A 144,179-nucleotide genomic window follows, 5' to 3' on the forward strand; every position below is an offset into this window, starting at 1 on the left:
TAAACAGAAGGAAGTATTATCATTCAGCACGTGATGGAACTAGGGAAATGCTATAGTAGTTGAGATAAATCAAACACAGAAAGAAATGTACTGTGAATTCAGCTGACATATAGGAGGGGGTGAGCCCATCATCAACACAAAAGAAATTAAATCAAAATTAAAACCAAAGTCAAATTAAGGATCCACAAGGAAAAAAACCAAAATTTTGCATGAAAACAAGAATAGGAAAAATGGGAGGCTTTACACAGTGATATGAATTTTAGTATGTATAAAATATAAAGAGGGATGGGCCCGGTGGCATGGCCTAGCGGCCCGGATCCCATTTTGATGCTGGTTCTAATCCTGGCAGCTCCACTTCCCATCCAACTCCCTGCTTGTGGCCTGGAAAAGCAGTCGAGGACGGCCCAAAGCCTTGGGACCCTGCACCAGTGTGGGAGACCTGGAAGAGGTTCTTGGTTCCCAGCATCGGATTAGCGCTCATGGTGATCTATTTATGTACACTATTATCATTTCCTGCTATGACAAGTTTTTTTTGATAAATATCATTTAAACCTGAAGAAAAAGAAATCCGTACAGGACAAGTGCCATAGCCTAGCAGCTAAAGTCATCTCCTGGCACACTCCGGGCAAGATGGCCCAAAGGTTTGGGATCCTGCACACACATGGGAGACCCAGAAAAAGCTTCTGGCTCCTGGCTTCAGATAGGCTCAGTTCCAGCTGTTGAATATACTTGGGAAATGAATTAGCCACAGAAGATTTTCCACTGTGTCTCCCATCTTTGTATGTGTGACATAACCATAATAACAGATTATATTTTTAAAAAAGAAAAAAGAATTTTTTCCATGGTTCTTCAGAAACTGATCCACACTGTCATGTAAATAGGAACCTTATGTGCATTGAATGGCATTCAATCAGTAACTTAAAAAAAAGAGGAGATGTGAGTTTAGCACCTTGAAGTTAAAAGAACAGTGATTTATCCAGGGGAATGCCAGCTTGACATATTGGTCTTCAGGTCTTTTTCTAAATTTTACCTCATTTGTGACATTTTTGTCATCTTGATCAGTAACAATGACTTGTGTTCAGGAGTAGGTGACAGAAATTCCACTGAAGCATATTAACTCTTTGACTAATTCTGATAAACCTATATAGTCATAGTTTTGTAATATTACTAAGAGAGTTCATTAATATATTTGTTAGAGAGCTGCTTGGCTCAGAACTTGTACCCATGTGGGATTCAGGTATGTGTGAACAAGGACTTTAGCAACTATGCTATGGTGCTGGGCCCCTCTTTATATTTTTTTATTTTTATTTTTTTAAAGATTTATTTTTATTACAAAGTCAGATATACAGAGAGGAGGAGAGACAGAGAGGAAGATCTTCCATTCGATGATTCACTCCCCAAGTGAGCCGCAACGGGCCGGTGAGCACTAATCCGATGCTGGGAACCAAGAACCTCTTCCAGGTCTCCCACACGGGTGCAGGGTCCCAAGGCTAAGGACCGTCCTCGACTGCTTTCCCAGGCCACAAGCAGGGAGTTGGATGGGAAGTGGAGCTGCCAGGATTAGAACCGGCGCCCATATGGGATCCTGGGGTGTTCAAGGTGAGGACTGTGTCATATGGAAGCAATCTTTATACTCTTTTTCACACATGAAATAAACTACCACAATAAGATTCAATATCATGCAAGATTCAGTCTTGTGATTATATTTAAAATATGTAACTCAATGAAATATATATTTGAAGAATTAAAAATGTAAAATAAAACCAAATGGATAAAAATCCTTACTTGTGAGAAGGTGGACAAATAGGATAGAAAGCTGTAGCAGTGAATACAAAGAGAGTATCAGGAGAGAAACAGGTGCAGTGCAGAGCTTAAGAAGGAGGGAAGTTGTACTACATGAGTAGAGCTTGTACAAGGCCTGTAGAGAGAATCGAGCGCTGATGTAGGCAAGGAAATACTGTTGAAAATTCCCAAAGTTGCAAGTGGCAGCCCAGCAGGAAAGTGAACACAAGCAAGTGATCGGAAGACATTGTAACCCACATACAAAAGCCCAATGAGTATGAGGCCAGCACAAAGTGAAATGAAGCACGTGGAATCCCCTGGGAACTTCCCAAAGTTATGGTGTGTGGCAAAAAGCCATAGGACAAAGTGTCAACTCAACACCTGTGAAGGGAGGCAAAACTGAGTTGAATTCCACAGACTTCTGATTTATTGGCCTTAGATGTGGGCATTCACAATATTGGAACACAAGCCAATGGGGAGCATTCTAGGAAAGGGAGGGACCCAGCAAGCAAAGTTGGAGTGTATGCCACATCCAGAAGGCTGAGATCCTAAATACTTTCAGATATCAGAACTACTTCAGAGGTGGTTGCTGGGACATAGTTGGGCCAGAAACTAGATTATGATCAGCTAATGAATCCTGTAAGAAGCCATAATGAAAGCTAACATGCATTTGCATTAATGGACATTAGCACCCTGAAGTTTGGATTTCAACATCCAGAGTGTGAATAAGGCAGCAATGGGGGAGCCTGTGGTAGTGCACACAGCAGCCATAAGAAAAGCCCAGAGTGCACCTGAACCCTCCAGGGACCCATGGCAGGAAATCAGAGAACTGTTAGCAGCCAGAGGGTTGATAATTGATACATCCCTGGGAAAGGCATGAAGGAACAAAACCACTGGCCTACTCAACTTTTCTGCTCCGCAGGCTATGGGGCAGAGCAAGACAGAGTACAGCACTACAAAAATTGGACATGCAGCTCTGAAGCTCTGTGGCTGCAGTGGTACCAGTTACAACCCCTATCCTATCATTCAAGATTCCATGAGAGGAGTGATCCTGCACTGTGCCTAGCAACTTGCTGCAATTCTCAGAAGCACAGCAAGAGTAAGCCACAGCTACAAACAACTAAAGGGAAGTTTGCATAGAAGTTCAAAAACTCTCTTCTCTCAAAAATGGGAGAAAGAAAGAAAGAAAGAAAGAAAGAAAGAAAGAAAGAAAGAAAGAAAGAAAGAAAGAAAAGAAAAGAAGGAGTAAATAAATAGATAAATAATGAAAGATTGATACCTCCTTGCTTCCATCTCAACTATCTCCATACTCATTTAAAGAAGACTTGAGGTAATGAAAGAGAAACAGCATAATTTAAAATAGTGGCAGTAACCTCCCTGTTCCCAACACTCCTGAAGCCACTAGAGACAGAGCCTAGGCAGACAAAAGAGGCTATGACCTAGGAATGCCCATGCCAAGGGAGGCAACCAGAGTGGCACTGCCTGCGGAGAAATGAGGCAGAAGCCCCCTGGGAGCAGTGAGCACAAAACCCCAGACATCATCCCAGAGCAAGAATGAATAGGAGACCTCGGTTCGGTGGCCTAATGGCTAAAGTCCTTGCCTTGCACACACCAGGATCCCATATGGGCATAGGTTCTAATCCCAGCCACCCCACTTCCCATCCAGTTCCCTGCTTGTGGCCTGGGAAAGCATTCGAGGATGGCCCAAAGCTTTGGGACCCTGCACCCGCGTGGGGAACCAGGAAAAGGCTCTGGGGTCCTGACTTCAGACCAACACAACTCCTGCCATTGTGCAGACAGAAGATCTTCCTCTCTGTCTCTCCTCCTATCTGTATATCTGTCTTTCTGACAAAAATAAATAAATAAATCTTTTTAAAAAGAATGAGTAAGAACAACGGACCAGAAATGGTCTCCCCAAGAGACTGTTCAACCCATCTGGACAATAAATAGCTGGACTTTATACTTGGTATATGTTTGCAAGGAAAGAATCTTGATTGAATTTGAACTGTAATACTGCATCAAGGTGGAAGAATCCACCAGGGGGGAGGGGCGTTGGGGGGGGATTCCCAGAGCCTATGAAACTGTAACATAATGCAAAATAATTAATAAAATAATAAAAAAGAATGAGTAAGAAACAGTTGTTACTGAATGAGATCCTTAAACTACCCACAAAGTTCAGACTGACAGAAAAAGCATAAAGCCAGAATCTGCCAGAAGATAAAACCTACTAATGTACAAAGTCATGAACAAGGGCAATGAAAGAACTGCAAGAAATACAAATAAGGAAATAAGCTTTTCCCTCAAAAATAAGCAAAAGACAGTCTCAATCTCAGAGTTACAGGATGAAGACATTGAGGATCTATTGACAAAGAAGTTAAGAAAAATCAGAGCCAGTAAGACAAGCACTTAAGGCATTCAAGGATATCAAGAAAATACTATCAATAGAGTTCAACAAAATATCAAACAGATCATTCATATAGACTGTGGGCTTTAGCCCTGCATATGAGGGTGGTTTAACTTACACAGATCAGTAAATATGATGTACCACATTAACAAATTGAAGAATAAAACAGTATCATCATCTCAATAGATGCAGAGAAAACACTTGATAAAATCCAGCACCACTGCATGCTAAAACCTTAACCAAGATAGGCATAGAAGCAATAATCTACAACACAATCAAAGCAAATTATACCAAACCCAATACAACTACTGGATTGGAAGCTTTCCCTAAGATCTGGAACAAGCCAAGGATGTCTGTTATCAACACTGTTAATCAACATAGTAATGAAAGTCTTCACTAGAGCTAACAGGAATGAAAAAAGAAATCAAAGGAAGTCAAATTGGGATAGAGTAAGTCAAATTATCTGTTTACAGATGACAGGATTCTATATATAAGAGAAACAAAAGACACAATGAAGAGATTACTAGACTTTATAAGTGAGTGTCGTAAGATGTCAAAGTACAAAATAAAGAAATGCACATCAAATGGCCTCAGTATAGAAAAATAACTCCAAAGATAAAAATAAACTAGTCAGTAGAGTCCCTTTTAAAATAGCAGAGAACATTAATACCTTGTAACAAATTTTACTGAACTCAGGAGAGACGTTTATGTGAAGAGTTACAAAACATTGAAAAGAAATAGAAGAGAACTTTAATAGGGGACTTTACAATGTCTCTGGATAGCCAGGGTTAACATCATAAAATACCCATAAAGCCAAAAGTAGCATGCAGATTCAATGTGATCCCAAATCAAATCATGAGAACATTCCCCACAGGATTTAAAAACATGATGCAAAAATCAGCTGGAAATAAAGAGGCCACAAATAACCAAAGCCCTCTAGAAGAATAAGCATCGAGGCAGAGGAATCACAAATACAGATCTTAAAACACATTTATTACAGGGCAGTGGTAATCAAGGCAGTCTGACACTGGTACAGAAACAGAGAGGAAGATCAAGGGAACAGAACAGAAACACCACAAAGGGAGCCCACATGCAGATAGCCAACTAATCTTTAACAAGAGAACAGAAAATAAAGCAAGAAAAAAAGTGTGGTCTCCTCTATAAATGTTGTAGGGACAATTAGATAGCAGCCTGCAGGAGTCAGAAACAAGACCCCCACGTTTCACTATTACAAAAATATAATCTAAATGAGTAAAGAAATTTAAAATGTACCCAGAAACCTTAAAATTGTTTGGAGAAAACATAGAAAGCACTCTACAAGATATAGGCATAAGCAAATACTTCCTGGAAAAGTCATAAAAGCACAGGCAGTCATTGCCAGAATAAATAAATGGCAATATAGCAAGCCAAGAAGCTTCTGTACAGCAAAGGAAATAGTCAACACACCAAAGAGGCAATCAACAAAATAGGAGAAAATCTTTGCATACTACACAACCAATAGGGTGCTAATATCCAGGAGCTAACACTGATATCCAGGAACTAAAAAGAGCTCCAAAGACAATAATGGCAAAACAAATAAACCAATTAAAACATAGGCAAAGGAATGAATAAACATTATTCAAAGGAAAAAATTCAAATGGCTAACAGACATATGAAAAATGCTTATGCTCCCTACCAATAAGAAAAATACAAATATAAACCACTTTGAGGTTTCACCCAACACCAGTGGAAATTGCCTACATAGAGAAATCTGCTAATTACATCTGCTGGTGAGCATATGAGATGAAAGGTGCTTTATTTCACTGTTGGTGGTCGTGTAGGGCAGTACAACCACTGTGGAGGTCACTGTGGAGGCTGCTCAGACAATTGAAAACTCATCTGCCACATGATCCAGCAATCTGATTCCTGGGAATATATACATATAGATGCAATTATATATACAGAGATAGAAATAGTTATAATATTACATTATATATATATATATATATAATTACCCCTACACATGAGAAAACAACTTGTTTCCCTATATTCATTGTTGCACAATATTCATTGCTGCACAATCAATAATACCAACTAAAAGAACCTAGATGTCCATTGAAATAAGATTTGGTAGAGAAATGGTGGTATATCTACTTCATGGAATACTCATCAGCCACTCAAAAGAATTAAATTCCACCCTTTATAACGAAGTGATCCCAACTGGAGACCTACGTTCAGTGAAATAAGCCAATTGCAAAAGAATAAGCACAGTTTATTCTCCCTGATATAAGGCAACTTTGATTCAAGTTGAAAAAAGAAAGATATAAAGCTAAACAAGTATATACTTGTAAACTCACAAATGAAAGATGTAATGGGGACCAGAATACCAAAAATCAAAGGTCTGCAGTATGCATCTCTATTCTTGAATAAATATAGAATTGCTAATTTTTTTTATTTTTTAAGGTTTATTTATTTTTATTGCAAGGTCAAATATATAGAAAGGAGGAGAGACAGAGAGAAATAAATTCAGTCCGATGATTCACTCCACAAGTGAGTGCAACGGCCAGTGCACACCGATCCGGAGCCAGGAACCAGGAGCTTCCTCCAGGTCTCCCATGTGTATGCAAGGTCCCAAGGCTTTGGGCCATCCCCGACTGCTTTCCCAGGCCACAAGCAGGAGCTGGATGGGAATTGGGGCTACTGGGATTAGAACCGGTGAACATACGGGATCCCATCATGTTCAAGGTGAGGACTTTAGCCACTAGGTAGACAACACAATACTAGATTCTTTACCATTGTTTACGTGTAGGATGTCACAACACACACACAGAGCAAAATGCTGAAGTTGAGACTATAGCTGAAGGACCACATTCATATAAAGCATGGGAGAACATGAAGAGCGGAGAATGATCAATGGGAAAGGATAAGAAATGGAGGAAGCCGTATTCCCACAAAACTGCATAACATAAGCTAATAAAAAAAAATACTTGGAAAAGACCAAGAGAGTAATTGAAAAATCTGATGAATTTCCTAAATACAAAGCCTGTTAATATTAGAGTAAGAATAGAGTACATGGGAGACAAATAGCTGCTTCTCTTAATATGAATAACACCATTTTGAAAAGGAAGAGACTACTGAACTATAATTTTAAGCACAAAAAAGGCAAATATATTACAAAGAAAATCGTTAGAAATTACAGATATGCTTCTATTTATAAATCTATGTATACAGACTAGAATTTAAAAACTAAATAGTGTAGATATTTATCTTGAATATATAACTTAAAGAAAATATTATAAATATCCTTGTTATGTAAGTTTCAAAATTAACCACAAACACAAATCTGTAAATGCAGTTTAATATTTCTTTCTTTTTTTAAGATTTATTTATTTTTATTACAAAGCCAGATATACAGAGAGGAGAGACAGAGAGGAAGATCTGCTGTCCGATGATTCACTCCCCAAGTGAGCCGCAACGGCCGGTGCTGTGCCGATCCGAAGCCGGGAGCCTCCGGATCTCCCATGCATGTGCGTCCCAAAGCCTTGGGCCATCCTTGACTGCTTTCCCAGGCCACAAGCAGGGGGCTGGATGGGAAGCAGAGCTGCTGGGATTAGAACCGGGGCCCATATGGGATCCTGGCGTGTTCAAGGCGAAGACTTTAGCCACTAGGCCACGCTGCCGGGCCCAGTTTAATATTTCAAAAGTGAAAATTTAAGAAAAGGGTTAAATGATACCTGCAGTGTATAATGCTAAATAGGAAGAAAGGAAGTAAGTGAAAAAAAAAAAGGGGGGATGACAATCCACAAAAAGAGTGAAATTTGCACAAGTCATAATTTGTTAAAACTGCATATAAACAGGTTATAGAGAAACTGTCATAATGAACTGTGGTAGAGAAGTGGATACTTAGTTAATAGGCTTCCAACAAAAAAGGATAAATTTTTATTATTTTCTGAGATAAGAAGTCCTGGGAATTGGGTTTCAAAAGTAGCTTAATATGAGCACACTCAAACAATGATTCCTGTGTTACAATTTGAAATCACAAGAGATAAAGTTTAAATATATGGTGATGTTTGACACTATGATACTGTCAAAGTGAATAAAATAAAGATACAAGCTGAAACTGACGCATAGGAGAGAGGGAGAGAAAATGAGAGGCTTGTAATTCAACAAGTTTTACCTGTGAGGGGAGAATCTGATGTACTGCTCCCTGCTGGGAGTTGTTCTGGGGCCACTTCCGCATGGCAGAGTGAGTGCCTGAGGGACACGGCCATGCAGGGTATACTGCACTGGGCTTTTACATATTGGGGGTAGGGGAAGGGGGAAGGCAGCAGCTCCTTGGTTTGTACATGCTTCTTATGTGTAACAAGAGTACTCATCATGGCCGGGCTGGCCTGCTGCATAGACAAGGTTATGGAGATTCCATATTCCAAAAATTCCTGAATAGAAGTATCAACTTGACCCCAAGTGATTAAAACCATATCTGGAATCATGTGACCAGACTAGAGACACATCTACTCTGGACCAAAAAAAAAAAAAAAAATCTACAAGTAAAATTCTGCACACTTATATTAGCTTGAAAATTACAGAATTTTGATTATTTAACAAATGTCAAAATTTAATATCTTTGTCTTGCTTTGAACACATTAAACTGTTATCATAGCTAACATGTTCTGCAGAATGTCAATTATTCTTTTATCAGAAATAATCAGCACGAAAGGACTCATAGTGGCATAGACATTTACCACAAGCCCCTGTAAATACAAGAGAACTGCTTCATATTTCCACAGTGCAGTTGAGAAGGTTGAGATGAAGATATCCACACAGTACATAATCACAAAGAAACTCACCAGCACTAGGACAGTACAGGTGGCCCGTTTCACTGGGGAGATTCTTGGGGAAATGCTCATGCTGTGAAGGTACTCAGACTTCCTCTGATGGCTACATAAGAAAATCACCATGTACATGCTGGAGAGCAGCATCATTCCTATAAAGAAGACATTCTGAGATAACGCAAGCATGAAAAAGAGTGTCATGATGGAGTTCATTGAGGAGAGTGAGCAGTACTTACTGACATTGAGTAGATCGGTCCTGTTAGAATGAGCTACAGCATAGATGATCATGCTGCTATTGGAAGACAGGCTGAGGGACCAAAAACAGAAGAAAGCAATGATAATATATTTTTTTAATTTCTTTTTAAATCTTGACAAGTAGAAGGAGCTGGGACTGATGGTGATGACTTGAACAATGCTCAGGAGACTGGTGGTGGAGATGGAGAGACCTCTAGACACTCTACTCATGTAGAGCAAAAATTTACATTTTAATTCTTTGGAAAAAGTCCATAGTTTGATTGTGTCTGCAGAGAAATTATCCAGTGTGGCAACTAGCATCACTATGTGGACAAAAGCCAAGTGACAGGTGGTCATGTCTCTTGGTCTAAGGCTATGAACCTGGCGAACTGTAAAGACGTGGAAGACAAAGAGGAAAGCATTGGCTAAGATGCCAATTCCTGCTTGGAAAAAATACACAGTTTTAATGATGACATAAGATGAGATTTTGTTCATGTCAGGATACTGAAAACAATTCAGGTACCTAGAAAACAAAGGCAGACCGCATGTCACCAATAATCTCTCTGTGTCACGAAAAACACCACAAATCATCAGTTTTACTTCACTCACATAATTCTCATGAATTCTGAATGATTAATAGAATACTTGGTAGTGAAACTTGTGTGGTATTTTTTTTTACAGCAAGTAATTGTTGTCTGATATCTATTTTTTTAAGATCCCACTATTTGTGGATTTCAAAAAACATTTTCCAAAGACACTGTTACTTCTAATAAACATTTTGAAATGCTTTCTATACACACACTGTACATACATAGATGAAGCAAGAATAGCTTACACTCAGAAGTTAATGACAGAAGTAAAAAAAAAATTCTCTATAACCACATGACATTGCATAGTTGATTAAATGGCTGATGAACATTTCCCAAACGTTTAAACTAGTAAAACAAAAATACTTATGTATCAGAACTAACAACCAGTTGCTCTATGAATATGGATATGCTTCCATGTCACAATATGGAGCCAGGAGAAGGGCAGGATTAAATTGAATGACTATTTATATATTTGAAAGATCAGCATCAATTTCAATATTATATGTAATCATGTAATATATCTGTGTAATTATTGTCACATATATATTCATTACACATGCACACACTCATACACACAACACACACATATGTAACTGCATTGACCTACTTTATACATTATAAGCATTCAGCAAAATAATTAAATAAAGATGGATAAGAATTTCAATGTTTTCTTCTTCCACCACAATAATATTTGCTTTTTCTCTCTCATCTTGTCCCTCGTTCTGTATTTGAGCCTTTACCAAAGAGGCTCATGATAGTGTGCAAATTGATTGAGCAAAGACTTGGTTACTATGGGTGAGTATTGATAGATGAAGAAAAATATTCACATAGTCTAACCGCTGAGAGCCTCAAAATATCATTCACTGCTTAACTTCTAGGTTAATTTTTTTTACATTAAAATTTTTTACTTTGCTTTATGATATAGTCCCATAGGCTCTAGGATTGCCCATTCCCTTCCCAAAGTCCTGCCACCCAGTGATTTCCCCTCTAACTTTACAATGGATGTCCTTCATGAACAGTCGTAAGTCCATCACGCTGTTATCTATGTGTTTGTTGACAGTGCAGGTATGGACATTGTCCGAGAGTCTTACCGTCAGGATGTATTCAACTCTTTCACTGGGAGTCCATCTCTGGTCTGCATGCACAGAGATATACAGCACTTTGTCCCCATATCTGAACACATCAGTCCCTGCTACATTTCCATTATATATCACCTAAAACACAGAACCAGTGAGCACAGTTCACAACAGGGTGAAAATAATACGTTTTCGTCAACATCTATCATAGCACCTATTCCTGCAAGGAGGTTTTTGATTCCCTTTTCACCACTCTTGCGATGCGTTTTTATTTTTGTAGCACGTTTGTTAATTTTTTATCCTATGTTTTATGTTAGAAATCTGCCAATCTCATCTTGAACTGAATTTGCAATAAATGCAACTAATTTGGGGGTACTGAAATAGAAGAAAGTTTGGGCACAATTTATTGAAACACTTACAATTCATAAATTTATGTGTTACTTTATGAATGAATGTACAGTGACTTTAGCATTATGTATAGATTTAAGAAAATAAATAGATATGGTAAGATACACTACTGTTTTATTTTTGTGATGATCACAAGCATCATCTTAATTATAAGATTTACCGTATGTATTTCTTAGCATTTTAAGACATATCAAAACATTTACAACATTAAAACATCAGAAGAATTTCAGATGAAGAGATATAAGTGAGTACTTATTGATGGAATAACATTACTCGGCAGATTTAAGCAAATAAACATCTTTCCTACCATGAATAATTCTACACAAGAATTTTTTTTAAAGATAATGCACTAATTCCAGTGAGAAAGTAGGGCAAACATTCAATCACATTTAATTATTGTACAGTGTCATATATAATGCAGCTGCAGCCATAACACAGAGTTAATAATGAAGCTATTCATAATCTCACATTCTCCAGTGTCATTCAGAAAAACATGTCACTAAAATGTACTGAAGAGTTAGGGGGGAAAAACCACAGCAGCACAAAATAACAGGAAATCATAAGCAGTGAATTTTGGGACTCTGAAAATGCTCTCTCTAAAGGCACCTTGTTAAAGCCACTAGGTCAGGCAGGCACCAGGAAAGGGAACTGTGTTTTTAAGGGCTAATCATATGCCTACCTGTGCATCACTCCAATGAGGTGGTGATAGCCCTAGCAATCCTAGCAAATGGCTAATTTATAAAGAAAAAAAAAAAAAGAAAGGAAGAAAAAGAATGAGTCCTGTGCTCCCTGCTCTCTAAGCAGGCCCTTTGGTTCCCTGGTACCTGAGTCCCACCCTGCTTAAGCCCTTAAAGCAAAGCTTTAAAATAAGGACTTACAAGCCTAATGCCATGTAACATTGGAAAATAGCATAGGGATTTCCCATTGCTCACATCTCTTAAAGTGTTAATACCTGTGTGGCCAAAATGGACAGTCTGTGTTATTTTGTTATACTCGACAACAGTATGAGGTTGCTGACAATTTTTCTTCCACTTTAAATATCCCTAAACACTAAAATATTATTGTTGCACAGATAATATTAATGGATAAGCTGTGATACATAACAATTAAGCTGATATTGAATCAGGTACATTTTATAAATAACCATTTAAAACATCAAATGCAACTTGAAACCTTCAAAGGTAATCAGGAATATTTATGGTGGTGATTATTTTGCTGTCATGCGCATTATTCCCTTAATGGATTGCAAAATATTTCCTGTTTGTTTCTTTAAATATTTCAATATACTTTATGGATTAAATGTTTGATTATTCCAATAACCTAAAAACTACAACTAAAATATTTTATAGAACGATTTTGAATTTACTCTGCACACTTTCATGTAATATACATCCAGGATAATAACTAAAAACATTTAACATATATTAAAAGACAATATTACTTTCATGGTAAGCAGAAAAGTAGTATCAATCACTACCGGAAACCTTTTTTCCCTGGCTACCTGTAAAAAAAAAATCCTGTTCCTTACAGCTGGAATATTATGTGATGCCATGAGACAAAAGTTATGAAAATTAATAAATAAAATAAATACAACCAAAGTATGCTGAGTTCAGATTTGATAGAAATAAATTTAGTTAAAATAAAAGCAAGCTTAATCAAAATATGTTTGAATGAGGGAAAATAAATGCAACTTTGCCTCACATATATACAAATATTACAACTGTACTTTGAAAACCTATTTGTTATGTACCTGTATAATTCACAAAATTGATATTTCATGTCCAGCAGGAGTGATATCCAAGACTGATATCTTTCAGCAGATAATTTTCATAATATTTGACTGAAAAACCATCCCAGCTTTATCCCAGAACCCACCTGCTGTTGGAGATTCTGAACCTGAGACAAAGAAAGACACTCACCCAGCAAAGCCTCTGATATGAATCTATAGTGAGCCGAATCCTCAAGATATGGTTATAGGGGAAGGGATGGCAGCATCTCATCTCCCTCCTGGCCTATTATTGTCATTTTACCTCTAGAAGTAGGACAGTGCCGGCCTTGGCATCATCACAACAGTAGCCACTCCAGAGGGGAAAAAAATCAGGTTTCTAGGAGACAGTAGAGGAGAGCAGCTGGGTTCCATTCTTCTCACCTATGAACTCATTTCTCAAAGGAAGGCCTGCCGGGGCAGGTTGTCTGCCCTCAGTTCCTATCAAAACACAAAATTAAAACAATAAGCTGGGCTTCATACATGTAAAAGCCACAGCTGATTTCTTAAGTGATCCTCACAGCTCCAAGAGACTAGTGGTGGCACCGCTGCTGGCTCTCCAGTGGTGTCAACATCTCAGTGAAACAAAACAGCACCTAGACATCAGGAAACTGTCCTGTCCCAAAATCATATTCAGGAAAAGTGATATTTGTCCCTTTATAAATCCAATAACATCCAACATTTACCTTCTTAATAGGCATATCCACACCTGCACAAAACCTGCCAGACTCTTGGGTCCATTCCAGTCAAACGTTCATGCATCCTCTTTGATTGAGTCCAAAACAGTGACCCATCTGAGCCTTGGGAGACACACCCTTCCCAATCATATATGAATGCTGCTTGTCTGAGTTGCAGACTGCTGTGGAACCAGACATGCTAGGACTTCTTTGCCAGACTCACAGAGCAGTTGCTGCTTCCTTTCATTTTTGTCATTCAGTCAAGCCAAATATCATATCCCCACTAGCCAATGATAATTTTTTGGTGAATACATTTCTTTATAAGTGTATGCACATGTGCATGTAGTTGTGTATATATGCATGCATTCATTGGACAAGCAGCAGAGAAAGATACAGATGTTCTATCTACTCATTTAATCCCCAGAAGTCCATAATGCTGAGGCTGAGGATGGATGGGGGTTTGATCCAGGATGGATGGCATGGACCAATCTGCCTTTGATCCTGCACGGATGGCAGTGACCAATCTGCTTGATGCCTTGGCTGCTACATTCCAGAGATTGTATCAGTCAGAATCAGAAATCAGAATCATATATAAGACTCTAACCCAAGCACTTGGATATGGAATGTCAATACTCCAACAAGTACTTTTCACTAGGTCAAAATTCTTATCTTTAACAATAAAAATCTCTTCCTTTAGCAAAGTGTAAATACATAAGATGTCATTAGCAGTGATCAGCATACAGTGCAATGACTTAGTAAAATGTATGTATTTAGGCTTATAAAAATGTTCTCTCTGGCAATCAGCACTTCCACTTTCCTCTTTCCTATACCATGCTGCCTACAGACTCTGGGCATCAATGTTGTATTCTTTCATTATTATCTTTAACACTAATGAGACAAAATACACCTTTCTTGGTGTGCCTGAGGGAATTCTCAGCATTTTTAAGTTTCACAGTATAATTGCAAGAAAGAACTTTCTGCATGATAATTTCTGCATTGGCACTGGATCCCAAAAATGAACTTATTTACTAATGATATAATTGGAAAAAAATCACAGTTGGAGATGAAATCCCCACAGATGTCTTAATTGCATATATATAAATCACATTGCGAAGGCACACTGGGATGGACAAGAAGCTTGAGACAGGATAACAAAGGAAAAGGACTGCTCAACCAGAAATGGAAAGCATTGACTTGCGTCTGCTTTCTTTATGGCTCTGTCCCCAACACCTACCAGAGCATCTGGTACATAACGGAAAAGCAAGACCTTATGCCAAATCATTTAGCAGAAGTACTATGGTTGCCAGTTATGCCAACAATTGCTGTGTGCATGCTAATCTTTGTCTAAGCAATTTGGATATACTTTTCTCTCTCAGTTTTCAGAACATCACAAAGTCATACCCACAAGATGTTCCCCTAACTGTGCTGTAATTTGAAAGATAAGTGGATAAGGAAGTGGCTATGCACACACAAAGCCAAGCATGTGGTGTCACCTCACTAAATGATAATACGCTCCTGTGAGATTTAACTCACTCTAGGAGTGTCCATTATGCATTTACAAGGGCAATGCTCCCTAATAACCTCATCTCCTGACATGAGGATCTGACTCTAAAACATTTCAGCATGATACACTCTAGAATAAAGCACCAATTACATAAACTGTCAGGAATACCATCAAACTGTATACAAAACATACCATCAACAATCCAGTAATCTCACCTCTTGCAATATATTCTAGGTTATTGAAATCAGTATGTTCATGTTTACTGTAATAATATGGGGTCAACAGAATGTCTAATTTCCAGCTACAATGCAGGTATCCAACTCTGGCTGCTCCTCTTCTGATCTAGCTCCTTGATTACTGTCTGGGGAAGCAGTAAAGGATGCCCAAAATTGTTGCCACGTTGAGCCACATTGAAGACCTGGAAGATGTCGCTAGTCCTACGTTTAGACTGACCCAAGTCCAGACATTACGACCATTTTGGAGTGAATCAGTGGATGGAAGATTCTTCACTGTCTGTCACTGCTTCTCTCTGTATATCTGCCTTTCAAATAAAAATCTTTTTAAAACAAGATGTATTCATTTTGATTGAAAAAAAGATTTATTTATTTTTATTGAAAAGACTGATCTACGGAGAGGAGAGGCAGAAAGGAGGATCTTCTGTCTGCTAATTCACTCCCCAAGTGGCCGCAACGGCTGGAACTGCACCAATTCAAAGCCAGGAGTCAGGAGTTTCTTCTGGGTCTGGCACATGGGTGCAGTGTCCTAAGGTTTTGTGCCATCCTAAGCTGCTTTCCCAAGCCACAAGCAGGTTGCTGCATGGGAAGTGGGGTTGCCAGGATTAGAACAGGTGCCCATATTTGATCCAAGCATGTTCAAGCAAAGGACTTTAGCTGCTAGGTCTTAAAAATAATTCACAACATCCAAAAGATGATTTCAGTGCTCATTAAAAGTTGAATGAATAACAATATGTAGTACATAACCACAAAAGTATATTATTTCACCATTAAGCAAAAAGAAGTTCTGCCATACACCACATTCATGAGCAACGGATGCTATAGTAATTATAATAAGTCAAACACAAAGAAACACACAGCAGATACATCATAAATATACGAAGTAAAATGTCAATAATCAGGGCAAATAATTTTTAAATCAGTTTTAAAGCTTTGCTCAAGAAAGAATTGATGAAAAACAGGTTATGAATACTTCACATGGAAACAAAGAATCAATTGCAGATTTTGCACCTGCATATCTGGTTTCATACTTATAAAATGGAAGAGAAATTAAAGATGAGATCAAAAAATTTATGGAAACCAATGAAAACTCTGACACAGCATTCCAAAACTTGTGGGACACTGCCAAAGCAGTGCTACGGGGTAAACTCATCGCAATTGGAGCTCATGTCAAGGCCCAAGAGAGGCGCCAAATACAGGAACTAACCACACACCTCCAGGAACTGGAAAAGCAGCAGCAGATGAGCCCCACACACAACAGGAAACAAGAAATCATCAAAACAAGGGAGGAAATCAACCAGATAGAAATAAAAAAAACCATACACAAAATCAACAAATCAAAAAGCTGGTTTTTTGAAAAGATAAACAAAATAGACACCCCGCTGGCCCGACTGACGAAGAAAAAACAAGAGAAAGCAAGAATTAACAGCATCAAAGATGAAAAAGGCAACATAACAACAGACATTACAACCATTAAGAACATAATCAGAAATTACTACAAAGCACTGTACTCCAACAAATCAGAAGACCACCAAGAAATGGAAAAGTTCTTAGACTCACACAACCTGCCAAAACTTAGCCCAGAGGCAACAATCAACCTGAACAAACCCATAACTGAAGTAGAGATTGAATCAGTGATTAAAGACCTCCCAACAAAGAAAAGCCCAGGCCCAGACCACTTCACTGCAGAATTCTACAAAACATTCCGAACAGAACTAACCCCAATCCTCTACAAACTCTTCAAAACAATAGAAAAGGAAGCAACCCTTCCAAACTCATTCTATGAAGCCAACATTACCTTAATCCCAAAACCGGGCAGAGATCCTACAGAGAAGGAAAACTACAGACCTATCTCTCTGATGAACATTGATGCTAAGATTCTCAACAAAATCCTAGCCAACAGAATTCAAAAACACATCAGACAGATCATTCATCCAGATCAAGTAGGATTCATCCCTGGAATGCAGGGATGGTTCAACATTCGCAAATCCATAAATGTGATACACCACATCCAAAAACTGAAAAACAAGAATCACATGATAGTATCAATAGATGCAGAAAAAGCTTTCGACAAAATCCAGCACAACTTCCTGCTAAAGACCCTAACCAAGGTAGGCATAGATGGAAAAATCCACAACATAATCAAAGCAATATATGCAAAACCCAATGCCAGCATCATACTGAATGGAGCAAAACTGGAACCCTTCCCACTGAGATCTGGAACAAGACAGGGATGTCCGCTTTCTCCGCTGCTATTCAACATAGTTCTAGAGGTACTCGCTGAGGCCATAAGACAAGAAAAAGAAATCAAAGGAATCCAAATGGGAAATGAAGAAGTCAAGCTCTCACTATATGCAGATGACATGTTTCTTTATATGGAAGAGCCAAAAGGCTCAACACAGAGACTACTAGAACTTATACGAGAGTTCGGTAGAGTGGCAGGGTACAAAATTAATGAACAAAAATCAACAGCCATAGTGTATGCTAACAGCCCCAAGTTGGAAAAAGATCTAACCAGCAAGATACCATTCAAAGTAACAAAGGAAAGCATGAAGTATCTGGGAATTAACCTAACCAAAAATGTTGGAGACCTATTTGAGGAAAACTACAAACTACTTAAAAAAGAAATTGAACAAGATCTAGAAAGATGGAGTAACATCCCATGCTCCTGGATAGGTAAAATCAATATCATTAAAATGTCTATACTGCCAAAGGCAATATATACATTCAACGCAATCCCAATCAAATTGCCCAAAACATTCTTCACAGATCTGGAAACAATGATTCAAAGGTTCATCTGGAAACACAAAACACCACGGATAGCTAGAACCATTCTCAAGAACAGGAAGTTAGCAGGGGGAATCACAGTCCCAGACCTCTGGACATACTATAGGGCAGTGGTTATCAAAACAGCCTGGTACTGGCAAAAAAATAGAGAAGAAGATCAATGGAGCAGAATAGAAACACCAGATGGGAACCCACACAAATACAGCCAAATAATCTTTGACAAAAAGACAAACGACAACCCAGGCAAATGGGAAGGTCTGTTCAATAAATGCTGTTGGGACAACTGGTTGATAGCCTGCAGAAACAAAAAGATAGACCCACATCTCTCACCATATACTAAGATCAAATCCAAATGGATAAAAGATTTAAACCTACATCCAGAAACCTTCAAACTTTTGGAAGAAAATGTTGGAAACACACTGGAACACTTAGGGGTAGGCCCTCACTTCCTAAAAAGGACTCCAAATGCAGTAGAAATCAAGACCAAAATAAACAAGTGGGACCTCATCAAACTAAGAAGCTTCTGTACAGCTAGAGAAACAATCAACAAAGTAAAAAGGCAACCCACAGAATGGGAGAAGATCTTCGCACACGACTTAGGTGATAGAGGGCTGATCTCCAGAATATACAAAGAGCTACAAAACAACCAAAATGTCAAAACAAACAAGCCACTCAAGAAATGGGCACGGGAAATGGGCAAACACTTCACAAAGGAACAAACCCAAATGGCAAATAAACATATGAAAAAATGCTCAAGTTCCCTGGCAATAAGGGAAATCCAAATTAAAACATCAATGAGGTACCACCTAACGCCAGTAAGACTGGCCCACATGAATAAAAGCACCAACGACACTTGTTGGCGAGGTTGCGGGGAAAAGGGAACCCTACTCCACTGCTGGTGGGGCTGCAGGCTGGTACAGCCTCTATGGAAATCAGTATGGAGAACATTCAAACAACTCAAATACAACATACCGTATGATCCAGCAATAGCACTCCTAGGAATATATCCAGAACACTTGTTTTATGAGAAATCAACATGCACTCCTATGTTCATAGCAGCACAATCAGTAATTGCAAAAACATGGAAGCAGCCAAAATGCCCATCAACAGAGGATTGGATAAGAAAGCTATGGTTCATCTACTCCATGGAATACTACTCAGCTATTAAAAAAAACAAAATGCAGTTCTTTGTGGCCAAATGGGCCAAACTGGAAACCATAATGCTAAGGGAAATGAGCCAATCCCAAAAGGTTAAATACCACATGTTTGCCTTAATTTGATATGATGTTATGTATAACAAGTTATGTTATGAATGTTATATGTTGTGTATAAACCAAAATTGAAATGTCAATGAGGTGGTCACAGAAGGTGGCTGGGAACTCGCATTTACTTTTACCATATTGGTTACTCATTACTATGTCAATTAATTCCATAATGATGTAAATTTTTGCTGATGGTATGTTGGAGCTTTTAATTGATCGGGATGATACTCTGCTGGCTCTGTCTTCAGACCAGAGAGGGTATACCTAAGAAGCCGTTGAACTTGACTGGACAAAAAGATGCTGGACTCTATGTTTGGTATATGCTTGCAATGGGGGAATCTCAACTGAACTTGAGCTGTGGTTATGCAACAAGGTGGAGGAATCCACCATGGTGGGAGGGTTTGGGGAGGGGTGCGGAGAATCCCAGTACCTATGAAACTGTGTCACATAATACAATGTAATTAATGAATTTAAAATAAAATTTAAAAAAAAATAGTAAAAAAAAAAATGTGAAGAGATGCTTCATCAGAAAGTACAAATGCAGAAATGCAAAATCAGGAGAGACAATGGGTAGTAACGTAGAAAGAGTGACTTTACCTATTCAACCACCATGTTGATTCCTGTCAGCGTCTTTTTTTTTAATTAATTAAATTGCATTTTGTGACATGTCAGTGTCTTATAAAATGTGTCACAGTGATTAATTATTCTTTACCACTCTATGATGACACAGCATGATCTTTTCTATAGGCATTCTGATTCTTCGTGGTAGCTCTTTAAGGTTGAGTTCTTAGTTTGCTTAACTGAGGTTTTCTAGGTTTGCTCTAAATTCTGTATACAAGGCGTATAATCAAATATCAGTATGAAGGTTGAATTTTATTACTATTATTTTAGGATAAATTTCCATAGACTGTGGGATTTCCTTTATCTCCCTCCCCAAATCCCTTTTCCCCTACATGTTAGTTGACACTTTTTATTACAATACTATAGTTCTTTATGAACAGTTAAAAGTCCAGACAAGATCAGGAGCATTCAGGGTGGTATGGCTATAGACAAAAGTCCATAACTGAAAGCATGAACAATGGCAGAGAGTTCAGCATCCTATTGTCAAGACACATTTAACAGTTTCATAGAAAATCTATCTTTGATCTGGACGTACAGATGTATACTGCATTGTAGCTTCATTTCTGAATATGATCATCTGCATTACACTGTAACCATACATCCCCTTTTAAAAAGCAATAAAACAAAATCAAAAACAGCAAGAAAAATAGAAAGTTATAATGTCATGAAGTTAAATAACCTGTTACTGAATGACTAAAGTGCCATTGAATAAATAAAATAGAATAAAAAAAGAACCTTCTTAAAGAAAATGCTGCTGCTGTATGTCCTATGAGTCAGTGAAGGGTTTAATGATAGGAAAAAACTGCTTTGAGGAAATGAAAAAAAAAATCAAAATTATGAGGTATAGTCTGCTGATCTTTGTTGGTGAAATGTGTCTCCACAAGGCAACAAAAAGACGGAATATTTTTTTTTTTAAATCCAGCCTGTTAATCTAAAAGATTTGATTCGTGGGTTTAGGCCATTTACATTCAGGGTAAATGTGAATGGTGTTAATTTGTTCCTGTCATTTTAGCAATAGGTTGTTCATTGTCTCATTTAGTCTTCTGTTGTAATTTTTACTTGGATGTTCTTCACATTTGCCTTTAGTTTTCATGGGTACTATTCCTTTTCTCTGTCAAGAGAACATCTTTAAGTATCATTTGTAGGGCAGGATTGAAATAGAAAATTTCGTTGAGCTTCTTTTACTGTGAAAGAATTTTATTTCATTGTCAATAACAAAGAAAAGCTTTGCTGGGAACGTTATCCTTGGTTGACAATTATTTCCTCAGACTCTGGAATATGACACCCGTTCATTTCTGGCTTATAGAGTTTCCTGTAAGAGCTCAGCTATAAGTCTGATTGGAATTCTTGTGTTGTGGTGAAGATCACTGTTAGACAATTCTGTTGGGAGTTCAGTGCTCCTTCCGTATTCTGTGTCAATTCTTTCTCCAGATTTGGTCATTTTCCTTTATTAGTTCAATAAATACATTTTTAAAACCCAGCTTCTCTTTCTGTACCTTCTATATTTCCCATGCTCTTACATTTGCCCTTTTAATAGTGTCCCTTAATTCTTGCATACTTTTCTTAGTTGGACTCAGTTCCTCTTCCAGTTTTTTGTTGTTTCACCATTGTGTTAGAAATGTCTTGCAATTCTCACATTCTTTCTTCTGTCACATTCATTCTTTTTTTTTTTTTTAAAGATTTATTCAGTTTATTACAAAGTCAGATATACAGAGAGGAGGAGAGACAGAGAGGGAAAATCTTCCGTCCGATGATTCACTCCCCAAGTGAGCCGCAACGGCCGGTGCTGCGCCGATCTGAAGCCAGGAACCAGGAACCTCTTCTGAGTCTCCCACACGGGTGCAGGGTCCCAAGGCTTTGGGCCGTCCTCGACTGCTTTTCCAGGTCACAAGCAGGGAGCTGGATGGGAAGTGGAGCTGCTGGGATTAGAACCGGGGCCCATATGGGATCCTGTCACGTTCAAGGCGAGGACTTTAGCCGCTAGGCCATGCTGCCGGGCCCACATTCATTCTATTATTGAAACTTTTCACTGAATTTTTAATTTGCTCTATTGTGTCCTTACTTTCTATTAATTCTGCTTGATTTTGTTTCAGTGTTGCTATTTCCTGCAGGAGATGTTTCTTAAACTCCTATATGCGCTTCTTGTTGCTGACAAAGAACTTTGTAATGAGTTTTCTGAATTCTGTGTTCCCCATTTTCCATGATGTCTTCCTCAGTTAACTCTGAGGTTTTCAAAGGGGTTTTTTTTTTTTTTTCCTTTGTAGGGGAGTCTTCAGAAACATTCACTGTGCCTATGTGTCTTCTTTCGGTCTTGGTCGTTTTACTTCAGATTAGCAGATTCTTCTCTTTAGGGCAGGTTTCTAAGCTGTGTCACCCACAGTTCTACTGTTTGATTTTACTGATTGCATTTTGTACCCGATTCTTTGATGTAGTCACTTATGCCACTCTCTCCAGTGAGTTTCAGCTCTAGATTCCTGTGTTGGCCTTCTACTGTGACCTCCATAGCCTCAGCTCCTGGCTCACCATTTCACCTCTGTGATTCCATGTTGTGGCTGCACTGTTTTCTCTGCAACCTTCTTTCCACTTACAGGTCGAGCAGTTACCAGGATTTGGGAGACACCAACTGTCCCAAATAACTAGGTTGTTGGTGGTGCTGATCTTGCTGGAACCTGCTGTTGGTTAGGTCTGAAGGCCATCCTGATCAATTTTTAGCCATACGAACCCAAAGTTTGTATTATTTTCCCTGTGGGGCCAATACAATGCACTGAGCTGGAAGTGAGTTTACTCCAAGCTCAGTGCATGCACAGGACATTGTTGTTCATCCAGTTTCCTAGCTTTTGGCAGACTGTACAAAATTGCACCTGATGTGCCACTGGTAAAGTTCTGCATCTGCTAGCCATTAGGTCTGGGGCATATCTGGACCTGTTTTGGGTTGGGCCTGTAGGATGCCATGTCAGTGCAATACACTGAAGTAGAAATGAGTTTACTCCCAGCTTATTGCATGTACAGTCCCATCTGACAGCCTTTGCCTTCCTACACAAATCGGCACTTAATGTGGTTCTGATGGTTGTTTTGGTTCAACATCTCCTGCACTGCCTATTTGCGGTATATTGCTGCTCTGTCTCTGTACTCGTCAAATCAAATCAGCAGCACAGGCAGTGTTTGCCTGGGTTCACCTGCTGAGCTCACAGTGAGCTTCTCTTCCCACGTGGCTGCTGGTGGAGTTCCAGCTGCCAGTGGAGATTAAATCTCTGCTCACTGACTACCAGTGCAACATCTAGCCACTGCCACACCACACTGTTGTCTGCGCTGCTTTCCTGTGCCCATTGATCTTCAGGTGCCTCTGCTGTCAGAATGTCCTCTTCTCTTTACTGGAATGTACCATCTCTGCTTCACCCTGCCTAATTCCTCTCCATCTGTTTAAACATGTCCTTTCCCTATGCTGCCATTTTGATTTTCATCGAGGGTGAAGTTGTACTTACCACATAAAGTTTTGATCTGCAGTCAGCCTTCTAAAAGCACTCACCTAACTTTCTGTAATTATAAAATTTCTTTAGGATGCAGTTCAGGTATTTTGAAACAACAGTGAGCAAATTGTCCTAAGTGTGCTCAATTGATCATTCACTTCCTCCTTGACGTGCCCAATGGTTGTTTGCATTTATTCTGTAATGAATTAACTGTCATATGCTGCAAAAGGAATTCAGAAATGCCCAAACAAGAACTCCAGTCATTTTGTCCTGGGCCAATAGTTATTTTCCTTTTAGAATCTGGAGTATGTCACCGCATTCTCTTCTAGCCAGGAGAGTTTCCTTAGAATCAGCTGTAATTCTGATTGGAGTTAATCTGCAGTTCAATTGATTTTTTTACATGCATATTTAAGGGTCTTTTCCTTATACTTGACTGAAGAGAGCTTAATTATCATGAATCATGGTGAAGATGACTTTCCTTCAACTGTGTTGGGAGTTCTGAGCCTCTCCTTGATATAGTTTCCCGGTTGATTTTAGAAATTAGGAACGTTTTGCTTTATTACTTCATTACGTATACCTTTAAACCTAGTTTCTCTTTCTGTGCCTTCTGGGACATTCATAACTCTTATATTTGGCTTTTTAATTGTGTCTCTTAAATCTTGTCTACTTTTTAGGCCTGACTCAGTTCCTCTTCCAGCTTTTTGTTTTTTCATTATTGGAAGAAATATCTCCTAGTTCTGAGATAATTCATTATTCATTCATTATTGTTCTGCTTTATTCATTATTCACTTTCCATGGAATTTTAATTCATTCTATTTTGTTCTTCATTTCTAATAATTTGGCTTGATATTGTTTCAGTGTTTTGTTTCCTGTATGGCATATTCCTTAAATTCTTTGAAAATCTGTTTGTGCTTCTCATTGTTATTAAGAAATTTTATAATGAGTTTTCTGAATTCTCTATTCACCTCTTTTTCAATGTCTTCCTCAGTTAACTATGGGTCTAGCAGAGACTCTTACTCTTTTTCGTGAATCTTCAGTAATATTCATTGTGCCTCTGTCTCTTCTGTTGCTCTTGCTCAGTGCAAATCTGGTTGTCAGATTCTTCTCCTTAGGGCAGGATACTAAACAGTACTACCCACAGGTCTGCAGGTCTATTTTATTGACTGAGTTTGTTACTCAATTCTTTGTTTGTAGTTGCTTGTGCCACTCCCTCTATTGAGTTTCAGGCTTGAACTCTTATGCTAGACTTCCACCACAGTCTACCTCTATAGCCCCAGCTCTAGCTCACCACTGTGCACCTCCTGTGATCCTGTCCTGTGGCCACACCATTGTTTATACAGCCTTTCTCCAACTTCCAATTTAAGCATTGCCCAGGATTAGGGAGACACCAGATTTCCTAAATAATTGGGTTGTTCATTTTCCTGATCTTGCCAAAACATCCGGACTATTATTTCTGGTGGCAGCCCAGTGCTACCTTGGGTAGAACATGCTTGGCAATGTATCAATCCTGTCTTCCATCTGCGACCAGTGTAATGCAGTGAGCCTGAAATGATTTTGTTCCTAGCTTAGCACTTGTGTAGTTCGCTACTGTCTCTTTAGTCCCCAGCCTTTGTTACACTACACCAAATGATGCCTAATATTCTGGGTCTGCTAGCCATTAGGTCTGAGGGCCACCCAGATGTATTTTGTGTGAAAGTTTTAGAATGCCAGGTTGGAACTCCTTTCCCTGGGAGGCCAATGCAATGCACTGAGCTGGAAGTGATTTTGCTCCTAGTCTATTGCTTGCACAACTTGCTGTTGTCCCTCCAGTCTCACAGCGTTTGCCACACTACACCTGATGTGGCACTGATGGAGTTTTGGGTCTGCTGGCTGTCAGGTCTGCGAGCCGCATGGACCCACTTTGTGTGGAATCTGCAGGATGAGAAGCTGGCACTGCTTTCCCTGTGGGATCAATGCAATGTGCTGAGTCAAAAATGAGCCCGCTTCAGGCAGTCCCTCCAGATCCACAGCCTTCACCCCAGTACACAAAATGATGCCTAATTGTAGGAGGACATTGTGACTGTAGAAGGTCAGTGAGCACAGGGTTACAGTTGGTTGGATAATATTTGGAGGAGAATAACCAAATAACTTTTTGTATACCTTATCGGATATCATTTGCATAAGAACAGTTGAGTGGAGAGTATGTATATGAGAACACCTGGTGGAATGTACAAGACAAAAGAGTTCCAAACAAAAGCATTGATGGTTTTGTTGATGAGCTCAATACTTCCTCCCTTATCCTATATGGCCCTCAGTGTATAAAGTTTGATGCCACTAATAAACTACGTCTTTTGACCATCAGTCAGGGTCCACGTGTTATTATCGGCTCCGTGCACCAAGTCCATCGCTGCGGGACAGCGACACCTAATGTGGCACTGGTGGGCATCTGGGCTGTAAGATCCACCCTGCTTCTGCACCACACCTTGGAACCCACTGCTCTTTCTCTGCACCTGATTGGGTCAAAACCATCAGCAGGATGGGTAGTTCTTTGCCTAAGTTCACCTTCTCATCTGTTGAACTCCCTTTTCCACCTTGCTGCCACTGGAGCTCTGACTCCCAGAGATAAGATTCCTACTCACTGAGTGATACTGGGTTATCAGATCACTGCAACACTGCTCCACTCTTGCCAATGTTTCCTTGTATCCAAGGTTCTCTGGGCACCCCTCCTTCATTGGCCTGTCCTCTATCTGATATTGGAATATGCCCTCTGTGCTTCACCTTCTTTAACTTGAAATCCCTCAGGAAGTATTGAATGTGGAAAGAAGACAGTTTCCAAATAGCTACCTTCACTCCTGACCATCTCATTGTCCCTCTTCATTAAAGTTTTTCCAGGGGTGTGGCAGGCAGGGCTGTGCTATAATGTCTCAGTATCACAAACATGGTGCTTCTCCAATTACTTCTCCTGAAATGCAGTCCCAATCAGGAGGCCAATAGACTGTTCCTAAAAGCTTATAGATTTTAAGTTAAACCCAGACTTTTCTACTAATGTTGTGGGAAATTCAATGTATAATACAGCAACCCCAAGATTTATTACAGAGAAAATAAGAGGGAGGTGTCCTGCCAGAGTGACAGGAAGAGGCTCTAAGGAAGGAAAGACCTCCAGTTCTTTCATTTATTTTAAAGATCCATTTATTTGTATTAGAAAGGTACATTTACAGACAGAAGGAAATACATAAGAAATATTTCTTATCCCTGATACACTCCCCAAATGGCTTCACCAGCTAGAGCTCAGCCAGTCTAAATCGAGAAGCCAGTAGCCTCTTCATGGTCTCCCACATGGATATGAGGTAGCTGGATGGAAGCTGAGCAGCCAGGATATGAACCAGTGCTCATATGAAATTCCAGTTAATTCAATGCAAGGATATAGCCACTGAATCATTGGACCAGGCTATTTATTTTTAGTATTTGTGGCTATTCAGAATGCCACTGATTTCAAGTTTCTTTCTCAGTGAGTTCATTATATATATTTAGGGTTTAAAAATATGTCTGATGATTTTGTACCCTAAAACTCCAATTTACTTTTAAAACATATTTAAACATTTTTGGCAGGATACTTAGAATTTTATGAATAATGTCATGTCACCTTCAAACAGAAGTAATTTTACTTCCTCCATTCCTAATTATATATCCTTCATCTTTTTCTCTTGCGTAACTTCTGTCTCAAACTACTATGTTGGGTAAAAGCAGAGAGAGAGGACATATTGTTTGCTTCCAGAATTAAGAGTAAATACTTTCAACATTTTTCCTATGTAGGATGATGTTTGCTGATTCATAAGATTTTTCCTTCAATAAGTGAGGAAAGTTCAAGGGGGCAGACAATTAAATATATGGAGAACTTTGAGATAAAAAGATATATATATATATATACATATATATATATAAAAATATATAAGGTATATATATATATATATATATATATATAGTAAATTTCAAAGTGAAAAAAATATCAGATACAAGTAGAATTCTGGCCCATTTCTACAAGATAAAAATGTTAGATTTTAAGAAAACATTCCACTGATAATACATTTTTCAGACTTGTTTCTTCAACTCAATCTTATTATCATATCAATCATTTATTGCAGAATGCCAATTATTCTTTTATCAGAACTAATAAGCACCAAAGTACTGACAGGGGCATAGTCATTTAGCACAATAATTTGGATATCCAGGACAACTGTTTCATATTTCCATAGTATGGTTGAGAAGAGATAATATCTAAACAGAATATAATCATGAAGAAACTCATCAGCATTAGAACAGTGTGGTTGGCCCATTTTACCAGAAATTCTTGGGGGAATGCTCATGCTATGAAGTTACTCAGACTTTCTCTGATGGCTACCTAAGAAAATTACCATGTAGGTATTGGAGAGCATAAGAATGCCTATAAAGCAAATATTCTGAGAGAGAGGAATCATGAAAAATATTTTCATGATGGTGCAGTTCATTGAGGAGTGTAAGCAGTACCTACTGACACTGAGTAGATTGGTCCTGTTGGAACGAGCTATAATGTAGATGATCATGTTGTTACTGGAAGACAGGTTGTGGAACCTAAAAACAGGAGAGCAATGATCATACAATTTTTGAGTTTCTGTTTAAATCTTGACAAGTAGAAGCAGTGGGACTGATGGTGATGATGCTCAGGAGACAGGTAGTGGAGGTGGAGAGACCCCCTCATCACCCTAATCTGGTAGAACAAAACCTTACATTTTAACTCTTTCAAAAAATTGAGTGTTCTCAACATTTTTGCAGATAAAATATCCAGAACAGTAAATAGCATCACTACACGAACCAAAGCCAAGTGACGTTGGGCCTTGGTCTAAGCCTGTGAACTTGGGGGCTGGTGTAGATACGAAAGACAAGGAGGAAGGCATTGACTATGATTCCAATGCCAGTTTGGAAGAAACACATTTCAATGATAGCATATGCTGTGACTTTGAGCATTTCAAGACACTATGTCACAAGTGATCTATTTGTCAAGAAAGCAATCACAAATCATTTTTATTTTACCCACTTATTTTTTAATAAACTATGAATGTTTAATAAAAATTACTGAGCAAATTTTCCACAGTATATTCTACAATATATGAGGTTTTGTCATAATATTAATTTTCTGTAAAATTTGAAGATAAAAACTGTGACAATAAACAATATTATTTCAAATGTTGTTTTCTTATTTAAAATTCTCTTTTCATATACACACACATTTACATACATGAAACAAAAATAACTAACATTCTGAAATAAATGTCAGAGGAAAAATATTCCTCTGCAAGCACTAGACAATCATGAGTTAAGAATGGACAAATGGTATAGTTGAGTGGTTGTTGGACGTCTAATCTTAATTAAGGCTGAACCTAGTAAAACAAAAACTCCTGAGTATCAGAACTAATAGCTGGTTGCTCTGTGACTATATATGTGCATCCAAAATACAACAAGGAACAGAAAAAAGCATCAGGATCAAATTCACATTATTGACAATTTCCACATTTGCAGGATGAAAATAATATTTTAATCATGTATTTAAGCATGACATAATATCTGTTCAATAATTTTAGTTAAATGTGCATGTTAATGCATTGACCCAAATCATACATTATTAGTCATTCAGTGAAATAAAATAATTACAAAATGGTGACCAGGAAAAAATTTCAATATTTTCTTCTTACACTAAGGCAGTATTTGGCTGATTCTTTATAATGTAAGTCCCTCATTCTGCAAATGTCCACCATGCCCTGAAACAGATTTGATTCTACAGATCATCAAATGTAGTCCTTTTCCCATGAGGTTCTTGTTAAAGTACAGATTGAGTGAGAAAAGGCCTGAAAGCCATGAATGAACAGTGACAACATGAAATATTTACACTAGTAGAGAGCAAGAAGGGAAATGGAGCATCAGGATATGAAACAATACCCATATGGGAACCCAGGCATGCAAGGTAAGGACTTGAGCCACTAGGCTCAAGTGGGCCAAGGTCAAGTTAACTTAATTTTAGATGCAACAACCAGCCTCGTGTATTGTGCCATTTATCCTTCAGTCTCTTCTATTTTTTTATTCTGCCAACTCAGAATACAGAAACTAGGCTCTGCCAGATATCCTCATCAATGGTCTCTTTGTTACGCCTGACCTAAAAATAAATTTTTAAAATGGCTAGAAATACTGCAATTTTTTCCCTTTTTGAATCCAATACCTGCCGATTTTAATGCAATGATATTTTCCTTTGTCACAAGCCTATCCACACCTGCACAAAACCTATCAGATTTGAGGGTTCATTCTGGTGGATCTTTCAAGCATTTCCATTGATCCAGTCTGGAACAATTACCCATCTGAGCTGTGTGAAGCTCAGCCTTCCCAGTCAAGCATGATGTTGCTGTTCAAGATGGAGACTGTTGTGCAAGCAGACATGCTAGATCTTCACTGTCAGGTTCCCAGAGTAGAGCTGTGCTTATCTTTCATTTATACCAGTTCACTCTAAATGGGCACAGTTGTCTCAGAACAGGAAATTTCAGACTGATGTAATAGGAAACAAGCAAGTAATTTTATTAAATTTTTCTTTATGCTGCACTTCCATAGGCTCTGGGTTTTCCCTCACCCTCCTCCCCAAACTACCTCTTCCCCATATTTTCCTTTATTACTTTAATATAGTCCTTCAAAAATACCCATAAATATCTCCTCATGTTGTATATATAGAGAATGACAGAGAGTCCAGCATCCTATTGTTGAGATGCATTTAACAGATTCATTGAGAGTCCACCTTTGTTCTGGAAGTAGAGATGCATACTGCATGCATCCTTACACCTAAACATGATGATCTCCATTACAGTTACTATGCATCCCCTTAAATGAAAAGTCACGGAACAAAATAATGAAAGGATGAAAAAAAGAAATTAACAATTCCATGAAGTTACATAACATGCTACTAAATGACACATGTGTGACTGAATAAATGAAAAAGAAAACAAAGAACGTTCTTTAAGAAAATAATGGTAATGTATGCCCTATCAGTCAGTGAAAATTTCCATTAAAAAAGGCTGTTTTGAAGAAATGTAAATATAAAAAAAGACAAAATCCATGATTCAGTGTTGGCTACTCTTTTTTTTTTTTTTAAGATTCTATTGTTATTGGAAAGCCGGATATATAGAGAGGAGGACAGACAGAGAGGAAGATCTTCCATCCGATGATTCACTCCCCAAGTGAGCAGCAATGGGTCGGTGCACACCGATCCAAAGCCGGGAACCAGGAACCTCTTCTGAGTCTCCCATGCAGGTGCAGGGTCCCAAAGCTTTGGGCCGTCCTCAACTGCTTTCCCAGGCCACAAGCAGGGAGCTGGATGGGAAGTGGAGCTGCCGGGATTAGAACCGGGGCCCACATGGGATCCCGGGGCTTTCAAGGCGAGACTTTAGCCACTAGACCATGCCGCCAGGCCCATGGCTACTCTTTCTTGATGAGAAGTGTCTCCTTGTCTCCTGTAGGCAACATTTTTTTTAAATCCAGTCTGCTAATCAATGACATTTCCTTGATGGGTTTAAACCTTTTACATTTAAACTTGCTATGAATAAGCGGTAACATGATCCTATCATTTTAGCAATGGGGTTTTCTTTCATTTAGTCTTCTGCTGTTATTTTACTGGGATAGTCTTGACCCTTGCCTTGGGTATTAGTGGGTGCTATTCCTTTTCTCTGTCAAGAGAACATGTTTAAGTTTTATTTGCAGGGCAGGTCTGTAAAAGGCATACTCTTTCAGCTTATCAGTGCTGTGTATAAATTTTCTTTCATTGCAAAGCCAAAGAAAGCATTGTGGGATGTTATTCTGGGCCAACTTTTTTTTTACTTTTAAAATCTGGAATATGCTCCATTCTCTTCAAGACTTTCGAATTTCTTCTGAGAGATCAGCTGTGCGTTTAATTGACATTCCTCTATAGGCCACGTAATTTTTTCATGTAGATATTTAAGGATCTTTTCTTTATATTTGATTGAAGAGAAGTAAATTATCATGTGTTGTTTTGAAGATCACTTTTGGTCAACCCTGTTGGAAGTTCTGCGCCCCTCCTGGATGTTGTTTCCCAATTCTTTCTCCAGATTAGAAGGGTTTTCCTTTATTATTTATTGAAATATATTTTTAACTCTAACTTCTGCTTCTACACCTTCTGGAACTCCGTTGCTCTTATATTTGTTCTCTTAGTAGTTTCCCTTAACTCTTGAGTTCTTGTCTTAATTTGCCTCAATTCTTCTTCCAGTTTTTTTGATTGTTTCCTCATGGTGGCAAGAAGTATCTTCCAATTCTGACATACTTTCTTCTGTTTCATTCATTCCATGTTTGAGACTTTCTACTGAATTTTTAATTTTCTCTATTGCATCCTTCATTTCTAATAATTTGGTTTGATTTCATTTCAGTGTTGCTGTTTCCTGCGTGACATATTCCTTAAATTCCTTGAACTCCTGCATGTGCATCTCATTGTTGATGAAAGTCTTTATAATGAGAATTCAGAATTCTGACATGTATTTCCATTTCTTTGATCTATTTCTCAGTCAACTCTGAGGTTGGCAAGGACTTTTGCTTCTTTGCATGACAGTCTTCAGCAATATTTATTGTGCCTCTGTACCTTCTTTTGATCTTGGTCTTTGTGCTTCTGGCTAGCAGATTCTACTCCTTGGGGTAGGAGTACAAATCAGTTTTACTTATTGCAATTGATACCCAGTTATTTGTTTGCAGTCATTTGTGCCACTACATCCAGTGAGTTTCAGGTCTGGGCTGTTGTGTTAGATTTCTACATGGTCTCTTTTTTTTTTTTTTTTCTTTTTTCTTTTTTTTTTATTGTTAATTATTTTGCATTATGTGACAGTTTCATAGGCTCTGGGAATCCCCCCATCCCTGCCCCTCCCCTCCCCCCGGTGGATTCCTCCACCTTGATGCAGTATTACAGTTCAAATTCAATCAAGATTCTTTCATTGCAAACATATATCAAGCATAGAGTCCAGCTACTTATTGTCCAGATGGGTTGAACAGTTTCTTGGGGAGACCTTTTCTGGCCTGAAGTTTGAGCTGGCAGAATATCATCACAGTCAATTAAGAGTCCCAATATAACATCAACAGCAATTTGCAATGTTATGGAATTGACATGGTTTTGAGTAACCAGTGTATTAAAAAGAAGAAAAAAAAAAAAAAAGGAAAACAAGTCCTAGCCACAACCTATGATTAGCTCATTGACATTTCAATTTTAGTTCATATACAGGACCGGCTGCTCTATACCTTAAAATGGCCATAAGGCACCATTCAGCTGTTTCGTGTCTATTTCATCTTAGTATTTAGCCAGTTGTTGTGTTGAAGTAAAATTTTGCTGATCTTGGCAGATTTTAGGATAATCCAGACTGGCTTGTAACTCTAACAAGATATATGTCAACATTTTAGGTGCAGAACATTTTTTTTGGGGGGGGGGTGCAGGAAAATCCTCAACACCATGGTGAGGAGTAACTAATCTTTGTGACCCACCCAGCGAGGCATGAGCCAATCCATGCCAGCTCTTTCCTGTCAGATTTCAAGCTCTACTTTCTGTTGTTTATTTATTTTAGGGTTTTTTTTTTTCTTTTTTTTTTTTTTTTTTTTTTTTTTTAGTTTGTAGGATTGTTTGCTGTGAGGGGTTTTCGAAGCGATCCCGATGGTCATTGCGAGGGAGGGGGTCCAGAGGTGGAGCCAGGCTCGGACCAGAGAAAGCTCTCCTCCCTGGTCCCGAAGGACGTTTATTGTTCTTCTGTTTTAGGCCCAGTGTCTGGCTCACCACTCTCCACTTTCTGCCATCCGGTGCTGTGGCTGTTTCATTGTTTATGCAAACTTTCTCCCACTTCCAGTTTGAACAGTTTCCAGGATTAAGGAGACACTGCGGGTTCTAAATAATTAGGTTGTTAGTGGAGCTGATCTTGCTAGAATTTGTTGGCTGTTAGGTCTGAGGACCACACGGACCTACTTTGACCTGCAGGAGGCAAAAATTGGTATTATTTTCTCTTCAGGGAGATTGCAATTCTCTCATCTGGCAGTGAGTTTGTTTCTAGCTCAGCACATGTACAGTTCACTGTTGTCCCTCCAGTCTCAAACCCCTTGCCATGCTGCACAAAATGGTGCCTACTGTGCCACTGGAGGAGTTCTGGATCTGCTGGCTGTTAGGTCTGCAGATTACCTAGTTGGGTTGGAAGCTGTAGGATACCACACCGATGCAATGCACTGAGCAAGAAATAAATTTACTCCCAGTTTAGTGCATGCACTGTCCTGTCCCAAAGCCTTTGTTTTCCAAAACAAAATGGCACCCAATGTGGCTCTTGTGGGGGTCTAGACTGTGAAATCCAGCCTGTTCCTGAATTGTCTGTTTGGGATCTGTTGCTCTCTCTCTGCTCCTGGCCTAATCAATCAAATCGGCAGGACAAGCAGCCACTTGCCTGGGTACACCTGTTGAGTTCCCGGTGAACTCCCATTACCACCTGATTGCTGGTGGAGATCACCACCAGTGGTGCTCACATCACCACTCACTGACTGCCACTGGAGTATCTGGTCACTGCAGAACCCAGCATTCTCTCTGCTTCTTTACTGTGTCCATCAGTCTCGAGGTGCCCTTCTGTCATTGGCCTGTCTTATCCTATTTCCTGAAATATACCCTCTCTGCTTCAATATGGCTAATAATTATCTGTCTATTGAAAGGTGCCCTTCCCCTATTCTGCCTTATTGATTCCCCACATACCCTAAAACTTCTTTTTTAAAAAATTATTTTAGTCTGATAATCTTCCCCTAGTTGATTAGGGCATAGAGGGTCAAAGGCTGCAGGAACGTGGGTAAGCGCGTTGTTTTCATATTTTTTTTCTGTATCGGGGATAAGGAGGGAGACAAATGGAGAAGCCCCACATAGCCTCCCACCCCATCCGAGGGTCCCCAACATGGGCCATGCTCTGAGGGCACTGCTCAGGTGGTTTCAATAGTTCTGAATTGCTGCCAATCTTGCAATTTCAAACATGATGATATCTCTCCAGAATCAACTGGCTGACACAGTCCAACTAAGAGTCTCCATTTGCCCAAATATTCACTGCCAACACATGACTGGTGCAATTGATTTGTTCTGTCCTCCGTCCTCTGTTGTGGTACCAGGTGTCCTCTTCAGGTTCCAATAGACTGCCAAATCCTCCATGTGCACCTGGATATGCTGCCTACTGCTCTGTATGAGCCTCTACGGTAAAGGTTCAGCTTTGACATATGCACTTAATGGTCAGACCATGGAACCTGCACTTCTCTTCATGGTTGGGGTTCTGTGATCAGCAGTTCAGATGGAGGGATTCCCCAAAGAAACTTCATCTTAGGTGATCCAAGACCTGATTTTTGTGTGTGCATGCCAGTACAGTGTCCAACGTAGTTTGTCACTCCATTCAACTTATTATGCATATGCCAGTGGTTGCAATTGCTGGATCAGTTCTGTTTCTAGCCCTGTCTTCTGCATGAACCAATGGGTGTTGCAGTACAGTCTGACCCTGCCTACCACAAACTTGGCCCTCACACAAACCAGTGGGAGCTGCAGCCTAGTTGGAGTGATCCAGAATAACCTCTACCAGTCCTACCTACTGCCCTGGTTCCCATGCTTGCCAGTGTGTGCAGAAGATTTGTCCACTCACTCTCACATCTTATTCAGCTCTCATACTTGTCAATAGGCATTGAAGCCTAGTTCAACCCAATCAGTCCCACTATCTAGCCCATACACATGCTGGCAGGTGTTGTTCTGTCTAGCCACTCCAGCCCCCTGTCCTGGTTTTCATGCTCTCCAGTGGGAGTGGTAACCCAAGAGGGAGGTGCCCACTAATTCCCTACTGGGCAACTCCTTCTCCTGGATCATGCACTTTCCAGGTAGTTCTGCAGTTTAACTTTACAGAATTAGTCCCCAATGCCAGCATCTATTAGCTGATGCTGTGGCAAAGTCCAACCAACCCTCATCCACTCAGATTTATGCGTGCACAAGTAGGAACAGCTGGCTTTTCCCTAATCTAGTTCACAAGAGGCCAACAGGTGTTGTAGGCCTGCCTGGTCTGATCTTCCCCCATCCCAAATCAAATTGCAAAGAGGAAGTCGTATGACCCAGCAAATCCCAATTCTGGAAATCTATTCAAATCCTCCAGACATGAGAAAGCAACATGACTTGTCCCTCTGGTACAAGACAAATTCCATCAAACTGCATAACACACCCAAAAAAGGAGAACAAACACACATATGTAACCCCACAAACAAAAGATGTAATGAGACAGGACTACCAGGAATCCAGGAAAATAAGTAGAAGGCATCTCCACTAAGGACTGAAAGTAGACTCACAATGAAACTTCTACGTGCACGTAAACAACAAAAATTACAATCCCTAGTTCTGATCATGCCAACAATGCCATGACCAAAGTAAGAGCAGCAAGTTGGAACCATTTCTCTGTCATCTCTAATTTTAAATGATGGTACCCTGATAATGTTCAATGCTGATATGGTTAAGGCATTGTTTTGCTGATCTGCCTAGGAAATGGTTCCTTCTTGCTTCAATTTGCAGCATTTTGGTGTCAAATCTAATTTTTTGGTGTGAATTTCACATATTCTTATTTCCTACTGATTTGTATTTTTTCAATAAGTTCTTGTGAGTCATCAATTAATCATTCATAACAGACTGATTGCTGCTAAGTACCTGAGGTTGTAAATGCCCGTTTTAACACTATTTTTGCTACATCTCATGGGTAATGATCTTGTTTCATTGTAATTTCTTCAGTGCCATATAGGTCATGGGGTAGGACCAATTTCTACAAGAAGGGTTTTGATTTTCTTTTTAATCACTCTAGTGACACATTGGTATTTTTGTAGTGTGTTCTTGAACTCCATGTTGATGAAAATTTTCTCGTTTTCTCACTGTTGTTGACTGTGTTTACTGACTCTGTATTTAAGGGAATATATAATGGAAGTGTAGCAGAAAGTGGTATGTCCAGATGTGGAGACATAGAGCAGTATATCTTTGCATCCAGACCAAAGACAGACTCCTAGTGAAACAGTTGAAATACCTGCACAGTATGATGTTTGAGTCTCCGACATTGTCCATGCATGCAATTTGGGAAACACTTCAATAGTGGCTTGATATACTTATGATTGTTGATAAATGACTTTCCATTGCAGTACTAGAGGGGAAAGCTATGTTGGTGGGAGGGAACCTGGAAAGGGGAGGAGAAATCCGATAACCTATGGAACTATATCATAAAAGGATAACAAAAATAATTAAACGGAAAAAAAAAGAAAAAGAAATGTCAGTGTGAATGCCTAAAGCCAAGAAGATTGGATAAGTTAATGGGGTCATGTTAAGTCTCCACAGTGGTATCCCCAGACTAACAAACTGGATTCCAGAGCACAAGGTTCCAGAACAAAGGACAATCACTACATGCTGGTGAGTGACCTCAATCTGACCAGGAACTCCAAAAGGTTGCAGAGAAAGAGAGATATCACACCCAACTACAAGTACAGGCTGTTAACAGAGTTTATTGGCAAAGAGTGGTGACAACAGTTCCAGCTACATTCCATTTACTACTATACTATGTGGCTGAAGTCAGGGTTTTTAAGATCTCACTCAAATGAAATATACATCCGCTTACTTAAGTAGCACATAGTAAAACAAAGTTTGTGTGCACAGTGGAAACCATTCAATTAACATGAGGGGCACCTGGAAGGAGGCATGAAGGGAACAACTGGTGCCCTAGTTTTCATGCAGTCAATTAACTTGAGCAGTGCTTGGGAGGCAGGAAAAGAGCCTACAGAGCCACAGGAACCCAACATTTCTGCACAGGCAAAATTTTCTTTTTTTTTCTTTTTTTTTATTATTTATTATTTAACTTCATTAATTACATTGTATTATGTGACACAGTTACATAGATACTTGGGTTCTCCCACCCCTCCCCAAACCCTCCCACCATGGTGGATTCCTCCACCTTGTTGCATAACCACAGCTCAAGTTCAGTTGAGATTCCCCCATTGCAAGCGTATACCAAACATAGAGTCCAGCATCTTATTGTCCAGTCAAGTTCAATGGCTTCTTAGGTATACCCTCTCTGGTCTGAAGACAGAGCCAGCAGAGTATCATCCCAGTCAATTGAAAGCTCCAACATTTTCAATTAACGTAGCAAACGTGTCTGCCTACTGTTGTGAGGTGTTATCACCCAGCTGCACACCCTCATAAGAGTAAGCTGATGTGCTGGTACCACAGCATAATCAGCTCATAGAAAGGCAGGAGACTGATGTGGAGGGGGAACATTGTGAAGAGGAGGGCAGTGTGCTGTGGAGCCAGGCAGAAAGGATGAACTCAGTGTGGGAAGAGATTTATCTGGAAGGTGAGCCGAGGAGAGCAGCCCATGCAGGCACCCAGGAAAAAATTCAAGGTAGAAGAGCTTATGAAGCAGATTCATGGAACTTGTGTGTGTGTGTGTGTGTGTGTGTCTAAGGGAGGAGGAAGTGGGAGTGGAATCAGTGCCTCAGTTGCAGACTGCCTTGCGGGACAGGCTGTATTTCAGCACAAACCTGTCTGAAAGAAAGCCCTGTGAGCTCCTCAGCAAGTGCTTCTCAATAGCAAAGTGAGGCTGGTGTGCAGTGTCACTGGAAAGAAAACTTCAGTGTGAACGTACTCATGTAGGGTGTCTGGATGAGGAATTGGAGGATCAGTCCCATGAACATGGATCCTTAGGGGGAGAGGGTACCTGTTGTACAACAGGATGGACCTGAGCAGGATTTTCGTGAAAGAAAGCTCATTTAACATGCTCAGGGACTTTGTCCTCCTTTTGAAATTCTCTTTGGGGTGGGCTGTCATGGGGCCATATCAGATCAGGCAGTTCAGTGCGACAAAGAGAGGAGAAACAAATGTATCCAGCAGTCATCCTGCCCTACACAGATGATTTTATAGCTTTCCCTGTCAGAAAATGCATATTCTGATCTCGTCAAGTGAGCCATTGAGGAAACTAAATCAAATGTATGACTCAATGTGTATATCTTTTCTGGAATGTTCCACAGTCTACAGAAATCAACATGAACAGAGAGGGGGCTGCAGGGTCCACAATGGGGAGTTTGTGAAAGGCACAGATGCCAAGGCTGCACACTCGGACTTGCAGAATGAAGACTGCAAGTGGAACAGTGAGGATGATCTGTGTTAGGATGCAATTTGGGAATTTTACCTGCAATCCAATACGGAATGCTGCTATTACAATGGGAATGCTCACCTGTGATGCCACCTCAGCAGTAAATAATAAAAGAGTATTTAAAAAAAAAAATTTCAGACAGAAAAGGGCCAAGTGCAGTGGCTTAGTGGCTTAGCTCCTCTCATTGCACATGCCAGGATCTCATATGGGCATCGATTCTAATTCCTGCAGCCCCACTTCTTATCCAGCTCCCACTTATGGCCTGGGAAAGCAGTCAAGGACAGTCCAAAGCCTTTGGACCCTGCACTTACATGGGAGGCCGGGAAGAAGCTCCTGATTCCTGGCTTCAGATCGCCTCAGCTCTGGGAGTGAGTCAATGGATAGAAGATCTTTGTCTCTCCTCCTCTCTGTATATCTGACTTTGCTGTAAAAATAAAATGAATTAAAATAAAACAAGGACAAAAAAAGACAACAATAACAACAACAGTAAAACATTTTAGACAGAATAACGTTATGATCCAGCACTTTCATCCCTTGGTATACAGCCAAACCAGTAAAAGCACACAGTTGGGCAGTTTTACAGAGTAGTATTTTTTAAAATAATTACCAGTATCTCTAATAGGTGGAAGAAAAAGCCAATTGATGAATGACTACACAATATAACTGTGTACATTGGAATATGGTTAGCTTGAAATGATGTATCATTCTGCCTCAAGCAAATTTGGATGAACCTGGCACAACAGATGCAACTGCCACCTGTGATGTCATAATCTATATCAGTACTTTCAATTCCTGGCTACTGCTTTGCTGATCCATCTTATGATTGTGTGAATGCACAGGAAATGGTCCATGTATCTGGGCTCCAGTCATAATTGCGGGAGAACATGATAGAGGTTGTAGTTTCTGGTTTCAGCCTGGTCTGGATATGGCTGTTGTAGACAACTGAGGTTCAAACGTCAAAATGGTGGAAACTTCTATCATCTTTATGGCAACAATAATAATCAAGATGACAGCACAGCATTTTATTACCTGCAATCAACACTAGTGACTTTAACACCTCTCTGTCATTTTCAATACAGCCTATCTTTAGATTATAACTAAATCAAGGTATTTTGGGGATCCTGAATATCTCAGTTTAGAAAAATAAAATGGAAACATGGGAAATTATTTCCTAATAGGTACAGGATTTCAGTTTGGAATGAAGACAAATTCTAGAATGGATGCTGTGGTTGTGGCCATGCAGCATTAAGGCAAATATGCGAGGGGCCACTGAGGTGTAGATTTAAATGATTAAAAGGGCAAATTTTCTCAGTGCAAAAAGTAATAGAGATATGTTACTCTTTCAAGATTGAACTTTCTGATTGAAGACACATTGAAAAATTATAGAACAGAACTCTTTATTGATATTCTGTTTTTATCAGATATATTTTGGTGTAAAGGTTTGTGAAAATTGTATATATTTTTAGAGAAAAGAGTGAATTAATTTGTCTCGTTTGCCCATTATTTTCAAAGAATCTAATTAAAACAGCACAAATATAAGAGAAAATCCATGTGATAGCAACAGCAGAATGGGAGCAAGGGAAGAATCTCTCTCTCTCTCTCTCTTTCTCTCTCTCTCTTGGTTCCTGAGACATCCATACCAGCTTATATTACCTGGCACCAGACTTCTAGAAACCAAGTCGATTTCCGTAAAGCTTAATGATTTTAACATTTGAAGCATGCAGGGAAAGGCAGTCCCTAGAGATATTAAGTTCCTGGAGGGGTTAGTACAGAACATTATCCTGCACACCTCAGTGAGCACAGCGGCCTTTAGCAGTGTGAACAGCCCCACCACTCAGGATAAAGGCACTAAGACTGGCAAAACCAAATTCTGAAAACATTTTAACATTTGACATTGTGATAATATGTGTCATGGTGTACCCTATGTAGAAGGAGAAAATGAAATCTGCCCAATGGAAGAACAGGAAACAGTTCATGAGAATGACAGTACTCCGAGTAGCTCCAATCTCTGGGCTGGAATATTTGGCAAACCTGGACCTCCGGAAGTAGAGAACACACTTGTGATGTTTGTACAGGTGGAGAGCCATGTACCCACTGCTCCAGCCCATGAGACTGAAAGGTGAGGTCCTGAAGAGCCATGAAGCAGAGGAAAAGCCACCCAACCATTTGTGTAGCTGGCAGCCTGTAGCAATTCCCAACATGCATTCAAACTGTAGACCTGTTCAAGCTGTTGACTGCTGTGATATAATGGAGTAAGTTAGAGCTTATGAGAAAGCTGAAGACCCAGAAGGTAAGGAGGTGGGGAAGCACCTGCCATGCAGTGCGCGGGTTGAACTTTTTCCACCAGGTGTTCCTGGGACTGGTGGTGATGGCCTGGACTACACTGAGGAGGCAGGTGGTGCAGATGGAGAGACTTCGTGCCACCCTGTTCAAGCAAAATACTGTTTGGCAAAAAAATTCACTTAAGAGGAAGTTATTAAAATAAGTGAGCGTGATCGTATCTCTGACATCTGTGGTGCAAATAATCATGATGTTTGAAATAGCCAATTGAATGAGGGTAAGATTTATGGATTTTTTCTCATGACCCTTGACCAAAATATGTACATATCTCACAATTATAAGGAAGTTCCCCACAATTCCTGGCCCAGTGAGAGAAAGGAAGATTATTCTCTGGATGAGGTCACTACAAGTCATCTTCATAAACACAAACAGAGAAACCTGAGGAAAGCAAAGACATTAAGATGACCAATTTCAGATCTCTACGTATGCTCTGTGTGAGTGGAAGAAACTGTTTAGATGTAAATGTATGTCATAATACGCTCCTCTTCCACAGCGTATCTATCATTTATGTTTTTTAAATCTATTTTCATGGCATATTTACAAAGAGGAGCAATAAAGAGGGGCTACTCTCTGCTTGATTACTCCCCAAACGATGATCATGTCCAAAGTGAGCTAGTCTGAATCCAGGAGATTCTTTCCAGTGTCCCACACAGGGTCAAGCATCCAAGGACTAGAGCCATCCTGCACTGCTTTCCCAGTCCATAAGCAGGGAGCTGGAACAGGCACAGAAAAATCAGCACCAGGACTATTTCCTAAATGGAATGCAGGCAGCATAGGTAGAGGATTTAGCTGCTGAACCATCACGTTGGCCCCAATATCTCATCTCCTACTTGGTGTTTTTGTCTTTCATCTGCTGAAACAGACATGGTGAGAATTGTTATTTAAACATAAACTCTGTGTTAGTGCATCTTCTGTCCTTTCACAAAAGCCTTCTATGCATAGCTCATGTCCAAATTTACCTGAGGATTTTCTCCATAAGGCTCCTGAGCAGTGAGAACACCCTTTCACCAACTCTAAGCCAGGATCCTGAACCCCTTCCTTGTTGATGCTGGCACCCAGCAGACTCACCCAGCTGGACTGTGCTGGTGCCACACACACATACTCATTACCAGCTGTGTAATGATTAGTGGAAAATTAACCAGGCATAGAAAGACAAATGCCACGTGTTCTCACCTATATGTGGGAGCCAAAACGTCATTGTAAACATATAATGAGTACACAAGTGGTTTCCAGAGGTTGTAATAAAGTGCCGGAGACCAGCTCCAGCTGAGTTTGGAGTTTGGGAAGGGTGTGTGAAGTTGCAGATAAAGAAAGACACAGACACTGTCAGTTGGTGCCCTCTAGCAACAGCTCAAGAAGCTGTGCTTTTTTATTTACTCAGACACCTCACAAGCTTCTACACAAAGAACTAACTGTTCTATTTTTACTTCAAGACTAAGAGGGCATGTACAGGCATTTGGTCATTCCCTCTGTGCTTCAGGGCTAAGCAGGTGCCCCTAAAGGTAATTCTGTAAAATACTGTATTCTTATTCTTCAGAGCAAGCCATTATTCATTTGTCAGTAGAAGTCATGGAGTGACTGGCAGGACTCCAAGGCCAAGGCGTATGTGATTACCTGCTAATCAGAAACACATTCCTGCCACATTTCAATTTCTATAATTTACCAATCATTTAATGGGAAAAATATGTCACAAGGAAAAAACATAAAAATCCAAGACAAAAGTTTCAAATGTTAAATTCCACCTACAACTATAAACTCTACAACCCTATAACAAATAAAATAATAATTAAAAGCCTATTTCTTTAATAAAAGCATCCTTAATTCCTCTAGCTAAAAATTACAAAAGCAGCTAAAACAGTTGAATTTTCTATGCTCCAAAAAAATTGCAGAGACAGGCTAGCCTTTGAGATCACAGTAACTATATTTATTGCCATTGCAGTTTCAGCTCTCACTCCCATCATCTGCATTAATATTTAGGATATTTTCAAGCCCTTTCCCAGAAGGAGTGCTACATGTCTGGGCCAGATTCTGAGGCAATGGTTAAGTACCCAATAAGGCGTCCAAAAATGGCATGGGCTTAATTGTGCTCCTGTGCATAAATTGTCAAAGGCCCACTCACCAAGACATTATCAGCAACATTGACTCTCAAGCTCATATCAGTTACAGAAGCCACCTCACAGGGGCAAATAACAATGCCTCAATAGATTACAGAATTCTTGGTGGGGTGGTTGAGTGTCCATGCAAAAAGGGGGTGAGACTGCATCAAGGTGGTCAGAGAGAAATCTGCTGGGCCCTACCAAACATCTGGAAGCTCCCCTGGGACCTGCCAAACAGCTGGAAGCTCCCCTGGGACCTGCCACACCTTTGTGTCATCCACACCTACTGCACGAACCCCAGCATGAAAGTGAATGGGAAAGTTAAGGATTGAATGCTGCAACTGAATAGGAGGAAATGCTTTTTAAAAAAAAAAAAAAGATTAATTTTATTTTATTTTGGAAGTCAGATACACATAGAGAGGAGAGAAAGAGAGTAAGATCTTCCGCCTGATGATTCACTTCCCAGGCAGCTGCAATGGCAGAAGCTGTGCAGATCCTAAGCCAGGAGCCAGAAACCTCTTCCAGGTCTCCCACATGGGCGCAGGGTCCCAAGGCTTTTGGCCATTCTCTACTGTTTTCCCAGACCACAAGTAGGGAACTGGATGGGAAGCAGGGCCACCGGGATTAGAATCAGTGCCCATATGGGATCCCGGTGCATGCAAGGTGAGGACTTAAGCCACTAGGCTACTGTGATGGGCCTGAAGTTGAACATTTAACACTTTATAGCCTAACAAGATATGCATGATAAACAATGATGGATGTATATTTCAGAATAGTCGGTAGAGAGGATTTTAAAGGTTCCCAGTACAGAGAAATGAAGAAATGATGAACACTGAGATGTTGGAATACAGCAAATATCATGCTCTGATTATTTCACTAATATTCAGAACTGAAATACCATCTTGCATTCTATCAATTTATACAATTACTTTCTGTCAAAAAAATAAAAGCTGCACTTAAAGAGTAATGGTGTATATGAGTGGTAGAATCTCAGGAGAACTGCACTTGACCGGGGTATAACTCACCTTCTCCAAGTTCATTGCCAGTTGCCAACCCAGAGGATGCAAAGCAAAGGCCCTGCCTGAGGGTGGAGATACAGAGCTGAGGTTTGTGCTCCTGTGTCTCTTTGGGGGATCAGAGAGAAAGTTTCTGTTTTGCTTTGTTTTCTTATGTGCCTTTCCCACCTCTCTGCCCCTTCATAGAACACTGCTGTGTATGATTCTAGAAATACTACCTTACCTGTCTGGGACCCTTCCTTGTCATCTGTAAACCAGAGGGTGCTTTGTAACATCCATGTTCACTGTGAGAATTACATGAACAGATGTATGTAATGCACATGCCAGCAACTGGTAAGCAGAAAAACAGAATTTCTAAGCACTTCTCTGTGTTATCAGGCATCCTCATATCAGTATTCACATTTCATCAATTCTCTAGTCTTAGGTACTGTTTTACATTGCAGCCTAAGAAAGCCAAAAATTAGAAAAACTAAGATCATAACACAAAAGTGAATAATGTCTCACCACAAATCATTGAGGGACACCAGAAAGAGACATGGTGAAGTGAAAGCAAAACTCCCCATGCTGGGAGGGAAAGTGCACAAAGCCGGAGTCTGCGAGAGGAAGAGCTCTCACCCAGGCTGAAAGCCCACTGCTGCCAGATGTCCCCAGCTTCCCTCCGACCTGAGAAATGGAGTGGTGTTGGGTTCAGGACATTGGTGGCTATGCTGAACACTGTCTCCTTCCAGAAGCAGACATCCAGGTGCTGCTGGACTTATTGGGAAGGGATGGCACCCTCTCCTTGGGTGCTCACAGCTTGCTTTTCCACAGGGACAGTGGTGTTGAGACTCTCCCTCTGTGCACCTGGCCCTGATCAGCTCTGTGTGGGGCAGCCTCGTTTCCTGACCCAAAAGCAGCCCCCCTACACTTAGCACTTACTCAACTTACTCACTTGAGTAGTCCGAAGAGACTGGCAGGACTTGCGCAGACTAGCCAAGCCAGGTCTGTTTATCCTTGCCTGAGTCCCCGTTCTCGGGGACACTTTAAGTGCTGTCAGTATGTCAGTGTGACAAGGATGCTCCAAATGCATGCTGTGGATCCCTAAGGCCAGCTGTGCCCTCTCCCCACTGTGATCTTCAGAAACATCCTGATCATAATTACACTGAACTTGCACTAATTAGCAGAAGACAGCACAGTGATGAGCGTCTCAGAGGGGTCCAGGTGCCTCGGACTTGATTATGACCTCATCCCACCCCTTCCTGTCACCACCAAAGTTTATGAGCCAATTAAAAAAAGCATCTGAGAGTCAGAAGCAGTCACTTCTTCAAGTTTACTTTGAGTCTTGTAATTAGTTAATCAAAACTGCATCAGAGAGGTTTTTTTTGTTCATTAATTGCACAGCCTACATCAAATTTCATAATCTCTTGACATTTCAGCTGATATGGCTTAACCTTATCCAAGTCAACTATGCATAGAAAATCTTCCAGATGGCGCAGAAAAATTGAATTGCAGTTCTCACAGAGTGGAGATTTTGTATATATTTGAGCTGTCTATTGTTTTTTTGTTGTTACTGCTTCCTTAAAACAGCGTTGTCTAACATGCTTACTAAAAACCATTTTCAAATATCCTTTCTGAATATTTCTGAAGTACTCTATATTGACCACACAAGGCTGCATGGTCCTAGAATCAGAGGCTGCTTGGAATGTCGTGTCCAGGAGAGGTGTGTTCCTGTCTGCTAATGCTGTTTCATGACCTAAGTGATGGTTGCTGTATGAAAATAGCTGAATGAGTCATTCCCATGTGACTTCTGCACTTCTTTCTGTGTGCATTTCCTTTAAATGTCCATTGACAGAAAGTCATAACGCCACTGGTTCTGAATATTTGAATTCCAAATTTGCAGTGCAGACATCACTGAGTAGGGCATGACCTCACTATCACGATGACCTGTTACTTCTGGTGCCCTAAAGCCTTTTCAGAAATGGCGTGTTTCTCCTCTGGGTGGGAGACAACAAGGAAAAGGCAGCAACCGGTTTCACACTGTGTTCCCCTGCAGTGCCAACCACTCTCATCACCTTTCATGCCCTCCTCCCCTAGTGGTCAGCCCTGATGCTACTTCAAAGATATGTGCTATGCTGTTGGGGTACAGCTGTAATGCTGTCTTCAGATGACAATGTTCCAGCCACAGGAGCAATTATGCTTCTGTCACCTGTGAAAGGTAACCAGGGAAGGTGGGTGGAGGGTCCAGTGCAGCTGGCCTGATGGACAACTCAAGGTTTCCTTACCCAATTCTAAGCTACTCAGCCCTGTGTCCTCTGCCACATCCTAGGTATCACTAACCACTCTGCTTACCCAGGCCTATCTGGGGGTAGGAAGAGATGAATTTTCTCACATACCTCCCTCCTGCACACTTGGAGTGCTTTTATGTGACAAGTGAGCTCCCCCAGCTCCACTGTGTGAATGTGCTACAACCATGCTGGCTCTGGTTGTCAGCTTTTGTCCAGGCACAGAGGAGATGTAGGCATCAGGAGTTCTTTAGCAAAGACACTGGATTTCTGATGTTTCTTTATCATGTGTGTGAGAAGGTGAACACAACAAATGTGACTTACATGATCAGTATTTTGATTAAAAATGTGTAAATATCCTATTTCTAAACAACATCAATACCAATTGACTAGGCACTTCCATACCTATAAAACACTACTGACAAGATTTGCAGGTATCTTGGGAAGGTTAATCATACACTGTGTATTCATAGCATATGACTTAGCACATAGTTAAGTACTCTGTAACACTTCTTTCCTTTAATTACATGAGGATGCTTGAAAAGTATTCTAAGTGCAACCTATCCCAGTCTTCACTGGGAGGAGAAAACAACCTCAGAACGTCTAAATTGGGGATGCTTGGGAAGTTCAGAGAAACAAAATTATATTCAGAGATACATGGCATGGGGAAAAATTCTCATATCATTACAGTGTACTCTCATACTTCAATTTAAAAAGCTTAAATCATCCCATATACTTTTAAAACTCAATAGAAAAATTTTAATATTTTCTGTATATACCCATATACCTTATCTAAACTGCATTCTAATTTTCCTTTGGCTGCTTTAAATGCGGTTGTCTCAATTTTCAGAAGTTTGATTGATTTGTCTGGAAATGGGTTTCATTAGACTTCTACTTAAGTTTGCTGCATTTCTTTAACATGATCCATGATTTTTCCTGTATCTTTCTAGATTAAATAATCCTGGATTTAAACTGGATATTTTAGTACTAAGTGATGACACTATGCCTCCTGTCAGTCTTCTGAGTAATAGTACTTTGTTGGTTTTTATGGCCTTTGAATGCTTGAATTCAGGTTTCAAGACCAGGTTCGAAGTTGTTGCAAAGCCAACTCCAAGGTGAAAGAGTATAATTCTTTGTGTTTCTGTTGACCGTCTTGATTGTTGTGCATGCATGGGGCTCTCGTTTTATCTCCTGTCAAAAAATACAGAATTTCCCCTGCTTCTGCCTAGTTTTAAACCAGGGACAACTGGTTTGAAACTGTGTGGAGCTGGAGTCTGATGAGCACTATGGGACACTATAGAAGAGAAACCACATATCCCACACCTCCGCCCCTTCCTCTGAGTTTTCTTCTTGTTAAGGCTGACTTGTGTACCAATTGCATAGTCACGCTGCATTACCGGACAACCCAAAATGAACAATCCTGTATGCGAGTGTTATGAAGTTTGAGACAAAATAAGACCAGAGCAAGCAATGAACACACAAAATCATTGAGGGACCCAGATTAAGAGTGAATGAATGACTTCCATATAGGGATTTCTTTGTGAAGAAAATATCTGTTCACTTATACTGAGGTAAGCCTTGTGTGTGTGTGTGTGTGTGTGTGTGTGTGTGTGTGTATGCCTGCATGTGTGTGACGGTGCTCATATTACGCCCACATCTTCATCTGCATTGTGTATGCTGGTGCATGAGTACATATGTTTGATGCAGGTATCAGCTTATGTATGTTCAATTAGAACAAATAATCATGGAAGAAGAGTGGAGATCCACTCTTAAAGCAGTTACATGGCTTTATCAAGCTAACCAATCATTGAAGTACAATACTGTATCTCAGTACTACATTCACAATAATATCTAGATAGGACAATACAAAAGTGACAGCAGCAACAACAAACTGCAAGGGAATTAATGCAGTGCAGAAAATGGACATAAAAGATTTATTACATAAGTTTTTACCTGGCAATAGACAGAATTCTTATTAAGCACACACAGAAGATTAATTAAGACAGATTACATTAGATCAGAAACAAGCATTAAAACTTCAAGGGGATAGACATCATACCAGCTACCATTTCCTAGCACAACAGAATGAAATTGGGAATCAATAGAATGAAGAAAAGTGGGAATATTCACAAATCCTGAAAGCAAGTAACAATCTTGAACAGCCTTTGCATGAAAAAAAAATAGTAATTAAAAAAAAATACTTGCTTAAAAACTACTGGGGGCTGGTTTAGTGGCATTGCAGTCTCATCTTCAAGCTGTGGTGGCAGCATTGCACATGGCCATTGCTTCTATTCCTATCTTCTGGTCTTTTGGTCTAGGGAAGCAGTGGGAGATGCCCCAAGTGCTTTATTTACTGAATTCTGATGAGGGCCTAGGAGGAAGCTCCAGGCTCTGGGCTTTGGACTAGCTCAGCTCTGACTACTGCAGTGTTTGTAGAGTAAGCCAGCAGATGGAAGAGTCTCATTCTCTCTCTCCAACACTCACACTTAAAATAAAATAAATAAATAAACAAAACAAACAACCGTCTCATCGTGATGTTACAATCAATGTTTGAAACCATTTCATTATCACAATAAACATCATGATGTCACAATTTATTGGTCTGTTGTGAACCAAATGATTCTGATACTATAAAACTAGCATCATGATTTCATATGTAATTTTGATGTTTATAGTAACCATTGAATCATAATCAAATTAGATGGCACAAATCACCAGTGAACAATTTTTTTCATGTTTTGCAATTTCCATGAAAAGCCCTTCTATGTGTGGGTTTTTAATTGTTTTGCACCAAAATCATTTTTTCATTCTTTGTTCACAAACGTTTGGAGCAGGTTTTTGGATTCTTTTGTTTATTTGCTCTCCAAAAAGGAGATATGAATATATATACAGTACATATTCACTTATATATATACATATAATATTATCTCACTTGTTTGTTTTTGGAAAAGGCATGTGACTAAAAGTCCATTAGAATCCACTGTAAGAGTGTTGCTAATGCTATGTGTAAAGTGAATACTAGTGTGCGTATTTGGTGCAAATCAGCAAAGAAGCCACTTGGAATGCTTGCATCCCATAGCAGTTTGCCAGGGGTGGAGTTCCAGCTCCACTATTGAGTATAGCTCCCTAGTAAGCAGGTCAGCAACAGAAATGACTCAAATGACCAGATTCCTTCAAACTTTGGGAGACCCCGATTATAATCTTGGCTTTCACCTTGTATATCGTATTGCCCTGGTTGTATCAGGTATTTAGGAAATGAAATAACAAATGGGAAAAATTGTTTCTCTGTCTCTCTTTTGGATAAAGTAATTTAATGATTTTCAAAAATCTGAATGACGGTTTAGTGGACTAACTGGATTTGTGTTGAATATCTGCCTCTTAACCTTTTAAAGTCATCCATGACATCCAATGACACGTATTTTAATGCTCTCAGTATTTAATTATATTTGTTGTGCTAATGTGAGAAATTTATATAGTTAAAATGTCTTGACTTTACTGACACATTGTCATATATTAAAACCCTTTTGTTTGCTGAACACAGTTCCTGACATGAGCTATATGAGAGTTCATGTTATTGTAGAATTTAAAATTTGTGGATTCACAGTTACTGATTTTGAGCACATCAAAGTCTACTAAAAAGCGAGTAGTTCTAGAAGCATAATTATGTCGTCCTGGTTTGAGTCGAGGACACATATGTAAATCTCAACATCAATAATTACACGTATGCTCTAAATTTCAACTGAGATTTTATCAGATAATCACCTGATAAGTTTCAAAACCAACATTATTCTTAGTAAAACTATTTCACAGTATTCTGTTGAGTTCTATTTGAATGTGCACATTATTTCGCTTAAAAACTACAGTATTGGGGGGCTCTGCTGTAGCTCAACAGGTTAATACTGCATCTTGTCACACTGGTATTCCATATAGGCAGTGGTTTGTGTCCCAGAAGCTTCACTTCCAATCCAATTCTTTGTTTATGACCTGGAAAGGCACAGGAGGCTGGTTCAAGTCCTTGGAACTCTGCCCCCAGGTGGGATTCCTAGAAAAAGACTCCTAGCTTTGGAGTTGCTCAGCTTTGTCTGTTGAGGCCATTTGAGAAATGAAGCAGTGGATGGAAGACCTTCTTCCTCTGTGCCTTCTCTCTGTAAATCTGCATGTGAAATATAAAATAAATATAAATATACATACTTTTTAAAAAGTGTTTGATTTAAACAATTTGTGATACAAAATTTTGTCATAATCATTGCTTTTGTTATTCCCCCATCATTTGTTTAAAAGCGTCAGTGACAGCATCGATCTATCTATTATCTATCTATCTATCTATCTATCTATCTATCTATCTATCTATTACTTTGTGACACAGTTCCACAGGCTCTGAGATTTCCTCTCGTACTCCCCAATTTCTCTCCTTCCCCTACTGGTTTCCCTTCCAGTATTACTATGGGTACTCCTCACGAGCATCTTATTACTTTTGCATAACTGGATATTTGTGTGACTAGGACACATAGAGATGACAGGGGCAATGTAAACGCACTTTGGGAAATACATGTCCCTGAAACTACACAGAGTTTGATTCTTTCAGCAGCTTTAATACATACTATGTGCATGACATTAAACAAGCTACTCAGCATAACAATAAAGTCAAATTCATTGTTCTTTAAAGGAAAGCAAGATGATGTAATGTATACCTTACAATAACTGATGAGATTTCTTTCACTTTTACCCTCTTCTCTCTCCAAAATTATATTGTAGTGCAGTCCCACAGCAGATTAAATATTTAGGCATGAAAATGATCATTTGTAGCTACCACGTAATATGTGGAAAGGCTAAGGAATGCTCTTGCATTAAAACATGACAGCATTTGAAAAATGATGGGAAAAAAACAAAAGGTACCTTATATGAATATAGTAAAGAAATTATAAGCAGTTCTTTTTGCCAGTTCATTAGCTAATAATGTCCTATTATTACTCTTATAAATAAAGCAAAGCAAAGCATTAAGTTTCTGCCAATAGCTCCTTTATAGATAGGCATGCAGCAAAAAAATTGCATATAAGATTCAAAACCTAAATCACATTTCCATGAATTCTCCGTCAATAAATGAAATAAAATGTTATACTTTATTCTAAATCACTGTGTGCTTTCTAATTAGAGCACATAAGCTGGAAGAAACAATTGACTCACATAGACTTCTATTCACCAGTACAGTTGGGCTCATTTTAGCTTTTTCCTTGTGAGGATGCACTTCTACAACATATCAGGAGTGAGTAGATGATCACTTTTGAAAAATCCAAAGTGTGCAAGGATAAAACAAAAATTCCACTAAATAATTGAAAAAATTACCAGTGGTAGAAAATTTGGACTCCAACATTAGACAGAACTTTAAGCAAATTTCAGTTCTGTCACAGAGAGTTTGTGTGACTCTGAGCTTTCTTACTTTTTATGCCTTATAAGCCTCATTGTTTTTATGGGCAATCTGGGGATAAGGGCAACATACGTCACAGAGAATTAGTGAAAATTCAATGAGTTAAGATAATCATATAATTCATAGTGCCTGACACAAAATAATGACTCATTGAAGATTGTTCAGTCATAATTTCCCTTGAAATTAGCTCTGATGTTACCACAACACAATGTTTATTATTGATGTCTCAATATCACAAGATACAAAGATAGGGACAACGCATTCTCTACCCACTAAAGTATTCACAATCAGCAAAAGCAGCAGTCATACTTTTCAAAGTTGGAAAAGTAGGTAAAGTTTACATTTGAATTATGTATGTTTCTATGGAAGTAAAAATAATATTGGGGTAACTTATAATGAAGAAAGTATCCCAAATCTCAAAGGAGATGAGTTAGGTCTTGAAGATAGATCATGGTTTTTTCACTGATCAGATCAAATACAAAATACAGAATGCATTCTGTTTTTCTCCCCTGCTGTCTCTCTGCCTTACACTCTACATCAATAAATAAGTACACACATGGTGTAAAGAGGAAGGTCATGCCTTGGCAGGAACAGTGAAGCTGCTGGAGAAGTCTGTCCCACATGTCAGAGCGCCTAGGTCTGACTTCTGATTCCACTCTTGGTTCCCGTTATCTGCGCATGCACAGTCCCTGCCAGTCACAGGAGACAGATTCAGCTGCAGGCTCCGGGGTTTGGTGGCTCCCAGGGCTGGTTTCTTCAGGTAATGGGAGAGTGAAACAGAAGCCAAATACTTGTCTTTTGTGGTGTCCTTTCCTTCTCTGACTTTCAGATGAAATAAAACATGATAGAACATTTCAAAAAAATTGAAGGAATAGAATACATAGAGAAATACAATTACTTCATCCATGTTAATATTGAGGGGTAGCAGTGTGAAAAAACAGTTGTATGAAGGTTGTGGTTTATTTGTGAAGATTTTGTACAAACACCGTGTTCAGTATTTGAATTTTATGCAGTCACTGAATAAGGAGATGTAGTAATAAAGTTAGATCAAATTTTAGAAAAACAAATTGATAAAGTGTGCTTTATTTAGCACAAGACCTTTCATAACGAATCTGTGAAGACCATCCCAGAGCAGGAGAAACAGCATTTAATTGGCCAGTGTTAGTGTAGTGTCTAAAGCAATTGCAGGCCACGGATGCCAGTTGGAGTCCTGGCTGCTCCAGTTCTGATCCATCTCCCTGCTAACACGCAAGGGAAAGCAGTGGAGGATGGTCTAAGTTCCCAGACCTCTGCACCCACGTGGAACATCCAGAAAAATCTTCTTGGCTCAGGTTCGGATGGGCTCAGCTCCACCCCTTGTGGCTTTTGGGGAAGTAAACTAGCAGATGAAAGATCAATGGCTGTTTCTGGCTCTCCTTATTCTGAACCTGCAGTTCAAATAATTTTTTAAGGAAATTTCTACAAAGAGCTCCAATGTCTTGCAAAACGAAGGCTGAGTTCTCCTCCAAATTTGGAGCTTATCACACCCATGGCCACATCCTGTGAGATGCAGATAGAACTTCTACCAGCTGGTAACTTCTCATGGAAACTGCAATGACCCAGAGGGATGTGGACCTGAGGAGTAAGGAGATTGACCCTCTCTAGATAAGGTCTTCAGTCACAAGGTCTGAGATGAATCTTTCTCGTTGCCCACATAGTCAGGTCAGCCAAGATCCTTTGGCTTTTTAAAACAATTGCTCAGAAAGCAGAACCCCCAATGGATCCAACAGTCCTGCTCATCAAACGTCCAGCACATACACAGCAACTGTAACCAGCAAGGTCTGAAGTGCGCATGCGTCTCACAGCGTTGCCTGGCGACGCTCATTGTGAATTGAGGTGGGAGAATCTGGCAGAGGACACACCTCGGCTCACCTGCAGGGCTGGCGTTGGGATCCTCAGACTGGGAGAACCACTGCTAGTGTCGTCCAAGAAGGTCCTGCCTCCCATTTAAGAAGGGCAGGGTTTCTTGAATTCAATCTGCTGTGTCGATGGCAAGTGGAATGAAATCACAGGCCGGGACAAGAAGCCTCTCTGAGCAGCCAACCAAGGGGAAGAAGGCAGAGAACAGGCGTTCCCCCGGATCAAGGCAGGTGGTGGACACATTGGGGATCAGAGCAGGTAACACGGGCTGCGAGCCGGACTGGGCACTGGAGGGTAGGAGAAATGGACCCTTCAGGGCTCAGGGCCCACAGGGGCTAGACGGTCCTGTGACCAAGGATGCTGCGCCCCAGCCCTCGTAGGCTGTGCCGCACCGGTTACATTTCAAATTAACAGGAAAAGAGAAATTTTAACAGGAAATTATTTTGAGAGAGAACTAGGTAAGTTTCTGTGCCATAAAACTGAGTCACTGAAGGAGTAAACATTACAACTTTGGGGCAGGAGTTGTGTAGTGAGTAGAGATACTGCCTATGATGCTAGCGCCCCATGTGGGCTCCTGTTCCTGTCCTGACTACTCCACCTCCAGTCCAGCTCCCTGCTAAGGCGGCTGGGAAAAGCAGTTGAAGATGGCTGTAATGACCGCTTCTCCCTGGCTCAGTGCTGGCTCTTGCGGCGTTTGGAGAGTGAATCAGCGTCTCTCTTCCTCTCCTTCTCTCCCTCTCTCTTTCCTCTCTCTCTTCCTCTCTCCTTCTCTCTCTCCCTTTATTCCTCTCCCTCTCTTTAAAACACAAAAAAATGGCAAAAGTCTCAGAATAAAACACACATTTTCAGAAACTCTATGGTGAAAAAACAATGACTAAAGGTGAACTTAAAAACATTTAATTCTGAGAGTTGACTTATTAAAATAAAAATCAAAACCTCGGGGGTGCTGGTAGAATGGCCGTCACCCACATAGGAGTGCGGAGTCTGAGTCCTAGTTGTTGCTCTAACCATAATGAACAATGCCAGCCCCTGGTGTTCTAGTGTTAAGCCATATGTATTCATAATCACTAAACATGTCTTGTTACCCTCCCTTATCTCCTTTTTGGATAAGATTTGGATTAAAAGCTGTTTCACGTGATATGAGTACAGTGATTCATTTGTGGTTTTCATTTGCTTGATATGTCTTTTTCCAGTCCTTCATGTTCATTTTCAGTCTCTGTGTGTCTTTAACTTTTACATGAGTTTCTTGTGGAGAGAATATATTTGTTTCCACTTTAAAAGTCAAGTCAACAACCCTACAGGTTTAACTGGGGATATAATCTATTTGCATTAATGGTTAACTTTGACACATAAGAATACATTCCTAACACTTTCTTGATATGTTATAGATTACATATATCTTTTAGTGAATTTGATACTGTTAGATTTTGCTTCTCATGTACGTTCTCCAAAATACTCAGAATGCTGATGTGGTGGCAAGTTCTGTCTAAGAAATATTTTGTTTCGTTTTCATTCTAGAGGATATCTTCAACTTGTTCGAAATGTTTTTTCCTTCTCTGCTTTTTTTTCTTTTTTGCTTCCAAGATTGTTCCCTGGCCTCTAAGTTTTAACTTGATGAGTCTTTTTTTATTTTTATTTTGAATTTTTAAATTTTGTGATTAAATTCATAGAGTCTGGAATTCCTAGCCCCCAAAATCCTACCTCGACTGATTTTCCCCACGTTGTTACAATAGTATACTCCCTCATAAGGAGTCATGATTCCATCAATCTGTTATTTAAGTGTGCCCTGACATTGCTGGTACAATGTCAGACAGTCCAGCCTCCCATTGTCTACACATTTCCAACAGTTTCATTGGGAGTCCATCTGTGATTTGGAAGCAAGAATGCATATTGCATTGTATCCCCACATCTAAATATGGTAGTCTCTATTACTGCATCATTATGCATTCCTTTACATGAGAAGTCACACAACAAGGTCAACAACCGTTATGAATTAGAACAACAACAGCAACAACAAAATCACGGCACCATGGAGTCGAAAAAATATGCCAGGGAATAACATGGGTGACAAAAGCCTCTTGGGTGAAATCATGGCACCGTGTGATCCATGAGCCAGCGATGAAGTTGACAAGAGAAAAGAAAGTATTTGGAAGAAATGATAAGTCTTTTAAGTCTAAATTATTTTCCGTTATATGTAACTTCACATCTTTTCCCTACAAGTTTTATGATTTTCTACTTTTCATTATTTCCTGAGAATATTTTAAATGTAACAAGCCTTGGAGAATTGTTTTTGCTCTTTAGTGTGATTGGGGTTTTGGAAAATTTCTACACATATATTTGATTATATATGTTTAAAACTTGAGAAGTTTTCCATTATTATTTCAGTCTTTTTCCTTCTCCTTTATGTATCTTTATACTTATTTGTTTAAAGGTTTTGTACATGTCATAGAGTCTTAATCCATTATTTATTAGTCATTATTCTTGGCTGACTGAATCGCTTAAAAATTCTTTTTTCATGTTAGAAATTCTGATGTTTATGTGTGTGTGTGTGTGTGTGTTACATTTTTATTTTTTTATTTGAAAGGCAGGGTTACGAAGAGGTGGGAGAGGTCTTCCATCTATTCTTTTACTCTTCAAATGGCCTCAATGGCTATGCCTGGACAAGCCAGAAGCAAGATGCCAGTGGCTTCTTCCAGGCCTCCCATGTTGGTATACTGGTCTATATGCTTGGGTCACTCTCTGCTGCTTTGTGAGGTACATTAGCAAGGAACTGTACTGGAAGTATAGCAGCAGGGATTCAGGTTGGCACATTTGTAGGATGCAGACACTGCAGAGAGTGGCTCAAGTAGCTATGTTATTGCACTGGCCTCCAAATTAGATTCATTTAGCCCTCTCTTTGACCTTTTTCTGTGCTAGAATCCCCCAGCTGAATTTTCATCACATTGAAGTTTCCCACTCTAAAATGTGTTCATTTTCTGATATTTTTAATCTCTTGATTGTATTAATCAGTCACATCACCTGTTGCTTTCCTCACCTCTCTCTCCCTTGCTCTCTGTATTTTGTTGCATCTTATTTCCTGTAGGAATACTGTTTGACTTCTTTTACAGAAATTACATGAGATTCCTACAGATAAAAGTATGTTTTTGGAGAGATACTGGGTTCTTTTAGAAATGCCATACTACCATATTCTCTTCTTTTTTCCCGTGTTCTTGCACTGCCAGTTGCACATGTGGAATAGTATTTTTTCTTATGCAATAGGTTTTCTGGTTATGAAATGTGACTTGTGTTGATGATTTGGTTTTGGTTATATTTGAGAATAGCATTATAACTACTAAATGATTTCTCCAGTGCTAAACAGTGTCAGCCTCCCTTCCTCTTCTCCAAGTTGATCACTGTTTGGGGTTAGATGACAGTGCTGTACATGAATCAAATGTTAAGCAATTTATTTAAAGCTTGTCCACTAAAACATAAAATAAAATGGACAACATTTGAAAACTAGGTGTAAGTGTTTACTTAGAAAGTTACATTGTGTGTAAAAACTGTCATTGCAGCCCTCACAGTACAATTCCAACAGATATTTTAACGGCACTGTAAAGATAACAACAACCATCAAGTAAAGTTTAACCAAAAGAGACGTGTTACTACATGTACATTTCATTAAGATCATTTATTTAACACAAAATTTAGCTAGGTAATCTGATAAGGTTATGTTGTACAAGATGGGAATGCTAATGAAGATAAATGATGGTTGAAGATAAAATCCTGAATTCATATGAATAATCCAACCAATATTAGCTTACTACTCCAGTGTAATGAAAGTAATTTGTGTAAAATGTGAAATTACTTACATAATATTAAAAAGAATCATGTTCTACAGATTATCATACTCTAGTCCATGTTGGAGAGGTTAGTTGCAAATGAAAAAATATTTCACTTGAAATATGCTTGTGTATTTCAGAACATTATGTGAAATCTTATTTGTATACTTCCAGAAATTATGCTGTTTTGAAGAAAATGTTATATTGAGTAGAAACTTCTAGTGTAGCAGTTGAAAATTCTCAGAATCCACCAGCTTGATTAAAATGCTGAAAGAAGCTGGAAGGGAATCTTGAGGATATCCAAATGAAAATGTAAACCAAATAAATGATCTGGAGAAGGGATTAAACTAAGGGACAAATTTATCATTCATATAAGATTTTTCAGCAATATCATGAATCGATTTTGGATTATGAAGATTGGAGAGGAAAAATGAATTAAAGGAATTAAAATTTACTTACCATCAACATTACAAGCTGACATCTGCCTCACTTGAGAATCAATACGTTATTTTCCACACATCAGTAAACTAACACAATAAAATTCCACATCACTTAAACTTCTCATTGGATGTGGTATTTACATCAATACAATGTATATACAAAATTAATACAAAATAATATGAAACCTTATGATTCAAATGCATATTTGAAAAATAGTAAGTGAATTACTGAAATATGGTGAATTTATTCAATATGAGCATATGCTATTCATGGGAAAATTCAGTTTTTTAATTTTATATGAATAAAATCATTTTTAAAGAGATATTTCATTTTTATTGGAAAGTCAGATTACAGAGAACAACAGAGACCAAGAAGAAGATCCTCTATCCATTGATTCACTCCCTAAGTGGCTATAATGGCAGAAGCTGAGCTAATTTGAAGGCAGAAGCCTGGAGCCTCCTCTGGAGTTCCCACATGGGTACAGGGTCTCAAGGCTTTTGGCCATCATGACTTGCTTTCCCAGGCCCAAAGCAGCAAAATTGATGGGAATTGGGCCGTTAGTATATGAACAGCCTCCTATATGGGATTCTGTCTCATGCAAAGCAAGGCCTTAGCCATCAGTCTACTGTACTGGGCCCAAATAAAATCATTTTAAGTAGACTGTTGAGCTATGATTTTTTTTTCCCGGTTGGAAAAGATATACAATGTCTTTATTTACAGATGACATAATCTTTTAGGTAAGAAATTCTATAGACCCTTCCAGAAAATACGGCTATCAGGATTGATAAGCAAGCTAATCAAGGTTTTGGGAAACATAAATACATATATAAGCAATGAAAAATCAGAATCAGAATTAAAACATGATACTGCTTACAAGTGATGCTTGAGCCTAAACTGAAAAAGATATGCAAAATCTATACACTGTCATAGAACATAACTGGAAAGATTATCATAAATAAGTAAAGAAAGATACTATGCTCATGGCTCAAAATATTCAACGTTGTTTCTATAGTAATTCATTCCCAGTGAGCTATGATTTTAAGCACAGTTAGGGCAAATACATTACATTCAATGAAAGTTAAAATGCACTAGAAAATATGTACCTAAATATACAAAGATGTAAAAGACATTATTATGATAATTTATATTGTGCAAGTTTCCAAAATTTACAGTGTCAATAGTATTTTTTAATATTTACTTATTTGTACTGGAATATCAATTATACAAAGAGAAAAAGAGAAGCAGAGAAAGATCTTCTGTCTGCTGATTCTCTCTCCAAGTGGTCTCAATGGCCAGAGCTCAGCTGATGTGAAGCCAGGAGCCAGGAGATTCTTCCTGGTCTCCCACATTTGGCAGGGTGTCAGGGTTTGGGGCCATCCTCTAATCATTTTCCAGGCCAGAAGCAGGAAGCTGGATGGGAAGTGGGGCTGCTAGGAAATGATGCAGCAAACATATGTGTTCCCAGGTGCATGCAAGGTGAGGGTGTTAGCTGTGCCGGGCCCAATAAGTGAAAATTTAGCAAAAATATGTAAATAGCATCTATAGTGTTTACCATCCAGGAGAAAAAGATTTTGTGAAGAAGACATAACATCTGAAAACCTTCTCCAAAGCTTACACAGAGCCAAACTAGAGATAAAAATTATCATATCACAGATACAGTATAGTTAGTTAGAATTGGACATATAGTTACTAAGCATTCAGCAAACAAAGGTGAATTTAGGTTTCTTTGGAAGTAAGGAGAATTAAGGTTTCAGTGTTATAAAGAGCTTCTTCTGAGCACACTCTGAAAATGTTTTCCCTTATAAAGTTTTGAAAGTAGAAGAAAAAGAAATTTCAATACATGGAAAATTTAAATAAGTCAGGCATATACATTTTGGTAGTGACAAAGTGAAAATAAAAGAGATACTAGTAGAATTCCTTGGATTTGTATCACATCAAAAATTCTGAATTTTTGCATATGTCACAAATGATACATTTTATGGTTCTGACTTTATCAACTCTTGAAATGTTTGGCACATATCGATTACTTTTCTCAGGATATCAGCTATTCGCTTGTCAGAACTAATAAGTATGAAAGGACTGACAGTGGCATAAATATTTCCCACCACTCTCTGGATATCCAGGACCACAGGTTCATATTTCCTCAATACAGCTGAGAAGGATGAGATGATGCTATCCACACAGTACATAATCACAAAGAAACTCACCAGCACTAGGACAGTACGGGTGGCCCATTTCACTGGAGAGATTCTTGGGAAAATGCTGATGCTACGAAGATACTCAGACTTCCTCTGATGGCTACATAAGAAAATCACTATGTACATGCTGGAGAGAAGCATCATTCCTACAAAGAAGACATTCTGGAACAATGAAAGAGTGTCAAGTAGCATCATGATGGTAAAGTTCATTGAGGTAAGTGAGCAGTACTTACTGACAATAAATAGGTTGGTCGTGTTGGAATGAGCTACAGTGTAGATGATCCGGTTAGTATTGGAACACAGGTTCAGGGACCAGAAACAGAATAAAGCAATGGTAACATGTTTTGTGAGTTTATGTTTAAATCCTGACAAGAAGCAGGAGCTGGGACAGATGGTGATGACTTGAACAATGCTCAACAGACAGGTGGTGGAGATGGAGAGACTCCTAGACACTCTATTCATGTAGAGCAAAACTTTACATTTTAATTCATTTGGAAATCCCAAGGATTTGAACGTGTCTGCAGATAAAATATCTAGAGTGGTAAGTAGCATCACTATATGGACAAAAGCCAGCTGACAAGTGATCATGTCTGTTGGTCTAGGCCTCCTAATTTGATGGATTGTGAAGATGTGGAAGACAAGGAGGGAGGTATTGGCTAAGATGCCAATGCCAGCTTGGAAAAAATACACATTTTTAGTGATAGCATTACTGGATATTTTGTTCATCTTAGCATATTTGAAATATTTCAGATACCTATGAAACAAAACAGAGACTGCATGTCACAATAAATCTTTGTAGAAAAAAGCATTCAAAAATCATCCTTTCTATTGTACCCACTACTTTAATAAACTCTGAATGTTTTTTTAAAAATTATTGATGGTCAAACCTCTGCACTACTTTTACTATAACATGTTAAAATTTGTCAGTATACATCATTTTTGAAAATTTAAAGTCTTTTTAAATTCTGCAACAAAGTAATATAATTTTAATTTGATTTTTCAAACATTTTAAAATAGTATCTTTCTAAATACACACACATGAATATACATAAAATACATGAAGCAAAACTGACTCACCTTCAGAAAAATGTGCAAAAATGCAAAACCCTTCCACAACAGCATTGACATGCCATGGGTTCATGTAGGAATCAATGCTCTGTTGATGAAATGGATGCTGAACATTCTCCAAAGCTTCATCTAGTAAAGCAGAAACAGTTGTGTTTCACCTTCAGACTCACTAAATGATTGACTGTTTCCACATCTGAATGATCACATCAACTCATTTAGTAATATGTTTAAGGTGAAATAACGTCTTACAAAAGATATGTCAATATGTAACTGTATTGCAATCCTCATACATTATGTGCCATTCAGTAAAACAAATTAATGACAAAATGTTGGCCAGATAATATCAATATTTTATTCTTCCACCACAGCAGTATTTGCCTGATGCTCTCATACTTTTTCATTTTTATAGAGAAGCATTCGAAGATATATGACATTTAGAAAATTGAAATGTAACAAGAACTTTTTTTGATGAAAAAATATGTGTGAATTGGTTGATAGTGTTTTTTTTGACAAAATTGAGTTAGCTGGCAGAATCAAGCAATAAACATCTTCTCCACTATTGTATGTTCAAAGTTTTTTCTTAATAAGATGGACAAAATTTAAAAGCACAAAGAGAATAATGGTCTAATGGCACTGAAAAACTACAATGTGTTACCTGTTCTTTGAAAATGACATTTAATGTTGAAAAATAAAAACTGCAAAGATAATGATGAGAATATGCATAATCACAAAACGTGTGTTCCCAGCATGACTGAGAAAGAAAACAGAGGAACCAAAATATTCAGAGAAAAGTAGGAGACAGAAACTGCAGCAAGATAAGTTAGTAGGAATTCCTAATTATTTGTTTTTGAAAAAAAAATGCTCTATAGCAGGGAATTGTTAATATCAACCAAATCAAATAGATACAAAAAAGAGAAATGAAAACGCACTTTTAATGTTTCATACATGCCAAACTACAAACCACTAAAACAAGAAGGTGAAGTCAGTGCAACCTGTTAAGTACTGAGTTCAGAGAAATAAAAAAAAAAAAAAATGCCCCCTACTTCAAGTTGCCTGAACAAGAACAATGGGTTAAATGTAAATGAACTTCACCCTCACTATTTGATATCACCACAGCATACTGAGTGAGTACAGGTGTGTTATATCTAATTGGAGCAAATTAAAATCAATGAAGAAGTTAAATTGAAAATGTGTTGCAATGAATATACAGTATGTAATTGTAATTCAAGTCAGGGAATAAATACAACTATAATCCTGCAAACACATTCACATATGTGCTTCAATAATTCATAAAATTGTTGAATTTCTCAATCTAAGATTGATATCATGAGCAGAAATTTTTCTTAACATTACACTGAAAAATAAATTGCTTTATCCCAGAAGCCACAGAGAAAGGCACTCACCCAGCTAAGCCTCTGATGTGAATCCATAGTGAACTAAATCCTCAAGATGTGTTTATAGTGAGAGGATGGTACCGGTTCATCTCCCTGCTGGCTGATTATTCTCATTTCACCTGTAGAGCAGGACAGTTTTGGCCTGTCATCTTTAGGAGAGTATCTACTCAAGGGAAAAGTTGAACTTTCTTGGTTTCTGGCAGATGTCAGTGGAGAACATCTGTGTTCTACTTTTCTCACCTCTGGACTCATTTCTCCAAGTCAGGCCTGCCTGGGCAGGTTTCTGTTCTCAGTCCTTGCTAACAGACAAAAGAAAAACAGTAAGCTTGACTTCATGACAGGCACAATCCACAGCTCAGTTCTCAGGAAAGCCCCCACTGTCCAGGGGACTCATGGGGCTTTCAAACTGATTCTCACTTGCAGATTTCAGGGACACAATAAGCACCTGTAAATCAGGAAAAGCTTGCCTTTCCCACTGCTCCTTAGGAAGGATATGCTGTCCAACTAGAAACTTCCCTGACCCAGGGCATCTGCATTGGTAGCAGAATGCAGCCGCATTTTCATTCTCCAAGATAATGCAGTTCCCTGGGACAGAAAGGGTAGAATCTGTTTCAACAGCACAGAGGATAAAGCTCAAATGGCTTATTAAAGATGCAACATCAACTCTCCTGTGTTGTGTCATATCACCCTGCATCTTCTCTTCCAATTTCACTGACAGTCACTTTGTTCCACACACTCAGAGATAAGGAAACTAGACAGCCAGCTATACTCCGCAAACAGCTTGTTTTGTGTCTTGCCTAAAGTTGAATCTTTTAAATGATTGGAATAGCTACATCTTTGATCCCCTTTATAAATCTAATACCTCCTGATTTTACAGTGATGATGTTTTTCTTCACAAGAATATCCTCACCAGCATACTAATAGCCTCTTTGGTGTTTTCCAGTCAAGGTTTCATGTCTCATTTTTAACTCATTATGGTACAGTTACCCATGTGAGCTGTGTGAGGATCAACCATACCAGTAATATATGAATGCTGGTTTTTTAAATGGAGACTTCTGTGGAACTACACATGCTGGGTTAGTCCCGGCAGGCTCACGGTGTAAAGTTGCTGCTGTCCTTCACTTTAATTATTCAGTCAAGAGGATTACCATGTCCCTCATTACCCAATCTATAATTTTTTGGTGAAACATATTTTTATATAAATGTATGCATGTGTACGTGTAGTTATATGTAAATGAAGATTAATATATACAATGAAATGAAAGTAAATTTTTGGCCTCTAGATTGGTATTTCCACTAATTGACCAAAACCAAAACCAAAACATTGATTATACATAATCAAGTAATATATTCATTTTATCTTCATATTCAGACTTCTAAGTGAATTCTCTGAAGGTCATCAATTTTTTACTGCTAATTCATGAATCTCTAACTGCTTAAGCAAATAAATTGTGCCAAACAGACTTTCTGTAATATATGTCAACAACAAAGTCTTAGAAGTTCTACCCCATCTCTTTTCAGGAAGAAGGGCATTTCCTACCCAGCCTCCCTCACATGAGGAGATTGAAACACAGTGTGACAATCAGGAGATGTTTTACTTTGAAAAGCTATGGGGAATTCTTACTGAATTCCACTTGGAATCCACTTGAAAGGATGATGTTCATGCTGCCATGTTGCTTTTCTGTAACAGTGTAGGTTGGGCACATACAGCAGGCACAGGAGCATCCAGCAATATATTGTAATGGTATCCTGAGACATACTAGTGCCTTGGATACAAATAACGTGTTTTGAGGACCACCTAAATGTGCCTTACCAAAATCAAGGAAGACATACCAGAAATCTTTTGCCCCTTGTCTAAATTGAAATAGAACTGCTGTACCCAAACCACCTCCAACAAGTGCATTAGCATTCTTGATAATATCAGAAAAGCATGACTAGGGGTATATAAGAATAAGTCAAGGAGGGCCCTGCGGCATGGCCTAGTGGCTAAAAGTCCTCGCCTTGAACGCCCCGGGATCCCATATGGGGGCCAGTTCTAATCCCGGCAGCTCCACTTCCCATCCAGCTCCCTGCTTGTGGCCTGGGAAAGCAGTCGAGGATGGCCCAAAGCTTTGGGACCCTGCACTCCCATGGGAGACCCAGAAGAGGTTCCTGGTTCCTGGCTTCGGATCAGCGCAGCACCGGCCATTGTGGGTCACTTGGGAGTGAATCATCGGATGGAAGATCTTCCTCTCTGTCTCTCCTCCTCTCTGTATATCTGACTTTGTAATAAAATAAATAAAATCTTTTAAAAGAAAGAATAAGTAAAGGAGCTAATACCATGCAACAGATTTTGTGTAATCTATTTCTGAATGAATGTCGCTATTGGCAAGGTGATAAAAATGCCATAAAGAAGGTAAAATACGGGAGAACAGTTTCACTTGCTATCATTATATCCCATGATAACTCATTGTGCCTTTAACCTCATCATGATAATTGCAAATCTATTTTTCTTTTTAAAAATATTTTTATTTATTATTATTAATAACATTTTATGATACAGTTAAAAATGCTCCTGGGTTTTCCTCTTATCCCCTTCCGAATCCCCCCCCCACCTAGTTCCCCTCATTCATTAATATAGTTGTTCACACGCAGTCATATGTCCATCATGAGGGCATGGACAATGACAGAAAATCCAGAATCCTATTGTCAAGATATAGTAAACAGTTTCATTGGAAGTCCATCTTTGTCTCTAAGTAGAGATGCATACTACATTGTATCCTCACATCTGGATATGTTAGTCTCCATTTCACAGTTACTGTACATTCCCTTAAATGAAAAGTCACAATACAAAATCAACAATAGGAAGAAAAATAGAAATTTACAATGCCATGAAGTTAAATAACATGTTACTAGATATGATAGTCTCCATTACACAGCTACTATACATCCCCTTAAATGAAAATACCCAAAACAAAATCAACAACAGGAATAAAAAAGAAATTAACAACACCTTGAAGTTAAATAACATGCTATTGAATGACTAATGTGTCGCTGAAGAAATGAAAAAGAAAATCAAGAGCGTTCTTGAGGAGAAAGAAGCTACTGTATGATCTATGAATCATTGAATAATTTAATCAGAAGAAATTGCTTTGAAGAGATGAAACTAACAAAAACAAAAAACATCAAAATCCATCAGATAGTTTCCACTGATTTTTGTTGGTGGAATGTGTCTCCTGTAGGCCACAAATAGATGGGTTTTGTTTTTTAACACAGTCTACTAACCTATGATGTTTGATTGAGATTAAGCCATGTGCGTTCAGGGTTAATATGTATGAGGGGTAACTTGGTCCTGTCATTTTAGGAATGGGTTGTTCATTGATTTAGTCTTCTGTTGTCATTTTACTGGGATGTTCTTCTCATTTGTCTTCAGTTTTGTCTGGTGCTATTCCTCTTCTCTGTCAATATAACATCTTTAAGTATCATTTCTAGAGCTGGTTTGGTAGAAGCATCTTTTAACTTTTCTTTACTGTGGAAAATTTTATTTCATTTTAAAAGACAAAAGAAAGCTTTGGTAGATATGTTATCCTGGGCTGATAAATTTTCTTTTAGAAGCTGGAATATGTTGCTCCATTCTCTTCTAGCCTGTAGTTTCCTGTGAGAGGTCTCCTTTGAGTTTAATTGGCATTCCTTTATATGTCAATTGATTTTTTTCACATGCACATTTAGGGATCTTTTCCTTGTGTTCGATTGACGAGAGTTTGATGATCATGTGTCTTGGTGAAGATCGCTTTTGATCAGGCCTGTTGTGAGTTCTGTGCTCCTCCTGGATGTCATTTTCCAATTTTTTCTCTAGGTTAGGAAAATTTTCCCTTTTTATTTCATTAAATATATCTGTAGAACCAGTTTGTCTTTCTGCACCATTTGGGACTCCCAAAAATCTTATATTAGGTCTCATAACAGTGCCTTTCAATCCTTGAATACTTTTTTTTTTTTTTTTTTTTTTTTGCCTGCTCCAGTTCTGTTTCCAGCTTTTTGTTTGCTTCCCCCTGGTGACAGAAAATATCTTCCAATTCTGAGATGTTTTTTCTGCTTATTTCTCTTGTTTCTTTATATTTTGGAGACTCTCCAATGCACTTTTAATTTGCTCAACTGTGTTCTTAATTCCTGATATATCAGCCATGATTTTCCTTATTGCTATCTCTTGTGTAACATATTCCTTAAATTCTTTGAACTCTTTTATGTGCTTCTCATTGCTGATCAGAAGCTTTATAATGAATTTTCTGAATTCTGTGTCCCCCATTTTCTCAATGTTTTCTGCAGTTAACTCTGAGTTTGACATAGGGTTTTGCTCCTTTACAGGGGAGTCTTCAGTAATATTCACTGTGCCGTGTGTCTTCTTTTGCTCTTGGTCATTGTACTTCTGGTTATCAGATTCTTCTTTTGGGGGCAGGTTTCTAAGCTGTGTCACACACATGTCTACAGTTTGATTTTACTTACTGTCATTGGTACAAGGCTCTTTGCTTGCAGTCACTTGTGCCATTCCCTCCGACATGTTCCAGGTGTGGGCTCTTATGTTAGATATCTATCATTGTCTCCGGAGCCCTAACGCTTGGCTCACCAGTCTTCACCTCCTGTGATATCATGCTGAGGTTGCAAGGTTGTCCCTGAAATCTTTCCCCAACTTATGGTTGAAGCAGGTCCCAAGATTAAGGAGACACCACATGTCCTATATAGCTCAGCTGCTGGTAGGGCTGATCTTGCCAGAACCTGTTGGCCATTAAATCTGGTGCCACATGGACCCATACAATGCCACAGTCAGTATTATTTTCCTGTAGGACCAGTGCAATTTACTGAACTCAGTGAGTTCTCATGAGCTCAGCACATGCACAGTTCACTATTGTCCCTGCAGTCCTAAAACTTTTCTATACTATACAAAATGGTGCAAAACATGCCACTCCTAGAGTTTTTGATCTGCTAGCCATCAGGTCTGAGGCCTACCCAGACATGTCTAGGGTATAACCTGTGAATTCCAAGTTGTTGCAGTTCACTGAGTCAGAAATGAATTCATTCCCATCTCGCTAAATGCTCAGTCCTTTTCCTTGCCTTTGCCTCCTTATGCAAAATGGCACCCAATTCAGCTCTAGGGGCTGACTGGGTTGTGAAATCCACCTTGTTCTTACATTGCCCATCTGCAATCCGCTGCTCTGTCTTTGCTCCTGGTCAAATCAAACAGAACAGCAGGATGGACAGTTCTTTGTCTGGGTTCACCTGCTGAGCTCCCAGTGAAAGTCCCTTAGCACCTGGTTGCTGGTGGAGTTCAGATTGCTGTTAGCTCAATGCTGCTGGAGTATCAGTCACTGCAACACCACACCATTTTCTTTGCTTCCCCGTGTGTGTCAGTCTCCAGGAACTCCTCTGCTATTGTTATGTCATCTCCTATTTCCTGGAATGTGTCCCCTCTGCTTCATCCTGATTAAATGTTTCTACTTCCATTTAAACGTACCCTGACCCTATTCTGACATCTTGATTCTCTTCTGCAACATATGTTAACAACAGAGTCTTAGAAATTTTACCCCATCTCTATTCAGCGGACAGAGCTCCTGCTCCATCACTCAAAAGAGGAGAGGAAATACACTTTACCAATCACTAGAACTCATCCATTGGAAACCTGAGGGAAGTTCTTACCCAGATGCCTTGGAAACCATTTCACAGGATGATGTTCATCCTGCCATTTCAACTTCCAATCATGGTGCAGGTTGGTCAGATACAACAAGCACAGGAGCATCCAACAATATATTGTTAACAACATGCTGAAACATAACAATGCCTTGAATACACATACCATGTTCTTGGGACAACCCAACTATTCCATTCAAAGAAGACATGCTTTAAATTCTTTGCTCCTTTTCTGAATTGAAGCAGTATCACTGGAATCCAAACCACCCTCCAACAAGTGCCATAACTGAACATTTTTGATGATGTTAGAAAAGCATGACTAGTAATGTGTATCAGAATAATATCATGAGCTAGTATGCTTCTGCAGATTCTCTGTAATACACTCTTGAGAGAAAGATACTATTACTCATCAAGATTATAAAAATGCCATAAAGGAGGTAAAATACAGGAAAACAGTTTTCTCTGCTATTAATATATCCCCTTGACAAATCATTGTGCTTTTAAAAACCTCATCATAATAATCTCAAGTTTCTTCTTTTTTTTATTTTACTGACACAAATCCATTCACTAGACATTATATCTTAATGATATCATTTATCAGAAGGATACTGTACTAGGAAGAAATGAGGATAATGTACATAAATAGATCACCATGATGAAAGTTCAGAGATCTATTGAAACATGCGCTCACATAGGAAAGTTGTTAACAAGTAAATACTTGTGATCCCACTGGAAACATCATACCACAATTGAAAAGTTATAGCTCTGTAAGATTATGTGTCATATGTGTCTAATGTAATATAAAGCACTGAGATGCATGGTTAAGTTGTATAGACAGTGATATCCCTATATATTTGGCTCTTTTTTCCTTTATTAATTCTGAATTTCAATTCCATTCCATTGATTTCCTGCCTATTTTCCTGCCAGTACCAGGACGGCTTGTTTAAAACCGCCCTGTAGCTGGTCTTCACTTCTCATAGAGTGAAGTTTCCACTTTTGTTTATATTGAGATTGCTTTAGCTTTATTGATTCTTTTACATTTCCATATGAATTCATTGTAAGTGTTTTCTAGTTCTGTGAATTATAGCCTAGATATTCTTTTTTGAATTTTATTTAACACATAGATTGGTTTTAGTGTTATGAACATTTTGTTGATACTCAAGCATTCCGTGGACATAGAAGATTTTTGGTGTCTTCTGTTACTTTCTTTGATTTCTTACAAATCTATTTATTTTTATTAGAAATGCAGATATGCAGAGAAGATGACCTTCCATCTGGGTGATTCATTCTCCAAGGGGTCTTAATAGTTGAGGCTGAACTTATCTGAAGCAAGGAGACCTGAGCCTCTTCAGTGTCTTCCAATGGGTGCCGAGTCCCAAGGTTTTGGACCATCCTCAACTACTTTCTCAGCCCACAAGTATGGAGCTGGATGGGAAGCAGAATAGCCAGGATTAGAACTGCTGCCCATAAGGGATCCTGGCCTGCAAGGTGAGGACATTGGCTGCTAGGCCATCACAGCAGGCACTTTTTTTTTTTAATGTTTGGAAATTGTTACCATAAAAGTCCCTTGAATCATTGTAAAAAAATGTTCCATTGCATTTAATTTCTTTTACATATTGTGGCTGGGACAGATCTTATGTGTTCTTTCTCAGTCATGAAATTTTGTATGAAAAGACTATTGATTTTTTAGTGTGTTTTGTAACACCAAGCTTTACCAAACTGATTCACAAGTCCCAAGTGTTTCTTAGACATAGAGTTTACACTAGAAAAGAGAACAATCATCATCAATATGGAAGAACAGGAGGACAGATTTTTTTGCATAAATTTCAAAAAGAAATGCGAAACAACAAGATTATTTATGCAAAACTGGTGTGCCAAAGTCAAAACTAAACATTACTATGTTGAATATAAATGGGTTATATTATTGAATGAAAAGATACAATGTCTGACTGAACTGAAAAGCGAGGCTCAGCTGTTTTCTGCCTATTGGAAACAGATCACTAAGAAATGAAGACACATACTGAAAATTAAAGGATATAAAAATATCCCATGCTAATGGAACGTGAAAAAACATCAACAGTACCTATCCTAATATCATATGAAGTAGATTTCTAACACAAGAGCTATTGAAAGAGACAAGGGCATTATGTACAAAAAAAGGAATTAGTCACAGACTATGTAACCAGAGTAAATGGGACACAGTGCCAGGGTTCCTGGATCTTTCAAATAAATGTCAATAGATCTAATTTGAATCATAGATTCAAATAAAATTATGATGTGGTATTTCAAGACCCTACTTTCATAACTGGAAACTTGACATAGAGAGAAAGAAAGCAAACAAACCAAAGATCTCATCAATATTGGATAAAGACCAAATGGAATGGATATCTACAGAATAATTCACCCACAGTTACAAACACTCATTCTTGCTTTCAACACATGAAATTTTCTTTAGAATAGACAATGTGGGAAGCTATGAAGTGGTCTCAGAATACTCAAAAAATTAAACTCAAGTGGGAATTTAGTCTTTTCTAGACTGACTGAGAATAACAAAATTATCAATCAAACTTTTGGAATACAGGACATAGAATGCCAAGTGCTCAGCATACCCCATTACGCCCCCTTTAGATATGCATGGCTGCATGCCACTGTGTGTGCAGGCAAATTTAATTTCATGGTGCTGTCAAGAAATAGTTCTGTTAGGGCTCGGCAGTGTGGCCTAGTGGCTAAGGTCCTCGCCTTGATCCCATATGGCCACTGGTTCTAATCCCAGCAGCTCTACTTCCTCTCTATCTCTCCTCCTCTCAGTATATCTGACTTTGTAATAAAAATAAAATAAATCTTAGAAAAAAAAATAGTTCTGTTACAGGTCAATCATTCATCTCAGCTATATGTTGGCAGCGAAATACTGGGCAAACGGAGACTTTATGATGGACCATATCAATCAGTGGATGACCTCATCGAGTGAAACTGGCAACGATTCATAACTGGAGAACTATTAAAACCACTTGAGCACATATCTCAGAGCATGCCCCACATTCGGGACTTGGGGTGGGCGGGAAACCGGGTGAGGCTTCTCCCTCAATATCCCCCTTTACCTCAGATACATGATGGAAACAATATGGACATAATAGTATCACCCACTTCCCTATACCCCCTGAACTTTTTTTTTTGTTCTTTAACCCTAATTAACTATGTAAAGATTGTCAACAACAATACAATAAAATAGATTAAAAAAAAAAAAGAAATAGTTTTGTTTTGTTCTCTGACTTCGTGTCTGGGATGGTGGCTATAGAGGAGGTAGCCCTCACCTGGAACTGTGGGACATGCGCACCACCTTTCCAAAGTACTGAGGTGCAGTCTGCCAAGGCAAAGCCCTCACAGGCAGCTGATGCTGAGAACACCTTTTCTCTCTGGAATAAGGGCAGTTCAATGGGTCTGAGCAAAAATGCATAACAACGTAATCATAAGAATCTGATGCAAAAACTGTGGGAATTCTACGACTTAGTATTTGGCATTGGTATGTATAGTCGGGCATCTAGATACACAGAGAATTTCACAGATCCTTTCTGTGGGTACATGTCCTGGCATAAAATGTGTAGTTATAGTGACTTTGTTCTAATGTTGTGCACTGATCACTTAGAGAGGAGCTGCAGGTATGGCTACAATAACAATCATGATCATCGCTTCCCCCACTTCACTTCAACACTGACCAGAATATCTTGCATACATGGGTTATATATTGTTGGAACAGTCACTCAAGCAAACTACAGAGATATAGTTCAAAGCCAAAAAAAATCAGAGGAGAAAATTAACTTCTAGAAATTAAAAAAAAAAAAAAAAAAAGGAAAAAACGGGAAAGCCCAGAGATAAGAGCAAGGAAGTCATTATGACTCAAAAAGGTATAGAGAGTATTAACTATTACAAATATGAAAGCTTGATGAAATGAATACCAATAAATGAAAAAAATAACAACAGGTTTACTCAAAAAGCCCACTAAACAAATTATTGAGATAAAAATCAGCAGTGCCAAAATCTTTGCCTTACACAGACCGGGATCCCATATGGGGCTCTGGTTCTAATCCCAGTTTCCCTGTTTCCCATCTAGCTCCATGCTTTTGGCCTGGGACAGAAGTCAAGACCCTTGAAACCAAGCCAAAACCCTTTGGACCCTGCACGCACATGGGAGACCTACAAGAGGCTCTGGGCTCCTGGCTTCAGATTGGTGCAGCTCTGGCCACTGCAGCTGCTTGAGGAGTGAATCATTGGATGGCAGATATTTCGCTCTGTCTCTGCTCCTCTCTATATATCTGACTTTCCAATGAAAATAAAATAAATCTTTTAAAATATCAACATGTGAAATGGATGAATGATACTGCAAAAGATTAAGATTTGGAAAGTAATCAAAAATAAATAGTAACAATAAATGATCCAATATGAGAAACAGAAATGTCATGGAAATCTTCAATGTTTTCAAGCAGAAGAAGAAAGTTTTCTAAGATAAAAGACAAATCCCTGAAAACATTTTAGAAAAAAAAGCCAGAGAAAAAATCACAAAAATTCAAAAGAGTGCTCAAAATTAGTGAAACACAATGAAATGACCAAACATATGTGTCTCAGGAATTCCTGAAAATGTGCCAAAATACAGTGGATTAGAAGGCCTATGATACCAGAGAACTTCCCTATGAAGAGAAAGGGGACATGAAGCACAGGAAGCATGCAGAACTCTTAATAATCATGTTTAGAAACAACCTTCAACACAACACACTAGAGTCTAGCATTCAATATTAAAAGAAAAGATTCTAAAAAGTCCATGAGAAACAACCCAAATTACCTTCAGGGAACCCACAGCTAGACCTAAAATCTTTCTCATCAGAAATCCTTCAGGCTAGGAGAGAATGCAGAGAAATATCTCAGGTTGTAAAACAAAGAAACTGCCAATCATAACGCTGTATTCATCAATGTGAAATAGAGACCTTCTTAAACAAGCAGAAATCAAATTTTGCAGAATACATGGAGCCTAAGGAATTATGCTTGCAGATATGCTACCAGCAGAAATAAGAATGATTATCACCACAATGAAAAAGTGCGCAGGTAGAAGATCGAGCTACAGATGTGATAACTCAAAATTGGTATACAAAAGAGATGTAATCTACTAAGACAACAACGGCAACTTGACCTTTGATTATTTGTTACAGACGGTGTCCATTGTCTTTAGCAAGTGTATGCTTTTTTCTAATTGTTATTTATTGCAGTTTTTTAAAAGATTTATGTTTAACTAAAAATGTAAGTCATATTTTTGGAGAGAAAGAAGTGATTTTGATACTCTGGTTTACTCACTAACTGGCTGCAATAGCTGAACCTGAGTTGATCCAAAGCAAGGAACTAGGAGTTTCTTTCAGGTCTCCCACATGAGGACAGAATCCAAAGGCGTTGTGCAATCCTCTAATGCCTTCTCAGGCCGTAAGCAAGGAGTTGGTCGGGAAGTGGAGAAGCTGGGACACAAACCAGTAACCATATGGAATCACAGCACTGGCACTGTGAGCATACAGCCACGCAGGCATCATGCGAGGATGCCCTGTTTGCTGAAATCTTCACCCAAAGCAGTGTTAAACCTGTAATTGCAAAGTTAAATGCAACTATGTCAATGATAAAATAAAGATAAATGTAAGAAACTTAAATGGGACAAAGCAAAAAAGATGGCCAACCACGGAAGACTGGTGTAGCTGACAGTGCAAAGAGAGAGAGAGAGAATTAAGCAGAGGAGAGAGCAGGAAGTATAGCATTGCAGGAGAAGGTGTCCAAAGCTCCCCGGATTCATCGGGACCAAAACAATCCACAGTGGCAGAACAGCAACTCAGAAACAAACAAACAAACAAACCTCAAGACTGCAACCTGCAAACAGAGCTGCCATAGGCGGATACCACCCTGACAATACAGACTAAACCTAGTGAGTCAAGAATCCATTCAGGGAAGAAGCCGGCAATAGCCTAAGTAACCCATAAGAAATAGAGGGCAGCAGAAAGTCTCTTAGATTAAGGATACTGGTGGGATCAATAAAAAGGAAAACAAACAACAGCAGCAACAAAAAGCAAGCAAAGAGAAAAACAAACAAACAACAACAACAAAAAAAAAAACCACCAGAAAACTACTCGGGAACTGTAGTTTCAAGATCAAAACCAATAAATCTACACAAGAAATAAACGACTGCATCAGAAAGTCAAATATCAGAATTATAGGAATTCTGGAAGGTATGGAAAGATAATCAGGATTATAAGAGGTGTCCAAGAAAATTGTAAAGGGGAACGTACTAAACTTGGGGAACATAAAAGCAAGCAAATTCAAGAAAGAGAGAGCACACCAATCAGAAATGACCCCAAAGGACGATAATCCAGACAGAGTATAAGCAAGCTCCCCTTAAAGGAATACAAAGAAAGGATATTGAAACAAACATAAAAAAAACACAATAACATTTAGAGTAAAAACCAATTATAATTACTGCTGACTTCTCACAAGAGACTCTTCAATCAAGACGGGAATGGGGCAACATCTTTCAGACCTTAAAGCAACATAACTATTAACCAAGAATATTGTACCCAGCAAAGCTTTCATTTTTATTTGGAAAACAAAGTCATAATAGTTTTACAGTAAAGTGAAGCTGGAAGATTTTGTTCACACAACACCAGCCCTAGTAACACTCCTCAGTAATGTGCTGAAGTCGGAAAGAAAAGAAATGGAACCGAATCAAACATGGCAAAGGGGAAGTTATTCACACTAAAACACATAAAAGGTAACACTAGACAGATACACCAACACACACACACACACACACACACACACAATCATGACAGGACTAAATCGCAACCTATTAACTAACTGTGAGCATAAATGGCCTAAACTCCTCAAGCAAGAGATATACATTAGCAGAGTGGATCAAAAACCAAGATCCAACTAACCGCTGCCTACAGGACCCACATAATCAACAAAAATGAAAAGAAACTAAAAGTGAGAGGATGGAAAAAGGCATTTCATGTGATTGGAAAGGAAAAGGAGCAACTATAGCTGTTTTAACTTCAGCTGATACAGGCTTCACCATGAGAGATAGCAAGAGAGATAAAGACAGACATTTCATGATGATAAAGGGAGCCATCCACCAAGAAGAAATAACAATCATAAATTTTACATGCTAAACATAAGAGCACCTAGACATATGGAAAAAATATTGACTTACTTAAGAGGAGACATTGATGCCAACACAACCATTGTGGGAGAATTTAACATCCCATTAACACCACCAGATAGATTAACAAAACAGAAATTCAACAAAGAAACAAGAGAAATCACACAGAAAATAGAACAAATGGACCTAATTCGTATATATAGAATCTTCCATTTCATGGACACAGAATATAAAGCTTTTTCATTGATACACAACACCTTCTCCAAGATCTCCATATGATAAGGCACAAAACAAGTCTAACTGAATTCAAGAAAAGGGAAATCATGCCATGCATCTTTTCAGATGATCATGGAATGAAACTGGAAGTCAACAAATTAGAATATCCCTGGAAATATGTAAACTCTTGGAAGATGAACAACATGCTATTAAGCAAACAGTGGGTCAGAGAGAAAATGAAAGAACAAATAAAAAACTCCTTGAGACTAATGAAGACTCAAGCACAGCACACCAACATTTGTGGGATACTGTCAAGGCAGTATTATCAGGTAAACGTATTATAATTGGAGCCCATGTCAAAAAGCAAGAGCATCAATAGATACGTGAGCTCAGTATTTGCCTGAAGGATTTAGAAAATCAATAGCAAAACAAACCCCAAAAACAACAGAAAATATGACATTATCAAAATAAAAAAATAACCAAATAGAAACCAAAAAATTCCATACACAAAATCACTGAATCAAAAAGTTGGTTCCTTGAAAAAAATAAACAAAATAGACACCGCACTGGCCCAATTGACAAAATAAAAAGGGAGGGGAGGTGGCAGGGAGGCAAGAATTAAAAGAATGAAAGATAAAAAAGGGAACATAACATCAGACACTGCAGAAATAAAGAGAATAAGCAGAAGCTACTACATACACCTATATGCCAACAAGTCACGAGAACTCCATGAAATGGAGAGGGTGCCTGGACTACCACCAACTACCAAAACTTAGCTACAAAGCAATGGAAAACTAGAGCAAATGTATATAAGAGGCAGAGATTGAATTAGTAATTAAAACCCTCCCAACAATGAAAAACCCAGGCTCAGACGGTTGCACTGATGAATTCTGCAAATCATTCCAGCAGAACAGACCAAAAACCTCCATAAACTCTTCAAATCAATTGTAGGGGAAGCCATTCATCCAAACCGATTCTATGAAGCCACTATTACCTTAGTACCAATCCCGGATAGAGACCCAACAGAGAAAGAAAACTACAGACTCATATCCCTGATGAACTCCGATACTAAGCGCTTCAACACAATCCTAGGCAACAGAATACAAAAACACATCATGGGCCTGGCAGTGTGGCCTAGCGGCTAAAGTCCTAGCCTTAAACATGCGGGAATCTTATATGGGAGCAGGTTCTAATCCCGGCAGCTCCACTTTCTATCCAGCTCCCTGCTTGTGGCCTGGGAAAGCAGTCAAGGATGGCCCAAAGCCTTGGGACTCCGCACCCACGTGGGAAACCTGGATGAAGATCCTGATTCCTGGCTCTGGATCGGCACAGCACCGGCCATGGCACTCACTTGGGAAGTGAATTATCAGATGGAAGAACTTCCTCTCTGTCTCTCCTCCTCTATGTATATCTGATTTTCCAATAAAAATAAATAAATCCTTAAAAAACAAAACAAAAAAAAACCAAAAAAAACCTACATTAGACAGATCATTCACCCGGACCAAGTGGAATTCATTCCAGGCATGCTGGGATGGTTCAACATACATAAAGCTATAAATATGATACATCGCATCTGAAAACACAAGAACAAAAATCATATAATAGTTTCAATTTATGCAGAAAAAGTTTTTGACAAAATCCAATACCACTTCATGCTAAAAACACAAAATAAGGTAGGCATAGAAGGAATAATCCACCACATAATCAAAGCAATATATAAAAACCCAATGTCAGCATCACATTGAATGGGAAAAGACTAGAAGCCTTCTCACGAAGATCTGGAACCAGGCAAGGATGTCCACTGTCAACACTGCTGTTTAATATAGTACTGGGAAGTACTCGCAAATGCTATTAGACAAGAAAAAGGAATCAAAGGAATTCAAATGTGAAATGGGGCAATCAAATTATCTATGTTTGCAGATGACATGATCCTATTTATAATAGAATCGTGAGACTAAATAAAGAGACTGCTACAACTAATATGAGAGTTCAGCAATGTAGCAGGGTATAAGATAAATGAAAAGAAATCAACAGCCATAGTGTACACACACAAAAAAAAAACCCAAGGCTGAAAAACAATCAACACGGTGCCCTTCAAAGTAACAGAGCAGAAAATGAAATACCTAGGGATAAACCTTTCAAAGTACATGGAAGACCTATAAGAGGAAAACTACGAACCATTAAGACAAGAAATAGAGGAAGACTTTAAAAAGTGGAAAAATGCCTTGTTCCTGGATGGGCAGAGCAAACATCATAAAAATGTCCATACTACCAAAAACAATGTATACATTCAATGTAATGCCAATCAAAATACCAAGAATATACTTCACAGAACTGGAAAAAATATGCAAAGGCTCATCTGGAAACACAAAAAGCATGAATAGCCAATACTATCCTCCTGAAGAATAAGAACCTGGCAGGAGGGATCACAATCCGTGATCTCCAGACATATTATAGGGTACTAGTGATCAAAGCGCCCTGGTACTGGTTAGAAGCAGAGAGGTAGTTCAATGCAGTGAAATAGAAAATGCAGAAGGGAATCCACACATGCACAACTATCTAATCTTCGACAAAAAACAAAACAGTCTTGGAAAAAGGAAGGTCTCTTCAATAGATGCTCTTGAGATAACTGGATAATAGCATGTAGAAATAAGAAGCAAGACCTGCACCTTTCAGCACACAAAAGATCAAATCTAAATGCATTAAAGATCTGAATCTACACTCAAAAACCATCAAACCTTTGGGAGAAAAAGTTGTAAGTACTCTGCAAGATAAACGCATATAGGCACTGACTGCCTAGAAAAACACCAAAAGCAAAAGAAGTCAAGACCAAAATAAACAAATGAAACTACATTAAGTTAAGAGTTTCTGAATGAAATAATGAACAAAGTGAAAAGACAACCAGCAGAATGGGAGAAGATATTGCACACTACACAGAAGACAAAGGTTAATTTCCAGACTATACAAAGAGCTCCAGAACAACAATACCATCCAAACAAACAACCAGTGACGAAATGGGCACAGGAAATGGGCAGACACTTCATAAAGGAGCAAATTCAGATGGCTAAGAAACACATGAAAAATGCTCAAGATCTCTGGCAATAAGGGAAATTCAAGTAAAAACAACAATGAGGTTACAATTAACACCAGTAAGCATGGCCCATATACAGAAAACTACCGACAACACCTGTTGGCGAGGTTGTGGAGAAAAGGGAACCCTACTCTGCTGCTGGTGGGAATGCAGGCTAGTGCAGCCACTACAGAAGTCAGTAAGGAGAACATTTAAGCAGTTAAAAATTCACCTAACATATGACCACTTCAATGAATATATCTAAAAGACTTGTTCCATAACAAGCAACATGCACCCCAACGTTCACTGCAGCACAATTAACCATCACAAGAACATGGAAGCAACCTAAGTGTCCATCAACAGAGGACTGGATAAAGAAACTGGTTCATCTACACTATGGAATACTATTCAGCGATTTAAAAAAAATGAAACGCATTACTTTGTGTCCAAATGAGCCAAACTAGAGACCATTATGCTTAGGGAAATGAGCCAATCCAAGAAGATGAGATACCATATGTTTGCTATAATATAATATAATAAAATATAATACAATATAATATCAAATCTAGTGATATTATATGCAAATCTCACTCTATGTGACTTCATATTTACCTGTACCTTGTGTAACAAGAACTGATGATGTAAATCATTAATCAACCATCCATAATAGGTTGATGCTTTATAATCACCTGAGATGGTCAACGCCCATTTTATCACTGTTATTGGTACTGCCAATATAAAATGAAGATCTGATCTCACTGTACCTACATTAGGGCCTCAGGATACAAGGATGAACCCACAACAAAATGACAGTCTCATACATGGCAGGGAGAACTTCAGTGGAAGCATGATGGACTTGGGAAAATTCACCAAGGACACACTTTAAGAACCTGGTTTGGGGAACAGAGTAGATGAGAGTGAACTTGGTGGAGGGGGAGGGGAGAGCCCAGTGCCAACTAAATTTTATCAAAAAACAATACTAAAAAAATTAAAAAGGAAAGTGGGAAGGAGTATGGTGGGAAATATCTGTATGTTTCTAATTCTGTGTTGTTTAACTTGCTCACTTTTTGTAAGTTTTTAAGAAATGAAAGAAAATAAATCCCTTTAAAATTAAGTTTCAAATGATATCCACTGCCTTCTTTGAGCATTCTAAAGATTCCATTCAGAGGAATGGAAGGCTGAAAATATATAAATATTCTAACAAAAACATGATTTTAAAGAATGTACAAAGCAATGTGTTTGTAACACATAAAAAAAATTCAACAGGATTTCTAAGAAGAAATTTTAATAAATGTGAATGTTTTCTGATTTATTGTAATGAAAAAATGAAAATATAAGTCTGAAATAAACCTAATATAATGTTCACAAGTCAAAATAAAAATTAAAGAAAAATTTATTTGCATCATACTCTCCCCCTATACTCTCCAACAGCAGAGCTCACCTGCCATTATGAAAAGATGGGCCTTCTAGAATAGTGACCAACCATCCCTCACCCACAGACATGAAGCATCTGGGTCCCAGTCTAACAAAGCAGAACCACAGAGTGATGCTTCCAGAAGTCTCCAAGGTTGAGGAGGTAGCCTGAAGTTTCCAAGGCCTGAGAGCTGAGGCACAGAGGGATCTCCATGGTAACTGCAGGAAGGGTGTGGCTAGATGTCTTTGTGACATCAAAGTTTTGCAATTCTGTTTGGGACACCTAGGGGACCTGTTGTGCCTCAAGCTAGAATTTGATCAAAGTTTTTTTCTGCTAACTTTACCAGGCTGAACTCACGTTCAGATTACAAAATTAAACCTTCTTCTACCCTCAGTCTGACTCCAATTGTTCTGTCAATTCATATTCAATGTTGCTTAATTTTTCCTCTTCATTTTAACAACATTATCAGATATAATTTAAGGCCAAGGCACTACACTCAGTGCTGAGTAACAAACTTCCAACAACCTGACATTTAAGAGATTTTTTTCTCACAGTGCTGGGGCAGCACAATAAAAAATGCCATTTTACAGCAAAGTATTACATTTTGTTATTATTGTTTTGCTATAATATTAGTATTTGTGTGGAAAACAGAATCAGAAGTATTAACAGGAAAAGGTTCCATGCACAAATTAGATTGTGCAGAAATATGTTAAAGAAAGCAGGGGAAGTGGTACATCAGAATTTGCACAGGGCTGTAATCTCACTAGTGGTCTGGAGGGCATGTAGGATTTGCAAGAAATTCAAGCTATGGGTGCTTGAACCCATGGTCCTGTTCTTCATTATAAATAGGGCTTTGGAGGTGTGAATAAAAAAACATGTTGAGATAGCATACTCCATAGCTTTAAAATATGTCTTGACATTCTCACAACTGTCTCATCTACTATTTCTTCTAAGATAAAGAAACTTAGTTGATATCACCTCATTTGTATTTTTGCATTGCTGCCTAAGCCTTTGAGGCCTCCTCCAAAATAATTTTCTTGTGCTGATGTCTTAAGGTTTGCCCCCTATTTAGCAAAATAAATTGCTCACATTGTTGTCTTGAAGTGTCTCCTGTGTTTTTTATTTTTGTTGATTTGTCTTTTTTCTTTTTTAGATAGTTGTTCCATACCTTTAGGATTTACATCTATAAGTCTTTGACGCTTTTTGGGTTTTGTGCAGGATTACAGAGAGGGCGTTTTGTCAGAGTTCACTGACCTCCAGATGCACACCCAGCTTTTCCAGCACCAGTTTGTTAAGGTTCTTGTTGTGTTTTGTTTTGTTTTGTTTTTCCCTCAGTGTACGTTCTGTGAACCTTCGTTGGAAATAAGGTAAATACACAAATATGGATTCATTGGTGGGGTAATTTCTCTTTATTTCATTGTTCTGTGTGTCTGCTTTTATGCTTTTTAAAAGAACTATAAATACCTTGAAATCAGTTATTTTGATGGTTTGGGATATTATGTTTTTAAATTGCTTTGGATATTCGCATATTTAGACACACTGTTCTTACATAAAAATTTTAGGGTGTTTAGGAGTTCTGAAAAGAAGATCATTGGTTTCAGCTGATTTGATATTTCTTTCTCAGAAATTATTTTTATACATTTTGTGTACACAAGTGCTTCTGATTTTTGTAGGTTGAATTTGTATCCTAAATCAGTTATGGAAATAGTATATCTAATCCAAGAATATTTGGTAGAGACTAGGTTTTTTATGAATTAGTTTCATGATATCTTAAGACAGAAATAATTTTACTATTTCCTTTCATTTTCACACTCCCTTTGTATTTTTCATTTTCCTACATCTTTGGCTAAAACTACTAAGTTGAATAAACAGAAGAAAAAGGGGGCATTCTGTTAGCTGCCAGAATAAAGCGGGAATCATTTCAGCTTTTTCCCTATTCAGCATGATGTTTAGTAAAGCTTACCATAGGAATTGTCAACTTTCCTTTTGATGATTTTCAGCATGAGTGAATGATGGATTTAATCACATTTCTACAACTATTGAGATGATTATATAATTGCTAGCTTTCATTTTGTTGATGTAATATACTAACGGATTGTGCGTGCTTTTTAAAAAATTATTTATTTTTATCATTTAATTGGAAAGGAAGATTTACAGAAAAAATGATACAGAAAAATCATCCATGTCCTGGTTCACTTCCTCTAGTCACCAAAAAGCCAGAGCTAAGTCAATCTGACACCAGAAACCAGGAGCTTCTTTTGGGTCTCCCAAGGTTTTGGATCATCCTCTACTGCCTTTCCAGGCCACAAGCAGGGATTAGAAGTGGAACAACCAGGACATGAAACGGTACCCTTATGTGATCCTGTTGCATGCAAGGCAAGGGTAAAGTCACTGTGTCTTCATGCTTGGACCATTGAGTGTGTATCCTGAACCACCCTGTGTCCTTTGGATTAATCCCACTTGACCATGGTGGATGATCCTTTTGTTGCACTCTTAGACTTGATCGCCTAAGAAGCTATATTAAACAATACCAAAGTCTTTGTGTTTGTACCCGTCAGGTATGCTTTCTTTGCCTCTATCTTTAAACTCTCTCTAATATCTCCTCTAAGGCTTATATGGCAGTGAAGAATTTCCATTGTGCTTATGTTGGAAATCATCCATTTCTTCTAAGATTTTATGAGTTTAACTTCACTAGGTAGAGTATTGTGGACTTTTTTTCTGTTTCTGAATTCACAATAAACCTAAATTACTCTTACCCTCTGTAATGTCTGCTTAAAAATATACAGTTACGTTAATAGGAGGTATTCAATTGTGATTTGCTGTTTTTCTAATGCAAATGAGTTCTCTCTGTGTTTTTTAAATATTAGAGTATAACATATGATCTTTGGGATTTCTTCTGGTTATTTATTAGAGGTCACTTGGGCTTCTTATAGATGTTAATGTTTTTCTGCAGATTGGGGAATTTTTCAAATATTTGAATTTAAGTGATTTCTGTTCTTCTACTGTCTTACATTCTGTGGGAGGAAATCCAGAATTCTTGCCAGTGTAGAACCAGAGCTAGTTGAAATTCCTCTGAAAAGGCCCTGGAGCAATTAACATGGGAATGAATGGACAGGAAATTCCCTCATACATAGGTTAACGGACCTTAGGAAAAAATCCACTAGAAGAACAGGTTGTGTATTGGGGCACAGTATCTCGCAATTAAAACATAAATGGCTCAAGCCTCACTCTCTTGATGTCTATGTGACGACATTATTTTTAAAAATCTGATTCTGTTAATAAACTTCAGCTACTGGCTACCAATCAGTAATCCACACATGTCATTATTGGCTCTGGGCACCAAATCCATTACCGCCAGGCAGTTAAAATATGGTGCTTGAGTGGGGACTTGAAAGAAGAAAAGAAAGTTCAATGGTCAAAGGTTATGGTCTTGTCTCTTTATATCTTCCTAATGGATTCTCTGAAAAACTGTGGTTCCCCTACAGCTCACCCGGCCTTGGAAGTGAAGCAGCTCCCTTGGATACAATGTGCTCCTGGACAAAATGGAATCTCCACCGGAACCGACTCAAAAAACAGAAAAACTTGATTTACCTTTAATATTCTTGTGTTTTTCAACAGGTTAGGGGTACAGAGAAATCTTCCAAATTCTTACAATGTTTCAGGAAGACTTTAAGTATAATCTATTAAGCTTCTAATCAGTGATTTATAGATAATAGATTCTTAATTATCTTAGACATTAGGAAAAACTATAGACTTGCTGTGGGATCTGAGAGCACCCTGACAGCCTCTTAAAGCTGGTAATGTGCAGAGAGCAGGATGGGACCCCAGAGTGGAGCAGGAGGATTAGAAGAGGTCTATATCCTAGTCCCAGTGAGATACCCAGCAACCCCTCAAATGCTTTCACTGCATAAACAGTGAACACTTCTTCAAGGATTGTCAGAATGAACACTGACAACCATGTTCCAACTGACATTGACATCTAATAAATCATTTATCCCTATTACTTTCAGTGGGTGCACTGCATAGTAGATGAATTTTCCAACAGATATGTCTTCAGTTATCAATTTAGGCTTGGTTTCAGTGTGCTGGTATGTTATTCCTACGTCTTTGCTGTTGTCAAAGGTAGTAGTGGAGCTCTCTGGGAGCCCTTGTCCCAATGCTTTGCTCAGAGCATGTGCGAGGTATACATCAGTGACTTAATCATCCCTGTGGCAAGGAACTTCATCCTTAGGTAAAACTAAGAGTTTTGCAGAAACACAGACCTCCAGATCCTGCCAATGGATGTCAGAGGCTTAGAGAATGCAGTGGGTACAGACCCCCTATCTACACTGGGAGAGTTATCATACTATAGGTTCTGGACTCAGATGTTCACAGAACTCCAAATTCCCCTAAAAGAACAGGGGCCATGGTGATGGTATTGGTTCCGGGAGTTTGCTAGATGCACAACCTTCCAACTACAAACTGAAGAACTGACGTCATGCAGCAGGGCTAACATGGACAACAGTACAGCTGGAAAAGCCCAATACACTACAGACTAAGAAGCTGCCACCATTGGAGCAGAATTACTGCTTGAAATGAGCCAGGCATTTGAACTGGCCACCTCTGGTGGGGAATCTGGGAGGGAATCATGGAAGGCCTGCTCATGAATTCCTGTGTGCCTGGGCCATAACAATAAGAAAAAGTGACCTGCTGAGGAGGAGAGGAAGGGTCCAAATAGCTGACCTTACTGGGCCCCTAGTGACTACTGTGGATTCCTCTTGAACCTAGCATTGCCAATGTATGTTGTTTATGCAGAGGATCTTTGTTGAGGCTCTCCTCTATGCTTAATCACCTGAAATTTGGATTCTGCCCACCCCTGCCCCTCGACCATAGGTCTGGGTTGCAATTTGACTTTTCTTTTCTTTCTTTCTCCAAACTACCATCCCAGAGCTTTATAACTTGCATGGTTCCCATATTTCTTTATTGGGTTCCAGTGTTCTTTGCTGGGTACATCCTCCAAAATCTACCTTTCTAGTTGTTACTTTGTTTATTCCCTGTGGAAGAATAGGTGAATCTTGGTCACATCTATTTCACAATCTTGCACACCCCTTACAATTTTCAGAAATAATTATCAACCACTTTATTGGTGCTTATTTTCTAACTTTATCAGATTTCTTTCATCTCTTCCCATAAAGGAGCTGAAGTCATGGGAACTGGGGAGATACAGAACATACTTGATGTACAGACTGTCTATATGGTTTAGATTCTAGTTTTGCCTTGATTGTAGAGCCAAAGCATTCATTTTACATATTTTCCTATAGGCAAGTTTTTCATTTATTTCCTGTTTTCCATGCATAGCCACGCTTAAGAAGTAAAGAATTATGTTTTATCTCCTAGACCACAAATTTTCCAATGAATTGTTTCCTCTATAAAACAAAATGTCTGGACCCAGCGGCGTGGCCTGGTGGCTGGAGTCCTCGCCTTGGACGCGCTGGGGTCCCATGTGGGCGCTGGTTCTGGTCCCAGCGGCTCCACTTCCCATCTGGCTCCCTGCTTGTGGCCTGGGGGAGGGGGGGCAGTTGAGGATGGCCCAGTGCATTGGGACCCTGCACCCGCGTGGGAGACCTGGAGGAGGTTTCAGGTTCCTGGCATCGGATCAGCGTGCACCGCCCCATTGTGGCTCACTTGGGGAGTGGGTCATCTGATGGAGGGTCTTCCTCTCTGTCTCTCCTTTCTCTGTATATCTGACTTTATAATAAAAATAAATCTTTAAAAAAAATGTCCCTTTCACCTCATTGCTTTATCTAGTCAATATTCTATTTGTCAATATAGATACATGAATATTTATTTCATAGTTTGATTAACAACTACTAAAATTGTATATACATATATATAAGGTTAACAAACAACATGTAATTATTGCTTGTACAATTCAGATTTACATTGCTTTGTCAAGTACAAAGACCTAGGCATTACTATCAAAGAGAGATTCATAAGGACATAATGAAAAATGATTTCCTTTATAGTATTTGCAAAGTTCAAGGTGCAGAAATTTCAACACATGTAGAAGCTTGAATTGAGAGGCATACAGACTTCAAAAGGGTAAATTATGAAAATATTAAGATAAAATGAAAATAAAAATACAATCATATATTTATACTACATTAAATCCTAGATATTTGATTAACCATTGGATAAAAAAATTTACATTTTAAGACTACATTCATTATTTTAAGATTGTTATCATAGCAATCACATTATGCACAAGGTCAATTAGTCTTTTATCAGAACTTATAAGCACCACAGGACTGACAGTGGCATAGACATTTCCCACCAGTCTCTGGATATCCAGGATTAAAGGTTCATATCTCCACAATGTGGTTGAGAAGGATGAAATGATGATATCCACACAGTACATAACCACAAAGAAACTCACCAGCAGCAGGACAGTACAGGTGGCCCGTTTTACTGGGGAGATTCTTGGGGACATGCTCATGCTGTGAAGGTACTCAGATTTCCTCTGATGTCGACATAAGAAAATCACCATGTACATGCTGGAGAGCAGCATCATTCCTACAAATAAGCCACACTGGGACAACTCTAGTGTGAGAACTAGTGCCATGATGATGGAGTTCATTGAGGAAAGTGAGCAGTATCTATTAATATTGAGTAGATTGCTTCTATTGGAGTGAGCTACAGTGTAGATGGTCATGTAGCAATTAGCAGACATATTGAGGGACCAAAGACAGAAGAAAGCAATAATAATATAACTTGTGAGTTTATGCTTAAATCTTGACAAGCAGAAGGAACTGGGACTGATGGTGATGACCTGAATGATGCTCAGGAGACAGGTGGTGGAGATGGAGAGACCCCTTGTTACCCTACTGAAGTAGAACAGAAGCTTGCATTTTAATTCATTTGGAAAATTCAACAATTTGAACATGTCTTCAGATACAACATCCAGTGTAGTAAGTAGCATCACTATGTGGACAACGGCCAGGTGACAGGTGGTTATATCAGTGGGTCTAAGCCTATGAACCGGATAGATTGTGAAGATGTGGAAGATGAGGAAGAAGGCATTGGCTAAGATTCCTATGCCAGCTTGGATAAAATACACAGTTTTTAATGATAACATAATTGGATATTTTTGTACATATCAGCATGCTGGGAGCTTTTTACATACCTATGAAACAGAAGACATACCTTACATTACATATGATCTTTTCTTTTGTATGAAATCACCACAAATTATGATTTTTATTTTATCCACTTATTATAATGAACCCTGAATGCTTAATAAAACTTTCTGGATTTAAAATTCCTCCACTATTTTTCTACAACAAATGTTTTTTTTCATTACACCTGTGTTTTATCACTTTTTGCCACTTCTCTTTTGGCACATCAAAAACTCAACAACAAAACAATCATATTTTTATTTTTCTCCCTCTATAATTTTGAAGTACTCTCTTATGTAAGTCACACTCAGGAATGAGTTTCAAAAGAAAAGCATTCCTGTGCAACCACATGGTATGCATGAAAATGTATGTTCACCCTCATCACACATGGATTCAAGATAAATTTAACAAAGTGATTATTTCCATTTCTGAAGGATCATATTGCATTCTAACACCATATTTAAGCATGGAATATATCTGTGCAATCATTTTTCTTACATGTGTATGGGCTTGTATTGGCCTAACTCGTACATTATTAGTCATGAAGTAAAATAGAACAATTACATAGATAATACAGGATAAGAATTTCAGTACTTCATTCTTCTACCAGTGAAATATTTGGGGATTATCCCTAACTCACATCGCTCATTCTGTAATTGTCCACAATGCCCTGAAACAGATTTGCTGCTACCATCATCGAAAGTCCTCATTTTCCCATGAGGCTGAACTTGAGGTACAAATTGAATGAGAAAAGACCTGGTAAGAGAATGGACATTGACAGGTGACACAAAAATTTTACATGACTTTTTTCTAAAGGTGCCTTAATACTCATAATCTAATAACTAACCATCTACATATGTCATATGTGTAACCCTCAAATTTTCATTTATTATTTATTTGGACTTCAAATTCAAATTTTTATCCCGTATTTTGATGTGAGTATTCTGGTAGTGGCATCATAGAACTATCAGTGCATTTTAATAAAATATTACTTACCTGAAAGAAATGAAAGTAAGTTTCGACATGGAAACTTCTGTTAATCAGATTGTAAACAGGAATTTGGGTCTTCCTTGAACAAAGTATACTTTCAAAAATCTGAAGGAGCAACTTATTTCTCAATGCATGAAGCGGCAACCTGAAGTGTCTAGGGCTGAGGTGAAGTCCCAGGGAACAACCAGGAAACAGTAAGTGCCGGCAATTTTCACCCTCCTTCTTCGGGCTTTCATATTAATCTCTGAAGTGTTTATGTAATAATATGGTAAAGAAAATATCACACTTAAATGGGTCAGGAACCAAAACACCTATGATGAAATCTCTGGACTTGCATTAGACATGTTCATTTAACAGAGTAGGTGTAACAATAGCAAGTAGCCATGTGTAAAAATTTGAGGGGCAGTTTGTATGTAAGGTACATTTTAGACATGCTTTTTCAAAAGGAAAAGAAATACGTGAGATAGAGAACCGAGAAAAAGACACAAAGACAAAATCTTCCATTTAATAGCTAACTCCTCCAATTGTCTACTTACGAGTTGGCTGGACCTGGCCAAAATTAGAGACTCCATGTGTTTAGGAGGTCCAAACACTTTAGCCCTTAGATACTGCTTCACAAATGCATTAGCAATAAGAAATTGCATTAGGAGCATGAATTAACCAGAACTTAAACTTGCACTTTGAGATGAGATGCCACTGACTTAATCACTATGATTGACCCAAAATAATGATAATACAAACCATCTTCTCCCATCTAGATCACAGTGTCAATTATTGAAGCTATATTCTAGTATGAGTAGTGAATTGCAGTGATATTTATGAGTAAATATAGAATATTTTTTAAATTCTATGTAAATTTAAAATATGAATATATGTGATAAAATATGTTACATTTTAATTAGGTTAAAAAACCAGCATTATCTTTATCATAAGTTTTGCCATATTTCTTGAGATATAAAATATTCACAATACTGAATCATAACACAGTAGGATCCCAAAAGGGTGCCAGTTTGTGTCCCGGCTGCCCTGCTTCCCATCCAGCTCCCTTACTGTGTCCTGAGAAAGTAGTCAATGATGGTCCAAGGCCTTGGGACCCTGCAGCCTTGTGGGACATCCAGAAGAGGCTCCGGGTTCCAGGTTCCTGGCTTTGGACCAGTTCAGCTCTGGCCATTGCCTCCACTTGGGGCATGCATCAGTGGATAGAGAGATTTCTCTCTATCTCTGCTCCTCTCTGTATATCTGACTTTCCAATAAAAATAATTTTAAAAATCTTTAAACAAATTTCTGATGAAGACATATATGTCACTAGGTTGAAAGCATTTGTTAATGGAATTGGATCAACTGGGAAAAATCATCAGATAAACATCTTTTTCACCATGATTAGATCCACACAAGGATTTCTTCAGTACAATGTACAAATTCAAGAGCAATAAAGTGATCACCTATTAGAAATAAGTGACTTTAATGTGTCACTTATTCTTTCAATAAAACGAAGATTCATAATCTCAAAATTTAATTTCCAAGTCCTTTCCGAAAAATATGAACTAAGACAATTACCATTAGAGATGGAGGAGACAAAAATTACAGCAGTAAAAAAATAAACTGTGGATCTGAGGAAACCCATTCTCTCAGAAATGCCCTCTAAAATTGCATTTTAAATGTGTCATTATCAAATAGGCACCAGGAGGGAATAAAACCATGTCTTCAGGGCTAATCACCTGTGCATCGGGGCTAATCACCTGTGCATCGCTCCAAGAAGGATGTGAGAGCCCTGGGAATCCTGCCAAATAGTGAATTCATAGAAAAATGAAACTAAAAACTAGATTCCCTATTCTGTAGTGAAACCTGCTGTGTCCATGGTGCCTGAATTCCACCCTCCTTAAGCCATGAATGCAGGAAGTTTAAAATTAAAAATTTAAAACCTTGTATTTGGTAATATTTTTAAAACATCAATATATGTAATGCCTATGCAGCCAAAAATGTGTACTCCCTGTCAGTTTGCTGCTTGTTATCCGTAACAGTATCATGTTTGCTTCCTATTTCTATTCCATTTCAAATATTCTTAAGCACTAGATTTCACTGTGACTCAAATTAGACAATATGCTTTGGAAAGTTGTGAAATTTTTGCAGCTAAATTTAAATTGAATTGGAATTTTTATAACATAAATCATGTAAAGATCAAATGTAACTTGAATCATTTGTAAGAAATGAAAAATATTGATGTAGTTATCATTGTCCATCATGCATACAATTCATATTATGCATTATAAATTATGTCTCTCACTGCTGTAAAAAATTCAACATTATAGTCAGTACCACAAGCTTGCTAATTTTAATTCTGCTACCTTAATATTTTATCATACAATTCCAAAGGGTCATGGATTTCCTTTCCCCCTACCCCAAGTCTCCCCCGCGAGCCCTTCATATCATTCTGTAATTTAAGTTGATCTTGATATTGTGGGTATGGACAATTACAGAGAGTCTATCATTCTGTTATAAAGATATATTTAGCAGTTTCATTTGGAGTCTGTCTTAGATTTGGAAAGAGAGATACATACTGCATTTCCTCTTCACATCTGGATACGAGAGTCCCTGCTGCACAGTCACTATACACCCCCTTAAATGAAAAGCTATGAAACAAAGTCAACAACAGGAGGAAAAATAGGAAATGTACAGATAAAGTCAAACAGCATGCTATTGCTTGACAAACGTGTCGCTGAAGAAATGAAAAAAGAAAATGAAAACCTTATTGAAGAAAACAACGCTACTGTAGGACCCTTGAGTAAGTGAGAAATTTAATAAGAAAAAAGCATTTTTAAGAAATATAAATGAAACTAAAAATATCAAAGCCCATGTGAAGTTGCAAAAACTGCTTTGAAAAAGGCTACTGATTCTATATTGCACATGAATGAAGGTTGCCTTATTGCAGAGAGTACATATGATAATTGCCCTTTTGGAATTTACCCAATTCACTGAACATAATGTTAATTTTCAAAATAAATACTAAAACCAAATCTATTTTAAGAAGGCGTTTGAGGGACTAATGTGATGACTTAACTGGCTAACCTCTACCCTCAAGTGCAGACATCACATATTGATGCCAGTTCATGTCACACCTGCTATACTTCCCATCCAGCTGTATGCTTATGACCTGGGAAAGCAGCAAATCAAGGACCAAAGCCTTAGGACCCATAAGAAGCTCCAGGCTCCTGGCTTCTAGCTTTGGATCATCTCAGCTCCAGCCATTGCACACATTTATGGATTGATCCAGGAGATACAATCTCTGTTTCTCCTCTCTGTAATTATACTTTTGCTATAAAATATAAAGTCATACATTCTTTCAATAAAGAAATTACTTGATTTTTTGATGCTTACTTTCATTTATTTTACCTAAACTAATTTCACAATAATAGAAGACAATGTTTATAGAAATTTTATGGTAAGAAAATTATGGTATCAACAAGAAGTAAAACAAAAACATTCTCATGGTTACCCATTAAAAACACTATTGTTTAGGATTAAAATCATTTACATGTTTTATGTATCGATGAGGTAAAAGACTGCTATAATATCCTGAAACATCTTAAATTCTAAACACTGCAGAACAAAATAAATATCACCAAAGCTTATTGAATTGGTTCAGGTTTGGTCTATCCCATTAGCTAAAACTTAATTAAAATACATAAGTTAGGTTGAAAATATATTAGAATGAGTGTAACTGAATGCAACTTCCATTCAGGACTGTAAAAAAATTATACTTTTCCATACCTTTTCCCATATGTACTTACACAATTCATAAAATTGATCATTTTATCAATCCAACATTGATATCATGAGCAGCGAATTTTTCTGAATTATCCTACACCTGCTCTGGAAAATTTCTCTGCAAGACAAAGAGAAAGACACTCACCCAGCAAAGCCTCTGGTGTGAATCTGTTAGAGATGAGTCCTCAAGATGTGGTTACAGAGAAGGGATGGCACGAGCTTATCTCCCTCTAGTTCCATAGCTGTCATTTCACCTGCAGAAACAGGACAGCTCTGTCCCTGGCATCCTTGGAATAATAGTTACTCCAGGGAAAAAGTGAACTTCCCTGGTTTCTAGGAGAAAATGGAGGAGGGCAGCTGGGTTCAACAATTCTCACCTGTGGCCTCATTTCTCCAAAACATGCTTGCCTGGGCAGGTCATTGGCTCTCTGACCTTGTCAACAGACAAAAGGAAACTTTAAGCTTGACTTCAGGACAAGTGCAAGCCACAGCTGATCTGTTAAGCAATCCCCTCTGCTCCAGAAGATTGTAGGTACATACCAACTGGTTTTATTGTGATGTCATCATCTAAGGAAAACAACCCGGCTCCTGGAAATCAGGAAACTGTCCCCTAAATTAATCCAAATCAGGAGAAGACCAGAGGACATATCCCTGAGCCACAGCACCTGCATTGGTAACAGAGTGCAATCTGCATTCCCTCCATTTCATTATACTCCAGGACAAGTTCATTTCTGGAAGACAGAAAGGGTACCATTGAATTCAGCAGCACAGTGGATTAAGGTCAAGATAACACATTGTAGATGTCATACCTTCTCTTCTGTGTTGTACCACCTATTCCTCAGTCTCCTCTGTCAGTTTCACTCCATCCACTATTTCACACACTGACAATTAAAAAAAACTACATTCAACCATCTATACCCACCAACCACTGCTTTGTTATGACTTGCCTAAATGTGAGTCTTTAGCACAATTAGAACCACTATGTTCTTTGATCCTCTTGATGAATTGAAGACCACGTGATTTTAAAGTAATGGCATTTTTCTTCTTCAGAAGCATATCCACACCTGCACACAACCCCTCAGACTTGGATCCATTCTGGTGGATCTTTCAAGCATCATCTTTGTTATAGTCTGGAAGAGTTATGTATCTGAGCTATGGGAGGCCCATCATTTCCAGTTTAATATGAATGTTGCTAGTCTGAGATGGTGACTGCTGTGTAAGCAGACATGCTAGGTTTGCCCTGCCAGGCATACATTGCACCTGTTCTCACTAGTACTGATATAGTTGTCCCTGAGCATAGGAAACTCAGAATGATATAATTAGGAATAATGAGAAAATCTTAATTTCAATGAAGTAAAATATTCACTTTCAGATGTGATGAAATTGATGCATATGCTAAAATTATTTTTAAATTTTTCCTATTTAATTTTATGTTTCTGGGATGGATATACAAGGATACAAGGATATATGAAGATTTCAACTTCACTTTATATTTAAGGCTATCTAATGGACATACTGTGTTAGCATTTTTATTTACACTTATTTATTATTATTATCATTTTATGATACCATTCCATAGGCCATATTCCCACCCAAGGTCCTCTCCCCTCCACTGAGTTACCCTATATTATTACTATGGTATAGTGCTTCATAAACAGTTGTTGTCCATCATTGCAGGCATGGACAATGGCAGAGAGTCCAACATCTATTTTCAGGACATAGTTAAGAGTTTTATTGGAAGTCCCTCTTTGACCTGGAAGTAGAGATGCATACTGCACTGTATTCACACATCTGGATATTATAGTATCCAATACATAGTTAACATGTGTACCCTAAAATTAAAAGACACAATTCAAAATCAACAATAGAAAGAAAAACAGAAATTTGCAATGCCATGAAGTTCTCAAGAGGTTATGATGGTTCAATAATCCTTAGTTGTTGTTGATCCCACCACACTAACTGCGATGAAATTGCTTCAGAATCCACTGGCAGATATGATCCATTTTAGAGTCTTCATCTGTCCACATATTCACTGCCAACACTTAGTTGCAGTAGTTAATCATTTGTTCTGACCTCCATCCTCTGAAATGTTACCAGGTGTCCTCTGGGGCATCCAACGTACTGTCATATCCTTCATGTGCATTTGGATATGCTGTCCACTGCTCCATCTGAATCATTGAGGTGGCCTGGCTCTGACACATGCACTCCACAGTCAGATTATGGAACTGGCAATTCTCTTCATGATTGGGGTTCTGAATCTAGCATTGGGAATCACCAAAGAAACCTAAACTGAGGCCATCCAGACCTGAACCCTGTGTGTGTTTGTCAATACAGGGTCCAGCACAATCCATCACTCAAATCAGCCTATGCACACATTGGTGGTTGCAATTGCTGGGTCAGTTATGTCTCCAGCCCAGTGTTTTATGCAAACCAATGAGTGCTGGAGTCCAGCTCAATCCTGCTCACCACATACTCACCCTTCACATAAACCGGTGGGAGCTGCAGCCTAGTTGGAGCACCCTGCCATAACCCTCACCAATCCCACACCCTACCCTGATTCCCATGCTTGCCAGTATGTACAGATGACTAGTCCCATCTGCCCCATATCCCATTTGGCTCTTACATATGTCAATGGATATTAAGCCTAATATATCCCTACCAGCTCCACTATCCAGCAGGGTTCCATGTTCACTATCCCCTGGTGCCAGGGGGTGCTACCATCTGTCTAGACATGCCTGTGCCTGACATAATTTGCCCCCTCCCCTATGTCAGCATCTGCCAACTGATGCTGTGGCAAAGCCCAAACTGTCCACACTCTTTTTAGTTTATGCATGTAGCATGCCTGGATTTTTCCTGATCCACCTCACATGTATGCTGTAGCTCTGCCCAACCTTGTCTTCCCCCAATTCCAGCTCTCATGCTCACCAGTAGGGGATTAGTGGCCTAGGGGTGGTGCTGCTGAAGCATGCCCACTGGGTTCATCCCCATTCCCAGGGCTTTACCTGTGGTGGTTGGGTGATTTGGCCCAGTCTGGCATAGCCTGTCTCACCTCGGCAATTACCAATGGGTGCTGTAGCCTGGCCCAAACTGGTCTGGGCCCAAGTCCAGCTCACAGTGGTGAAGGCTACAACCTAGACCAGCCTGCGAGCCCCCAGCCCCAGCCCTAATGTGTCCCCAGCCCAGGCCTTAATGTGGACTGCCTGGTATTGCATACTGGCCCGGGTTGACCCACCTTGCATTCTGGCGCTTAGATTTGCCAGTGGGTGATATGAACTGACCCAGCCTGGCCTACACTTGACCCGTGGTAAATGTGTGCCAGTGAGTACCATATTTTGACCTAGTGTAGGGTGATCCCCATCTTGCTTCTTGCATTCACCTGCAGGGAGAATGTCTCAACAGAGGAGTTACCCAAGCTCCTCCATCAGGGTCTCTTCCAATGCCAGATCTTGCACACACCAATGGGTCCAAGGACCAGCCAGACTTAGTCCACCTCCTGTCCTAGCAGGAATAGTAGCCTCTCCTGACTGGCCTTCACCCATTCCAGTTCTTGCTGTTGGGTGGTCCATCGCAGCTAAGCCTGGTCCACACCAAGATACAGCTCACACATGGCTCAGCAGGGGCAGAGACCTAGCCTAGCCCTTCCTACACCATCCTGGTTCTCAAAATCACCAGTGGGTTCTGGAGTCTAACCCAGTCTGGAAAAAACACATGATGAGGGATTCTGCAGCCACATACAGACCAGACAGCAGCCCCCACACTGGCCCTCATGCACACCAACTGGAATCACCCCAACCAGGGCATCTCCTTTGCTCCCCAACCAGGCCTGTTCCCATCCACATATCTTGAGTGTGCAGGGGTTGCTCTGATCCAGCCTGAAAAAGCTCCTCATCTGTCTTAGCCGTTCCCTTTGGATGCTTCAGCCTTGCATGACATAGCCAGCCTACAGTCCCAACTCTCATTGGTTGATGCTACAACTTGACCCTGGCTCAGTCTGCTCCCATTCCTGGCTCATGTAAAGCAGTAAGTAGGACACCCTATCCCCTCATGACCTGCACTTCAGTCTTGTTTTTGCACTCACCATTGGGCTAAGGTTTGCTCATTCCTGACTGGTCTTCCCCCTTCCAAAACCAACCTACAAAGATGCCAACAGATGGGGATAACTTTGCCAGTTTGCTTGAACCCTAGTTCAAGACCATGCGCTCACCAGTGGAAGCCATGACCCCGTAGGGGAGAAGACTGTTCTTAGCAGCTTAATGGTATCTTTACCCAGTGATGTGGGATTGCAAGTTGATGTCATCCTAGAATTGCTGATGGGGAGCATATTGCAAGTATACTGCTTAAGTGGTTTTCATAGTTCTGAGGTGTTGTTGATTTCATTGTAGCAAAGTTGATGAATCCTTCCAAGTTCCACTGACTAACTTAGTTCACCTTAGAGTCCCCACTTGCTTAGACACTTGCTGTCAAAACATGGCCAGGAGAGTTCTCTAATTTGATCTGCTCTACTTTTTAGGCCTCCGTTTTCTATTATGTCTCCCATGTGCATCTTGGCATGCTGCCCACAGCATAGGATTAAACAACCAAGGAGGCCCAGTTCTGAAACATGTACCTCATGATCAGACTACAGACCCAATGATGCTCCTCATGGTTGGAGTTTTGAGTTCAGTGGTCCAGTTGTAGTCTTCACCAAATCCTCTCCTGAGGTGACTGCAGACCTGACTCCTATGTGCTCCAGGCAGTGCTGGGTCTGATTCATTCCATCATCAGCATCAACCTATACACACTGGTGGTTGCAGTCACTCAGTTAGTTCTTTCCTGAGTAGCATCTATTATGCAGTCCAATAGATATTGTAGTCTAGACCTACCCTGCCCACCACACACTCACCTCTCACTTATCCACAAATGAGTATTGCGGTGCTGTGCTCCAGGTAGTTCCCCAGCACTAATTTTTGCGTGTTGGTTGATGCTACCTGGCCCATGTCAGGTCTCCCACATGGGTAGATGCATTTGTCAACATCACCTTAAACAAGTATCATTAACTCAATGCTTTTGGTGGTAATATTAGAATACAAGTCTATTAGGGTATTTCAGAACAAGTCAAGGAACAATTGTTCTTCAACAGATTTTCTGTAATGTCCCCTTAAGGAAAAGTAATGACTACTGACCAAGATGCAAAAAAAAAAAAAAAAAAAAAAAAAAAATGCCTCAAAGAGGAAAATTTAAAAACAGAACTGTAGACCAATTTCCCTTGCTTTCAACACTCATGAAAATAACTGTGCTTTAATCCCATGATGTAATCATGAATTTGTTGTTTTTAGTTAACTCTAAAATTCTATTGGATGGAAGTGAGGTACAAATTTACTTGTTAGTCTCTCCCAATTTCTGAATTTTCATGTCTGACTTCCTTGATATTTAAGGGGTATGATTGTGGTGAGGAAGGCATGTAGTTCAGGGTCATGAGTTTGGAAGTCATTTCACCATCACCTAGGTGTGCCCTCCTGCCCACCTGTGACTCTCACCTATCACCTGAGAGGGTGCAGCATTGCACTGGCTCACTCTGGGTCATGTGCTCCCGTTGCTTTGACACTCCAACTCTTGGCCTCCCCATTACAGAGCAGGCATCTCTGTGTCTTTATTCCTCATCCTCTGTTTACTGCTTGGGTGGGACAATGAAGATAGCAATGGTAATAAGCTTTGTATTTCTACTTTAAACAAACCAATTCATAAATATGGAAGATTTTTCCAAGTTTTGGCTTGTTAATTTCTCTCTATAATTTTTTTTCATGGTAGATGTCCTTCACACCCTTGGATAAAATTTTTCCAATGCATTTAATATTTTCAGTTATTGTGAGACTGATCTTGTGAATTTTTTCTCAGCCATGGGATTGTTTGTATATGTGCAAAGGCTACTGATTTTTCTGCTAATTTTATATCCTGAAACGTTACTGAAGAAATTTATTACTTCCAGTATGAGCAGACAGTTTTCAAAGGAGAAAATTTAGATTCAAACGTTTAACAGTATCTAGGTTGTTGCCATGTTGATTGTGCTGCAATAAATATAGAAGTTCAGGCTTCTTTCTCATGTTCCTGTATACGTTTTTTTTAAATATATTCCCAGGAGTGGGGTTACTGCACCATATGGTAGTTGAATTTTAAGTTGTCTGAGTATTCACACCAATTTACACAGAGACTGCACAGATCTAGCATTCTTGCAGCAGTAGAGTAGGGTGCATTTTGCCCCACATCCTCAACAGCAGGTGCTGTTTGTAACTTTCAGTGTATAGTCCATTCTCATACAGGTGGAGTGAAACCTCATTGTGGTTTTTAATTTGTATTTCCCTTATTTCTTAATTGAACACTTACCATATGTTCTGTTAATCATTTGAATTTACTCCTTTGAAAACTGTCTACTCGAATTTTTTACCCATTTCTTTTTTTAAAACAGATTTATTCATTTTTATTGCAAAGTCAAATATATAGAGAGGAGGACATAGAGGAAGATCTGTCCACTGATTCACTCCCCAAGTGACCTCAGTGGCTGAAGCTACGCTGATCTGAAGCAAGGAACCAGGAACTTCGTTCAGGTATCCCATGTGGGTTCAGGGTCCTAAGGCTTTGGACCATCTTTGACTACTTTCCAGGCCACAAGCAGGGACCTGGATGCGGAGCAAGGCTCCCAGGATTAGAACCGGCACCCATATGGGGTCCTGGTATATTCAAGTCTAAGACTTCAGCCGCTAGGCCACTGTGCCAGGCCCATTTGAAATTTCTTAACTGGTTTATTTGTATTGTTTTTACTGTTTTTCTGGAGTTGTTTGTACATCCTGCTTATTAGTACTTTATCGTTATGTAGTGTGCAAAGATTTTCTCCACTCTGCTGTTTTATGTTTGTTTGTTTTACTTTGTAGATTGTTACCTTTGCTGTACAGAAGATTCTTAGTTTGATGTAACCCCATTTGCTTATTTTGGGCGTGGCTGCCTGAGCATTTATGATTTTTCTAGGAATACTTTACTTATCCCTATGTCATGTAGAGTGTTTCCTACATTTACTCCTAATAGTTTTATGTTTCTTCAATGCAGGTTTATATCCTTTATCCATTTAGATACGGTCCTTGTATAAGTTGAAAGAACAAAATCTATGTCTCCATTTTCTTTAAGTTCTTCTATTTTTTTTTCATTGTTTTAAAATTGTCCTGACAGAAATCTTCTACATCAGTAGTATGGTTTATTCCAGGGTACTTATGTGTCTTCTGTGCTATTTTGAATGGACCATACTGACTGGTTCTTTTTCAGCCCTGGAGTCATTTGTGCACACCAGGGCTATTGATTCGCTTTCATTTTTCTTTTAACGATTTATTTTTATGGGAAAGATGGATATACAGAGAGGAGAAGAGACAGAGAGAAAGATCTTCCATCCAATGGTTCACCCCCTGAGTGGCCACAACGATTGGAGTTGAGCCCATCCGAAGCCAGGAGCCTCCTCTGCATCTCCCACATGGGTGTAAGGTTCCAAAGCTTTGGGTCATCCTCAAATGCATTCACAGGCCACAGGCAGGGAGCTGGATGGGAAGTGGGCCCCCTCAGGATTAGAACCGGCATCCATATGGGATCCACGTGTGTTCAAGATGACGACCTTAACCTCTACACTCTAGCACCGGGCCCAATTTGCTTTCATTTTTAACTACACTATCTGCTTACCAAACTCTTGCAAATTCTAGCAGTCTGTTAATTGAGCGTTCTTGGTTCTGCTATGGATAGAATCATATCATTGGCAGTCAGGGATAATCTGAATTTCTTTAATTCTTTTTCTTTCCTGGTATTTGTACTGAGGCCTTCCAGTATTATGTTGTCTAGCTGTGCAGTTGTGCACATCTTTGCTTCCAATGAAACTGTCTGGTCCCAGGCTTTCCTTTGGTGGAATTTAATCGCTGATTCAATCTCCATCTGGGTTATAGGTTTATTATTTTCTGTTGCCTCATGACTCAGTTTTGGTAGATAGTATTTGTCCACGAGTTTACCTATCTGTTGAAAATGCATTGATTTTTGCTGTAATTTCTGTTTCTTCTGTATGTCCATAATATTTTCTGTTATGTTTCTTTTTCATTGCTGATTCAATGATTCTTGTCTTCTTTATCTTTTTTGTTATTAGTTTGGCAAGTGAAATATCTATTCTGTTGATTTGCTCAAAGAAATAACTTTCTTTCATTGATTTCGTGTATTGTGATCTGTTGGTGTATTTCTCTTTCCCTGCTCTTGGGTTTATTTTTCTGAAGCCTTTTTTAAAAAGATTTATTTCATTTTTGTTGGAAAGTCAGAAGTACAGACAGGAGGAAAGGCAGAGAACAAGATCTTCAATCCATTGTTTCACTCCCCAGCTGAAGCCATGAGCCTGGATCCTCTTCTGGGTCTCCCACTCTAGTGCAGAACTCAAAGGCTTTATGCCATCCTCAACTGCTTCCCCAAGTCAAAGGCATTGAGCAGGATGGGAAAAGGGACTGCCAGGATTAGAACTGGTGCCATATTGGATCCCAGCACATACAAGGTGAGGACTTTACATGCTAGGCTACGGTGCTGGACCCTATTACTCTGTAGTTTTCCTGGCTTCCTCAGGTGTGTTCTTAGATTATTTACCTAGTGTCTTTCTTATTTCCTGATATAGACACTAACTGTAATAAATTTACCTCTTAACACTGTCCTGACAGCATCCCACAGGCTTTGGAATGTTGTGTCAAAGTTTATTGATTTCAACGGAATTTTTAACTTCTTCTTGAATTTGTTCTCTAAGCATGTTATTCAACTTCAATAAATTTGCAAATTTTCTGATTATTTTGAGTTACTGGTCTCTAGTTTCCCTCCATATTGTCTGAGAAAATGCAAGGGATTATTTCAATTAATAAAAATTTTGAGACTTGCTTTGTGACTTATAACATAATCCATCCTGTAGAAGATTCCAAGTACAGATGACGAAAATGTATATTTAGTATCCATGGGATGAAAGGTTCTATAAATACCAATACAATGTATTTTTTCTAGTGCCTGTTCTTAAGTTTCTTTTCCATTGATTGGTCCATTGAGGTTGATGGGAAGCTAAGGTCCGCACTTTTACTATATTAGAATCTGTATTTCTAACTGTATGTCCATTAATCATAGTTTCATATAAATAGGTACTCCAATATTTGATGTGTATACATATATTATTGCTATTTCTTCTGGGTGGATCGATCCCTTTATCACTATGTAGTGTCCCACTTCATCTCTTTTGATGTATTCTACAGTTTAGTCTATATATCTGATGTAAGTTTGGCTACACCAGCTCTTTTTCCTTTCCAGTGTTACAGTATATCCTATCCAATCCTTACACTTTCAACTTCTGTGTATCTTTGTGGATTAGATGTGTCTCTTGGAAGCTCACTTCATATAAATAAAACAATCATGCTTTAAAAAAAAACCCTGCTGAACAGTAATTTTAAGAACACTTAGGTTAAATAAATTCAAATCAATAAAAATTTAAATGTGCTTGAAATTATAATCTTACATACAGAAAAATTTATATGGGTAGAAATTAACTAATCCAGCATTTCTTTGGATTGTACAAAAGAAATGAAAGAAAGTATTACACAAACTTTCATTGGGTAAGTTTCCAAAATTGACAACTAGACACAAATCTGTGGGGTGAGAAGTATACTGTGTCAATCAGTGGAAGTTTAAGAAAATCACTTAAATATTATCTATATTATGTAACCTGAAGGAGCAAGAAAGGATTCACTGATACAAGGACAATAATCTACAAAAACAAGAGTAAACATCCCACAGATTATATTGTGTAAAAAAAAAAACAAATATTAACCACCACAGATAAACTGGATATCAGGTATGTAGGCCTTCAAAAGCAGAAGTAAATTTAGATTACTCTCTGAAGTAACAAAAAATAAGAATTTGGTGTCAAAACGAGCTTCATAAGAGCAAACTCAGAAAATGTTTCCTACTCAAAGTAAGAAAAGCACAAAAGACAGAATCTTCAATATCATGGAAACTTTGAATTAAGAAAGACATACAGACATTGGTATTGTCAGAGTAAAAATAATTAAACACAAGTTAAAATACAAGCAAAATTGTGAACATTGACATTACCATAGAGAGTATGGATTTCAAAATGTCATGGAAAACAGATTACATTTTCAGATTTGCTACATTAACTGTTACAATCATTGTCGTATCAATCATTTTTTTCAGAAGACCAAGTATTCGGCTATCAGAACTAAAATGTAACAAAGGACTGAAAGTGGCATAGATGTTCCCCACAAGAATCTGAATATCCAAGACTACTGGTTCATACTTCCACAGCATAACTGAGAAGGATGAGATGGTCATATCCACACAGTACATAATCACAAAGAAGCTCACCAGCACAAGGACAGTACAGGTGGCTCTTTTTGCTGGGGAGATTCTTAGGGAAACACTCATGCTGTGAAGGTACTCAGACTTCCTCTGATGGCTGCATAGGAATATCACCATGTATGTACTGGAGAACACCATGAGTCCTACAGATAAAACACGCTGGGATAATACAAGCATGAAAAATATTTTCCTAATGATGGAGTTCACTGAGGAGAGTGAGCAGTACTTACTGACACTGAGTAGATTACTTCTATTGGAATGAGCCACAGTGTAAGTTATCATGCTACTGTTAGAAGACAAATTGAGGAACCAAATACAGATTAAAACAATGATAGTATAATTTGTGAGTTTATGTTTAAATCTTGACAAGCAAAAGGAGCTGGGACAGATGGTGATGACTTGAACGATGCTCAGGAGACAAGTGGTGGAGATGGAGAGACCCCTCATCACCCGACTTACATAGATCAAAAGCTTACATTTTAATTCATTTGCAAAATTCAGTGATTTGAACATGTTTTCAGATAAAATACCCACTGTAGTAAGAAGCATCACTATGTGGACAAAAGCCAGTTGACAGGTGGTTATATCAGTGGGCCTTGGCCTATAGGCTTGGTAGATTGTGAGGAAGTGAAAGATGAGGAGAATGGCATTGGCTAAGATTCCAATGCCAGCTTGAAAAAAATATACATTTCTCAGCGATAACATAAGTAGAGACTGTGCTCACGCAGCATACTTGAAAATATTTCAGATATCTGAAAAGACAGACCTCATGTTACCAGCGATGTTCATTTTGTCATGAAACTCATCACAAGTTATTATTTTTATTTTACCCACTTACTTTTATAAAATCTGAATGTTTAATATAAATTCTTGGTGGTAAAATTTCTTCACTAGTTTTTCTATAATGCCTTTTATATAATGTCATTAATTTTAATCTTTGAAATCCTATTTGTGGATTCAAAATAATTCTCAAACAAAACAATCTTGATTTTTTTCTCTGAACTTTTAGAAGCACCCTCTATACACATATATGCACAAACAGATGAAGCAAAATGGGTCACACTCAGAAATAGAATAAATACAGAATCCTTCAGAAACCATATACATGCAATGAGTTAACAGTGGACTCATTGCATAGTTGATTAAATGGCTATTGGACATTATTCAAAGCATTAATCTGCTAAAGCAAAAATATTTGTGTATTAGTACTGATAACTGATTGCTCTATAAACTTGTATGTGTACTCTCAGGACAATATGGAGCCAGGGGGAGCACTGGGATCAACCTGATTACATGATTGATTACTTCCACACTGGAAGGATCACAAGCAATTCATTTTATAATATGTTTAAACATAGAATACTATCTGTAAAATAGTTTATTTACATATGTATATTATAAAATACAATATTTTATTTACATTGGCCTACTTCTTCCATCATGAGCAATGCAGTAAAACAAAATAATTACAAAATGGAACCCAGGAAAGCATCTAAACATTTAATTCTTCAACTAAAGCAGAATTTGGCTGATTCTCTATAACCCATGTCCCTCTGTCAAACACATCCTGAGACAAATTTGATCTGACCAATCATCAAACGTCCTCTTTTTCCAATGAAGCTCTTGATAACATACAAATTGAGAGGTTACTGTGAGTGAACATTGAAAGTTAAAGTGATTCATTTACATAATTTGAAAGCTATCTTAATTCCCATGATCTTACAAATTATAGCTGTCTATATTATATATATGAGCCTCAAAATATCATTATTTATATGCATTTCAAATTTAATCTTGTATCCTATATTTTCATGAGTTTAATGTTGCACCCCATCATGGAAGGAGTACTGAAATAAGTGCTACTGACCTTGAAATTGGTGAGAGATAAAAATTGGCCATTGACAGATATCATTAATCCCATTCTCAAAGGGAATTTGGTTTTTCTTTGCACCAAATAAACAGTTCTAAAAATCTGAATGTGCAGTTCAGTTCTCACTATACAAAGTGACAGCCTGCGGTGTCTAGAGTTGAGGGTGAAGGCCATGAGCCCTCTCAGGAGTCAGAAAATATGGACAGCGTATACCTCTTTATTGTGGATTCACCTTAAACTTCAAAGTGTTTATGTAATCTTAGGTCACGCTGAGGATTAAATGGGCCAGAAACCAAATGATAATGATGAAATCTCTGTTTGTATTAGGCAGGTGCATAAGACAGAGTAAGTATAATGAGAGTGAGAAGCCATCTGCAAAACATGAGAACTAGTTTGAACACAAAGTATGGCTTTTAAATGAATTATGCAAAACTAAAAAAAAATATAGATGAAGAGGGAAAATCATCCACTGATACACAATCTCCAAATATCTACAAAAGTAGTGGATGGGCCCAGCCAAAATTAGGAGGGAGTATCTCCCATTTGTGTATCAGGAACAAAGTACTTGGAGCCTCAGCTTCTTTTCCCAGGATATTAGCAGCAGGCAGTTGAATCAGTAGCATGCAGTAGCCAGGACTTAAACTCATGCTTTTGCACGGGATGTAGATATCTCAAGTAGCAACTTAATCACAATGATTTCTCCCTGAAAAATCCTGTAAACCATCTTTTCTTCTGTTGAACATAGTATCAGTCATTTAAGTAGTGCTATAGTGTGAGTGCTAAATTATAGTGTTATTTTATGAATGAATATACACAGATTTTTGTATTCTCTGTAGGTTTAAGAACAGAAATATCTGCGGTAAAAACGTACTGTTATTTCATTGATATGTTAATCCCAAGTGTTATCATCATCATAAGTTTTACCATATTTCTTGAGAGGCACTTGAAGACATGACATTCACAAAAGTAACATTTAATGAGAAATTTTAATTGAAAATACGTGTAAGTGGACAGTGAATAGATGGAATTGAATTAACCGGTAAAATCAAGCAGACATCTTCTCTACCATGATCAGCTCCACTCAGAGATTTTTTTTAAATAAGTTTGACAAATTCTAAAAAACCATACAGGATAAGCCTCTAATAGCATTTAATTACTGCACTGTGTCACTTGTTCATTTGAAATGAAACTTAATGCAGCTAGACCTACAATACAGCATTAGTGAAGAGAATGCACAACCTCACAAGTCGAGCTTCTAGTACCATTGAGAAGTAAAACATAAGTAACAAATATATCACTAAGGGGTAGGAGACAAAAACTGCTACACCAAGACAAGGAAGTAATCATAAGCTCTGGATTTGTGAACATTCAAAAATACTCCCTAGAAGTGCACTGTTAAACCATCAGAATCCGCTAGACACCAAAAAGAGAAAAATTGTTCTTGTAAGAGTTAATCCCATTCTTACCTGTGTATCACGCCAATAAGGAGGTGATAACCCTAGCAACCTGTTAAATGAAACATGAAAACTGTGCACTGCTCTCCACATTCCTTGATGAGGTGCATTACATCCAGGTTAGTTGAACTTCACTCTCCTGACAGGGCTTGAATGCATGTTCAGGTGTATTATGCTACTAGATCAAAATTAACTGAAATATGTTAGACTGAGGGATACTGAATACAATCCCAATTTAAGCTGCTGCAAAACTACAAGTGTACTTTGGCAAACCTATTCACTCTTAGAATTTTTTTTTCAATCTAAGATTCATATCATAAGTAAAGAATTTTCTAAATACCCTGTTCCATCCCAGAACCCACCTGCTTTTGGAGATTTCTGTGTGTGAAAGAGAAAGACTCTGACCTGGCTAAGGCTCTGATCTGACTTTATTGTGAAACATTTCCTCAAGATGTGGTTATAGGGAAGAGCTGGTGGTACCAGCTCATCACCCTCCAGGATCATTACTGTCATTTCACCTGCAGAAGCAGGACAGATCTGGCTCTTTTTTTCAAAGTATAGCCTCCCCAGGGAACAAGTATACTCTCCTGGTTTCTGGGAGACAGCAGAGAAGAGCAGCTGGGTTCCACTTTTCTCACTATGGGCTCATTTCTGCCAGGCAGGCCTGTCTGGGCAGGTTATCTGCTCTCAGTCATTGTTAACATACAGAAGTGCACAATAAGCTTGACTTGGGACTGCTATAAGCCACGGCTGATTGTTCAACCTATTCCCACTGCTCCAGCAGTTCCATGGTGGCATCCCTGCTAGTTCTGTTTTGGTGTCAGCATGTCAGCGAAAGAATACAGCACCTATAACTTAAGAAATTGTGCTTTTGTGCAATCCTACTCAAGAAAAGGCATCTGTTTCCCAAGGGACATCCCCAACCCAGGGCATCTGCATTGGCAGCAGAATGCAGACTGTACTTTCTCTACTTTAATCTACTTCAGCACAGGTTCATCTGTGGAACCCTCAATTTCAACAGGCAAATGGGTCAAGGTGAAGGTAACATATGGTACATATTACACTTAGCCTCTGGTATTACCACACCTCTCCCTCTGTCTCCTCTCCAAATTTCTCTCACAATACTTTTTATTCCATAAACTGAGAAGTACAAAAATTACCAGCTATACCCTCCAGCCATCTCTTTGTTATGGTTGGCTTAAAGATGAATGTTTAATATGGCTAGAACTGCTGCATTTCTGGTCCCGATATGCATTCAATATCTTCTGATTTTAAATATATTCTTCACAAGCATACTGTCACCTGCAAAAATCCTGAGAGATTTGAGGGCCCATTCTGGTGGCTCTTTCAAGCATCCTCTTCGATTCAGTCTGAAACAGTTACCCACCTGAGCTGTGGAAAGCCCACCCTTCCCAGTCAAGTATGAATGTTGCTGTCCAAGATGAAGACTGTTGTGGAAGCAGACATGCTAGATCTTCACTGCCAGGCTCACACAGTAGGGTTGCTGTGATCCTTCATTTATACCTGTACACTTTATAAAGTGGAGCAGTTGTCTCTGAGCACAGGACAACAATAGGCTTGATTCCAATAATGGAATCAAGCAGGTAATCTTTTTAAATTTAGTTTTATTTTGTGACATAGTTCCACAGGCTCATGGATTTTGCCTCACAAGCCTCCACATGGCCACTCCCCCCCACTGATTTCCCTATAATATTACAATAGTATAGTCCTTCAAACATGGTCAAAAATCCATCATTCTGCTACTTAAATGTTTCTTGACATTGTAGGTATCACAATGGCAGAGAGTCCAACATCCTATTGTTAAGATGTATCTTAATTTATCATATACAGACGTGGGGGTATAATGGAACATGCATACCTGCATCCAGATGAAAGATGGATTCCCAATGAAACTGCTGGACATGTGTAGACAATGGGATCCTGGACTGTCTGACATTGTCTGTACCAACAATGTCAGGGTACACTTAAATAAGAGACTGATGGAATTATGATTCCTTATGAAGGACAACATTGTTGTAACAATATGGGAAAAATCTGACGGAGCGTGGGAGTTGGGGGGGTGGGAATCCCAACCTATACAAAATTGTAGAAATAACAATAATACAGTTTCAGGAATAATGTAATTCTCAGCAAAATATGGAAAAATCTCAATCATGTCCTTTAATTAAAAAAAAGATGTATCTTAATTTGAATGAAATAAATTTTCCCTCTTAGATGTCAGGAATATAATGAATGGGCTAAAAGTCTGATTTTAAATTTTTGTATTTAATTTTATATTCTTTTTGGGATGGGATCTCAAAGATAAGATAAACTTCTAGATTTGCCTTGATAGTAAAAGCTATCTAGAATATGCATTGGTACTTCTTCCGTGCTGTCCAGGCAGTTTTCTGGGCTGAGAAATATGGTAGGAAATGGGGCCATTGCAGTTGGTCTGGGGACTTCCCTACATGCTTGGGTTCAGAGGGTGGCATGGGATTAGAGCTCTAGATTGGCCTGCTGAAATGGTGTGTGAGTGGATCTGGCATGATCACTCACACATGTGCTTGGTCCAAGGCAAGCTAGCCTAGGTTGAGGGACCCATGCATGTGCTGGGGTCCCAGGTGGGCGGGCAGGTTAGCATGCCACCAGGATGCAGAACCCATGAACTCTCTTGCATGGGGATGTGCATTGATCAAGGAAATGGGTATGGATATGTGGGAGTGGGGACCCATGAAAGACAATTTGCAGGAGAGTGGTGACTTCTTGGGGACTTCCAGAAAAAGCCGCTGTACTTGCAGGTAAGCAAGGGGGTTTAGAATGTAATTGCTATGTAGGAAATCCTATTTCCTACATAAAAAAGGATTTTTCTAGATCAAACCAATGCACCCACCCATGTGGAAGACCTGACATGGGCTAATTAGCATTGACCACCACCCAGTGGCACACACAAAGGCTAGGACAAGGAGACCCACCTGGTATCACAGCACCACTGTACCCATTAGTGGATGTCAGAGCAGCAGATGGGTCACATTAAGCTGACATTAACCAGCAAGTGACAGAACCAGGTCTAGGGGCAGAACCTGAGGGGCAATGTGGGCTCACCCCAGTGGAAATGCAAAACCTGCTGGTTTGCTTAAGGACTGGGAATGTTGATTGCCTGAGCTAGGAATGACCATGGAAATCACCAACACTCATGGGTTATAAGGTTTGGGACAGGTCAGGCTAGTCCAGGTCTGGGGATTCACCAGGCCATAGCACCCTGGCAAATGTAAAAATCATGAGAGGATGTAAGGCAGGTTGGGTTGTGCCAAAATTCAGCCAGTTCACATTAGGACCAGAATTGTGGGCAGTTCATGCTGGGATAGACTGTTGTACCTGCTAGCATGAACTGGAAATGAGGATAGGTATGGCTGAACCAGGCTGCTACCTCCACCAGCAGATGTTGAGGATATGTGGGCCATGTAAGATGGCAGCAATGGATTAGCCTGGTAAGAGAGCAATGGTATCTGCCTTGTGAGACCACTTTCATACTGAGCCTGAGTGCTGGAACTTGGGACAGACCAGGCTTGGCTGGAGTACAAAACCCACTGACCTGCATGAGAACTGAGTTAGGTGGATAGTCAGGACTAACTGACCATATCTACAGACATACACATAAGCCAGAGAAAGTTCATGCTGCTTGGGCATTTTCCCAGCATCCACTGGCAAGTGCCACTAATGGGGGCAAGTCCCATTAGGCTAGCCAACAGTACTACTTGAAAGTGCAAGATCTGGTGCTGGTAATGGGCCTAGTACTGAAACTCAAACACCCTTCTGATGGGCTACATCTCCCAATGATGAGAATGGGAATGAGGGCTAAGGGTGAACTTATTTGTACAGTCAGTAGCACCGGCTGGCATGAGTGTGGCCTAGATGGTGGAGTTGGTTGTGCTGAGCAAGATTCCAACACCCATTAATATGTACAGCAACCAAATGGGAAGCTGAATGAAATGGAGCAGTCTACTGCACAAATTGGCATGCACACAAACCAAGACTGGGGATGGGCCTGGTGGAAGTGTTTGGGGGTCTATCCAACTAGTCTGTTCTGCTAGTGTGCATCAGGGTTTAATGTGTGGTGGGCAAGGTTGGTCTTGTCCACAACACCCATTGGTTTGCATAATAGATGGGACTAGGAAAAGAACTGACTGGGTGACTTCAGCCACCAGTATGTATGTAGGCTGATGTGGGTAACAGACTGAATCAGACCTTGCACCGGCTGCAGCACACAGGAGTCTGGTCTCTGATCACCTCAGGAAAGGATGTGGGGACACTACAACTGGAAAACAAATCAAAACTACAACCATGAGGAACATCATTGGATCTGTAGCCTGATCATAAGGTGCAAGTCAGAACTGGGCCTCCTTGGTTGTTGAAGCCTGGGCTGTGTGCAACATGCAAAAAGATGCACAAGGGAGACATGACAGAACATTGAGGCCTGCAGAGAACATCCAATACCATGAAGAGCAAAACAAATTGGACAACTCTCCTGGCCAAGTATTGACAGCAAGTGTCTGGGTAAGTAGCAACTCTAAGGTCCACTATGTAAGTCAGTGGAACTTGGAAGGATTCCTTAACCTTGGTACAATGAAATCAGCAACAACTCAGAACTCTCAAAACTGTTTAAGCAATGCCCTTGGAATATGTGCAAATCAGTGACCCTAGGATGATGTCAGCTGGATACTGCACCCCTAGATACAAATTTGATTAGGCTGCTGGGAACAGCCTTCTCCCCTTCTCTCCTGCTTTCCTCCAGAACAGGGAGGAAAAAAGTGAAAATTTTTGTGTCATCCACTTTGCCCCATTTCTCAACACTTCCCACCCTAATCAGTGATCCACATGGGTGTCCATCCTATTCAAATATGTCAACATCATCAAAAATAAAATTTGAAAATAAATAAACAACAAAACACAACTGCTATCACCTTTGCGTTTTATAATTTGTTTGAATTGACAAACAGTAATTGTGGATATTAATAAAGTGTGATGTGATCTTTTGATTCATGTGCTTCAATAATTCAATCTTCCCTTACTAGCCAATTTACAATTTTCTTTGTGAAGTATTTTTCTAAAACTACATGCATGCATACATGTATGTATATACAAATGCACATATTCACTTTTGAATCAGAGAAAGACATAGAGCTTCAATATATCTGTTCATCCCCCAAAAACATATAATAGCTGGGATTGATGCTGGATGAAACTGATGTAGGAATTCATCCAGGTGACTTGCATGCTTAGCAAAGAGCAGCTACATTACTCTGCAGTGGCTATCTGCCAGGAATGTTACTTTTTAGAAGAAGAAATCAGAATCATATACAAGACTCCAGCACTTTGATCTAGGATGTCGATATTCTAACTTGGATCTTACCACTTGGTCAAAAAATATTACTAACAACTTTAAAATCTATTATTTGGTGAGATTGTAAATACAAAGTATATTATTAGATGAGAGCACCATGTAATGCGACGATTCACTAAGATGTTTACTTTTAGCCTACTTTGTGTCCTGCAATCAATACTTCTTTCTTCATTCTTTTCCCATGCTACCTAACATCCTACAGTGATCAACTCTATTGTCTTTATTATTACTGCCAATGATGAAGGGACAAATGACATCTTTTTCAGGCTGCCTGAAGGAATTCTTACAATTTTGCCACTGCTCAGAAAGACTGTAGAAAGAACTTGATTCCATGGAAAATCTGCATTCATGTCTGATCCACAAATAGATCCTACCAGATGAGATAATCTCAGAGATCACAGTTGCAAAGGAAATCATCTCAGATGATTTAACTGCGTATACATTTATAATCATTGGAAATGGACACTAGGATAGACTGAAAAAGAAAGGATAACAGAGGTAAAAAAGACTTTTTCAGCGATGGAAAATACTGATCTGTGTTTTTTTTTTTTCTCTTTACTGCTCTGTCTCCAGCACCTAAATAAGTATATGGTGCATAGTAGCAAAGCAGACATTGTGCCAAATCATTTCGCAAAAATACTGTGGTGATCAGTAATGGCAATAACTACTGTGTAGCACTTCATGCTGGTATCTGCCTTAGGAATTTACAAGTACTTTAGTTTATGCCTAAGCAATTTGCTGTACTTTTCTTTCTTGGTTTCCAGAGCATCAAATCATTCCCATAAGATGTTCCCCTAGAAAAGTGGAAAGGGAAGTGGCCATGCCCAGAAAAAGCCAACCACATATTGTCACCTTGTTCTTTGAGAATTAATTTATCATAGGAGATGACCATTGTTTCTAAAGATGGCACTCCCTTATAACCTAAACAATTCACTTGATAATCACAAACTAACCTCCACTAAATAAAGTATTCAACAAGTAAAAAAAGACTGGTGGGTTCAGACAGTTCTAGCCCCATGAGTTTCTCCATAAGTATAATGTATATAATGAAACAAAACAAAGTTAGATTATCAGCAACTAAATGGGTTTTTGCACCAGCTGACACCCACCAAAACAAAAATACCAGTTGTACCTAATCAAGCGATACACTTATTTTCCCTTCATATTCAGACTGCTAAGTGGAAATCTCTGAAGGTCTTCAGTATTTTAATGCTAGTTGTGAATCTCTTATTGCTTAAATAAATGAACAAACTCTGTTAAACAATTTTTCTGGAATATATGTTAACAACAGAGTCTTAGAAATTCTACCACATCTCTATTCAGCAGGGCGGAGGCCCTGTCACACCATCATTCAAAGGAAGAGAGGAAATTCACTGTGACAATTAGGAGAAATCATCCATGGGAAACCTGACAGAATTTCTTACCCAGGTGCCTTGCGACCCATTTCACAGGATGCTGTTCATCCTGCCATTTTGCCTTCCTATTATGGTGCAGGTTCAACAGATACCGCAGGCACAGCAGCATCCAGCATCCAGCAATCTATTGTAACAGCATCCTGAAACATAGTAGTATCTTGGATACACATGCCATGTTTAGAGGACCACCTTAACATGTACTACTAAACTCAAGGAAGACATGCTTTAAATCATTTCACTGTTGTCTAAATTGAAATAGTAGCACTGTTAGCCATACCATATCCAAAAAGTGCCATTAACTGAACATTCTTGATAATATTAGAAAGACAAGGCTATGTGGATGTATCAGAATAAGTCAAAGACTTAATATGCTTCAGCAGATTTTCTGTAATCTACTCCTAAGTAAAAGACACTGTTATTGATCAAAATGATTAAAAAAAATGCTGTAAAGCAGGTAAAATACTGCAGAGCAGTTTCTCCCGATATCAGTATGCCCACTTGATAAATAATTGTGCTTTTTTGTTTGTTTACAGATTTTTTATCATTATTATCATTTTATGATACAGTTTCATAGGTCCTGGGATTTCCCTAATCCCACCCTATGTCTCCTCCCCCACCACTGAGTCCCACCACATCATTACTATAGTATACTTCTTCATAAACATTCATAAGTCCATCATTACGGGCATGGACAATGGCAGGGAGTCCAGCATCCTACTGTCAAGATATAGTTAACAGTTTCATTGGTAGTCTGTCTTTGATTTGAAAGTAGAGATGCATACTGCATTGTATCCTTACATCTGGGTATAATAATCTCCATTACACAATTACTATACATCCCCTTAAATGAAAAGCCACAAAACAAAATCAACAACAGAAACAAAAATAGAAATTTACAATGCCATGAAGTTCTCAAGAGGTTTTGATAGTTCAACAGTTCTGAATCGCATTTGATCCCATCAAGTCAATTGCGATGTAATTTCTTCAGAATTCAGTGGCTACCATGGTCCACCTGAGAGTCTCCATCTGCCCAGTTATTCACTGTCAACTCTTGGCTGGAGTAGTTGATCAATTTTCTCAGTCCTCTATCCTCTGCCATGGTACCAGGTGTCCTTTGGAGGCTCCAATGTACTGCCACATCCTCCATGTGCATTTGGATATGCTGTCCACTGCGCCTTCTGAGCCACTGAGGAGGCCCAGCTCTGACACATGCACTCCACAGTCAAAAAAAAATAACCAGAAAAAATCAGGAAAACTCAAAAAATGCTCAAGATTATTCAAACACAATCAAGTGACCAAAGGTATCTGTCTCAGACATCCCTGAGAGTATGCCAAGATAAAGTGGATTAGAAGGTATCTATGATAGCAGAGAACTTCTCTGATGAGGAAAAAGAGGACACCAAGTACAGAAAGCATGCAGAACTCCTAATAAGTATGTTTGTAACCAACCCTCATCACAACACACTAGTGTCAAAGTTTCAATATTAAAAGAAAAGATTCTAAAATGTCCAGGAGAGAACACTCCAGATTAACTCCAGAGAACCCCCAATTAGAATTATGTTTGCAGATATGCTACCAACACAAATGAGAATGATTATCACCACAATGAAAGAGTGCAGGTAGAATATTTAGTAACAGATGTGGTAACTAATACATAGCGTACGGAACAGATATAATTTACCAGAACAACAATGGCAACTTGATGCTTGATTATTTTTTGCAACCTGTGTCAATTATCTTTAGTAAGTGTAGGATTTTTTCTAATTCCTATTTGTTGTAGCTTTATAAGATTTATTTTTATTGGAAATGCAGATCAGATTTTTGGAGATAAAGGAAGAATTTGGGTCTGGGCCTTGGGGTTGGGGGCAAAGCAGCTCCCTGCCGTGTGGCGGCTGTGGGGGGTGCCCCTGCTGGGCCATATCCAATGCTGGGGACTCAGGCCAAAGCCACTGTCGAAAGGCAGTAACTGAGTCCGTGGCTTTGAGTGGCTAGTGCACCAAATGGTGCCAGGCTCTGCCTGCTGACCACCCAGTGGCAAGCTCTGAGGTTTTTAGGATATGAAATTACTGCTTAGGGACACACATGAATAAGGCCAGCTTTAGTGTATGTGAGAGATGAATTCTGGGTGATTCCCAGTAAAAGAATATTGAAACTTTCAGGCAAGCATGGGGACTGAGACCTGATGGTTTGGAGGGGAGAGTCCATAAGATCTATTTGGACCAGACTGATTCACTAGCCAAATTAGGAATCCTAAAATGGGCTGTTAGCAGAGAGCATCACTGACTGCCACAAAGCAGTCCACACCAAAGCTATGGATGGGGACCTGTCTGGCAGGGCTAGGTACCATTACTTGACTGGGTGGTGGAATGTCGGACTGGTTAGGGTCAAGACACTAACCAGCATGCAAGAGAACTTGGTTCAGGGATAAACTCTGTGGGGGAAGTATGGACCCAAACCTGTGGAAGTACAAGTCCTGCAGGTTAGCTCACGAGCTGGGGTGGCAATGGGCTAAGCTCAGAGTGACCATGCTACCTGCCATCACTTATAGGTAAAGGAACTGATGGCAATCTGGGCAGGTCAAGGCAGCAGCACACGAAGGTGCATTCTAAAATAGGATGTGGGTTGGGCCGAGCTGCCACTGGAAGGGGGCAGACCGAGCAGGGCCAAGCAAACTTCAACTCACAAAAAGAAAAGAAATCAGGAAGGAGCACATGTCATTCCAACCTAGGCTCTTACCCCAAATGGTCTTCATGAGGCAGGGATACTATGGCACAGCATCGAAGGCAAAGGCTGAGACAAGTGAGGGGTTAAGTCATCTGGGTCAGAGCACCATCTGGCACATTGGCAATCTAGGGCTGGGAATAGACTCGGTTGGGGAGCTGTGACAGTACACCCATGCTGGGTTGGGATTTTCACGGGAGGGTGCAGGGGCTGTAGTGAGGACTGTCTTCTGGTCTAGATATGGCTGCAATCTCCCTAGGCACAAATGTTGACTGGGGCTGGGCACACCAAACTGGGCTAAACGCTAGCACCATCTTGTGCTCTGGAGAACCTGGGTAAATGTAGGATTGACTAGGCTGGGTCTCTGCTCCTACTGAGCCATGTGTGAGCAGTGTCTGGGTATGGACAAGCCTTGGCTGGGGTGAAACAGCCAACACCAAGACTGGAATGGATTGAAGGCCAGCAATAAGGGCTGGCCTACGGAACCACCAGTATGCATAAGACCTGGCATAGGGAAAGGTTCTGAAGGAGGATCTTGGGAAACATCTCTGTCGAAACACAGTCCCTACAAGTGAGTGCAAGAACCATGATATGGAGCAATCCAGATCAGGCCAGAGGAAGATACCCACCATCACACATATGGCATAGGTGGAGGGGGCAGAGCAGGCTGGATCAGTTCACATCAATTGCTGGTGAATTCAAGCACCAGCATAGAGTATGCATCAGGCCAGTTTCGGTCGCAACACATACCAGTGCACATTAAGGAATGCCAAGGTGAGGTGAGCCATACCAGATGTGATTGCAGCACCCAAACAGCACATGTGAGAACAGGGAGGAAGGAGGCAAAGCTGGGAAGGGAATGTGGGCTCACTTGCTGGACAACCACTCCCATTGGAGAGCATGAGTTGGGATGGGGCAGAGCAGACCAGGCAGGGCTACAACACCTGTGGGCCTCATGTGAGCTAGATTGGGGAAAGGCCAGATTGGGCTGACTGTTCTGACTGGTGCAAGCAAAAATTAGAGTGGGTAAGGGTTGGTTGGGCTTTGCCACATCATCAGATGGCAGAGGCTGGCACTGGGGGTTAATTCTGTCAAGTTAAATTCCAGAACCACCTGGAGAGTGCATAATCCGGAGGTTGGAGTGGACTAGTAGGGAAATAATGGGCACCTCCCTCATGCGTAAGCACTCCCACTGGAAAGCACAAAAACCAGGACAGGGGCAGGCATTACTAGCCAGAAAGGCACCTGCCAGTATGTATGTGGGCTGGATAGTATGTTGGTTGGGTTGAACTAGGCTTCAATGCCCATTGACAAGTACAAGAGCTAAATGGGATGTGGGACAGACTAAATAAGCCTGCGGTACATACTGGCATGCATGGGAACCAGCGTAGGGAGCAGGCCTGGTGGGGGTTATGGGAGGTCACCCCAATAGGCTGCAGCTCCCACTGGTTTGCGTGAGGACCGAGTATGAAGTGGGTAGGATAGAGCTGGACTACAACACCCATTTGTTCAAGTGGAAGACAGGGCTGGAAACAGAACTGACCCAGCAACTGAAACCACCATCAAGTGCATAAACTGATTGGGGCGATGGGCTGTGCAGGACCCTGTACTGGCAAACTCACAGAAGAATCAGGTTTGGGATCATCTCAGATGAAGTTCCTTTGGAGATCCCTCCAACTGAACTGCTGATCTTAAAACTCCAACCATGAAGAGACTATGTCAGCCAGTGGATTCTGGATAGATTTCATCGCGATTGGAACGGTGAGATTGGCAGCAATTCAGAACTGTTGAACTATCGAAACTGCTTGAGCAGGACCCTCGGAGTGTGCCTCACATTGGGGACCTAGGATGGGTGGGAGGCTGGGTGGGGCTTTTCCCTTTGTTTCTCCCCTGACTCCAGATACAGGGGAAAAAATAATATTGGTGTGGAAACAATGGTCTTACCCACTTTCCCTTGGCCATTTGTACCCTAATCAACTAAGTAAGATTATTTAAAAAAATTAATTAAAAAAGATAAATTAAAAAAAAGAAAGAAGTTTGATACACTGGCTTACTCACTAACTGGCTGCAATGGCTGAATCTGAGTTGATCTGGGAAATAAAGAGCAAATAGAAATTCTCTATAACCCTCTCTCTGAAACTCTGCCTTTCAAACACAAATAAGTAAATCTTTTTTTTTAAAATGCCAGTAATGATGATTCAACTGAATTCCTGCCACTCACTCACATGGGAGACCTGCAGTGAGTCCTGGATTGAGCTTACCCCAGTCACACCAGGCATCTGGGCATAAACCAGTGGATGTCCTCCAGTCTCCAAGTCTCTCCAAGTTAGAAAGAAACTTTTAAGATGTTCATGCAGTTTATGTAAGAGAAAATGAGCAGGTGGCTTAACAAATAAAAGATAATATACCTAGTTTTGGCATAGTGGCTCAGCTGGTTAAGCCTGCAATGCCAGCATCCCTTGTGGACACCAGTCCAATGCTGGCTGCTCGCTTTCCAATAACGTTCTCTGCTAATGCACTGGAAAAAGCGATGGAACATGCATTCTCCTGTCTTCTTTCTGCCTATCAAATAGATAAATAAATAAATCAGATATTTTATAGGCTATGGAAAGTCAGACAAATGTAAGTACTGTATCTACTGTGACTTTCACACACACAGGACATATTTGTAATCCACTTACTTGAAAGGCTGAGTTTTACAGGGAGACATACAGAGATTTTTCCATTTGCTGATTCACTCTAAAAGTCACAATAGTGAGGACAAGGCCAGGTGAAATCCAATGAGGATACAGGGACCCAAAACCTAGGCCATCCTTTGCTGTTCTGCTAGGCACGTAAGCAAGGAGCAGAATCAGAAGCAGAACAGGGGCTGGTGTTGTGGCCTAGTAAGCTAAATCTCTGCCTGGGGCACTGGCATCTCATGTGTGTACCAGTTGAAGCCCTGACTACTTCATTTCTAACCCAGCACCTGCTGATTGCCTGGGAAGACAGTGGGGCACTGTTCAAGGCCTTGGGCTCCCCTGCATATAGCAGACCCAGAAGAAGCTCCTGGTTCTCAGCTTCAGATTAGCCCAGCTCTGGCTTTTATAACCATCTGGGGAGGGAACCAGCAAATGGAAGATCTCTATGTCTCTCCTTTTCTCTCTGTATCTCTTTCCAGTAAAAGAAATATTTTTTTTTTAATTGGAGTAACTGGAAGTTCATTTTGCTTATCTAAAAAACAGTAAGCATCTCAATTAGAAGTGTAACCACTGACTCCCTAAAAGATTTTTTTTTTTCAGATTTATTTGAAAGACAGACTGACAGACATTTTACCTACTGGCTCATTTCTCAACTGACCCTTACAGCCAAGGTTAGAACAGTTTGCAACCAGGATCGCAAGGACTCAAATATGTGAGCCACCACTGTTACCTCCTGGCTGCATTAGCCAGGAATAGACCAGAAATGGAGACGCTGGAACTCAAACTAGGACTCCAATATAGGACGTTAGCATCACAAACTAAAGCTTCATCCACTGTACCACTGCACTGTTTTAAAGGAATCTTCATTTTATGGAGAAATAAACAATGTCCCCCAAAATACAAACACAAATAATAACAAAACTTCTAATTTGTGAATATATGATTTTTTATGAAGGAATGGACTACAAAATTCTGATACAGCTTCCTGCTAATTCATTCAGGACACAGAGAGCAGTCCAAACACTTTATACTTGAATTCCTGTCACATGGAAGACCTGAATGGATTCTGGGACACATTAGATTTTGTCCTCTTAATATGATTTGAATAAATTGGAGTTTTTGCTTGGAACCTCTTGTATTAATGTACATTAAGATGAGCTTAGCTGCTTTAGTATTTCATATAGCATCCAGATGGAAGGCAGGTTATGTCTCTGCTCTCTGCCTACAGCCTGGGAAAAACAGTCAAAGATGGTCCAGGTGTGTGGATCCCTGCCACTCACAGGGGAGTCCCGGATGGAGTGCCTGCTTTTGGCCTGGACCGGTATTGGCCATTGTGGCCATTTTGGGAAATCAACCAGCAAGTAAGTGGAAGATTCCAGTCTCTTCCTTGTTTTATAACTTTTATCTGACCCTTGTCTCCCTTTCCCACCATTTCTAGAGCATGGTTCTGGGTTCTGGGTTCCTCAGAACCCAGCCTGATCCTGCACACTGGGGCAGAGCCTGGGGAAGGAAAACAGGGCAGTATTGTAATGGCAGCTTCCCAAAGCCAGAAATTAAACCTTCCTGTTCAGAAACTGTTCAACTCCAGCAGGGAGTTCTCTGGACACCTGTCCCCTGTGCAGGTGGGCAAGGCAGCTGTGTGAGTGGAGATACCCGTCGCCTCTGAGGCCTTGCTGGTGAGCCCCTGGAGGGAGCCACAGCTTAGGGAACAGCCAAGGAGCTACGAGGACAGCAAAATCTCCCACCCAAGCAAAAACACCTGCTCTTACTCCATTCTCATGCCTATTTGGTGATGTGGACTTGCCCCATTTTATAGGTGAGAAAACTGAGTTCTAAGAAGTACAGTGACATGTTTCAAATAGGTAGGTGGTGGGTTGATCCAGGGTGGTACTGCCTTTGAGAAAGGTGAGGTGGCCCCTCCCCATAGCAGACAAACCCAGAGCTGGCTCCCAAACACTGCCTCTGCAAAGGAGGGAACCAGTGCCCTCTGGTGGCACAGATCTCTGCACCCAAGAAAACAGGAACTGCAAGCAAGAAGCTGGGGCCCTCCCTACTGCCAGCATTCAGGGCCAGCAGCCCAGTATGGGGCTGTGCTGGCATGTCAGCCTGCATCCAAGGTCTCTGGGAAAGAATCTCAGTGGGATTTCCCTTCCACTGTAGAAGTACAGGCTTGTCTGACTGGAGGTGGGCACTGTGCATTGCCCATGACTCACCTTGGAGTATTAAGAACACACACATTTCTCAGGTGTTAGCCACCACTGATGACTGTGACACTGGAGAACTTTCAGGATCCCTGACCTCAGTGCACAAAAAGGGTAGTATGTTTCTTTGTCCTATGAGAAGGCTGAGTGTCAAGGAGACAGGGAGTGGGGGACCCCACCCCACCCTCTTGTTGGAAGTTGCTGGGCTTTGAAATTAAACCCATCACTATTGTTTTGCCCTTTTGAGAGCAGTTACAAGCTGAGCATGTAACTCAACCTTCCTAGCCTCAGGTTCTAAGCTAAACTAAAATCCACTACAAGAACTACTGGGAGGAGACATGATGTCAGATGCAAACAGCTCTTGGCTGTCAGCATGGTTGCTGGCAGAAAACCCATCTTCAGAGCCCTGCCTGCTGTGCTCACATTCGGGTTTTATAAGCTTGTGCCCCGACCTTAGATTCTGTCCCCAAACCAATAGCCCCTGTCACTTCCAGTTTGAAATCTCTCCATCCCCACAGCATGACCCCTGTCTCTTACCTGGGTGAATTCAGCACACTCCTTAGAGCTCTTACAAGCTTGCTGGGAAAGCTCATTCAGTGCTATAACCAGGCTTCTGAGAAACAGCCATTATCCCCTCTTCAACCTGCAGATCCTAAAGAAACAGAAACTGCCAGGCAAGACCCAGGTCATACCCAGAAAGTTGACTTGTCTGTCACCTAGTAGGTTGATAGGAAAGTCCCTTCCCTTTCTAGTACCCTGCCAGGATACCCTAAATCATGGACAATGCCAAATCCTTGGGATACACACCAAACATGAAGCTTAATTTATAAGCTGGGAACATAGACATCAGCAAAAATGATAATAAACTAAAACAATAGCAATACAAGGTAATAAAAGTTCCATGACTATTCCTCTCTCACACAGCATCCTGTCCTGCACTCACCCTTCTTCCTGTGATGATGTCAGATGATGCAATACTCACTCGACAAAATGAAACAAATGATGCAGACTCTGCGACATAGTGTTATGCTGCTATGTAAAGGCTACTTGATCACAAGGACTCTGATACCATGACGGCCTGATAACCACGGTGACAAAGAAGTGACTGATAGACAAGGAGATGCACACAGTCTGGCACCGGATTTCTCACATAACTCACAATGGGGCAGCATCATCGCATTGAGCCTAGCAGTAAAGGTCCCCAGATGCCCCATCCCACATCTGAGTCTTCAGGTTTGATTCTCTAATTGCTGACTGCAGCCAACTTCCTGCTGGAGCCTTCCAGCAGACCCTGGGAGGCAGCAGTGATGGCTGAAGATCTGGTTCTCTACCTCCCAAATGGGAGATCTGGCTGAAGTCATGGCTCCTGGCTTCATTCCAGCCCTGGCTGCTGCAGGAGCATGGGAGTGGCAGTAGCCTGCTCAGAGAATGGCAGTAGCCTGCTCAGTCTCTCACACCACTTTTTTTTTTTTTCTGTGTGGCAAAGAAATGCAAGATTTATTTATGCTTATAAATTGTTTGTTCCTGGAATTTTTCATTTAATATTTTTGAGATCTTGGTTGATGACTGGTAACTAAAACTATGAAAAGTACATGTGGAGAGACTGCCATAGCCAGTCATGGAAAGATCAATAGTAAAAGGAATCACCCCAATGCTTTAAAGAGGAAAGGCACACCTGGACAGGTAAATTCCTGTAAAACTTAGAAACTAAGAAAAGTAAATTCTTAAATGTTCCACAAGAGAAAAAAAGTTCTTACCAAGAAAAGTAAGGGAGGGACAGAGAGGACTGGCTGTTTCCATTCTCACCAGCAACAGGGATGATAGTAGGCTGTAAAGTGACTGCAATGTAAATACGTTTTAAACCTAAACCTCAGGAGTCCCAGAAGGTGCAGAAAGAGAAACTGGTTTTACAAATATATTTAATGGAATAATAAAGGAAAATTTCCCTAATCTAGAGGAAGAATTGGGAAACAACATCAGGAGGGGCACAGAACTCCCAACAGGCTTGACCAAAAGAGATCTTCACCAAGACGCATGAGCATCAAGCTCTCTTCAATCAAACATAAGGAAAATATCCTTAAATGTGCACGTGAAAAAAAAATCAATTGACATATAAAGAGATGCCAATTATGCTCACAGGAGAACTCTCACAGGAAACTCAACAGGCAAGAAGAGAATGGAGTGACATATTCCAGATTCTAAAAGAAAAAAATTGTGGACCTAGGATAACATATCCAGCAAAGCTTTCTTTTGTCTACAAGGCAGGAGACAGGGCAGAACTCCATTTCCCCAGAGGATATGGATTTGCTCTGCCCTCGGAATGCTTTCTGGCAAGTCTCTGCCCGATGAAGTTCTTCTGTGAGGAATCCGCCTTGTCCCTTGGTATTCACATCCCCTCCTTGGATAGACCATCTCCAGTTCTATAATTGTTGGTCTCTCTCGATTCCTGCCATTTCTGCTGTGGTGAACTTTGTCCAATGCAAAACTGGCAAAACTGGCACAGCAGTTCTCAGAGTCACTGTAGTGCTGCCAGTCAGAGGCTCCACTGACTTAACACTTCCTACATCAGTCATGTTCTTTTAGCAAAACTTTCGTATTGAACAAAGGAATCTAGGTATTTTCATTGGTCCAGACGAAACAAGGCTTAAATATGGTTTCATGGCCCAGAGTGTCCATGTACCTCATTATACTAGGTCTAGTTCCAGATCTTCTCCCTTTGGTGGATAATTTAATTTCTGAAAAGCTGTTATATTATCTTTTAGTTATTCAAAATCAGTTGGTTATTCTTAAGTTTATTCACAACCTTCACCTTTCTCAGCCACCTTGAAAATGGGTTTTAACAATAATCCCAGAGAAGAAGTAGAGTAGCATCAACAGCTAATTCCATTAACATCTGTGCAATGGATTAATCACTGGAGTATACAGTTTTGTATTTTATCAAAATATTGTAGGGTTTCAATCATCATGTTATTCCCCAAAACTTTACCACTGCATTTAGTCTGGTCATCTTGGACTGGGTAACTCTAGAATCCTTATAACTTCTATCAGTAAATCACTGGCTTTCCTGTTGCAAGATATTGATGTCTTCATGTCTTATTATATCATCATCTACATATCAATATAAGCAATGGTTGGCTTATATTTTCTTTATTAAAAATATTCATTTGTTTTTATAGGGAAGGCAGATCAGATTTACAGAGAGAAGGAAAGACACGAAGATCTTCCCTCCTGGATTGGCGACAATGGACCCGGTTTAGCTGATCCAAAGCCAGGATCCAAGAGCCTATATGTGTCTCCCATATGGGTGCAGAGTCCCAGGACCTTGGACCATAGCCTATTGATTTCTCTGGCTACAAGCAGGGAGCTGGATTAGAAGTGGAAGAGCTGGAACATGAAACAGCACCCATATGGTATCCTGACACATGTAAATGTATAAAGGAAAAACTTCCTAAGTAAAGAGAAAACATTTAACATGCTCCTCAGTTTTAAACAAACTGAACAGTATTGAGGGGGAAATTATATGAAGAAATCCGTACAGTACAATTTACATGGTTAAAATTGTAAAACAGACCCACAAGACCTAATCTAGGCTCTAATGCAAGGGTCAACTAACTGGTACAATGTTGGGGTTTTCAGACCACACAGCCTCTGCTGCACTCCTTTATTTGCCTGTTGCCTGAAAACAGCCACATCCCACATACTACAAATGGTCCTGGCTGTGTTCCCATGAAGCGTTATTTTCAAAGACAATTTTCAAGGTTAGGTCCATAAACCAGTGTGCTTTTATCCCTGTCTGACAAGCATAAAAATGTAGAAAAACATGTATACAACTCTACAGCTTAACAACAGGAAAATATTCCAATCAAATGCTCACTGAACTTTTTATAAAGTAAGATATAATGGTTACAAAACAGAGATCAGTGGAATAGAATAGAAAGCGCTGAAGTGAGCCCACACATGTACAGCCAATTAATCTTTGAGAAGCGAACAGAAAATAGCCCAGGAAAAAAAAGTTGGGTCTTTTCAACACTTGCTATTGGGAAAGCTGGGTATCTGCTTGCACAAGGAAGATATAAGACCCTCACCTTTCATTTTAAACAAAAATCAGCTCTAAGTGGATCAAGGACATAAATCAAACTATTAGAGGACAACAGAGGAAGCACTCTACAAGATATATGTGTAGGTGAAGACTTCTTTTTTTTAATTTTTTTATTAATTATTATGCATTATGTGACAGTTTCATAGGCTCTGGGAATCCCCCCACCTCTCCCCCTCCCCCTCCCCCCTGGTGGATTCCTCCACCTTGGTGCAGTATTACAGTTCAAATTCAATCAAGATTCTTTCCTTGAAAACATATACCAAACATAGAGTCCAGCTACTTATTGTCCAGATGGGTTGAACAGTTTCTTGGGGAGACCATTTCTGGTCCAAAGTTAGAGCTGGTAGAATATCATCCCAGTCAATTAAGAGTCCCAATATAACATTAACAGCAATTTGTAACATTATGGAATTGACATGGTTTTGTGTAACCAGCATGTTAAAAAAAAAACAAAAAACAAGTTCTTAACCACAACCTATGATTTGCTCATTGACATTTCAATTTTAGTTTGTATACAGGACCGGCTGCTATATACCTTAAAATGGCTATAAGGTACCATTCAGCTATCTTGTGTCTATTTCACAAGTATTTAGCCATTTGTTGTGTTGAAGTATAATTTTACTGATCTTGGCAGATTTTAGGATAATTTAGACTGGCTTGTAACTCTAACAAGACATTTGTCAACAATTAAGGCGCGGAACATTTTTTGGGGGGGGGTGTGCAGGAAAGTCCCCAACACCATGGTGAAGAGTGACTAATCTTCGTGTCCCACCCAGCGAGGCATGAGCAAATCCATGCCAGCTCTTTCCTGTCAGATTCCAAGCTGTACGAGCAACAAGGACTATATCCCAACTGCCAAGGAGGCCACAGGGAATTGGATGCCCTCGGAGGCCGAGTACTCTGAGGTCACCCACCCCCAACCAGAGCTTCCGCTGGGGATGGAAGAAGTCCAAACACTACTGTGCAGAAACCAACCTCATCGGAAAGACAAACAGAAGCCCTGAGCGGTCTGCAGAAACAGAAGAACAATAAACGTCCTTCGGGACCAGGGAGGAGAGCTTTCTCTGGTCCGAGCCTGGCTCCACCTCTGGACCCCCACCCTCCCTTGCAATGACCATCAGGATCGCTCCAAAAACCCCTCATAGCAAACAAACAATCGTACAAACTAAAAAAAACTAAAATAAATAGACAAACAACAGAAAGTAGAGCTTGGAATCTGATAGGTGAAGACTTCTTAGAAAAATCACTAAAGGCACAGGCAGTTAAAGCCAAAATAAACAAACAGAACTACATCGAACTGGTTCTTCACAACAATGAAAATGATCAACAAACTGAAGAGACAACCAACAGAATGAGAAAAAAAATAACTTGACACACTACACAGCAGATAAGGGACTAATGTCTAGGATTTACAAAGAGCTTCAGAAACTCAATGACAGCAAAACAAACAACTCTTAAGGAATGGGTTAAGGGAATGAGCATTTTCCAAAAGGACAGATTTAAATGGCTAATAGATATGAAAAAAATGATTAGGTTTTCTAGCTATTAGGGAACTTCAAATAAAAAACCACAACGCTCTTTCCCTTAACTCCAGTGAGAATGGTCTAGCTTCCTAAGTCTATTAATAAATGTGCTGGGGAAAATGTACCCTACTCCACTTTTGGTAAAGTGTAGGTTAGTGCAGTCACTATGGAAGTCACTACAGAGAGTGCTAAGACTACTGAAACTGATCTACCATATCACCTGGCTATCTCACTCCAGGGAATATTTCCAAAGGAAGTAAAATCTGCATGAGCAAGTGACCTGCATCCTCATATTTACGACAGCACAATCCACAATAGCAATCATGGGAACAACCCAGAGGTCCATTGAAAGAGAAATGGATAAAGAAGCTGTGGTACACTGACTCAATGGAATACTACACACCAGTAAAACCACGGTTTTCTACCATTTGCAACAAAATGGTCCCAAATGGAGATCATTATGGCCAGTCCCAAAATGACAGATACAAAATAAAAGAGACAGGGAGGGAGAGAGAGGAGAGTACATAGACATTTTATAGAGAGCAATGTAACGGAGGCTAGCATACCAGGATACATCGCAGTATGCATATCTACTCCCGAATAAATGAGGGACCCCCAATGAAACTGGAAAATGTATCCTGACACTGAGATGTTGGGCTTTGTACCATTGCCTATACTCACCTTGCCATGATATACTTAAATAGCAGAATGATGGACTTGTGACTATTACTGAAGCACTAAACTATTATAGTAACATAGGAGAAAATGATGGATCTAGAAGGGAAATGGGGAAGGTGGAAGAGGGAATACCTGAGCCTATGGAACTGATTCATGAAAAATAAAAATTAAAAAAAAATAAATATAATACCAATAAAAAATATCCTGGCATTAAGTCTAAAAGAAGCTTGAATAGCAGCCTAAGAACAATCACATCAAACCCCATCATCTCTAGCTCCCCATGGAAGGATGACTAATCTGGGCAATGTACCCAAACAACTCACATTGTTATGAGGTGCAGTCAGTGATAGCCAGCACCCCTTGACATTTGGGCAAATGGAACATGGCTGCGCCCCCCCCCTTTCTGTTCACAGCTTGGTGGAGTCTGTGAAGCTAATTGTGTACTTACAAAGAGTTCCTGAAAGGGGGGGGTGTGCTAACAGCACTGAAATGTTAATTATATCCTTCGTGAGAAGTACTTAGTGCCTCCAGACCTCCTTCCAGCTAAAGGGTTGTACTGTGTACCTTCCAAACTAATTGGAAGGTGAGGGCTTATAAACCCCTGGCTTCTGACTTGTGGTGCAGTAGCTCCTGGAGTGTAGCGGGAGCTGCTGTCCCCAGGCTTGGGCAATAAAGACTCCTCCTGAACATCTTACAGCTGAGTCCGGTGTGATCTCTCTCGCACTCTACAACAACATATTCGATGAACTGGATGTTAGAAGTCAGTGAAGGCATGGTGCAGGTGGGGGTCTGTGGATTTGGTTTCCCGGATGAACCTGTCTACTTGTTTCCTGATTTCACATGTCCTAGAGATGGTCTGCTGGGAGAAATCCTGTAGACACTGAAGCAGCTGTTCCAAAGGCAAGCACACGTGAATTAGTACAGACACCTGTTCCCTCACAACACAAAAGAAGCTGCTGTGTGTGCTAGACACTTCAGGGGGTGCCAAGACCAAGTGGCATTGGACAATGTGAGGGCAGGGTCAGCAGACGCTGGCCATCAATTCCTGCAGGCCTCCTGCAGTACTATATGCTGGGCATGCTTCAGTATATACCATGTGTACAGTAATCTTGTTACCATTCATAAACCCTGCTCACAGGGGGTCCTTTAAGTCACCAGCCTCAGCTTCCTGGCTCCTGTAGGGCTTGCTCTCTCCTCATAGCAGCTGGAGGCCACTGCCCTCACTGAGCTTTCCTGGGTGCCTGGGGTTTCAGGACTCCCATCCGCCCACGACCCTCCCCCATCCTCAGGCTGGTCTCGCACATTCATGCCGTCCTCCAGCAACCAGCACTGGTTGCTTCTAAGGATCTCCTCCACCAACCAGAGATGTTCCCACACTGTCCGTCATCCATCATCTGGTTCATCCACACCTGGAAAGACAGGAAGAGGAGCAGAGCCTCGAGGCTGTGGCAGCTGAGACCCAGCCTGTCCAGCCCTGGGACAGCCCCTATGCTCTAGCCTCATGCCTGCCTGTCTGCTCTGACCAAACCCAGTCCTTAGGCCTCAGCCTTGGGTCTCCATCCTGGCCCAAGCTCTCCACCCTCACTATCACAGCTGTGCTGTGCACCAGGGTTTCTGCAAGGCTGCATGATCCATCTCAGGCCAAGACCCACAGTGCTCTGGGAAACAAGTCCCAGCAGCCAAGCTGGTCTTGTGGCGTGACCCCGCACAAATATGACCTTAGCGTGTATGAAGCTCCTGCCCCATGGGTGTCCAACTCAGGAGACTGTTGCTGCCTGAGGCTAGCAAGTACCACAGAGCACAGGCCCTGGAAGGGAATGTATCCAGAGCTGATTTAGGGCACAACTTAGGAAAACCGTGGCTGGGGTTGACATGTTAGCACAGTACGTAATCATCCACCTGTAGCACGGGTGTCCCACATGGGCATAACATCTAGTCTTGGCTGCTCCACTTTCGATCCAGCTCCTTGATCACAATCTAGCAACGTTGTGCAGGATTCAAGTCCTAGTGCCTTCAAACACAAACGGGAGAGTTGGAAGAAACTCTTGGCTCCCAGCTTTCAATCGGCCCAGCTCCAGCCATTGTGCCCATTTGGGTAGTGCGCCAGCAGATAGAAGATCTCTCTTTCCATCCCTTTCTTAATCACTTTTTGTAACACTTTCTAGTAAACAAATGTTAAACAGGAAAAAAAATAAGAAGAAGAGAAGCAAGAGCCTGTCTCAGTGGCCAAGCATGCCAACCCTCTACCTGTAGAGATTTGAGAGGAGGAGAAACAGAGGAAGATCTTCCATCAGTTGATTAACTCCCCAGGCGGCTGCAATGGCCAGAGCTGAGCTAATCCGAAGTCAGGAGTCAAGAACCTCTTCCGGGTCTCCCACGAGGGTGCAGGGTCCCAATGCTTTGAGCCATCCTTGACTGCTTTTCCAGGCCACAGGCAGCGATCTGGATGGGACGTGGGGCTGTTGGGATTAGAACTGGCACCCATAAGGGAAACCAGCACGTGCAAGGTGAGGACATGAGCCACTAGGTTACTGTACCAGCCCATTTAATATTTTTAAATTAGGTTGTTATACAATACTTGAGCAGCAGATGTACCCATAATAAAAATAAATGAATAAAAATTTAAAAACTCACCTATTACTGCTATCCTAATACTAGGGCTAGAACAAAACACTTACTTGATCCTTTTCGTATTGACCAGTTACCCTGAGGTACTTGCCTACAGCAATAGACATTCTGATGAAAATGATAGTACTATATGATTAGCTTGAGTCAAGATCAAGGTTGCACATCAGAAATAAGAATTTTAACATAAACTAAATTCTATCCTGGAAAACTACTGTTTTTCTTCTTCCTTAAAAATTGCAAATTTTACTCAGAGGATTTGGGATACCCAAGAATTGAAAACTGAAAATTGTGCATTCTCTAAAATACTTTTGGTTTTGACTCAACGGCAAGTTCAAGATAAAGTGGCAGAGGTTTTGTTGCTCCAGAAAATATTATCAGTAGTTGGTCCAAAATTATTTATTTTCCTGTATCTGCTTGCTATCCATCACAGAAGAGAAGAATTAAAACCAATACACATGGTTACAATTTTAGAGATTGGAGAAATAAAGGGCATGGGTAACAGAACCTAAGACACAACTGAATTTTGCATTATGAAGAAATTAATTCTGTAGCGTTTAAGTTCCCTACACCTGTCACAAAATTCCATATGCTGTTCAAAAGATGATATGGTTTCACACTATTACTCTTCCAAATTTATGTTTAGTTGATATTTTTCAAATTGAGATCTACATTTTCTGTCCCAAATGGTACCTAAGAAATAAGGTTTCCTGAAACTGACTTAGTGAGAGCAGCAACAATGGAGCTGACACTCAAACAGGCACTGGAGACACACATGCCCTGCTCCACTAGACTCTCAGTTGGATGCCCCGGATGCCACCTTGCCTTGACCTCTAATATAGTTGAGAGAATCATTATCCCTTTGAAACTATTTATCCTCTTGAAACTATTTCATTTATAACAGAGCTTATTTCTTAAAAATAATACATCACTAGAGTTAACACTCTGGGTCAGAAAAGAATTCATGATTATTGTTGGAAATTTGTAAAAGAACAGGAAACAGTAAAAAAAAATCACAATCTCACAGTGGTGAGAAAGTACAACATATTATTTAGAACACGTTAATACTTTACTTCAACCCTGTGCTTTATTTTTGAATCCATGTTTCTGGAAAAACCAATCCTATAGCGCTATTCAATGAATGTGTGTTCCATGTCCACATCCACAGCCATAGCTTGGAGTACAGTACAAATGCTCTGTATTATATTTATTTCCTAATATTCTCCAAGTTTTGATTTTATTATTTGTATGTCAATATTATATGGGCTGATTATAGTTCACACTTAGAAAACTCTTAATACTAGTACTAAAAGTAGCTGTGAAACTGTGAGAAGTATATCCTCTCCACGTATTACTGAAGTTAAGCTTTTTTTCCTGTTACATTAATTCCCAAATAATTTGGCATTCACCAAAAGTATGTTCATTCTATTCCTACTAAGTGTTATACATTATGGTAGACACAAAGACAGAGTTTGGGTGGGTATTACACTGCAACAGTTTAAACACCTTTGGGGACACCCGCATCAGTTATAGGAGTGCCAGTTCATGTCCCAGCATTTCTGCATTTGATCAACCTTCCTGCTGGAACACCTGAGGAGGCACAAGATGACCCTCTTGTGTCCATGATGAAGACCTAGATGGAGGTCTTGGTCCCTGGCCTCAGCCTGACACAGTTCTGGCTGTTTCAGGCATTTGCAAAATGGACCAGCAAATGGAAGATTCTCTCTCTAACACATGTGTGCTCTTCAGTCATGGTCTCTCTCTGTTTTTTGGCTACATGACAATAAATAAATTTAGATACAAAAAAAATGTCTAAAATAAAGATTAAATTCAAGATCATGACAGATGCCACCAAAGTACACTCTAAAGGAGTGAGGGAGAGAATTGCACTGTTTCACCATGCTCAGAGATGTTAGGAAAGGCTCCATGAAGACGTGACTGAGTAAAGGTGCAGAGAGGATCAAAGGCATCCTTACTTAGAAAGGAAAAACAGGAAAGTATTAATGACAGGAAAATAATTTACCTTTGCTGGAACTTAGGATGCCTGAGAAAAGTAGTTACATCATCCCTTCCAGTGGAAATGTGGTCGTGAGGTCTCTTCAGTTTTGGCTTGTTGAATATTACAATCAGTAGCAAATTAAGCCTGTACACACAAAGTGAATTACCACTGCGACTATGCAAATGCTGCTGCAGACAGGGAGGGAGGCATTGGTGTGAGGAAGCAGTGGAGCTGCAGAAGTGTGAGTGTTAGAACTGTGCCCGTGGAATACATGCAATCATTTATCTTAGATTAATAAAAATAAAATGGAATAATTTGATTTAAAAGTACTTGAAAATAAGAATGGAGATGGAAATCATACAACACAATAGTCTTAAAGGTTTACAAGGAAAGATAAATAGGGAATTTGTTAATAAATTGGATTCTCAGGATCACAGAAACTGCGGGATAATTACTACAAAAATTTTGTATCAACTTATGGTAACATGGTACTAATATGAGAGCAGATTAAGTATTTCACATCTTATCTGCCAGGCCAAATCTCCACTTTAGTCACTATTTATATGGAGGTAAAGGAGAGTTTTGTCATTTGTTGAAAAAATACACATTTTCAGAGGTAATGAGTCATCAGTTCAGCAACTTACTCTCAAATGGTGCTATTGCAGCTCCTCTGTTAACCTGGTCTTGTTTAAAAATACATATAAAATCTGAGCCTAAAAAGACAAAGCTCTTCTTTTAGGATATTATACACAATAATCAGAGGGAATTCTTAAACTAATTTAGCAGAATTCTGTTCCCTTGTTGACTTTGTACTTCTGATTTTCATCTGTATAACAGGATTAGAGCCCACCTTATAGCATATACAGTAATTATTACTAATACTGAAATCCAAAGACTCACACTGGCCTTGTATTAAGTCTCAATTTCCATAAATGGAATGTCTTTTCCAAGAGCTAAGAATATTGTTTGAAAAAGACTGTTTTAGAATACAATTTTCTTAAAGCCATATACACAACTGCTGACAGGAGAGGATACATAGAGTACATTCTAGGTGAATTATTTCAACCCTTTTTCAAACTTCTTTTGCAAGTATGAGGGGCAAGAGAAAAGAATGTGATGTCCAGGAGAGGAGCTGAGCCATGTGTGACAAATAAATCTGGAGACCAAAAACAAACTACCAACCAAGCAAAACACCCAAACAAAAAAAGAACCACTGGAAGAGTCACATCCACTGAGCAGAACATGACCAGTTAGATGGCTTTTCCAGCAGATGATCCATTTGGGGCAAGGTGCACAAAAGCATCAGTAGTCACAAGTAGATTACTCCTAGAAATTAAAACAAAAGCTACGATAGACTTTGAGAGAGAAGATCAGTTAGCCAAGCATGATGACAATCCAGAAATTGAAAAAAATAAAAAAAAAAGAAAAGGAATACCAAAACAAACACACAAAGAGAAAGGAAGTGAGAAAGTGAGAAACAGACCAACTTTCATTAACAAACATGAATTTATTATGCAAATTCAATAGGATCCTATATAGCCCAGGTGTCCTTTATTCCAATCCACTCCCACTTAAAACTATCAAAGTTGCTGAGTACACACATTGTAGAAAAACAGAGTCCACCTTCTGCCCCTGGCCATCTGTTCTCATGTTTTGCAGGTATACAAGGAATACGTTGTAACATGGTCAACAAAAGATGTCCAGTCAGAATTCCCTTCAATGAAGTATTCTGTGCTTATCTGTTGTAAATGAGATCAACAGATTATCTTCAATGCTCTGCTCACTCCGGGTCCATATATTCTGCAGACAGCTTTTCATTCCTGGTCACACCACTGCAGGGTCAATCATATAAGAAGCTAACAAATGTAGACATGCATTTCTCCAATAATGCTAGATTTGATAAGAAAACAACTCTGGAGACAGATCTTCTGGATTTTTTGAAGTTTTAAGGATCTTCAACAGCTCCATTCTTTTTATGTTTGAGCTCTACACAAATCTGTTTTTCCTCTCTGGTTCATCTCTTAATTCCCAATGAGTATCTTTTACCAATAATTCTCTTTACTTTTGCCTCTAGAAAACCCAACCTGTGACATTTGGTACCACAACTAATCTGAGAACCTGTCATTCAATTTGGGAGAGAAATCCTCACTGGCACCTTGCCGACAAGATAAATGGAGCCAGACAGTCTCAGTAGAAGGCAGAAACCCAATTATAACACTTTGGTGGTGAGTCAGAATAATGCTCTAATAGATAACAAGGCATTAACAGGTGTAAAATCTTGAGAGGATGTTTGATTGAATAGTTATTTCTAAGATCAAATGATAAGTCAATGTCCAACAAAAAGTAATGACCAGTGAAATTCAGGTATGAAAGCCAGCTGTAAAGTAGAGGAAGTCCTTCCGAGGTCCATTGGCTGACACTGTCCACTTTAAAGGCTCCGCTTGCCTGGATAATTGCTGCAAAAGGGAAAAATGTCCAATTTGTTCTGCCTTCCATGTTACTACATGTCCTTTGCAGGTCTTAATGACCTGTCATGTCTTCAGTGTGCATCTGGGCATGTTGTCCACTGAATAGGCTTCAGTAACCAAGGATACACAGTACTGACACATGACTTTCTCGACTTGGATGAACAAAATCAATAGCATTTCAGAACTACTGAAACCACTTAACATGCTCAACACTGGGGACCCTAGAATGATACTGACTGGCCGTTCCCCATCCCTGGGTACTAATGTGATTAAGTTGTTGGATGAACCCTCTTCACTCTCCCCTTCCCCCAGATATATATATATATATTTTTTAAAGAAAAGAAAATGAAAGCTTATGTCTCATTCGCTTTTTTCCATCCCCTGATCTTCCCAACCTGATCAGTGGTCCACATGGGTATACATCCTTCTCAACTATGTAAAAATCATAAAAAAATAAATTTATTATAGAAAAATTAAAAGAAAAAAAATTTTAAAAAGCCCACTCTAATTCAACACATGTCAGTGGCAATTCTATCACATGATCTAACAATGAGTGTGGGTGATTCATATTGTATGTCTCCAGTACTCTTTATCCTTTTTTAATTGCTTTATTTTGACAATCTTCACATAGTTGGTGAGGGCGCAAAGGGTCAAGGGCTACAGGAAAGTGGGTAAGACTACTGTTTCCACATTATTGCTTTTTTTTCCTGTTTTTGGTGTAAATGGGGAGATAAGAGGAAAAGCCCCACCCAGCCTCCCACCCATCCCAGGTCCTGATGTAGGGCATGCTCTGAGGGTTCTGCTCCAGTGATTTTGATAATTCATCAGTTCTTAATTGCTGCCAATCTCACCATTCCAAGCATGGTTAAATCGCTGCAGAATCCACTGGTTGATGTAGTTCACTTTAGAGTTTCCGTTTGCCCAGATTTTCACCACCTTGGTTTGAAACTCTGCTCCACAAGGCCTGCGCACGGTAGTCAAGCATGAGGTCTGAGTGACAGCCAGCACAAGCCCCGCTTCTGAGAGAGACCCCAGCTATGTGTGCACAGGCCAACTATAAGAGCCTGCCCCATGTCCTCGCTTCCTGCAATGATACACAAATGTCTGCAGCAGACCTCATAGAACAAAATTTGCTTTCATTCTTTTTTTAAAAAGCTTATGCTCCTTGGAAACATCATGGAATCAGGGGTGGGGGCTGCCATGATCTGGCTTACAGGAGACCATTTTGGACATCCATACCCAGTATAAGAGGAACTGGGTGCAGGTGCCAGCTGGGCACCCTGTTCCGGCTTCTCCTGTCATGTAGTCCGGGAGGCAGCAGGAAATGACTGGAGCCCATGCACACTTGCCTCAGTTCACAGAGAAGACCTAGACTGAGTCCTAGGTGTCTGGCTTTAGCGTGACAGCAAATGTAGAAGACATTTGGAGGAGTGAACCAGGGAAGCAGAGTTCTCTCTGACTTTCTACCTTTCAAATAGCATTAGGAAAAAAGATTAACACCAAAGGATCAGGTGGATGGCCTAGCAGTGAGGATGCCTGAGTTATGTACTGGTGCGCTTAGATTTCAATCCTGTTCCAGCTCCTGACCCCACCTTCCTGCTAATGCAGACCCTGAGAGGCACTGGTGATGCTTGAAGTCCTGGGGTCCTGCCACCCACGTGGGAAACCAAGACTCAGTCCACAGCTCCTGGCTTTGGACTCAGCCATGGGGGAAGTCTGGGGACTGAACCCACAGGTGTCAGCCCTGTCTGCCTTATCCATCTCTCAGATAAACAAATGAAAAACAAAACACCATCGTGGAAGCCTTCAGGCATCTCAGGATGAGGAAAGCTTGATTTTCAACCTGCAGGCAGAACAGCTGAATGAAATCTCATTCAACTGGAAGTATCCTTAACACTGCTCTGATGCACATCTTCTGTCTGGTATTGGAAGGGATTCTTTCCAAATAAAGGGAAAAGTGAGACGTGGGTTTCCAGATGGCTCAGCTTTTCCTGAGATGTAAATGACTGAGCACGAATACCTTAACTGGACCAAGGCTCCTGTAAGACAAAACAGCACAGCTTGAGCAGCACTTCAGGGGTCCCCCTCCTGATGGGAAAGACACAGTTTGGGGGACTCTGTGTGCCAAGCAGCAGAGAATCTAGTTGAGATTTTAAGACACCTTAAGTAAGTATCCTTATAAGTAAACTACATGGAAAACACCAGCAGATTTTAAATAAAGAATACCAATCAAAATAAGGACAAAATCCTGAGTTTGACAAACAGTATATTTTAGCAACACCATTACAGGACAGAACATCTATCATATCTTTTAAATTTCTGTAATCATCCAAATAATAATAAACAAAATTTATTTATAAATATTTTCATCAGACAAAACATGCAGCATGAAGAAATGTTGGTAGTTCAAATTCTGACCACACCAATCAGATAAACTCTAAAGGAGGCTAATATTTGTTTTACGATTCAGTTAGTTAGGTTTTTTTTTTTTTTTTTTTTTTTTTGACAGGCAGATTTACAGAAAAAGAGATACAAGCTTCTTCCATCTTCTAGTTCACCCCTGAACAGACCACAACAGCTGAAACCGGCCTGATCTGAAGCCAGAAGCCAAGAGCTTCTTTCAGCTCTCCTATGTGGCTACAGGGGCCAAGGATTTGAACCTTTCTCTGCTGCTTTCTCAAGCTATAAGCAGGCAACTGGATTGGAAGTACAGCAGCCACGACATGAACTGGCATCCATATGGATGCTGGCATTAGCAGGTTACGTACTGTGATGAAGGAGGTGCATATGACATTTCAAAAGCCACAAAATCCTCCTGACAATTGAGATGTGCACCCAAGAATTGCATTAAGGAAAAACCACTTTAGAAGCAAAGACATTGAAAATAAAATATAATTACAACTAATATATGTGATAATTCTTAAAAACTGCCTAAGGTTCCCCAGCAGATACTTGTCCTTAACTCTGAGAGTATTATACACATCCAACTATATCAAAATAAAAAATCAGAGGGGACTTCAGTTCAGAGCAACCTTCTCAAGAGTTCCATTCTGTACACCACTGCCACTCAGAAACCTTCCCTTATTTTATTTAGTTGAAAGAACGAATGGTTTAGGACTGAAAGGTTTTCCACAGTAATCTGGTTGAAGATGCTTAGAGTTGGGGAACCTCAAGCCCATAGGGGTGGGACTTAAAGAGGAAATGGTCAATCAACTGCAGAGCCAACATCAGAACAACAGACTCTAATTGAGTGATCCACATGACCCAACACACACAAGCAAACAATGGGGAGAAAGCAATTTAAAAACCCTGGGGAGAATTGAAGACTGGAGATCAGACATGCCCCTCAGGTCCGTGGGAGAGACAATGACCAGCTCCCAAACACGCACAAAGCGTGCCCACCTCCCATACAATACAGCAGGAACCCTAGCCAAACCCACTGTCTCTCAGACTTCAAGCTGGGCAAGGCAGGCCTGTGGACATTAGGGAAAGTGTTGCCAAGGAAGCAAATGCAGAGGCCCTTGTCACTGTGACAGTGGTGGCCACCAGCATGGTTGTCCTGCCTCACTGGCCTGTAGACACCATCTCTGTTCAGAAGTGAACTAAGGTAGGCAATCAGCACTCTTTATGTCCAGGCATCTCTCAGACTCGGCTTGCCCCAATGTGTCTCCCCCAGCAGTGGCAACCATCCATCAGATCCACCAGTGGTTCTTTAAAATGCCGAGTGAAGGAAGAAACAAAGGGTTGAGTCCACTTGATTTATTAGGAATAGGGAGCCCAAGGGGCACCACTCGTGCCCCACTCTCCAGACCCTACCGTCCCACGGGCACAGACTCTTCTGCAGCAAGCCATGCTCTCACCAGCCACATTCTTGGGATATCTCTGCACTCTATGATAAAATCTGGCTTTCCAGGTTGTTTTTTTCCTCTTCCCAACTCCAATGGAAGACATCAAGAAGTGTACATCAGAAGGACAATGGTCTCTCCAATCACAATCATCTCAGGGCTGCCACAGACCTCTCAGCACAGCAGTAGTAGGAAGCCAGCACGGTGACAGCCATGCTTGCTTGTGGGGATCAGCCAAAGGCATGCCCAGCCAGCCCTGCCCCAGCTCTAGGCCAGCACAGTGAGGTGGAAGTGCGGACCCAAGCCAGGTAAAAGGAGCCTGGTTCAGACCCTGGGGACATCTGCTGGCTCTAGAAACCCCAGACAAACCCCAGAAACCCCTTACCTGTCTCCAAGAACACAATTCCACCCAACTAAAGCCAGCCTGGTCCAAAGACACTCCAAGAGATGTCTACCAACCAGGGAGACCCTCACCCAGGCCAGAGACTCCTTCCATGTCTTGAGACATTCATTCTGTCGCCAGATCGCTGCACAGATCAATGAACAGCTCCAGGAGAACAGACCAGTTCAGGGACCCCAGTCATTTCCTAGAACCCCTCCCAGCCTCAGGAAGCCAGCCCTGTTCAGAGACCCTTGGGTGAATATACAGGATTTACAAAGAGCTTCAGAAACTCAAGAAAAGCCAAACAAAGTACCCTGTTAAGAAATGGGCCAAGGATAGGAGCAGACATTTTTCAAAGGAAGAGGTTCAAATGGCTAAGAGACATGAAAACATGCTCAGCATGCTCCACCTATCTCCATTGAGAATGGCCTCCATTCAGATACCTACTAACAACACCTGCTGGTTTGGATGTGCAGAAAAACTTACCCTACTCCAATGTTGGTAGCAGTGTAGGTTAGTGCAGGCACTAGGAAAATCACTATGGAGGGAAATCAGACAACTCAGAATTGACCTACACTGAATTCCCAGCCATGCCACTCCCAGAAATACATCCAAAGGAAATGAAGCCTGCATGTGAGACAGTGACCTGTACAATTCACCACAGCAAAGACATGGACACAACTGAGATGTACATTTCTGCAACATGGGCTTCTTTAGTTACAGAACGTACATTCACTTTAAGTCAAATCGTAATAACTGGCCATCACAGGCTCTCTCATTGTTAAATGACGATGTGTAGAAAACCTTTTCGAGTCAGGCATCACACTCAGTTTTTCACCGTGGCAATGTATGAAACAATGAGTGCAGGATTCAAGACAGAACATTTCAAAATGTAACTTGCACTTCCAAAGTTGCCAGTGAAGAAGCAAGTAGTTCCCTCTGCCTTTCACATCCGCAGAAACACAACTCCACAGAAATGGGGAGAAAAATCATTAAAATCACCTGAAAGGGCTGGAGAGGATTGAGAAGGTATGTGCTGACCCATCTGAGTTGCAAGCAGCTGTGTTTTTTTTTTTTTTTTTAAGATTTATTTATTTTTATTGGAAAGTCAGATACACAAAAGAGGAGAGACAGAGAGGAAGGAAGATCGTTCGTCTGCTGATTCACTCCCCAAGCTGCCACAATGGCCAGAGCTGAGCCAATCTGAAGCCCAGGAGCCAGAAGCTTCCTTCAGGTCTTCCATGCAGATACAAGTGCTTTGGGCCATTCTCTACTATTTTCCCAGGCCGCAAACAGGGAGCTGGAGACGTGGAGCGGACGGGACATTAACTGGCACCCATATGGGTGGATCCTGTTACTTGCAAGGTGAGGACTGAGCAGCTAGGCTACTGTATTGGAACACAACAGTGTCTTTAAATCATATGTGTCTAAGAAGTTGTACTGAGGAACCTACAGTCCAAAAATTTAACCATTTGTCTCTGCTCAGTGCTAATTGCTGTATTCCTGCTTCTGTAACTTCTGTCCCGCTTGTTCTTGTAAGAGATTGTGTGACCCCCAAGCCTAACAATTTAGGGGACATTTGCCCAGGTACCCTGAGGGGACCATCCTGCTTACGTGACACTTGTCCCATCACCCTGATAGAAAGCACCCACCTACCTTTCGAATTAACCAGTAGTGTAAGATACCATACAAATGTAGAATACTGAAAACTAACCTTCTGATTGGCTGACTTTTGTATAAAAACCCTAAAATTTGGAGGCTTGGGGTCTTTCTTCTTCTTCCAGAGACCCGGGCATGCTCAAATAACCGTTCCTGACATCTGATTCCTGGTGATTCTTTGGGGAAACTCAGTGGTGGCAGCGGCGGTGGAGACCGTGACCACGTCAATGGCACCTGCACAGGGGGCAGCAGTGGTGGAGGCGGCGGCCACAGAAACTGCGGCAGTAGTGACCATGACCTCAGCGGTGGAGGCTTGCTACTGCTGGAAGCTGTGATGGCCACAGGTCGTCTCTGGCTGTAGAGGTGCAACGCCAACCCAGAGACTATGAGACACCTGCAGAGCTGTACGGGGACCGGACTGACTACCGGCTGATGCCCGCTGAGCTGTAACATTGTCCAGGGTCGCGACCAGAATTCTGAGACCCCGACCTCACCTGCTTGCTGCCCACTTGCGGTGCCTGGCCTAGCTGTGGTCCGGGAATCCCCGCCTGCTCGCAGCTCCTTGGCCGCTTGCAGTTTCCACTGTCCAGGGGACTGTGGACCCATCCCGCCGCCTTGGAAGCACTCCTGGCACAACAGTACTGTGCCTGTCCGTTTCATAACATCAGTAATCTGTAATGAGGTCTGCAAGCTTTGAGAAAATAAAAGGTTAAAGAAATATTAAGCAATAGAAGCAGACATTCACACTTATAGGACTTAGGTCACAAAAATTAAGAATAAAAAGAGATACTTAAAAATTTTGGAAGATACAAACGGTAGGCTTTAGAGTTCATTGAAAATTCTCACATTTCAATGGATTTCTTTAAGTCTTTAAATAGACTTTTAAAACTCTACCAATATTGTTTTATAAAATTTAAAAACAAGCTTTTAAAGGTGTTCATAATCATAATTTCTATGGTTTTTAAATCAGCAGGTTTGCATGGCATATAGAAAACAAGAAATAGAAAAGTACTATAAGGATATATGTATTTTTTCAGCATCCTCTTTTCATTGTGAACTATTAAAAACATTCAGAGATTCATCTCTTGAAAAGTAAGATGATGTTTAAAAATAAACCATGCATTATTTAGTGAAAGTGGAAATAGAAGACAATGTTGCTTTTCTGAACATATCTAAAAGAAAGCTTTACTGGCTCAGCTTGGAAATATGATTAACCTGACAAACAGGAAGTCAATGAATCTGAAAACATCAGGAGGCAGAATCCTGTTAACACATCTTTTCAGACTGTAGACAAACCAAAATACTTAAATGTTCATGAAATTCGAGTTGCAGAATAACAGAGGAAGAAAATGGAAAAAAATCATTGAGTAACATAATTTCATTTAACTGTATGGAGCTGAAAATTTCTAAAATTTGTCAAAGAGAAAGGCTTAAAAATACAAGTTTATACAATTCCAGCCAGAATTGTAAGTCTACTTACTGATACATGGTTGTTGATGTCTGCAGCAAAGACATGAAAGAGAATGCCTCTGGCTTGATCCTCCTCTTGGGATATGTTGATGTTCCTAATCAAAATTAGCAGTACAAAGAATATTATGTGGCTAATAACTCATTTCAGATCAATCTATGTAGCTAGTATTTTTAAGCACATCATGTAGATGGACTCAGAAAGATTAAAGTATGAATTGGAAACATTGCAAGCACTGAAGACATCGGTTAGAAACATGGCCCACATAATGAGCAGTTTGAGCATCAAATGCACTCTATAAAATATTCCTACATGGATTGCAGGTCCTGGCCCCTTCTGAGGTTATGGGTGGAGCCGTTTCTTTGGCATTTAGTAGAGTGACTTGCATATATGGAAACTTGAGGATACTATTACTTCCAGCTCGTAGTCTAGAAAGGAGAAAAAGGTGAAAACGTCATCTATAGCTTCCTTAATGATAAACAAAACATACATGGAGATTAGGGGACTTTAGAGTGACTTCATTTTTCAAGGCCATTTTATAACTTTTTACTGAAATACAGTATACATACCAAAGAAATGCACATAAAACTGGTGTATAAAGTCAGCACTGGATCACGACCATAGGATGCAAGCTATGAGATCCTGGGAAAGTCGTTCAACTGCTGTAAGCCTCAGTCTCCACAAGTTGAAAACGGTGTTAATTTACAGAGGACTTTTATAGTTTCCTGTTCTATTCAAATGTAACAAGTAGCAGGATTCTAACTAAATTATCCTGAAGATTACTTAAATGTGGATGAATATGTTGGCCCAGAGACAAGAGTATCATTTGTGAGTAAGACCCACAATATTTATATTTACACAAAGATTCAGAATTAAACCATGTTCAATGAGTTCTTGTTGGAGTCAAAATATTAGTCATTGCCTTGTTACATGATTAGGGCCAATGTTTCCCTTCCAAAATAGTCTGGGATAAAATTTCTCTCTGTCCTAGGCATTGCAAGTGACTATACCCTTCCACAGCTAACCCGTGTACAGACTGAGTTAGTACTTACTGGAAGGTGGCCATGAATTCCACTGCAAGCCCACCCAAGAAGGGCAACATCTTGTCACAGGTGTTAATCCTTTCCTCCAGTTTGTCCATCATGTAGTTGATCATTTGCAGGTAGTTGGGCAACATTACATGCTTAATATTAAAGTTGTTCTTATTTTTAGAAAGTCAAGCAATAATGAATGTTAGTTTGTTTCTGAATTATTATGGGCGAAGCTATGCTCCTGAGAAGACTTCTTGTTCTACCTGCTACATAAATGTTTACATCTATTCCCCATTGGTGCACATCACAGAGGATCATAAGATAGGACCCTACAAAGCGTGTCCTGAGCACAGCCAGCATAAGGAGGGTCCTGAATGAATGTAAAAAAAAAGGAGCTTTCTTTTTTTTTTTAAATGTTGACATATATCTTGTTAGAGTTACAAGCCAGTCTGGATTATCCTAAAATCTGCCAAGATCAGCAAAATTTTACTTCAACACAACAACTGGCTAAATACTAAGATGAAATGGACACGAAACAGCTGAATGGTGCCTTATGGCCATTTTAAGGTATAGAGCAGCCAGTCCTGTATATGAACTAAAATTGAAATGTCAATGAGCTAATCATAGGTTGTGGCTAGGACTTGTTTTCCTTTTTTTTTTTTTTTTTTTTTTTTAATACACTGGTTACTCAAAACCATGTCAATTCCATAACATTGCAAATTGCTGTTGATGTTATATTGGGACTCTTAATTGACTGTGATGATATTATACCAGCTCAAACTTCAGACCAGAAAAGGTCTCCCCAAGAAACTGTTCAACCCATCTGGACAATAAGTAGCTGGACTCTATGCTTGGTATATGTTTGCAATGAAAGAATCTTGATTGAATTTGAACTGTAATACTGCATCAAGGTGGAGGAATCCACCGGGGGGAGGGGGAGGGGGAGGGAGGGGGGGATTCCCAGAGCCTATGAAACTGTCACATAATGCAAAATAATTAACAATAAAAAAAAAAAGGAGCTTTCTGAATGCTGAATATGTGTTGTGGACCACACTCTAAATGCTACTTTTTGAGAGAACCATTCATTCATTTATTGCCTGTATCATACCTATTTCTTGCTTTATTTGGCAAGCTGAACAAATATCAGAAAGCACATGATTAATATTTTTTTAGAGAGATAAAGACAGACTGGGAAAGCTGGTATTATGTGTAGTGGGTAAGACTCCTGCCTTCAGCGCCAGCACCCCACATGGGCACCGATTTGAGTCATGGATACTCCACCCTTTATTCAACTCCTTGCTCATGCACCTGAGAAAGAAGCACTTGGACCCCTACTCCCACAGAGCAGACCTGGAAGAAACTTATGGCTTTTGGCCTTGGACCAACCCACTGCCAGCCGTTGCAGCCATTTGTGCAGTGAACTGCCAGAGAAAGATCTCTGTCTTTGTTGCTCCTTCTCTCTAGTTCTGCCTTTCAAATAAGTAAACCTTTTAATGAAAATAGACAGACTAAACATACACAACCTTGGATTTCATGGATTTAAATATGTTGAGTGATACCTTTTGTAAGCATTCTAAGATATAAGTTACTTTAAATTTCTTTTCTTAAATTTGCTTCAGAAAAATTTCCTAGCCTGAATTTAGGTAGCAAATTTGAAGCACTGTTTTTCTCCTCTATGGCTGTTACCTGAGGGGCGATACCTGTTCCTAAAAGTTGGCTGTGTTCTGTGCCAGTTCCCTTAACTTATGCAAATGATATTTACGTGACAATATTGGGTCCATTTAGGATCATCTTTCTTTGTTAGGGTTGTAAAGCTGATACATCTTCACAGTGTATTCTGTTTTCTAGCCAATTCATAGATGGCAGGGATTTGTGTGTGGGCTATAGGGTATTCACTTGAGGGGAATTCTTCCTACCATTGACATCCAACACACTTAGGAATGAGAAGCAGTCACTAGTGCTACAATAGTTGCCCTAACTTCCCAGGCAAAACAACAGGAAGCCTAAGATGCATACAGCTTGACAGTTTGGGAAAGAGTT

The 144,179-nt window shown here is 39.7% G+C and overlaps 3 protein-coding genes and 1 pseudogene across 3 annotated transcripts; all 4 read right to left on the reverse strand.

Moving 5' to 3' along the window:
• Positions 1–40,611: 40,611 nt before the first annotated feature.
• Positions 40,612–41,515, reverse strand: LOC101535010 (putative vomeronasal receptor-like protein 4; annotated as a pseudogene).
• Positions 41,516–60,093: 18,578 nt separating this feature from the next.
• On the reverse strand, positions 60,094–67,311 carry LOC131481472 (vomeronasal type-1 receptor 90-like). Its single transcript, XM_058670463.1, has 3 exons — positions 67,257–67,311; positions 61,393–61,512; positions 60,094–60,989 (listed from the first exon to the last, which is right to left on the reverse strand). The coding sequence occupies exons 1-3, from the start codon at positions 67,309–67,311 to the stop codon at positions 60,094–60,096; spliced, it is 1,071 nt and encodes a 356-aa protein (XP_058526446.1).
• A 19,209-nt stretch (positions 67,312–86,520) lies between these two features.
• LOC101534524 (vomeronasal type-1 receptor 90-like) lies at positions 86,521–87,526 on the reverse strand. Its single transcript, XM_004599504.2, has one exon. It carries the CDS (start codon positions 87,427–87,429, stop codon positions 86,521–86,523), a length of 909 nt encoding a protein of 302 aa, XP_004599561.2. The 5' UTR covers positions 87,430–87,526.
• A 14,865-nt stretch (positions 87,527–102,391) lies between these two features.
• On the reverse strand, positions 102,392–103,324 carry LOC118760016 (putative vomeronasal receptor-like protein 4). Its single transcript, XM_036496860.2, has one exon. The coding sequence runs from the start codon at positions 103,322–103,324 to the stop codon at positions 102,392–102,394; it is 933 nt and encodes a 310-aa protein (XP_036352753.2).
• Positions 103,325–144,179: the final 40,855 nt, after the last annotated feature.

Source organism: Ochotona princeps, chromosome 11, assembly GCF_030435755.1.
Source record: "Ochotona princeps isolate mOchPri1 chromosome 11, mOchPri1.hap1, whole genome shotgun sequence".
Taxonomy (NCBI): domain Eukaryota; kingdom Metazoa; phylum Chordata; class Mammalia; order Lagomorpha; family Ochotonidae; genus Ochotona; species Ochotona princeps.

What these genes read in the sequence shown, in the direction of transcription:
- LOC131481472 (XM_058670463.1), bottom strand. Translation starts at nt 67,311, where the DNA reads ATGTCGGAGGGAATGGCACAAGTGACTGCAAGCAAAGAGCCTTGTACC. An exon ending in AGAGCCTTGTACCAATGACA is followed by an intron (nt 61,513 to 67,256) that starts GTAAGTAAAATC and finishes CTGCTTTACTAG; the next exon opens with ATGAAGCTTTGGAGAATGTT. An exon ending in TTTTGCACATTTTTCTGAAG is followed by an intron (nt 60,990 to 61,392) that starts GTGAGTCAGTTT and finishes ATTTTTTCCAAG; the next exon opens with CTGGCATTGGCATCTTAGCC.
- LOC101534524 (XM_004599504.2), bottom strand. Translation starts at nt 87,429, where the DNA reads ATGTTATCATTAAAAACTGTGTATTTTATCCAAGCTGGCATAGGAATC.
- LOC118760016 (XM_036496860.2), bottom strand. Translation starts at nt 103,324, where the DNA reads ATGTTATCGCTGAGAAATGTATATTTTTTTCAAGCTGGCATTGGAATC.